This window comes from Haematobia irritans, chromosome 1 (genome assembly GCF_050003625.1).
Source record: "Haematobia irritans isolate KBUSLIRL chromosome 1, ASM5000362v1, whole genome shotgun sequence".
NCBI lineage: Eukaryota > Metazoa > Arthropoda > Insecta > Diptera > Muscidae > Haematobia > Haematobia irritans.
The window spans coordinates 158,914,692-159,025,592 of NC_134397.1; the positions used below are offsets into that span (position 1 = coordinate 158,914,692).

Consider the following 110,901-nt stretch of genomic DNA (forward strand, 5'->3'; position numbering starts at 1 on the left):
ATTTGGAAACTTTTTTTGGGATTAATTTTATTTTATTTTATACCAGATAAATAATGCGTTCTTTGAGATAAGGATGTAATATTGAATTTTTATATTTTTTCGGTGGAGTTTGGTCATTTGCAGTGATAGTTGAACCTTATTTTAAAAAGCTAACTACAGTGGTTAATATTGTGCAGTCAGGATTTCCTAAAGTCTCACTTCCGACGGTTGTAACATGGCAGAACCCATTCTATTGCATAAATTTAAAAAATTTGCGGCATTATTTTTAGAATTTGAGAAGGAATACAATGCGATGTCTAGTACTGAACATACTATGTATACGGTAGAACTTCGTAAGGAAGAATTTAAAGGTTTGTGGAATAAGGTCAAGGCATCTTTCGAGAAATTTAATATAGATTGTGATTGTTCCGAAGAACAGGAAAGGGAGGCATCTGACCTGTTTAGACAGTGTCGGGAAGCATATATAACATGTGCTGCAGAAATGGGTCAACTTTCTCAAACTTTTTTAAACAGGTCAGTTCTCACGTCGACAATACTTCCCGCTAGTCAGAATACCCCTCAGCCAGGGGAGAATCGAATTAACGATCATCGGTTGCGGTTGCCCCCCTGCACCACAGAGATTTTTCACGGTGACTATCTTTCTTGGCCATCTTTCAGGGATATGTTTACGGCAGTTTATATCGATTGTCCGTCTATAACGCCTGTCGAAAAATTGTTCTATTTGCGTCAAAATACGCAAGGGGAAGCATTGGAAATCGTGAAGAAGTCACCTTTGACTAATGAGGGATTCGAAGTTGCTTGGAATAATCTTAAGGATAGATACGAGAATAAAAGAATCCTCGTGAATAGCCAACTGAAGACCCTCTTTAATTTATTACCCGTTAAATCAGAGTCCGCAAAAGAAATTAAAAGGCTCCAAAGGGAGATAAACAACTGCATAACTTCTCTACAGTTGCATGAAATTTGTATTGATAGTTGGGACCCAATATTTGTCTTTTTATGTTCAACAAGGCTTCCAGTTACCACCTTATCCTTGTGGGAACAGACCGTGGAAAATAAGACGGAGATCTCCAAATGGGCAGATCTCGATAAGTTTTTAACCGCTAGATTCCAGTCGTTGGAAACGGTTTTTGACTTTTCACATTCGGATATCAATGAACAGTCCATGAGATTGGACACTTCGCAAAGGAAGGTGAAGACTTATCAGGCTAGTACCAATAGAATTATTTGTTATGCCTGCTCCCAGGAACCTTTTCTGAAAAATTGCAGAGAATTCTTGAGAATGAATCATGAAGATCGGTTTGCTATTGTTAAAAATAATAACCTCTGCATAAATTGTTTTAGCAATCGACATAAGCTGAATCAATGTCCCAGTAAACTTATTTGTGAAAAGTGTAGTTTGAGACATAATACATTATTGCATCGTGAATCGCAAATATCGTTACCTACCATTTCCAACAGGGTCGGTACGGAGGTCCCTTCAACAAGCCATGTATCTTCTTCGGGTACATCTTCAAGTGAGCAACGTATTCAAAATTGTTTTGCTAGGACGTCTAAGCATGTTCTCTTGGGGACTGCCATGGTAAATATTAGGGTGAAAGGAATCATTTACAGTGCTAGAGCATTATTGGACCCGGGATCACAAGCTTCATTCATTTCGGAGAGACTACAGAGACGGATTGGTTTACCTACTACCAAGGTGAACGCTAGGATATCGGGTTTGAATAACGCGTTGGCAGGACTGACACAGAAACAATGTATTTTTGAATTGACTTCAGATAGCGACGAAGACATCAGAGTTGAAGTGTGTGGTTTGGTACTGCCCCAACTTACAGGTAAACTTCCAAGTTCGTCGATTTCGCTTCCGGTAAATATTTCTTTGGATGGTATAAAATTAGCGGACCCATATTTTGCAAAAAGCGATCAAGTTGACGTTTTGATAGGTGCGGATGTCTATCCACAGATTATTTTGGACGGAATGCAGCGGAATGTGCTTGGTTCTCTCGTGGCCCAGAATACAGTATTTGGTTGGGTATTAACTGGGCAACTTTATTGTGAAAGACATAGTTCGGATACTACCGTTTCCTTTTGCACCGAGGTTTTTTTGGGCCAGCAATTAGAAAAATTTTGGAAATTGGAAGAGCCTCCAAGAGCTTCTATGATGACAGAAGAAGAGACTTACTGTGAAGAATTATATCAGAAAACGACCAGGAGGTCTCAAGATGGACGTTTTATAGTATGTCTTCCTTTTAAGCCTCAACATGCAGACGGGAAAGGTTTAGGATTATCGCGGACAAAAGCATTTAGACAATTTATGCGGAATGAATCGTCTTTGTTAAGGAAACCAGAATTGAAAGAGATGTATGATGCCGTGATTGGTGAATATGAGTCTTTGGGCCACATGGTTAAGGTAGATGAACCCAGCGGACAGGGTACTAATTTTTATTTACCTCATCACGCTGTAGTGAAGCCTGAAAGGACATCGACGAAGCTAAGAGTAGTGTTTAATGCTTCTTGTCCAACTTCTAGTGGCATGAGTCTAAACGATATCCTATACCCTGGACCTGTTTTACAAAACGATTTGGTGTTGTTGATTGTAAGATGGCGTTTTTATCGTTATGTATTTAACGGTGACATTGAAAAGATGTATCGTCAAATACTGGTGGATGATAGACATACACGATTTCAAAGAATAATTTTCCGGACCGATCAGAAATTTTCTGTTCAAGATTTCGAACTGAAAACAGTGACTTTTGGTATAAATTGCGCACCGTTCTTAGCTATTCGGAGTTTGTTGCAACTGGCCAATGATGTAGAAAATGATCTTCCTTTGGCAGCAAGGATTTTAAGGAACATGATGTATGTTGATGATGCACTCGCTGGAGCACATGAATTATCTTTGGCAATAGACGCTAGGAACCAACTGATCGCGGCTTTATCTTCGGCGGGATTTTCTATGAGAAAATGGACATCGAACGATGAACGTATATTGACAGATATTCCCGTCGAGGATCTTTTAAGTGAACATTTTTTGGAAATCGATGAGGATAGCAAGGCAAAAACATTGGGCATTAGATGGAATGCCAAGAAAGATATTTTCTATTTTTCGGTAAAGCCTATAAGTCGAAAGGGTGATTTTACAAAAAGAGAGGTGTTGTCCATAATCGCTACACTATTCGATCCTGCAGGTTGGTTGGGACCTATAATAATTGTGGCAAAGATGTTGATGCAAAAAATATGGACTGAGAAGACGGATTGGGATGAATGTTTGTCCGAGTCTAGTACCCTTCGGTGGCGTCAGTTCATTGATGATTACGAGCATATAAACAATATTGAATTGACACGTTGGATAGGATTTAGTCCAAATTGTCAAGTGGAAATTCATGGATTCTCCGACGCCTCTGAAAAGGCTTATGGGGCATGTGTTTATGCGCGGATAAAGTCCGTTCATGGGGCTATTCAGACCCATTTGTTGCTTGCGAAATCGAGGGTGGCTCCTGTGAAGACTATTTCCCTCCCACGGCTGGAACTTTGTGGAGCACTTTTATTAGCGGAACTGATAGATGTTTTAAGGACCGACTTGAAATTAGATAGCAAGAGTATAAAATATGCTTGTTGGTCTGACTCTACGATCGTACTGGCTTGGCTTCAAAAGCCTCCTGCTTCATGGACTACTTTTGTTTCTAATAGAGTGTCGAAGATTGTTGACTTGGTGGGGAAAGACTGTTGGGGACACATTGCTTCAGAGCATAACCCGGCGGATATACTTAGTAGAGGGCTTCGAGCACAAGAATTGGATGGGAATACCTTGTGGTGGCATGGACCATCGTTTATAAGGGATTCGAATTATGGGGCATTTCAATCTCAGGATGAATTTCACACGGATGAGGAATGTCGTGGTATTACTGCCCACTTCTCCTATATTAGCGATTTTGAAGATATTCTTGTTCGATTCTCGTCCTATTCGAGGGCGTTACGGGTAATGGCTTACGTCTATAAATTTATTTCATTGTTAAAAGGGAAGTCGCCACCGATGATAGACCTGCAGGTTTCCTTTAGTGAGCTGCAATTTGTGAAAACAAGCCTTGTTGTTGTTGCACAAAAAGTATACTTTCCGAAAGAATATTTCAGTTTGACCAATGATAGTCCTCTGCCTACGTCAAGCAAACTGCTTAGTTTGAACCCTTTCATCGATAAAGAGGGTGTGATCCGAGTGGGAGGACGATTATCCAATGCAATTTCTTTGTCATTTAATGAGAAACATCCAGTCATTCTGCCGAATGAAAGCAAATTTTCACGTCTCTTGATCAACTTTATTCATGAAATTACATTGCATGGAGGAAATCAGTTAATGCTTAGAGTACTTAGGTCAGAATTTTGGATCCCAAGGGCTAAGAATTTGATAAGGAATGTTATAAGAAACTGCAGAATCTGCACTATTTGCGCGAAGAAATCAAAGGAACAGATTATGGCAGCTTTGCCAGTGTCCAGAACTATCCTTGACAGACCTTTCACACGAACGGGCGTGGATTTCGCTGGCCCATTTGACATTAAAAATTATACAGGTAGAGCTTGTTTGATAACTAAAGGTTATGCTTCGATTTTTGTTTGTTTTGCCACCCGAGCTATTCACTTGGAAGCTGTTAGTGATTTAACAACGGCCACCTTTCTCGCAGCATTTGCCAGATTTGTTTCTCGACGCGGTTGTCCAAAGGAAATGTTTTCGGACAATGGGACGAATTTCGTGGGAGCCGCAAGAGCATTGCGGGTTGAATATCGGAATTTTATTCGGAATATGAGTTCAGAAGTTGTTCACTTATATGCGAATAATGGGCTAGATTGGCACTTTAACCCAGCAGGCGCACCGCACATGGGGGGCCTTTGGGAGGCAGGCGTCAAGTCTTTCAAACATCATTTTAAAAGAGTTGCATTTAACTTAAAGTATACCTTTGAAGAATTTTCGACCCTGTTGGCACGGATTGAATCATGTTTAAACTCGAGACCCCTTTGTCCATTGTCGGAGGACGTTTTTTGTCTTGATGCTCTGACCCCCGGACATTTTCTAATTGGTGGTCCCCTTTTGTCCCCCCCCGAACCGAGAATCAGTGAGGCTCCTATTTCTATTATAAATCGATGGCAGCGAGTAAAAGCAATAAACCAAAATTTGTGTGTACGTTGGAAAGAGGAGTATTTGAGAGAGATTATTAAGCGAAATAAATGGAAAACAGATGAAGTAAATGTGAAGATAGATGATATGGTTGTTATTCGTGACGACAATTTGCCGCCCAACGAATGGAGATTGGGCCGTATAGCAAAGGTTTTTCCTGGCGCGGACGGGAAAGTCAGGGTTGCAGAGATTCGAACGTCGAAGGGACTGCTAGTAAGACCGATAGTTAAACTGGTTCCTCTTCCTATGGATTAAGCAGAACCTATCCGTCAATTACATTTTGTTTTTTTTTTCTTTTTTTCTTTGTTTTTTCAATATTTTTAGAATCATGGTTAAGGCGAAGAAATATAATTCAGAGAACCGCGGAAATAAGCAGAGAATTGTATGTCGAGTGTGTTTAAAAGATCACCCACTTAGATTTTGTAGCAAATTCTTGGCGATGAATTATTCGGAGCGTATGAGGATTGTGTCGATATACAGACACTGCGCAGGTTGTCTGGCTCACGATCATACATGGCGCACATGCAGTAGTGAAGGTCGATGTAAGAAATGCGGCGATATGCACCACACTTTACTCCATAAGCCGGGACCACGTTCGGCCTGTAGGGCCATAAAAAGTGTGGTAAAGAGATTAGGACCTCGTTCGTCTAAGTCTCAAACTGATTTAGGACCTAGTTCGTCCAAATCCGACCGCAAAGATGGACCTAGTTCGTCCAAATCCAGACACAATGAAGGACCTAGTTCGTCCGAAATCAGGAATAAAGATGGACCTAGATCGTCCTCGAAGGGGTCCAGACACGTTGTGCCATATACACGCAGAGAGACCAGTATAGTAGATATCAAGGGAGTTATGAGATCTGATATGACGTATAGTATACAAGAGACTGTGATGCTCCGTCCGACGGCAATGGTTAAAATTATTTGTGGCGATCGGCATATATGTGAACGAGTTTTAATAGATCAAGGTTCTGAGATAACTATAATTGACGAGTCGCTGGTCCGTAAAATCGGTCTAAAGGTTGTCAAAATTGGAAATCGATTCAGATGCGCTTTGCAGCTTCGTGGATGCCACGACGTCAGTAGTACCGTCGAAACCTATGCTGAAGTTCGTAAAAAGTTCACCATACAAACGCCAAGGAAATCAGTGGACTGTCGTATACTTGAAGAGTATCCTGGATTGCAATTAGCAGATCCTCTGTTCTACATGTCGGCTGCTGTGCACCTATCTTTAGGAGGAGATTTGTATTCCAAGATTATACGCAACGGGGTCGCCGGTGGAACACTCGGGAAACCTCTTGCCCAATTTACTATATTCGGGTATATAATCTCTGGATCATGTTCGTCTTAACTCTAGATTATTATTTTCACTTTACGTAAAAAAAAAAACACATATCATTAAATTGCCATTTTGAGAATTGCAGAATACTGCAAAGGGGCCGGAATGTTGACGTTGAGAGATATCATGAGTCAACAGTTTTGAACTTTAAAAACAACGCCATCTATAAATTCAACTGGGTGACTTTCTCGCAAAAATTATGAATCAGTTGCTGTAAGATATGGCCACATAGCGAGGAGCTTGGGACATTTTTGTTATATATTAAGTTTAACATTTCTTTTATTATGAATATTTACTTGAATGTATGTAGGTGTGAGTGGATTAGAAGAAGTCAAACCGCGCGGTCATAGACCATTGTATTGAACTTTATTAAAAAAGCCCATTGTATTGAAAAGAGAAGCGTGTAAATTATATATAGTGTTCTGAACAATAATTAAAAGAAATTATAGTTTAATAAAATACTTTGGAAAATAATAAACTAGTGAATTGAAACATAAAGGTGTCTATTATTTGGCTGCATATTCCCTGCGTGCGGTATTGTGACTCTCTTTTTTTTTGTTTTGTTGGCTCCTATAGTACTCCGCCGGTGTATCACGAAATACCCTTTACTAGGGGAAGTTGAACACCCCCTGAATACGGCCTTGGCTCCCATATATATCTTTCGCCCGATATGGACTTATATGGCCCCAGAAGCCAGAGTTTTATCCTAATTTGCTTGAAATTTTTCCCAAGGAGTACGTTTTAAGTATCATTATTTGTGCCAAATTTAGTGTAAATCGGTTCAGATTTAGATATAGCTCCCATAATATATTTCGCCCGATATGGACTTATATGGCCCCAGAGGCCAGAGTTTTACCCTAAGTTGCTTGAAATGTTGCACTAGGAGGGTAATTAGTAGTGTACTCAAGTGTGGTAAATTTTATTGAAATCGATTCAGATTTCGATATAGCTCCCATACATATCTTTCGCCCGATTTGGACTAATATGACCACAGAGGCAAAAGTTTTACTCTGATTTACGTGAAATTTCGCAGAGGGAGTAGAATTAACATCCTAACTACGCTTGCTAAATTTTGTTTAAATCGCTTCAAATTTACATATAGATTTCGAATATATCTTTCGACCGATTTATACTCATATACCCACAGAGACCAAAGATTTACCCCGATTTAGTTGAAACTTTGCACAGAAAGTAGAATTAAGGTTCTGGATATGCGTGCTAATTTTGGTTGAAATCGGCTCAGATTCTGATATAGCTCCCATTTATATATCTTTCGCCCGATTTTCCGTCATATGACCACAGAGGTCAAAAATGTAATCCGATTTACGTGAAAATTTGCCCGGAGAGTAGAATTAACATAGTAACTATGCATGTGATATTGCTTCCATATACAGTAGAATTCGGTTATAGCGACCGCCAAGGGACCGAAATTATACGTCGTTATAACCGAACGTCGTTGTATCCAAATAAGTGTACAAAATATTTTTAAATTTTTTTATCATGTATATTCATATTTATTGAGATTGCAAATAGTTTAGAATTGTGGTTTGTTTTCTATTTACAAGAATTTCTTTTAATAATTTCAATAATTTCAACGGAATTATATAAACTCTCTGATATATCAGAACTCCCAAATCGTAAATACTGTTTTAATGTGTGCACCGCACTGAAGGTTTCTGTCCTAGTTGGAATTTTGATTGCCTCATCTTCGTCATCTGGTTCATTATCGCTGTGAGTTTCATCATTTTCTTTTGTGTTCTCCACTATTTCTCTCAATGAAGGCTCTTCTGATGTCACGACGTTGTCATCGACATTTACGAACTCATCCCAGTCCTGGTTTGAACTCGAAATCATCCCAAACTGGTTTGAATATTTCTTCTTTGTCATTTGCACCTCTGTTTGGGTGCAAATGACGAAAACAAATTCTGTGATTCCCCGCAGTATATGTTTCTTTATTTAGTATTGGCTGACGACAAAAAATGGAATGAAAAAAATAAAAATTAGTACACAGAACTTTTATCGTCGTTATAACCGAATGTCCAATCCAAAGCAGACGTGCAAATTGGTCGTTAAAAGCAGATGGTCGCTAAAACCGGAGTCGTTCTAAGCGAATGCTTGCGCATGTACAAACTATTAAGTACCAAACTTGCTTTGAAAATCCGTCGTTATAAACGGGTGGTCGTTATAACCGAGGTCGCTATAAATGAATTCTACTGTATATGTTTTTCCGATTTAGGCAAAAATAGCCAAAATACCCACATTTTCCTCATTAAATCGCCACTGCTAAGTCGAAAACTCCAAAAAAATGACTCAAATTTAATACACATCTATCGATCGATAAATCATAAATACGTTTTTGCGAAGTTGCCTCAAATTTGGTTCAGATTTAAATGTTTCCCATATTTTTTTAGTAACATTGTGCTTCATCCCAGGGCATAAGCCGATTTAAATTTTAATTCTAGAGTTTTTGTAGAAGTACAAAAAATTGTCTCCAAATCGGTTAAGATATAAATATTTGTATATGGGAATATAAACCTTCATGAAGGAGTTGAGATGGTAACACAAATTTATTATAATATAGTCGGTCCCGCCCGACTTTAGACTTTACTTACTTGTTTAAGGTTATATTTCATCTTTACAATATACTGCTTTATGTAACAATGTCGAGATTGATAATTATAAAATCGATAAATATAAAATTTAGCCAATACTGCTATTGAAAGAAAATTGTAGCTTACATCCCCTGAACAAGTCCATTCGGGGGATTTTTTTTATATGGAAGCTATATCCAAACATCGACCGATATTTGCAAAATTTGACAAATCTCTTTATGGTTTTAAAACATCTCTTTGCTTCCAATAGGTCTAAAGGGGTATATATAAGGACTATATCAAGATATATACCGATTTATTTTTTGAAACGTCCTTTGGTTGCTTTTGAAAGATCCTTGGTTACGTTTTATTGTTTAAAAATTAGTCCCATTCACGAGTTGTTCACTACTCACGTTATTTACTCATCATTACATTCATAACTGACGTTATTCACTCTTCACGCGGATACCTATTGTTATATTCTTTGTTGAACATCTAGTTTCCAATTATCTTGGAACAAGTCTGCCATCTATTGCATAGTCATCAAACTATGTCAAAAACGATTCATGTGCATGACGCGTATATGTTATTGTGAAATTGTGACGCTAGATGTCACCAATAAGTTTTCATGAACTCATTCATATGTGTGAATATGCCGTTCATAGTATAAGTTTATCCGAACGAATTTTCCTTATTTTAATTAAAATCTTTCAATATGAACAAACACTAAGAAATGTAGGCGATAAGTTATCAATCACATTAACAAGCTGCAGTATCTATTATTATGTGTCTTACATATTATAAGTTTTTTCCGGACGGAATGTTTGTAAAAAATCTTACAGTGTGTCATTAAGAAAAGGCATAAAATTGTACACATTTGTTGCAAATTTTATTATAACTTGATGGGGAATAGACCAAAGCAAATTTTTACAAAGTTTGTATTCCTCAAAATGGATTATTAAAGAAAAGTAATCGTGAAAAAATTACGATTTTAAGGTGGGTATTAAGTTCGAGTTTAGCCACAAAAATCGTATTTTTTCACGATTACTTTTCTTTAATTATCCATTTTAAGGAATACAAACTTTGTGAAAATTTGCTTTGGGCAATTCCCCATCAAGTTATAATAAAATTTGCAACAAATATGTATAATTTTATGGCGTTTTTTTACTGATTTAGTTTTCACTTTAGCTATTTTAGCGGCTAAACTCGATCTTAATACTCACCTTTAAGGTGAGTACTACGTTCGGTTTTTTCACCAAAACACTAAATTAAAAGTACAAATATATTATATGATTGTATTTTGATCGAGTCTTGCCAAATAATGAATGGAAAAGATTTAAGGAATTGATTGCAAATAATTTTACGTTTCTAAATTAATTAATTAAAAAAATAACCGTGAAAACAAGCTGGTTTTCAGCTTGAAATCTGAACATAGTACTCAGCTTTAGCGGCTAAACTCGAACTTAATACCCACCTTTACTTGTATTAATCAATTTAGAAATATTAAATGATTCGCAAAGACAAGACTCGATGAAAATGTAATCATCTTCATATATGTTCTTGCACTTTTAAAGGCCGGTATGCACCTCTAGCGAAATTTTCGGTAGCAAAAATTTATTTAAGTCTACAACAAAAAAACAGGGCTGTGTACTCAAATTTTAAACCAGCTAATCGCTTTTAAAAATTGGTAATATATGTTCCAAATATTCCTCAAATAAATTGTTTATTATTTACAGACCTTTTAAAACTTTTACGCACACAATGATTGTAATAAATTAAATGTTTGCTGCCAAAATATGCTTTTGACAACCCTGTTATTTTCATTAGAGGTACGTACCAGCTTACGAAATTGAACGCTACCGAAAATTTCGTTAGCATAAATAGCAATGCATGGGAATGAAATTTTTCGCTAGAGGTCCATACCGGCCTTAAAACCGAACATAATACACATCTATTATTGTGAATTTGTTATAATAATTCCCATTGAATCCAATGTGAACGAAACTAACAACGAAAAATCTCATTGACAAAAATAATGCCAAATTAAAGTAATATATTGTGCTGGCAACACTACACAGCGCTACGTGGATGATTAAATACGTAAAAATCAACGCTGAAGCCTTGTTGGTGAACGCGAAATATGTCAAACGAGAATTCGAATTTCGAAATTCCACACAACTTTTTCCAATGGCGAAGTAAAATTCATGGCACACGGAAATAAAAGAAATCGAGTTAGTTATTTTTTATTTAACTAAATTACATTAAAACTAAGTCCATGAAGTAAAATACATATATAGAAAATTCAATAAACTACCAGAGTTTAAAAGTAAGTGTAAAAAACAAAAAGATATCGCAGTGAATAGTAACAAAATCCAAAGCTTTGTATACGTAAATGGAAAAAAGGTGAAGGTGAGACACCACACAAAAATATCGAGTATGAGAGGAAATACATGAGAAATGTGTAGCGAGGTTAAAAAAGGCAATAAGAAATATATTTCAATTATCAAAAGTGGTGGTGATATAAAATGAATTTCTACCCCTTGTGAAACAATCCACATAATTATATTTGAAGTTTTGTGACTTCGTCAACAATATTCGGAAATAATTTTTTTTTTGTAAATCAACGATGAAAAAGAAAAATATGTTTGCTACGACAGAAAAAAATGTATGCTAAAAAGTGTCAAATGCAGTGACAATCAGAAATGTGCAGTTCCATGCCAAGGCATAAGACAAAAAGAGACAACTATATATGAGCGTCGTCTAGTGTTATTCGAGTGGCCGTAGTGTTGTAGATTTTTGAAGTCTCATATTCGATATCCAAAAAGAAAGAAGAAAAAAAAACTAAAGTTCCGGACGGACATCGTCGACTTTGCATCGAACAAGGCGACGACGACGGTGAATTCGAAAACGATTGTTTGTGTGTATGTATGTATGTCTAGCTGTTACTTTATTTAGTTATGTTTTTCTTATTACTTGTGTCAAATCGATCGAAAATGCAAAAAATGGAATTGCTGCAATGTCGTCGACAATGAGAACTTTTTTTTGTTTTCAAGTGGTTAGAACATGTGAATAGTGTGTAAGTGAGTGCGTTTCATGTAGACGGGGAAAATAGAATAGTTGCGTAAAAAACATGTGGGGAAAATGTACGATGAAAACTGCGTGCTTAGAATACACGTACGTACGTCCCCATCAAAATATTGTCGAACAAACACTATTCGCACACACACACACCCATATACAAACAGTTACTGTGTTTAGCTCAAAGACTATTAATAAAGAAGACATGAGATCAGCTTGCTCTTCCTCTTTTTCTTGAAAAAACAGAGATTAATATCATACATGTTCCATGAGACGTTGCAACTTTTTTTCGGTTTCTCTTTTCATTTTGCATTCGTAACAAAAATTAATTCGCTTATTTTAGCAATTTTTTAACTCTTAAACGAACAAAAACACTTTGTGAAACATTTTATTAATAATTTAGTGCAACCGACACAGAAATTTGCGTGAAATGTTGGAGAAAATAGCTAAATAAAAATTGTCTGCATCAAACCAGTAAGTTCGGAGTGCTTTTCCAACAAGTATGATATTAATCTCTGTTTTCTAGTACTAACACTATCAAAGCCCATTTCATGTCTTCTTTATTAATAGTCTTTGGTTTAGTATCATACTTGTTGGAAAAGCACTCCGAACTTACTGGTTTGATGCAGACAATTTTTATTTAGCTATTTTCTCCAACATTTCACGCAAATTTCTGTGTCGGTTGCACTAAATTATTAATAAAATGTTTCACAAAGTGTTTTTGTTCGTTTAAGAGTTAAAAAAATTGCTAAAATAAGCGAATTAATTTTTGTTACGAATGCAAAATGAAAAGAGAAACCGAAAAAAAGTTGCAACGTCTCATGGAACATGTATGATATTAATCTCTGTTTTTTCAAGAAAAAGAGGAAGAGCAAGCTGATCTCATGTCTTCTTTATTAATAGTCTTTGCTGCTAAGTGCACATATGGAACAACAATTTGACTTACAAATCTCCGAATACGACAAAAATAAAAAATAAAAAAAAAAACAGGCACACGACTCACACAGCCATACACAAACAGCTAACGACGACCACCACTACTTGATACTAAACAAAGAAAAAAATCTTTTCGAAAATCTCGACAATCAAAGAAGAAATCTTTTTCGAAGAGTATTTTTATTGGTAAATAATCTGTGTTTATGTGAAGATTTTTATCCAAACCCAATAATAAACGAAAAGTTTAATCGATAATAAATATTAATAGTATAAGTATTTGGGAAAGAGTAAGCAAGCACTGGGCGATTTCTTGACAAACAAAAAACCTAAAATTGTATGTTTCCTGATTTATGCCCACCACCGATTGCCTGCCTTGAGATGATGATCTTGTTGTGTTTATTGTTGCTTTGCGTGTGAACATTTTTCTATCGGCCACAAAATTTACCATGGCATCGGTTTAGTTTTTGTTTTTTTTTTTTAGGTTATTGACTTTGGCTATTTAATGTGAGCTATGAAACAGCTCTAGTAGCCATTGTCCTCAACATTATTTCTTCTCTACTTTCTCCCCTTTCTTCTTCATTGCAAGTGTTTCCCATCGGCAAAGCACAAATTCTCGCTGACATGTAGTCATTTTTTTACATCCTTTTTTATGCATTTTCTTTTATCTATCAAATTGTATATCTATTTCCATGACATTTCTCTTCAACATAGTTCTTTTTTTTTTTGTACAGTGGTATGCAAAGACTATTAATAAAGAAGACATGAAATGGGCTTTGATAGTGTTAGTACTAGAAAACAGAGATTAATATCATACTTGTTGGAAAAGCACTCCGAACCAAAGACTATTAATAAAGAAGACATGAGATCAGCTTGCTCTTCCTCTTTTTCTTGAAAAAACAGAGATTAATATCATACATGTTCCATGAGACGTTGCAACTTTTTTTCGGTTTCTCTTTTCATTTTGCATTCGTAACAAAAATTAATTCGCTTATTTTAGCAATTTTTTTAACTCTTAAACGAACAAAAACACTTTGTGAAACATTTTATTAATAATTTAGTGCAACCGACACAGAAATTTGCGTGAAATGTTGGAGAAAATAGCTAAATAAAAATTGTCTGCATCAAACCAGTAAGTTCGGAGTGCTTTTCCAACAAGTATGATATTAATCTCTGTTTTCTAGTACTAACACTATCAAAGCCCATTTCATGTCTTCTTTATTAATAGTCTTTGCTCCGAACTTACTGGTTTGATGCAGACAATTTTTATTTAGCTATTTTCTCCAACATTTCACGCAAATTTCTGTGTCGGTTGCACTAAATTATTAATAAAATGTTTCACAAAGTGTTTTTGTTCGTTTAAGAGTTAAAAAAATTGCTAAAATAAGCGAATTAATTTTTGTTACGAATGCAAAATGAAAAGAGAAACCGAAAAAAAGTTGCAACGTCTCATGGAACATGTATGATATTAATCTCTGTTTTTTCAAGAAAAAGAGGAAGAGCAAGCTGATCTCATGTCTTCTTTATTAATAGTCTTTGGTGGTATGATTTATTCTTCTAGCTTTTATTTGTCAACCTTTTGAATTTTCTTGAGCTTTGTTGGGGATTTAATGTTGGCTTGGCTTTTATTGCCATAGAATTTCATTTATTATTCACTGTTCGAAGTAACGGATCTGTTGTTGGCAGCCCAGTTCATCATATTCATTCCTCGTGTTTTCTTACATTTCCAATTCATACACGAGGGAGGTCTTAACAGTTGAAGCAAGGCAAAAGAGGCTATCGTTGTTTTTGTTGCGCCCTATTATATATTAGGTTCGTTCGCGTTCTTTTATTATTATTTTTTTTTTTTTTTTTAATTTATTTGCAAATAAAAATAGAACTACTAAAGCCCGCGGAAAAGCATATCAACAACGAGTCAATCATCCAAATGCAGTAAAAATTTAGACCAGCTATTAAGAAAGCTCATGCATTAATTTACAATAGTTTTGAGCCTCGTATTAAAAAAACCTAGGTTTAGCATTATCTTTGGGCAAAAGAAAAAACTAATCCGTATTTACTAGGACTGTCATTCGGGATCGATTTTTATTAATCCCAAGATTTGGGATTTCAAAATATAGATTTCCGGTATTTTCCGGAATTTTTTTTCGAAATTCCGAATTTTTGGAAATTCCTTAAATATTTTAAATAATAACAGTCTAAAGCGCCAAATAATTGCTTAACATTAAACCAATTTTGTTTAATTCAATATTAATAATCATACCTAACGAACGAACAAATTTTGATATTCGCACTAAAATTGCATCGCCTTTAAATTCAAAATTGAGGATTATTTTGTATTTTATGCTTCTATTAACAAAATAAAAAATAATTTTGTGAAGCATACATTTTTTCTCCCGACGACGACGACTCTTAACGCAGTTTATTATAATTGACTGACCCTTCCATGAGACTAGGGTGTCCAAATAACCGGTTTTTATGAAAGACGGTGTTCGGTTTATCCGAAAATCACAATTTTTTAAAAACCGGTTTTCTGTTTTTTATTTTGCTCACAACCGGTTAAAACCGAAATTATAGGAAATAGTGAAAATGATTTTTTTACTTAAAAAAATAGACAACTTCTCATGAAACTGTCTGGACGCTGTTTCCATCCGTATCGCACCAGAAAGGAATATGTTGAACAAAAAAATGTGGACACCCTCTGTGAGACGCTTTGCAGAAGTTGCCCAATCGTTTATAGCAATTTTGTGATAAAAAATATTGTTTTAATTTGTCTTATCTGGCTCAATCATATTCATACAAAAAATCAATAACACACATATTTTCAATTACAAAAAGTTTCAATGCGTTTTCTCAAAATCTTGCAACTCATACATACATAAAATCAGCGGCTTTTAAGCAATCGCATTTTTTTTTTTGCAACATGTGAAAGAAAAATCTTGGTCCATTTGTGGTATATTTTTAAATCTGATTTTTAAAGGGCTTTCATGCTATTTTATCACCCAATACGTATCAAGGATGCAGAAAATATATGAAAAAATGAAAATAAAAGATTTACTTTGATCTCAAATCCTTTTTGGAAATAAAAGAGATTCCATTAAAAAAATCGTGAAAATGTTTCCCGTCTGTGAGGGGGAAAGTAGCTCACAGAACAACCCCTACGGGAAAAATTCCCCTCAAGTCTTTCATGTGAAACTCAGAAAATACCCGAATATGAAGAAAAGAAAAACAAAAAACTACGACAAACATAAAATAAAATGCAATTTCATATCGCAATCTTATTTTTGTTTAATTCGAAGTTTGTCGAAATTGTACTTTTTATAATATAGCTCATTTATAATAGATTTTTACTCAAGGTGTACCATCCATTATTAACTCAATTTGTCGTTTGCTCTATGTGAAAACTCCAATTTATTAATAAATAACGCTCAAAAGCCACAAATTTAACAAATTCGAATCATTTTTTCGGTATCCCGAAAAATCTTGGGATAAAAAATCCCGGGATTAATCCCGTCCCGAGAATTCCGGAATTTTAGTACGGGATTTATCCCGGGTGACAGCCCTAGTGTTTACACAGCATTGTTTATATTGTGAATTACAATTTGTTAAATTATGTTTACATTGTCGTGACATTCCTGAATAACGTGAACCTTGTACAAAATTCAACGTAACTCTCGTAAATGTGGGTGAATGGGCCTAAATTTAGTGTGAACGAAAGGGAAAAATACAATCGGTTCGATTTAATAGTTCAAATCGACTTTGGAACAAATAGTCCGATTGGTCCTATTTTTCAGGGTCAGGGAATCGATTTCTCGATTAAAAAAAAGTTATATGCCATTTTTCGTCGGAATGACCTATTTTTGGAGCTGGAAATGAAAGGAATTTCCATTATCGGTACCCATGTTTGGTTTCCGGGCCGAAAATAAGCTTTATTTCACGGTTACTTTTGGAATCAATTTTATAAGACAAAATGTTTCGCAATCGATGCTCTAAAACTTTTTCATTCACTATTTGCAAAATCGAACATTGTTGCCCACTTCAAAAAACAAAATATTTTTCCAAAATTTTTTTCCAGTTTTTTGTTTCCAGTGTCCGGTAATTTTGCTTTAGCCTTTCTCGAACTTCAAGCAAATGGTAGAGATCATCCGGAATGTGTCTCCACCGAAATTGTTTAATTCGATCATGCTGTTGTAGTCCTTTGTAGTTTTTTTTATGATAATAAGTTTTATTACCACATATTCCAGAAAATGAACACACTCAAATAAGGGTATCATCCCTTGGATAGGGTTGGAATCGTTCAGTCAAAAATTCAAAGATGCAATTAAATCGTTGTTGTTGTAACAGTTTATTGTGATTTCATCCATTTTTATGTTATACGCTCTGGTACTTCAGCTTGTGGCCAGATCGAGGAACTCTGCGACTAAGGTGGGGTGCGTCCAGAGTGATCTGGTGATAAGTCGGGTTGGTTTAGCAGGGCAAGAGATAAGATGACGTGTGTCGTGTGGCCCTTGGTTGCAAAGTGGACATACGTCAGCTACGCTGCTATCAATCACTGATAAATAGGAATTGAGGCGGCTGCACTTGCCTGATCTTAATTGGGCTAAAACTACCCTAGTCTAGCCGTGGGAGGTCTCTTTCCTTCGGTGCTATGGGCGGTGGACGGACTCCGAGAACAGGATTAACCTTGTAGCTTCTCACCGCTTCAGCTACAGTATCCCCATGAATCCTGTTCAAACCTGCCTGGTACGCTGCTTGATCTAGAGGCTCTCTTTTGTAGCACTGGATCTCGCGCTCTAGATGATTTATATCAACCCTTACGTTCCTGGGTGGTTGTTGTGTATCCATGGTTTGGATGATTACTGCGATAACAGCCCAGGAGATACTGCTTTGACAACATGTAATTATGTCTTCGCACAGGGATGATCTTTGTCTCCACATAAAGGTGATCCAGGGTGTGCTGCGGAGACACCCAGTCGCAGTTCTAAGGGCAGCGTTCTGGCAGGTCTGTATGTTATTCCACTGCGTGTCACTGGTCTGCGGTGTCCACACTGGAGCTGCATAGTTTACCACTGACCGGCCAATTGCCTTATAAGTAGTTAACAAGGTTTCTTTGTCCGCACCGCAAGTACTGCCGGCAAGTGACTTGAGGACCTTGTTTCTACCGCGGAGCTTATTACATATTGCAGTGGCATGGGCAGATGACCTGAAAAGGCTGTGGAATGTTACCCCGAGTATCTTGGGTTAGTTTACTGTCGAAAATATTTCGCCATCGACTGTAACATTCAACTGCCTACGCACTTCCGCCGTCCATGTAGTAAACAGTGTGGATGAGAATTTGGTGCAGATATCCTCAGATTTCTAGCAGTGAAATAACTGGTAAGATCAGCAATGTAGACGTTTAAACAATCGCATATGTCATCAACAATGGGCCCGGATGTCACGATTGTACAGTCGCCCGCATATGATACAATCTCGACGCCGTCAGGAGGGGGTGGAATCGAGGACAGGTAGAGGTTAAACAGGCTGTCGTCGTAATGTGTACCTTACGGAATCCATGTTGATGGTGGGCAGCTGGAAAATTCTCCACAAGGCTGGGGAGGAGTAGTGCCTCAAGGGTCTTGGCTACTGGCGAGAGAAAGGATATCGGTCTGTACGATTCACCTTTACTCGAATCTTGAATCTGAAGCCCGGCACAGTAGTGGAATCACCCTTCCCATCTTCCCGGCATCGGGTATAATGAGTGATTCCAAAGACAAATTGAGGAGTCTGGTCAGGTACTCAACTCCCAGTATTCCCAGGTGCTTCAACATTAGCATTAAAATTCCGTCGGGGCCCAGCGCCTTGGATGGTTGATGTCATTGGTAACTTCGGCTGCGGTAAATTGTGGTGTGTCATCGGCTCGGAGACCACGTAAAAATCGTGAAAATTTTCGGCGACAAAATTGCACCGATAAACATTTTCGTTTTGAAAAAATATGCTGCCTTGGTCATTCCATAGTTATTGTTAATTCATAATATTGTGAGGGATACAGGACCCATAAGCTATGACAGTGTCCTTCATATTTTGCAATCACATTTTTTTCCAATCGAAATCACCATTAATTAAATTTTTGTCTACCAATGTAGACCAAGGCCGTAGTTCATTCTAAGACGAATTTCGTGAAGGTCGTCCAAAATCAGTTGTTGCTTCGGTAACTATTGATGTTGGGCGCCACCTGATATTGCAAGATTGTCATATGCCCTATCTTGAGATTGACGCAGCATATATTCAATATGTCATGAACATTTGACAGTCAAAAATATTTATTGCGTTGGATCCCATACAATTTGTCGATCGCTCACAAATACGCTCGTGTGGATTGGTCGAAAGAAATTATCCAAAAATACGATCGCGGTTCTTCATTCATCATAACGACAATGCGAGCTCTCACATATCAGCTCAAATAACTGCATTTTTGAGCACTAAAAAGTTCGATTGAATGAGTCCTGAATGGCTATTTCCGTACGTAAAAAATATGAGAAGTCAACTTTTTTCGATACCTAAAGAAGAGGTAGTTGATGCGTTCACAATTCATGTTTTAGAGATATCTCAATCAGGGAATATTTTGCAAACAGTAAAGCGATTTGTTATATTTAATATTTGTAAGATAACAAATCTTATCCCGAAATAAATAAAAAAATAAATAATAAATAAATAAATAAAAAATGTAAAAGGCAACCCTCGTATTTATATTTTGCCCCATGAATTCGTATGCGAGAAGTCCTTCCCAGTGACTCCCATAATTTCGATTTTGCCAAAATTGTGTGTGAATGTTGTTACCAATGGGGCAATGTTGACTAGAGGTGTGCACGTAACACTAAATTTTCGTGTCATGGCTGAATCACATGAGTCGTGAATGAAATTTAAACTAAATCTTTTGAATGCGGCTAAACAAAAATATGTCGTGCGTGAGTGAATGTGCATGTTCGTTAATGTGCATGAGTAAAATTTTTTCGAAAACACGCTCACGAAAAAATTAATGTTCACAATAAAATTCATGTTCCCGGTAAAAAATCATACTCACGGACATTTTCACGCTCACAATTAAATTCATGCGGAAGCTTAAGACTTCAGTAGCGTCCATTGATGATTCGCTGGTGAATCATGTTTTAATTTTGTTATTTTGCTAATGGATGCTTCGTGAGTTATGGAAATGTTTCTTACTCATGAGTAATTTCAGCGAGTCATAAGGGTTTATCGTGAATCGCGAGCATTTTCGTTAATCATGATCGATAGATTTCGCGTCACAAACATTTTCGTGAATCACAAATATTGTCATGAGTCACGAGAGTTTTGGTCATTCATTAGAAATTTCGTAAATTACAATAATTTTCGTGGGTCACGAGAATTTCGTGTCCTGACATTTTTGGTGAATCATGAAAATTGTGCGTGAGCGTGAGGCTTTAAACGTTGTTCGTGCATGATTCTGTCTTTTCGTGAACTTGCGTGAGTGTGAATTTCTACTCACATGTCGTGCGCGAGTAAAAATAGTTCTTTGTAAATATGCGTAAGTGAAATATCACTTACGCTCACATTTCTAATATTGACCCCTTAAGAAATACATTACAAATAGTTTCTAATTGAAATTTCCTCAGTCACTGAAATGACGACATCAATTACCAACGTCAATTAATTGAAACAATTATGTTTTGTGATTGATTTTTGTTTTAATAAGAAAATTAGTGGGATCAATTAAATTTGTAATAAAAAGTTCTAAAATTTTTTAAGTTCGGCCAGGCCGAATCTTATGTATCCTCCACCATGAATTGCATAGAAAAGACTGTCATCCACAATCGAAGTACTTGGGTTGTGGTAATACTTGCCGATGGCAAGGTATCTTAAAACTCCTCAACATCGTCTTCTAAATTGGAAGCTAGTCCATACTGGGTATATATTAGGTAACAGGTAGATTAAAAACCTATATAATTCAGTTCTTGAAAGATATGAATTTTTGCGCGCACAGAAAAAAATATCACCAAAATATTTCCAATTAAAAAGTTAATTGAAGTTGAAATTTTTTTCAATTAATAAATTAATTGGTAGAATTAACTTTTTAATCAAGATGGAAACATTAAGTTAATTAAGTCAATGATTGAACATTTAAAATTTTTTAATTAAAAAGTTAATTGATACAATTAACTTTTAATCAAATTCGGAAGACTAAGTCAGTTTATGATGATGAACATTTTTTTTTTTAAATTTTTAGTTAAAATTTTTTTTCAAACAATCAATTGTTAATCCAAATAAAAATTCTAAGCCAATTCAGAATGTAATTGAAAATAGTTACCTTTTTTAATTAATAAATTAATTGAGTTTTGCAATCAACATCAATTAAATTTTTAATTGAATCAATTAAAAAATTAATTGAAATTTGGCAATGAAATCAATTAATTTTTTAATCAAGAATTTTTTCTATGCCCAATTAAAACTGTGATTGATACTATCATTTTCGTGATTGAAGACATTTCAATTAAAAAATTAATTGGATCAATTAATTTCGTGATTGAATCAGAAAAAAAATTTTTTGTGTGCGGTAAAAGAGAGGCAGAAGTGAAATATGGGGGTCGGTTTATATGGGGGCTATTTACAATTATGAACCTATATGGTCCAATTTTTCTGTGATTAGTAACAAATTTTAGCAAGATCAAATGAAATTTGCTTATACAGGAAGAAGTAACATCTAGGGATCAGTTTATCTGGGGGCTATATATAACTATGGACCGATATGGAAATTTTTGCATGGTTCTTAGTGGTCATATACTGTAGGTATTCAACCAAATCGGATGAAATTTGCTCCTCCAAGAGGCTCCGAAAGGCAAATCTGGAGATCGGTGTACATGAGGGGCTATATATAATTATGGACCGATATAGGCCACCTTTGGCATGGTTGTTAGTAACCATATACAAAGACAACGTACCAAATTTCAGCCGAATCGGATGAAATTTGCACCTCCAAGAAATTTGCTCTTCCAAGAAGCTCCCGAGGTCAAATCTGGGGATAGGTTTATATGGGGGCTATATATTATTATAGACCGATATGGACCAATTTTTGTATAGTTGTTAGATACCATATACTAACATCACGTACCAAATTTCAACCGGATGGGATGAAATTTACGGCTCCAAGATATATGCTCCTCCAAGAGGCTCCGAAGGTCAACTCTGGGGATCGGCTTAAATGGCGGCTATATATAATTATGGAACAAATTTTGCAAGGTTTTTAGTGATCATATACTTACACAACATAGAAAATTAAATAAAAAAAATTAATTGATCCAATTAAAAAATTAATTGATACTATTCATTTTAGTAATTGATTTTTGTTTCATTTAAAAAATTTGTTGAATCAATTAAATTTTTAATTGAATATTTTTTAAGACTCTGTGAAGCTAAATCTGGAGCCGGTTTATATGAGGGCTATACGTAAACGTGGTCCGATATAGCCCATTTGCAATGCCATCCGACCTACATCAATAACAACTACTTGTGCCAAGTTTCAAGTCGATAGCTTGTTTCGTTCGGAAGTTAAATCTGGAGCCGGTTTATATGAGGGCTTTACGTAAACGTGGTCCGATATAGCCCATTTGCAATGCCATCCGACCTACATCAATAACAACTACTTGTGCCAAGTTTCAAGTCGATAGCTTGTTTCGTTCGGAAGTTAGAGTGATTTCCACAGACGGATGGACGGACATAGCTAGATCGACTCAGAATTTCACCACGACCCAGAATATACATATATACTTTATGGTGTCTTAGACCAATATTTCGATATGTTGCAAACGGAATGACAAATTTAATATACCCGCCATCCTATGGTGAATGGTATAAAAATGTTGGTACTATTTTTTATACGGGCCATCGGCCCAGTAACAATGTCAAAAGAAAATCTATTATCCATAAGAATTTTGTGACCAAATAAGCTGCCGAAGATTTTTATGTCTGAGTAACTACTTGGTATTCGGGTTGGAATTGGAAAACCCTTACGCCAACGGTCATCGTTGTGAATGCTGCAGATATTTAAAGCATACATGTACACCCATGGCTTTGTCTAGCTGCATGCAGATGAAATGTATTTTGTTTATAACACCTTAAAGTGAATTATGTTACTGCGTGTATTGTTTATAAGCACTAGAGAGGTATTGAAAATAAACATCTAGTTTGTGTTAAATTCTCAGCTTTTTTATTCTTCAGTACCTGTTTTTTCGATTTTCTTTATCATGGCATGAACTAGCCCCCGAAAATCAAAACATAAACTGGTTGAGTCTTATTTTTTATTTAACTTTTTCTTGACATGAAGCTCCTAAAGCTATTGTTGTCATCATCATTATATTCATCATCGAAAATTGTATGGGTTGAGCGTGTGTATGTGTGTGCCATTTCAGAATTCGGTATTGCTTTGACTGGTTAACCTACTATGGCTCCTAACCAGCAATACGCGCGTGATTAACATGAAAATACAAACAAGCCCAAACTCCCAACTAAAGACCCAACTGTAAATATGTGTTATGAACATATTTTCATTTTTTTTTTTTGGTAAGTAAATTTCTTCTATTTCTTTTCGTGTTTATTACTATTTTGAGTGATTTATTCAAAATATTGTCCTAATTTTCTGACTTCTGTGTTTAATTACACTCATACTTGTGGTATATAGATGGCAGTCACCTCAGGGCTGTGGTACTCGAACGCTTCCTGGTTAAAACGTTCATTGCGTAAACTTTATTCGAAATACACACGTCAAATATCACCTAACGCCCTCTCACCAACAACAAATTCAAATTTCCCACTCAACCCAAGTAACTTTTGTTTTCATTAAAATATCCGCATAGAATATTTTGAACATTGTATGTCTCAGTGATCTGACTCATCTAGAGTTGGCTGTGATAGAATTTATAAAGCAAAATTGACGTAAATCTAAACCGGACAAAAATATGTCCAGCAAAAACGATGAATAACTTTCACTTCATTGCCGGAAGCAAAATCTTTTATACGAAATAAAGCGAATTATTTACCTGTCTTTCTTAAAAAATAACATTGTTAGCTATTCATGCCACTGAGAAGGGCTGTGTACAGAATATAAGCTTGATATGAGAATTCAGAAATAAAAGCAAAATAATATGCTAATAGCCAGAGTTCGTAATAAAGGGTGATTTTTTAAGAGTTGTGGGAAATTTTTATTTATTATTTATTAGAATTCTAAAAACTATAATAAACATTAAAGTACTAGCTACAAAGGCTATCGGAAAATTTTGGGATATTTTATTTCGGCCGGTATCTCACGAATAAATGCTTCAATGTTGTCTTCCATTGAGGCAAATGACGCGGACTTGTCTATATAGACAAAGCAGACATGAGCTTCAACAAAAAATGGTCTAAAGGAATTAAATCACTCTATCTAAGCGGTCATTTGATCGGTCCCGAACGTCAAATAAAATGTTCTCCGAACTCGCCTCTGCATAAGTCCTTTAATACGCATTCTGTGTGGCATGTGGCATCGTCTTGTTGAAACCACATGCCATGCAAGTCAAGCTATTGACTTAGGCAAAAAAGTTTGTTATCATCTTTGAAGAAGTACGGCCCAATGATGTCATCAGCCCATAAACCACACCAAATATAGACTTTCTAGATGCATTGGTAGCTTTTGCAATGCTCCTGCTGATCTTCACACCAAAATAGACAATTCGACTTATTTACGTACCAACTGAGCCAAAATATGAGGTGGCTTCAATTGCCTTTTTTATTTTTTTTATTTTCACAAATATATAAATAAATAAAATATCTAAGCACTAGCAACTAAAGCTTTTTAGTTGGCCCATAACTTTAAAAATTTCTTTCCTCTGCCGGTGATCATCGGACTCAGAGAACATGATTAACTTTGTAGCTTCTAATCGCTTCAGCTACCGAATCCTCATGAATCCTGTTCAGGCCTGCGTCGTATGCTGCAAGATCTAGAAGCTGTCTTTTGTTGCGCTGGATCTCGTGCTCTAGATAATGAAGGTCAACTCTTACATCCCTTGGTGTTGGTTGTCTATCCATACACGCAGAAAAAAATCTCCAAATTTTTTTCAATTAAAATTTTAATTTAATTTTCAAAAATATTTAGTTAAAATTTAATTGATCTATCAGAAAAATGAATAATTTCAATTAATTTTTTAATTGCATCAATTAATTCTTTAATTGCTTCAATTAATTTTTTTAATGGACTTCGGTGATTGATACTACTTCACTTCTGTGATTGAAGACATTTTTCATTTCATTTACTTGCTCAATTTTGTAATTTGAAGCCGCAAGGCCGATGCAAGAAAAATTACAATACATTTCAATTAAAAATTAATTGGATCAATTAATTTCGTGATTTAATACAAAAATTATTTTTTTCTGTGTAAGATTCATTTCACTGGGATCAGACCATCTTCCCATAATTCTAACCATTGACCGATTTCATAAATTCTGAACACCATACATTTGTCAACCAAAAGAAACCAACTGGATGACTTTAGGCTAAAGCATCTGGGAATCTGGAAGTTGAGTACTTGACCAAACTCCTCAATTTGTCCGCGGAATTACTTATTGTTCCCTGAGGATGAATCGTACAGACCAATCTCCCAACTCTCACCGTTACCCAAGTCTCTTGAGACACTTCCTTGTGGAGGTATTCCAGCCTTATGGAGAATTTTCCAACTGCCAACCCTCAACATGGATTCCGAAAATTCATAGTACGCCAACAGCTCTACATGCCATTATAGCATACATAAATAGAGTACTCAACCAACCCTCGGTTGAGCGTCACGAGGACAGCTTGATCTATTCGACACGGTCAGCCATGCCAGACTGTTCGAGGAAATCGAAAACACGTTGCTACCGCCAAAGCAACCAAAGATTGGGTTCTCAATTATTTGTGCTTGCCAATTGTACGTGGAATTTAGCTAACTTTCGAACGAGCTATCCACTTTACACGTGGCACATGTAGTCGTTATTGATGTAGGTCGGATGGTTTTGCAAACGGGCGAGATCGGACCACTTTTAAGTATAGCCCCTATATAAACCGACCACCAGATTTGGTTTCCAGAAATTATTGGAGGATTAATTTTCTTCCGATCCTTGCTTTTGCTAGTTAATGACCTTTAACAACCATGCAATAATTGGTCCATATGGGTCCATAATTATATATATCCCCAGATTTAATTTCTGAAGCTTCCTCGAGTTGCAAATTTCATCCAATTCGGGATACGTGATGTAAATATTTCCAAAAATTGGTCCATATTGGTCGCCATATAAAGCCCCAGATTTTACTTCTTGAGTCTCCTGGAGATGTAAATTTCAACCCATCCCTTTGATATTTGGTACGCTTTCTACTAATTAACCCTCTAATGTCCCAATTTTTTTGTCGGTTGATTAATTATTCAATATTAACGATACAAAATCAAGAAAACGACACAAGAAAAATGTATACGGTAAAATGGAGTGTATGCCGCAAGGCCACTTGAACGGTTTTAACTAAGTTTTCTTTTTATTTTACCCATTTTTATTGGCTTAAGGTGTGTTTTACTAAAAGCTTCTTCATTTAACGAAGCCCGCCTAAAGGCGGGATTGGGCATTAGAGGGTTAAAATTGGTTCATCGGTTCATAATTACATATAGCCCAAATTTGAATCCTTGTCACGTATCTTTCACAAAAAAGTTCGATTTATCGACGAAAAAATGAAAATGCTTTGGTTTCGGTTAATCGGCATCATTACTTCAAAAGGACGATAATCAATTTCTGGCCGAAGCCGAGTGATTGTTCGAGCTCTAATAATATTCCTCCCTTAATATTCCCCTAGTAGAAACGCTGATGAATTGATAAGACAAAGAACTAGGTTAGGGATATTGGCAACTCATTGTTTGAGGTTCATTTAGACTAATCAGTCCATTGTGATACCATAGTGGTGAGTGTCGCCTGATTCCATGTTTATTTCAGTAACAAGTGGCCTTTTTATACACAGAAAAAAATAACACCAAAATATTTCCAATTAAAAAGTTAATTGAAGTTGGAATTTTTTTCAATTAATAAATTAATTGGTACAATTAACTTTTTAATCAAGATAGAAACATTAAGTTAATTAATTCAATGATTGACAATTTTAAAATTTTTAATTAAAAAGTTAATTGATACAATAAACTTTTGATCAAATTCGGAAAACTTAGACAGTTTATGATGATGATGAACATTTTTTTTAAATTGTTAATTACAATTTTTTTCTAACAACCAATTGTTAATCCAAATAAAAATTCTAAGCCAATTCAGAATGTAATTGAAAATAGTTACCTTTTTTTAATTAATAAATTAATTGAGTTTTGCAATCAACATCAATTAAATTTTTAATTGAATCAATTAAAAAATTAATTGAAATTTGGCAATGAAATCAATTAATTTTTTAATCAAGAATTTTTTCTATGCCCAATTAAAACTGTGATTGATACTATCATTTTCGTGATTGAAGACATTTCAATTAAAAAATTAATTGGATCAATTAATTTCGTGATTGAATCAAAAAAAAATTTTTTGTGTGTAGCCGAGCTTTTCACATTACGTTAAAAACACCAAGAAATGTCACCGGCATTACTAAGAGGATTTAAAACATAGCTGAAGTAATTTTGGTGAAATAAAGAACTAGACCTGCATATTCTAGGATATATAGAAATGTTTGGTATGACCGAAGCATCTTAACTCAATGTATACTTAGACTTTTTGATGCTATCTAGAAGGACCGTTGAAAAAAGATTGATCAGGATTTTAGAAAAAAGCTCAAAAGAAAAAGTTGAATTACATCGAATTTATTAAGAGATGCGGAGGTAATAGAAGCAGAGATGAAACTCTTGCGTGAGTTCTTTACCGTCTTTTGTGTGAAGAATTTGATTGGGTGTGTTCAACAGTAAACATTGGAAAAATGTTTTTGATTACCTGTCCAAGTGACCTAAGAAAAGTTTTTTGTTTTGTACTCAATCCAACTAAGCTACGTATGGACACATGGCATTATACGATTGTATACAAATAGTTCGTTGATAATTTGTCGATAAAGAGAAACATCATTCATGCTAGTATTTGTGTATGCACAGATATAATTATACATGACGAAGAAGCGTCAATCCATTCATTTAGCCTCATAACATATTGATTCTCCACAATATTTGCTCATAAAGTGCTGTGGACTCTGCTTTATCATTTTGAAGTGTATTTAAGAACAAAATAATCAAAAGGAGGGTTGTTTTCATTTTATGTATTGGATTGGAATGAGAGATTTGATTTTAAGAGTACAAAAGATGCGAAGTATACATACATGTTTAAAGAAAAGTGAAATTATTGTTGAAATGATTGTCTACAATGCCAAAATTGATGCAAAACAAATTAAATCTGGTTCGTTCGTTTGTAGCTTCTAACTCGAAGGTATACTCATCTAAAGAGTATGATTATAGCAAAAATCGTAAATCAACTAGTGGTTGATTACTTGGGATTACACTAAATATAAATACGAAGTTGATATTTCCATTTCTAAAACTGACAAAATACACTCATAGAAAGTCTCCTTAAAAACTGCAGTCTCATTTTTTTTTAATTCAAGGTCTAACGAGCAACAACTATCATTTTTTTAGTTTATAATTTTTTTTCCAAATCTTTGCTGTTATTCCTTTTTTGCTAAATATTCAGATTTAGGCAAATACAATACATATTCCACGATAAATCGAATGTAGTGTACAAGATCACATGCAATGGAGACAAGTCCGACATATGCCAGAAGGTATATTCCGATACTACAAAAACTAAATTAAAAACCAGACTTTCTGGGCATAAATCGCAACAAAAAGCAACAGAAAAGTCAATGTAACCAAAGACGGCACTTTTCAGAACTTTGTACAAAAATGGGGCATCGACCCAAACTGCAAGATGTATATGTTTTAGCCCAGGAGAACAATCATAAAAGGAGATATATGTTAGAAATGCTACATATTATAAAAGTACCGACAGAAAAAAGAATAAATTATAAGATGGACACGGACCATTGTGTGCACATATATACCCAGCAAAAACTCTCATTACCCGGTAATCTTGTAGGTAAGCCTATTTAAAAAGTAATAACTACTTATTAATTGGCATCGCTCCGGATTACATTTACATACGCATGTCCTAGGAGGAAAGTACTTCACCCCAGGCATACCTTAGGCCATGAAATAAGTAGTGTATAAAGACCATATGATCACCTAATATGTAATCATTTAATCTCGAAAATAAATACTTCTTATGTTTTTTTAATAATATAAAACGTAGTTCTCTTCGCAGAAAAAAAGCTTGTCCGGTTCTAAAGCTTTTGTCTTTACATTAATTATGTTGGTACTGATTCCGAGACTAAGAAACCGGGAATTGAAGAGATACTAGGAGACGAATTTGAACTTTTTCGATTTTTTAAAAATTTTTTTTTCATGTGCCATCATAGTCCTTTCGAAACCTTTTAATGATAACTCAAATGCTATGTTTCATGTAAAAACGACTTTAAAATGAAGTATTAGAAGACATCTACTATTCTTTAATCCTGTTTAGCTTTGCTAGAAACCAAAAGTCAACAAATTTAAATACAATTTCATTAATTTTGAAGAGTTTTTTAGAATTATTAAAGCCAAGTTGATCTTAGTACAACAAAATTGCTTTTCATGTATAAATACCCATTTGAAGTCGAATCACCTAACTGTAAGGATAAAACAACTTTATTAAAAATTTTATCTACTTTGGACAAGGCAAAAAATGTTGTGTGTCTTTTATGCTAAACAAAACTCTCAACAAAAACTTTGGCCTAACAATATTTTCTTTATGAAGTTTATGAAAATAATAAAAAAATACAATGCGTGTGCGGTTTATAACGAAATTTGGGGAGATGTAAATTTAGATGCGCATATACCCTAAAATGAATTAAACGCAAATTAATTCCAAGATTAAACTAGAAAACTTGCTACAGTGAGTTAAATTCGTGAATTGCTTTATAATATACCTATATTCATTTAAAGCACCATTATTATAAAATACTTGGAAAACATTTTAGACGTTAGATTAAATATTGGTTTTAATTTTTTATGTAAAAGCTCAATATTTTATTAAGCCATTATCGATCAACTGCATTATTTTTTGAGAATAATCATCTCAAATTACTGAGAAGTAGTTATTATTGTCATTATAAGTTAGTCATTATAACTCATCGGAATATAATGCAACGTGTAATGAGAGTTTTACTTCTGGTAATGCAAATTGTAATGAGTTATGGTTACCTAGTTTTTGCTGGGTAGTTAAAATAAAAAAAAAACAAGTATATACGGCCGTAAGTTCGGCCAGGCCGAATCTTATGTACTTTCCACCAATTTTTGCATAGTTGTTTGAGACCATATACTTACACCATGTACCAAATTTCAGCCGGATCGGATGAAATTTGCTACTCTTAGAGGCTCCGCAAGCCAAATCGGGGGATCGGTTTATATAGGGGCTATATATAATTATGAACCGATGTGGACCAATTTTTGCATGGTTCTTAGAGATCATATGCTGACACCATGTACAAAATTTCAGCCTTATCGGATGAAATTTGCTTCTCTTAGAGGCTCCGCAAGCCAAATCGGGGGATCGGTCTATATGGGGGCTATATATAATTATGGACCGATGTGGACCAATTTTTGCATGGTTGTTAGATGCCATATACTAACACCATGTACCAAATTTCATCCGGATCGGATGAAGGCAAATTTGGGGGTCCGTTTATATGGGGGCTATCGTAAAAGTGGATCGATATGGCCCCTTTTCAATACCATCTGACCTACATCAATAACAACTACTTGTGCCAAATTTCAAGTCGATAGCTTGTTTCGTTCGGAAGTTAGCGTGATTTCAACAGACGGACGGACATGCTCAGATCGACTCACAATTTCACCACGACCCAGAATATAAACTTTATGGGGTCTTAGAGCAATATTTCGATGTGTTACAAACGGAATGACATAGTTAATATACCCCCATCCTATGGTGGAGGGTATAACAAATACAGTAAAAAGAAATAGTTTTTAGTGTAAACTCATACGTAGTGGCGGACATGTCAGAACAAGATCTACTGTTAAAAATGTAAAATATTCTAGTAATTTTTGCAATATTTTATTATATATTTGTCTTTTTATACCCACCAGCATAGAATGGTGACGGGGGGTATAATAAGTTTGTCATTCCGTTTGTAACACATCGAAATATCAATTTCCGACTATATAAAGTATATTCTTGATCAGGGAGAAATTCTAAGACCATATAGCCATGTCAGTCTGTTGTAAACACGCTACAGTCTTCAATAATGAAGCAATCGTGCTGAAATTTTGCACAGACTCGTCTTTTGTCTGCAGGAAGGTCAAAATCCGATTTCCCGGTTTTACTTCTTGGGGTTCTAGAATCCGCAGTTTTTATCCAATTTGCCTGATATTTGAAATCTAGAGGTATTGTAGGACAGAAAATGGCGTTGAAATCTAGAATTATTTTACGACCATAAAGAGTCAATGTTTTAGTATAGCCACCATATAGACCGAACCCCGATTTTATTTTTTCGGCTTGTAGAAACCGTAGTTGCTGTCCAATTTGCTAGTCGGAAATCGATATTTCGATGTGTTACAAACGGAATGACAAACTTATTATACCCCCGTCACCATTCTATGGTGGTGGGTATAAAAATGGAAATTGGTAAGAGTTAAAGTGACTAGTCTTCAACAATTACAAAAAATGGTTGACTCCAACGATTTAAAACCATTGGGAACAAATGGTTTGTGGATCAATGCCTTTGGACTTTAAAGGCAAATTGTTACAAATGGTAGAAAAGCTGTAAATATTATTAAAAAAATAAATATTGTTCAAGTATTTATTCCAGCATTGAGTTATGAGTTATGACGATCAAAAATCTATTGATATAAAAATGCTTTATTTATACTAAATTGGAAAAGATCCGTTTATATAGTAGTTACATATAGTATAGTAGTACAATTAAACTAAACGTCTTGATTTTCAATTCCATTTATTTTAATAGAAATCCTTCAAGGCCTATATTTTATTTTATATAACACCAAACTGGGATGACAATTGTGTCCTTCACGAGCTTTGAACGGTCCTTGTCAGCGTCGTTCCAATTGTATAGGCTGGATGTTGTCCTAATGTAGGTATCTAAATCATTTCCCGAGTCAAATTTATTATTTATTTGGAATTTCCACATCAGCTGATTGTTTTTTTTTAGTTTTTGAAGCTTCTACTCTGTCCTTTTATAGACATCGACTTTTTCCCGCTTCAAATATAATATTTTTTCTGGATTTTCAGACTTAGAATTGCGTCGGAAGTAAAAATATTTTAAACCGAAAAAATTAAAATTCATTTTTTGCTATAGGCCATTTGTTACCGAGTCTCCACTCCAGAGGAACACCAAATTAGGGACGAAACGACTAAAAAGCGATAGACGACAAAAAGCGAGGACGAAAGCAATGGCGACTATAAGAATAAGGATGATTTTTCATCAATATTTCACTTGAACGATTTGTTTTGATACCACCATAGAATGATTTTTTATACCCACCACCATAAAATGGTGACGGGGGTATAATAAGTTTGTCATTCCGTTTGTAACACATCGAAATATCGATTTCCGACTATATAAAGTATATATATTCTTGATCAGGGAGAAATTCTAAGACGATATAAGCATGTCCGTCTGTCTGTCTGTCTGTCTGTCTGTCTGTTGTAATCACGCTACAGCCTTCAATAATGGCGCTATCGCCCCGAAATTTGGCACAGATTCGTTTTTTGTTTGCAGGCAGGTCAAGTTCGAAGATGGGCTATATCGGTGCAAGTTTTGATATAGTCCCCATATAAACCGACCTCCCTATTTGGGGTCTTGAGCCTATAAAAACCGTAGTTTTTATCAGATTTGCCTGAAATTGGAAATCTAATAGCTCATTCACATTAGGCTCGAAATCTACTAAAAGTAGATTTGAAATCCCTTTTTTACAAGGCAAATGACAGTTGAAATCTAGTTAACGTAGATTTTGGAAGTGTAATGTGAATGAGGTATAAAGGTATTTTGGAATCATAAAGAGGTGTGTCGAAAATGGTCTGTGTCGGTCCATGTTTTGGTATAGCCCCCATATAGACCGATCTCCCGATGTTGCTTCTTGGGCGTCTAGAAACTATATTTACCATCCGATTTACCTGAAATTGGAAATCTAGAGCTATTTTGAAACCATAAAGAGGTGTGTCAAAAATGGTCCGTATCGGTCCATGTTTTGGTATAGCCCCCATATAGACCGATCTCCCGATTTTGCTTCTTGGGCGTCTAGAAACTATATTTACCATCCGATTTGCCTGAAATTGGAAATCTAGAGGTATTGTGGGACTATAAAGAGGTGTGTCGAAAATGGTTCGTATCGGTCCATGTTTTGGTATAGCCCCCATATAGACCGATCTCCCGATTTTGTTTCTTACGCGTCTAGAAACAGTATTTTCTATCCGATTTGTCTGAAATTGGAAATCTAGAGGTATTTTGGAACCATAAAGAGATGTGCCAAAAATGGTCCGTGTCGGTCCATGTTTTGGTATAGCCCCCATATAGACCGATCTCCCGATTTTGCTTCTTGGGCGTCTAGAAACTATATTTACCATCCGATTTCCCTGAAATTGGAAATCTAGAGGTATTTTGAAACCATAAAGAGGTGTGTCGAAAATGGTCCGTATCGGTTCATGTTTTGGTATAGCCCCCCTATAGACCGATCTCCCGATTTTGCTTCTAGGTCTTCTAGAAACTATATTTACCATCCGATTTGCCTGAAGTTGGAAATCTAGAGGTATTTGAGGACCATAAAAAGGTGTGTCGAAAATGGTCCGTGTCGGTCCATGTTTTGGTATAGCCCCCATATAGACCGATCTCCCGATTTTGCTTCTTGGGCTTCTAGAAACTATATTTTCTATCCGATTTTCCTGAAATTGAAAATCTAGAGTTCTTTTGGGACCATAAAAAGGTGTGTCGAAAATGGTGCCCATCGGTCCATGTTTTGGTATAGCCCCCATATAGACCGATCTCCCGATTTTGCTTCTTGGGCTTCTAAAAACTATATTTACCATCCGATTTGCCTGAAATTCTTGAGCTTCTATAAACTTTATTTATTACCCGATTTGCCTGAAATTCGAAATCGAGATGTATTTTTAGACCACTAATAAGTGTGCCGAAATTGAGGTATATCGAGGTCCATTTTTTGGTATAACCCCCATATAGACTGATCTCTCGATTTTTACTTCTTGGGCGTCTAGAGACTATATTTTTTAGCCGATTTGTTTGAAATTGAAAATCTGGAGGTATTTTAAGATCACACATATGTGAGTAGCAAATGATGCCTATCGGTCCATGTTTTGGTATAGCCCCAATATAGATCGATCTCCCGGCTTTATTTCTTGGGCTTCTAGAATCTGTAGTTTTTATACGATTTGCTGGAAATTAGTAATCTATAATGAAATTCTAGACAAACGAAATTTCCTTTTCGTATAAAGTATTTTCGTTTATTCAACGATTGTCTCAAAAATTTGTGTCAAAAAAAAAAAAAAAAAAAAAACTTTGCTTGTCTAAAATTACGTTTCTCAAAAAAAAACACTTCTTTCATGGTCATGAAAATTGCTTGAAACTAGAAGTAGAATTTTCCAGATTTAACTCATCGTATTTGTTTAAATAATGGCGGAAAAAATACACGATATGTTTATAATTCTCTAAAACTCAAACAAAATTGGTTCTCATAAATCCAGAATCTGATCTGGTCTTCATTGACTTGCTTGGGAGAAGATTTCTCATCAAACCCCCTACAATTCTATATATTATCAAGTAACGTACTACGACGAAGAGTTTTCAAAGTAAACTATTATATTTGATTCATGGTGGTGGGTATTTAAGATTCGGCCCGGCCGAATTTACTGCTTTATATACTTGTTTTTTTTGATTGTGGTCCATTTTCGTCAAATCGGTATTTGTTCAAACTTTTTTCAAAATTTTCTGTAGAAATAAAAATTTGACAAACATTTCTATAGAAATAAGCTTTAAAAAAAATTTGTATAGATACAAAATTATGCAAAAATTTTGTAGAAATAAAATTTTGCGATTAGTTTCTATAGAAATAAAAGCTTGACAAAATTTCCTATAGAAATAAAATTTTGGCATAATTTTCTATAGAATTGGAATATTGACAAAATTTCTTTAAAGAAATGAAATTTTGACAACATTTTCTATAGAAATAAAATTTGGACAAAATTTTCTATAGAAATAAAATTTGTTGTTGTTTTTGATTTCAGCTCAAAACCATGCATTGACTAAACTACAAGTGTAGCTTAAACAACAGAGGAAAATAATGTTTGTCAAATTTATTTGGGCAAAGCCCTATAGACTGATTTACCACATTCCTCATCAGCATCCAATAAACCCAAGGTGAACCACACATGAACGTTCCGAAAAAAGGTTTATGATAGCCGGCGTATGCTGAAATAAATTCATACAAACATTTCTCTTTTCCTTTGCCACCATCAAATCATCGGTTTGAGTGCAGTTGGCTGGGTTTATTTAGAGCGTGCTTCCTCTTTTTTCATTCGTTTTGTTTTGTTATTGTTGGTTTCATTCTTTAATAATTGTTGTTGTTTTTGATTTCAGTTTAAAACCATGCATTGACTAAACTACAAGTGTAGCTCAACCAACAGAGGAAAATAATGTTTCTCAAATTTATTTGGGCAAAGCCCTATAGACTGCAAGATGGTTGGATGGACGCACGTTTCGGAATTACCACATTCCTCATCAGCATCCTCTACTTGCAGCAAAACTATCAACCAATTATCAGAATAAATTCAGGCAGTTCAATAAACCCAAGGTGAACCACACTTGAACCTTCCGAGAAAAGGTTTATGATAGCCGGCGTATGCCTAAATAAATTCATACAAACATTTCTCTTTTCCTTTGCCACCATCAAATCTTCGATTTGAGTGCAGTGGTTTTAAGCTGAAATCAAAAACAACAACAATGATTAAAGAAAGAAACCAACAATAACAAAACAAAACGAATGAAAAACAAGTAAGGAAAGTCTAAAGTCGGGCGGGGCCGACTATATTATACCCTGCACCACTTTGTAGATCTAAATTTTCGATACCATATCACATCCGTCAAATGTGTTGGGGACAGAACGATCTGGACAGAATTTGATAGACTTCTACAAGTCTATCAAATAATGCACTAGGGTGGAACACTATTTTAGTAAAAAAATATGGGAAACATTTAAATCTGAAGCAATTTTAAGGGAACTTCGCAAAAGTTTATTTATGATTTATCGCTCGACATATATGTATTAGAAGTTTAGGAAAATTAGAGTCTTTTTTTTTCGACTAAGCAGTGGCGATTTAACAAGGAAAATGTTGGTATTTTGACCATTTTTTCGAAATCAGAAAAACATATATATGTGAGCTATATCTAAATCTGAACCGATTTCAATCAAATTTTGCACACTTGACTATACGACTAAGTATTATGTTTGTACTAAATCTGAACCGATTTTTTGGGCCAAAACTCTGGCGTTTAGGACCATATTAGTCCATATCGGGCGAAAGATATATATGGGAACTATATCTAAATCTGAACCGATTTCAATCAAATTTTGCACACTTGACTATACTACTAATTGTACTCCTAGTGCAAAATTTAGACCAAATTCGGCCACAAATCTGGCTTCTGGGGCCATATAAGTCCATATCGGGCGAAAGATATATATGGGAGATATATCTAAATGTGTAGCGATTTCAATAAAATTTTGCACACTTGACTATACGACTAAGTGTTATGTTTGTACAAAATTTCAAGCAAATCGGTATAAAACTCTGGCTGCTGGGTCCATATTAGTGCATATCGGGCGAAAGATATAAATGGGAGCTATATCTAAATCTGAACCGATTTCTTCCAAAATCAATAGGGTTCTATTCTGACCCAAATTAGGAACATGTGCCAAATTTGAAGGCGATTGGACTTAAATTGCGAGCTAGACTTTGATCACAAAAATGTGTTCACAGACAGACAGACAGACGGACATGGTTATATCGACTCAGGGACCCACCCAGAGCATTATTGCCAAAGACACCATGAGATAGACAATCTCGTCTCCTTCTGGGTGTTACAAACATATGCACTAACTTATAATACCCTGTTCCACAGTGTGGCGCAGGGTATAAAAAGAGGAAGCACGCTCAAAATAAACCCAGCCAACTGCACTTAAAACACCGCAATTTTTATCCGATTTGGCTAAAATTGAAAATCTAGAGGTATTTTGGGTGTATAAATAAGCGTGGCGAATATGGTGGAATTCGGTTCATGTTTCGGTTTAGAGCCCATATATCCTGATCACCTAATTTGACTTCTTGGTTTTATCCGATTTGCCTGAAACTGGAAATCTAGAGGTATTTAGTTCCGAATATGGTGTGCATCGGTTCATATTTTTGTGTAACCCTCACATAGAGCAATCTCCCGATTTGACCCTTTAAGCTTCTAGGCGTCCGAATTTTTATCAGAATTGCTTGAAATTCAAGATATGGAGGTATTTAACTCTATAAACAAGTGTGCCGAAGATGGTACGTATCGGTAGACATCTCAAAGTTTATCCGATTTGCCTGAAATTCACAATATATAGGTAGTTTAGGTGTGGCGAGTATGGTGTGAAGTTGTCCATAGGTTAGGTTAGGTGGCAGCCTGATGTATCAGGCTCACTTAGGCTATTCAGTCCATTGTGATGAGACCGAACGACGTTCCATAGTGCAGTGGAACCACTTAGAGAAGCTTTGAAACACTCAGAAATGTCACCAGCATTACTGTGGTGGGATAATCCACCGCTGAAAAACTTTTTGGTGTTAGGTCGAAGCAGGAATCGAACCCACGACCTTGTGAATGCAAGGCGGACATGCTAGGTTAGTTTAGGTTAGGTTAAAGTGGCAGCCCGATTAAGATTCAGGCTCACTTAGACTATTCAGTCCATTGTGATACCACATTAACTAAAAGTACCTATTACATATGGGCACTTCTAGTTTTAACCGCTGAATCTTCTCGATTATTTTTCTTCGCTGAACCAACCAGATTGTTCCAAAAACATTAGCAGACTGCTTAAGTTAACGTTTTCCAGATCCGCCAGTAATCTGAAGCTATATGCTCCTAAAAGTTGCTTGCGCTTTACACAAAATGCAGGACACTCACACAAGAGGTGTTTAATTTATTATTTTTCCTCCGCATCATGACAGCTCATACAAAAGTCATTATACCTCGCGCCAATAGTTTTTGCAAAATCGCCTATCAGGCAGCGGCCCGTTATAGCAGATATCAGGAGTGAGGACATGCTAACCATTGTACCACGGTGGCTCCACGGTGAATTTGTCCATGCTTTCGCACAAGAAAAAGTGTTTCTGATTCAATCACAAAATTAATTGATCAAATTAAATTTAATTGAAATGTCTTCGATCACAGAAATGATAGTATAAATTAAAAAATTAAATTAAATTAATTAATTAATATTTAGAGGTACACTAAATCGGAAAACTTTCACAAATTCGTTTATATTCGTCAACCAATTATGAAAATTCAGCAATTTTGATTAGAAACGAAACATATCTATAGACGGGCACATTACTTTAAAATCCCTTATTAGATTTATTTTTGTTAAAATTGCAAACTAAACCTGATTCAGGATAACAAAAACGGCAAATATTTATTATAAGCATTTCCTGAAAGAAAAATAAACATCTCATCATCAGATAAATGTTCCTTTTTTCTTTTGTAATAATGTTGGACTTTAGCAACAACAGGAATAATGCATGTAACTCACATTAAAAGGTGTTTTCTTTTTTTCATTGCAGTTATATCAATAGGAAAAAGGAGTGTATACAACAACAACAGCATATTGTAACAGGCACTACACACTTGCATCCACATTGCTCCGCCGCCAGCGTGTCAGCACCACATCGTTTATATTGTATGAGAATTTATTAACAAACAACAAAAAGTTGTTATAAAACATAGGACGCCAGGAGAAAAAGAAGAAGAAGAGTGTAAGTATAAGACTAACGTGAAGCTACCAATTCAACGTGACCTTTGTTTTTCACTCTTTATTTTTGTTACAGAAACGCCGCCATCAGGGTGAAGCTCTGATCACCTCATTATCATTGCTCGTGTAGCCCCAACATCCCACCATCATAACTATTCCCCCCCGCACCATACACCCCAAACACACATACAGACAACACAATGGAGTTACGTGTTGGCAATAAATATCGTCTTGGACGTAAAATTGGCTCTGGTTCCTTTGGTGATATCTACTTGGGCACAACAATTAACACAGGCGAAGAGGTTGCAATTAAATTAGAATGTATCCGCACCAAACATCCCCAATTACACATTGAGTCAAAGTTTTACAAAATAATGCGAGGCGGTATAGGGATACCGCGCATAATATGGTGTGGCAGCGAAGGTGATTACAATGTTATGGTTATGGAACTATTGGGCCCCTCATTGGAAGATCTATTCAATTTTTGCAATCGTCGTTTCACACTGAAAACAGTTTTGCTGTTGGCCGATCAAATGATATCACGCATCGATTTCATACATTCGCGTGATTTTATACATCGAGACATTAAGCCAGACAATTTCCTAATGGGTTTGGGGAAGAAGGGTAACTTGGTGTACATAATCGATTTTGGCCTGGCGAAAAAGTTCCGTGATAACAGATCAATGAAACACATAGCATATCGGGAAAACAAGAATCTAACGGGCACAGCACGTTATGCATCCATAAACACACATTTAGGTATCGAACAGTCAAGGCGTGATGATCTCGAGTCATTGGGCTACGTATTAATGTATTTCAATTTGGGCGCACTGCCCTGGCAAGGACTGAAAGCGGCCAACAAACGACAGAAATATGAACGTATTTCCGAAAAGAAACTATCGACTACAATAGTGTCCCTGTGTAAAGGCTTCCCTAGTGAGTTTGTAAACTATTTGAATTACTGCCGGCAATTGCATTTCGAACAACGTCCCGACTACTGTTATCTACGCAAACTGTTTCGCAATCTGTTTCATCGTCTGGGCTTCACATACGATTATATATTCGATTGGAATCTGTTGAAGTTTGGAGGCCCAAGAAATCCACAGGCTTTGCAACAGGCCCAAGAAGGCAATGGTGGCCAACAAACGGCCCAAGATGGCAATGGACCTCAGGCACAACAACAGCCCACACAGCAACAACATCAGCACAATCAAAACCAAATTAGCAGTGCTGTAGCGGCCACAGTAGGAGGCAGTGGCGGAGCTACACAACAATTGATGGGCACTGGCGGTGCTGGCGGCCAAACATTAGTAAGCAGTAGTGGTGGTGGCATTATGGGTGCAGGCTCCCAAATGCTGGTTGGCGGCGGTGGCAATGGTGGACTCACCATGGATGATTCAATGGCAGCCACAAATTCGTCGCGTCCTCCCTACGATACACCTGAACGTCGCCCCTCGATTCGCATGCGCCCTGGCGGTGTTGTACAACCGGGTGGCATAGCTGCCGATATAAGAAATAATAAATAATATCTTATCTTTTAGATTTCTATCAATCTATCATCATCTACTACTATTATATTATGTTTATATCTAGTATCTAGTACTACTACTACTATCTTCTATACTTGCGCGTCGCTAAATTTAGACTTATGGCGGGCAAATCCAAAGCGAAGCGGCACAAGGCACACAATCCCAACGCACATGAGAGGCAGTGTGCATATGTCGGTATATATGAATATGCGTGTGTGTGTGTGTGTGTGTGCGAATGTTGTCCGTTTGTTTGTCAGCAATGAGCAAGTGTGTATGTCACGCCTCCAACTTCCCTACCACCCCCCGCCCATACCCCAACCCTTACCACCTACCTATCCCCCCATACATCTAGTTTGTAGAACCTTGTATATTTTTAGATGTTTCTATTAATTTCATTATTAACAAAACGCAATTATAAGTCTTTTTCTTTTTTCTTAGAATTATAAAGAAAAGAAAAAGAGAGAGAAATGAATCGAAAAAAATAAGGAAGAAAACAAAAAAAAATCATTTCATACGAAAAAAAAATAACAAAAATGTTCATCCATTGTCTGAAAGAGAAATAAGAGATTTTTTATGTTAAATTATACAATATGGAAAATGCAGTTAGTTACTTTTTGTTACATTTTTTTCTCTATGTAATGTAAATGCAAAAGAATTCCAAACGAAATAATTAATTGTTGAGGAAATTTAACAAAACTTGCTTCTATAATAGCAATTGACGCCAACTCCCTTTTTAGGGTGTGTTGTTATCAGACTACCTACCCCCCACACATACAATAGAAGTGTGAAAACTATAGCAAGAGTAGTTTAATTTTTTTTTCCCATATAAGCAGCTACAAAAAATTTGGGTTCGAACACACATACTGTTTTTTTTTTCTCCCGAAATTCATAAATGTATAAAGGCTTTAATTTGAAATGAACAGAAATAAAACGAAACTATAATATCCATTAATTAATTAATTATTAATTATATGCTTATTGTAATTTTATACAAATAAATGAAGTTATCCGATAGAAAACAAAACACATATAACCCCCAAAAAAAAACACACTGTATCAATCTCAATCACTTTATATATAGAAATGTATGTATAAATATTCTCTAAACTAAACTAAATGAAAAAATATCAATTTAGCAATCGATCATAAATATTTTCCCTCATCCTTATGCTAAAGGCAAAGGAAGAGCATTTGATGTAACTCGAAGAAAAACAAAACAGAACATTGGCACAAACTTTTTAAAAGATATAACAATGATTCAGACTGTCGGAGAAAATTCCTTTCAATTTTTTTGTCGTTTAAAAATATTAATAAAAAAATTCCTAAAACAAAGTTTTTTTTATGCCAGTGGAGGAAGAGCTACTAAACATCCATGTGTATAAATAAAACCACCTCTATCCCTCCCTCGTTTAAAGAAAATAATTATTTCTGCATATTCCTCCCTGGGGCTATAAAAATGGATTTTGATTAATTATTCAAAATTATTTGTGTAACTATAGAATTTATTTTTTAATTAATCTCTTTTGTGTTTAGCATTTTACTAGAGAATAAACAAATTGTCTTTTTGTTTAATAATATGCGACTTTATTAACAAAAAAAAGGGAACTAAAAAAAAACTATACAATATATATATTCATACAAATCTGTAAACATAAGGATAATATATAAATGAAAATAAAACAAACATCCTAGTTTATAGAGCAGAGAGGAAAAAAATCAAGCAAGGAAAAAATCAAAATAATAAAAACTAAAACACATTATATTATTTTGTATTCAAAAAGTCACACTATATACAAATAGACGAAAAGAACCCCAAACTAATTTGAAATAATTTCCAAAATATTTCTTTCTGTATTTTTTCTAAAACATTGTGCCACAGCTAAAAAAGGGGGAATACAACAACCTTTCTGGATTGATATGAAAATGTTATTAATGCTTTGAACAAAGAAATATTTCGAGTTTACCCAAATAAAACACCATCAGAAAATGGTTTGTGAATATATGCCAAAATATGTCTAAAATTCACCTAAATGGGGTTAAACTACTGATCCCAAATAAGAATTCATTGTATATATAAACCAACAAAAAAATACTATATCGCTTTAGGAATTTTAAGATTTTTGTAAAATTAGAAACCCTACGAATAGCAGAGACCCAGTTAATTTCGCATAAAATCCTTTACACATGATGTAAGTTTTTTATGGTTATCAAATGTAATGAAAGTCGTAATCTTCCCAAACAAAAAAAGTTTGCCATATTTTCAATATCATTGAGGAGTATGATCATTCTACTAACACTATACATATAGCAAGTCTCTATGGAAAAAACTTCAAATGCAGTAGGTCCTTAAATAACTTCAATAAATCCTATTGTTAAAAAAAAAAAAAAAAAAACAAGTAAAGCCTTGAAAAGGTAGACAAAAATATCAAAAATAAAACAATATTTTACAAAAAAAAAATACATTTTCAATGTAATAGAATATTTTTAATAAAAAATTAGTTTCGGCTTTATATTCACAAGATTTCCATATGTAAAAAACATGTAATAATATTCTATTTTTACAAAAAAAAAAAATAATTTTCAATGCAATTAAATTTTTAATAAAAAATATTAGTTTCGGCTTTATATTCACAAGAAATAAATCTTCGTATGTTAAAAAAAAACAAGGACATTTCCATAATTTAATAATATTTTATTTTTAATATTATAAAATTTTCTAAGTTTCATTTGACATTTTCACAATAATTGCTTATTTTATAGACAAAAGTATATATAGTAAAAGTGAAAACTAATGACAGAAGCAAACTCTGTTCAGTCCAATTTTATTTATTTTTCGTTCTTATATAAGAAAATAAGCCGAAGGTTCCATTTTCACAATTTAATCAAATTTGCTACATTGGGAGTTTTACATAGAGCCAATTTTTTCCCACTTTTACGTTATATGTATATAGATGTTCAAGCTATATGAAAAAAAAATTAACGAAATAAATTCCAATTAGGAAAGTTCCAATTAATTGGACCTTAAATTGTTGCTTGAATTTCAACTAAAAAAAGATTAATTAAATCCAAGTAAAGTTTTCCCAGCAATTAAAAAACAATTCCATTTAACACATATAATTCATTTAATCTGGTATATATAAATTTACTTTTTCTGGTAAATATAAAGATCTTAACGAAATTTCCAATAAATCCAATCTTTTACGCTCAGATAATTCGAGTGAGAACATAATGCTATCTTTAGAAGTTTGATCTAAAAGTCTCTAAATATGTGGGAGTTATTTCGTAAAGCCAAAATTAATCCAAATAATTTTACAAGAATCTTAACGAACTGAATACCATAATAGTTTAAACCACAGATTTGGATCATTTATAAGTAATACGAAACTATTTCAAATTTTAGAGATTTTATCAAAAATTTCGCTGTGAAAGTTCCTTGAGGTCTTTTTTTTAATTAACAAAACTGCAATAAAAAGGAAATCATCAAATGGAGCTGTTCGCCCTTGACTATTTTGTAAGGCTTCCTGGACTATTTCACAATAATGCATTTAAAGTGTTACCCCCATACGAACCGTAACGATTATATTCACATTATTTGTGTGTGTGTGTGGGGGGGGTCTTTCATCTTCAAATTTCTAACTAGATTTATTGCTATATGTGACCCTCATGACCCATCTTTGGAATATTCAGTCATATTTTCGGAAGTATTGATATAGTAAAATTTGTAACAAGCCCTAACGAATGCTTTACAGTATTCTTTCCCGAAATTAATAGGAAGTTTTATTAGATTTCTTTTCAAATTTCGAACCAAATCCTCCATTTAAAACAACAAAATATTTGGAGTCTAAATTTATATATTTTCCTTTGCGGTATGCGGTTCAAGCCCAGACAAACATCTACACACTGAAAATATTTCTTCTCAGTGTTCATTATCTCAGAAATTCTACCCATATTTATAAAATGTCTTTGTATGTAAGGTGATGAAACATTTTTCGGCAGAATATTGAATTCTGCGTTTAGTTATTCTAAACCATAGCTACTGGAAAAATTTAGGTCTGAACTGAAAATTACATTTTTTTTCGACTATAGCGATTTATTTTTGGATAGTTTCGTTAGATGGAGAATTTGAATAGACAATATTTAGTAGTATCAAATCCAATTATATGACTTTCCTTATATATGCCACACTTAGAAGGATATTTGGATGAAGAGACCAGTTTTGGTTCCCTAACCCAAGAACATACAATCTTAGTCCAAATTGTTCCCAATTTTTTTTATAATCGCGATATCTTGTAAAATGGGAAACTTTGGCCAAAAAACCGAATACATTGAACAAACAAAAAATAATATAATCGTTTTAGAGAAAAAAGTGATGCAGTTGTAACAAAACAGCTAAATTTTCATTAAAATGAGTGTTGAATTTCCATAAAATTGTGGTGTGCTACTTTTCTTCATTTACTGCCAAAGAAAACTATTTCCCAAGAAAACAATAAAGATAGAAGAAAATATGGAAATAAGAAAATTGCTAGGGTACTACATTTTCCAATCCCTACCAGCAAAGGCCACCTAGTTTTAAACCAAACTGTTCGCAATGTTCCAACAATATTTCTTCGGTTTAGAAAAAAGGCTAGCTTAATGATAGGACGTTTATCAACAGTATAGACAAAGAGAATTTCTAAATAAACCCTTTTTATACCAATATTTCGCTTTGAATAGACAAAACATTTGTTTGTACTAATTCAATTATAAAGATTCATTCATTTGGACATTAGACATCTTTAGATTCTGTGTGATATTTTTTGTAATATAAAAATATTCATTTTAAATGTTCAAAGTCAAATGGCTATTAAAAATCAAAGCATTTTATCAATAGATTTTTTTTATAGGGTTTTAATCTTGTACAAAGCATTTCGAATCGCTGTTTCGGCCCAATGTTCTACCTTATTTTCCCAATGATTTTTTATTTAAGTTTGTGGGTATATTACAAAAAACAGAATAAAACAATTTAACATTAACTCTAAAAGGCAACACATAAGAGAAAAAAAAAAAAAAAACAAAACTAAATTTATATGCAATATTTGCAAAGAAACAAAGAGAGAAAAAAATATATATGTAGAAATGCAACAACTCACAAATTTACTATAAAAACAAATAAAAGAAAACCATTAAACAAACCATGATAACTGAAATTAAATGAAAACAAAAAAAAAAAAATTAAATACAGACAAAAACAATTAGCTTAAGTCAAACACAAGTATCTTATAGTTAGCGTAAAAAAATCATAAGGAAAAAAATTAAATATTCAAAATATTAAATATAGTTTCTTTATATAAAAAGCTTATATATTAAATAATCCAAAAAAGAGAGGAAAATATATAACAAAAAGTATATTTAACTTATATAGACTTAATAAAATAATTAAAAATAATAAAACAACAAGTGAAACAAAAAACGTGGAATAATAAAAACTAATAAAAACTATATTATAAAATGCCTGTTTTAAGCCTCCTCTCCCTATATCCCTCCCTTAATCGTTTTAACCTTAAACTACAAAAAGAAAAATTCAACAAAAATTAGTTTTATTCGTTTTTTTTTTGCTGCATATTGCTTTTAAGTTGATATCATTTAGCTCTTTGCATACTTTGTAAATTTTTTATACATAAATACATCATAAACACACGTACATAGGAATGAACTCATTATTTTTTAAGTTTCTTTAAAAGTTTCTTTATCTACTAAAATAGGATCTTTTTAAAAAAGAAAATTATGCAAACCATTAAACAAATATGTATAGTTTTAATGCCAACATATAAAACAAAACTACAAAATAAACAAAAATTAAAAAAAAAAAAAAAACAATAAAAGAAAAACAATTTAAAAAACAAAAACTATGTGTAGTTATAAAAATATGAAATGCGATCGAAAAACAAAAAATATTTTTATTCATAAAATTCTACTCTTTTAAGTTATTGATCTGATGGATCTTAATAAAAATTTCCCCTGCCTACATAAATATCGAAAAAAAAATATCCGCATTTTTGTTTTCATTCCACCTATTTACAGTGATATATAAAAGTATATTAATTTGTGGTAAGTTTTATCTATACACCAAAAGAAATTTGTTAGTAGACACAGTAGAAAAATCTGTTAGTACTGCAGAGGGGCTCCTGAAAAATCATTGTTTGCTAAGATATAAAGTCTGTCACGCACAATCAGTTTTCGCATGGTAATTAGAAAACTAAATTTCAATCGGACCGGATGAAATTTTAAGAGGCTCCAGAAGTCCACTTTAGGGAATGGTTTATATTTGGGAGCTGTATATAACTATGGACCGATGTGCATCAATTTTTGCATGGTGGTTAGAGGCCATATATTGACTCACGTACCAAATTCCAACCGCATCGGATAAAATTTTATTTTCCAAGCCCAAGGGAGCCACCGTGGTGCAATGGTTAGCATGCCCGCCTTGCATACACAAGGTCGTGGGTTCGATTCCTGCTACGACCGAACACCAAAAAGTTTTTCAGCGGTGGATTATCCCACCTCAGTAATGCTGGTGACATTTCTAAGGGTTTCAAAGCTTCTCTAAGTGGTTTCACTGGAATGTGGAACGCCGTTCGGACTCGGCTATAAAAAGGAGGTCCCTTGTCATTGAGCTTAACATGGAATCGGGCAGCACTCAGTGATAAGAGAGAAGTTCACCAGTATGGTATCACAATGGACTGAATAGTCTAAGTGAGCCTGATACATCGGGCTGCCACATAACCTAACCTAACCTAAGCCCAAGATATAAAATCTGAGGATCGGTTGTATATAACTATGGACCGATATGCATCAATTTTTGCATGTTGGCTAGAGGCCATATATTGACATCACGTATCAAATTTCAACCGGATCGAATAAAATTTGCTATTCGAGGAGGCTGAAGAAGTAAAATCTGGGGATCGGTTTATATGGGGGCTGTTTGGTGTCCTGAATACCAGGGTCTTTTTGTACTTTTCTGTAATCGGCTGGGTTGCGAAATCACTAGGGTGGAAATCAAAATAAGTAGAATCGCTCCTGATTCTACTTCTACTTTTTCATTAACTACAAAATTTTATAATACAATTCGTGTATTATGGATAAAACCTTTCAAACGGATATTCGCATATTGGAATATTGGTTAGTGTCCACTTAGACCATATTTATCCATTACGGTGCCTCAAGCTCTTTTTATATTCCTCTTCGTGACTGTTCTAATCCTTCCAGGTTAAGTTTGTGTAATATCCCTCAAATTAGCCTATGTCTTGCATACAAAGGGTCTCGGGTTCCATCCCAATATCAACCGAACATTATTGCAGTGTTGTAATGCTGGTAACATTGCTGAGTGTTTCAATGCTTATCTAACTGCAATGTGTAACACGGTTCGGACACCTAACCTAATATAAGCAAACATTTTGTTTTTTTTTTTTTTTTTTTATAATAGCCAGTAACTAAGCGAGTGAGTAACGAAATCTGTGTTGCTATAGCATAGGATCTAGTCTTTATTTGTCATATACGTTGATTTTTCAATCCCAATTTCAACCGAACCGAACAAAAAGTTTTGCAGCGCTCTCAGTAATGCTGGTAAAATTTCGTGTTCGGACTCATTCATAAGCGAGCTGCATCTATTTAACGCTTAAGAAATACGAGATCTGGGTTAGTATAGCACGAATATGGATTCTAATCTTCTTCACAAAAGGTGTTTTTTCAACACTTATGTTAAATATTGTCCCCGATCGTTTTCAATTTGATGGGCATAAATAAAGCGAAATCTAAAAAACTTTAGCTATGTCTTTGCACAGAAGGGATATTGGTCTCCACATGAATATGGTCTCAATTCTCAGAATATTGCTGTGTCGCTTGTTCTACCCACTTTGGCAATGCGTAGTTCAAAATAGGTTAATTGCCTTATAAGCAGCAGCATAAGCGTAGGAAGGCCTCTGGGGAGGGGGCTTAGACCCCCAGAAACATTTTAAGCCCCCCCCCAGAATTTGAAAACCCAGTTAAGACTTTGCTTTGTGGTAGCAGTTGCCGATGGCAATATATAATTTTATTTCTTAACATTGTCTTCTAAATTGTAAGTTAGTTTCTTTATTATAAGATGAATTTAAAAATTTTGTGATATTTTCCCGATTCATTTTTATTTCAGTTTTTTATGATTTTTAATGCATTATAACGCTTATCTGAAACATTTCACATCGCATATTTTCAACAATTATTAAAATATTAAAATTTTCTAGAATGGACTTTGTGAGGACATTTTTGGAAGTGCTTTTAAAGTTGTACCTTTAGAACAACACCCAATTTTTTTGCTGGGAAAAAGTTATTTACCGATCTTATTCAAACTTGGTTTAATCTAATCTTATATAGTACTAACAATATGTGCAAAAAATCATCGAAATCGGTTCAGATTTATATATAACTCCCATATATATGTATCGCCCGATTTTGCAAATTTGGCCGTAAAACCCTTATTTATCAACCGATCGTACCTAAATTTGGCAAAATGTAATCTTCTATAGCACCTATTGTATGTGCCAAATTTCATCGAAATCGGTTCAGATTTATATATAACTCCCATATATATGTTTCTCCCGATTTTGAAAAATTTTCCCATAATAACTTAATTTTTGACCATAGAGGCCTCATTTATTAATTGCCCAGCAAAAAAATTTGGAAGTTCTTCCAGAGGAACAACTTTAAAAGCACTTCCATCACTTCCCCCATCATAGTTGACGATTGTTGTAGTGTCACTTACGAGTCTGTGGTAGCGATGAGGATGAAATGGAACTTTGAAATGCTGGCATGGTCTATGCATAAGTTTTTCTTCGGTGTCCTTTTAGATACGGAGAGCGAAATTCTATTTTTGAGGGCAACGTCTGGAACCGCGTTTTGCAACTTGCACTCCATTTGAAAGTAGAGATTTTTTAAATGTTTGTCAAATGTCACAACCTCAAATATTGTGCCATTCATAATCACCATGTTATTGGTAAATAATATACATTCATATCACCCTGTGATCAATATAGGCAAGTGGCGTATGTCAAAGTCAAAAATATTGTTATTCTGACACATTCACGTTTGATGGATTTTTGGCAATAACTTTTTTTGGGAGACGGGAGATTCTGCTGAGCTCCAAAGGTTTGATACAATATATTCTCCTGTAAATAAATTGTAACAATTTTCGCATATAAACAAAACAATGTTAATGGTATCCAACACTTTTTGCAGTGATAAACAACTAAGTCAGAAAAATGGGAGCTGCACATTCATCGGAACCGCGTTCCGTATCTATGGACAATCCAACACCAGCCGGTGTTATTGATATTTCCGATGATGTTGTCAATCGTCTGAAAAAGGGTATCTCTAAACAAGGTATGTACGTAAGCCTATTCATCGTCATTAAGTCACACGTTTGGAAAAATTATTGTATTGGCATCGTGATATGCTACAAACAAAAAAAAATTGACAACGGCTATCTTGGTTATGCAACCGAAAATATAATGCAGAATTATTATTTTTAACACATTATGTGTAGAGGATAAACAAATGGTTCCATAACAATGTTTAATTTATGACGTCATGTGTATGCATTGATAGAATTGCATTAGCGAATAATGCATATAGATGTGGTGCTTGCCGGAGTTTTTATGTTTGATTGAGGACCACAGCTGTGGTTGTCAAATTTTTGGATTTTCGCTGGAATACTGGAAAACTATAATAAAAAGCTGGGTAGCCTATTTTCTTCTTTATTATTTCATCGAGGGGTATATATGGAATAGTGAGCATACAAAAGTTGCGAAACCATCGTTTGGTATATTTGTATCAAAAAATTATTTATTTGCTTACATTCAGTTCAATGGTACCATATATTTGGATCCGTTCCTCGTAAAACTTTATCTGACTTGTGATAATAAGCATTTTATATGAACCCACGGGTATAGTTTACAATAAAGCAGTTTATCAGGTGATTTATTAATTATCCCTTTCCAAATGAAAGTGAATGGTATATTGAGAGAAGAAACATAGAGTCGTGTTGTGGACCTCTATAATTTCATTAGATAAAGCATGTGTTCATAAGATCATAGATGAGTGAGCCAATTTTAATTTTGTGTCTAAGAACATAAAATTTGTTTCGATCGGATATTAAGCTGGGCACGTAAGCGGCATATTAACTGAAATTTGATAGGTAGATGTAGTATATCTCATTAGAAGTATTCTTAAACACGAATTGTGTGGTTATCTGACTTTATGCTTGTACATTGTTCTCTATGTATCTATAGCATCCAGAAACAAAGTTATTCGTGATGAAATTCAAGCATGACAGCTTTTTATTTGCTACAATTTGCTACCGTTAGAACCCTCCAGCATTTATATTTGAATAAATCTTTGGTTTCTCCTACCATTGTTCGTTACCGTGATATCAGCAGTGTTACATCGCTCCCAAAAAATAGACGAAAAACACCGTGCTAACAAGAGAAATGATCCAAACAGTGGGTTCGATTTGATCGTAATGCACACCGCAATGGTAGAAAAAGATAATAATAATAAAACTTGTTCGTTGTTTGCGGGGCCGGATGTCAATGACTTAAACATAGAATCAAACAGCACTCTTTGATAAGGACACCACTGTGGTATCACAATGACCTGAATAGTCTATGTCTATGTGTCGGAACGGATGTTACACATATTAAAAATTAACTTAAACTATAGGCATTGATGTTTCAAATAATACAAGAGCTCACCGATGCACAATAAAAATTCTGTTTCGCTTGCAAGAAAGTGGTCAGTTACCGAATTTGGATTTTTCCGATGAGAAGTCATTCCAAATTGAGCAGTTTGTGAATGAATAAAATTATCGGATTTACTTTGCAAAGAGGTCAGCTGGAAATGTACGCCTTCGATGGGCCACCAACACACAAACGCCAACGATCGATAATTGTGTGGACCGCCGTAATGGCCGATGGGCACTCCCCACTGGTATTCATCGACCGAATATTATCGGAAAAACGGACGAATAGTATCGGGAGAATAGACAGACAAAAATTTCGGCCGCAGACCAGTGACATTCTAACAAGACTCAGCAAGCCTCAACCAAGAATGGCTTAAACAGGAGGTTCCTTGCTTCATTTTTGAACAATATAAAAAGAAAATAAATATATAGCGTTTTACATTGTTCCATTTAATAACAGTCACCCTCTATATATATTGCTCATATTTCAAGAGCTAATAGTCTCACAACGGAATTACTTGTTCCTCGACATTAACATAGGATAATTCCTAAGTTCCTCGACATTAACTTAGGATAACAACTAACTAAAAATTGTGATGCTTAAAACAAGGTGGAGAGATGTATGTGCATTAGTTGATCAGCATCTTCAATAGAAATCGGTTGGCAAACATATGCGACTCTTAAAGTCAACACATATTGATTTTAGATTCTATATATATGTGGCTCTCTTATCAAAGATGTGGATATATTTGTTGACCTTGGCATTTTGATGGATCACAGGCTGAATTTTAATATTTAATATAGTCTAATTTGTATCAAATAAAAAAACATTGATTTTGGTATGGGCCTTTCAACTACTTTTCAATTTGAGCAAAGTATGTCAAGTTTAAAGTGAATATTGTTCATAACAATAGCATTGGATTGTACATAGATAAAAATATTGGTTATAAAAACTTACGTGAAATGATATCTAGCTTCATATTAGGAAATATTTCCATTCAAAACCAAGTTTACTGTGCGCAACTCACACAAGTCAGATGTCACATAAAACCCAGCTTTATCAAATTTTAACACAAACAAACCATTTGCAACGTACCATCAAACTTCAGTATCAAGACTTCAAGATTAAAACCTATATTCGAACATAGTGTTGTAACAACTTCATTCAAATCTAATCATCATAGCATCCACCATCGTCATTAGTCTAAGGAAAAACAAATCTAAAAAACAATTAAATTAAATCTTATATGTTTCCAGCGAAGGAAAATGCCAGAGCCCAGCAGTCAGCACCGCCACCACCCCAACCTGAGGCTAAATCCCCCAAAGCTTCTGCAGCTCCACCGCCACCACCAACTATTGTATATCAAAATCCACCACCAGTAATTTATGCTGCACCATCCGGTACAACATTCAGTGCAAGCGATATGCGTCGTCAAAAAGAAATCGAGTTGCAACAAAATGATGCCATGTGGAAACAACGTATGGCAAATTTGGAACAAACTCTAAAGAAAACAAATGCCATTATGGAGAAGGAATACTCCACGGCTGTTGAAGATGTACGCAAGCGTTTTGCTACAGCATCACCCATACATCAACTGCCACCATGTCAAGATCTTAAAGCACAAGTGATTGCATGCTATCGGGCCCATCCTGGAGAAACACTTAAGTGTGCCGAAGAAGTAGCAGCTTTCCGTAATTGTGTTAATATAAATCGTATTAAAAAATTAGATGCCGAAGAAGCAGCCGATGCAGCGAAGAAGGCACCCGCGACTGGCAAAGCAAAGGCTGCATAATTGACGAATTAAAATGTTCGAAAATTAGAAAATATGCAAAACAGTTCCCGAAAAATGCAATAAGGAAACTTTACACAAGTGGTGATTTATTGTAGATTTGGAAACGGCGTTATTTTTTTAGTTATTATTAATGATATAAATACCTCCAAAAGTCACATACATTATCTTGCATTCTTTAGTTTTTTTGTTTTTGTAATTCTTTGTTCGAAATAAATTTCAAATATTTTGAGTTTTGTCGAGGTATCATTTATAATTGAAATATTCTGTTGAACTTAGAAAGAAGTGAACAAAGAAGATTGATCGATACATGTAAAATGCAAACTAGAAAAAGTGATTTAATAAAAATAACTTAATATATACATTTTAATTTGGTTGGGAATTAATCACAAGATGAGATTGGGTCAAATTGGTAACACATCGAAATATTGTTCTCAGACCTGGGAAGTGGTGAAATTCTGAGTCAATCTAGCGATGTCTGTCCGTTTGTTGAAATCACGTTAACTTCCGAACGAAACAAGTTATTGTAGTTGTTATTGGTGTATGTCGTATGGGTATGGCAAATGCCCTCATATATAAACAGTCCCCCAGATTTGACTTGCGGAGCCTCTAACTTGGAAGAGCGAATTACATCCGTTTTGGCGGAAATTTGGTACGCGATATGTACCTTCTAATAACCATGAAAAAAAATTAGTCAATATCTGTCCATAATTATAAATAGGCCCCCTACAAACCGATCGGCAGATTTGACTTCCAATGACTCTTGGAGGAGTAAATTTCTTCCGATCCGGTTGAAATTTGTTACGCGATGTTAGTATGTTATATGCCTTCGAATAACCATGCAAATATTATTTTTGCAACATAGGGTCGAACTGAAAAAATTTTTAGAATTTTTTTTAACATTTTTCAAAAATATATTTATCTGTACAATACAAAATTCAAAAAAAAAAAAAAAAAATCGCCAACAAACATACCTACTAAATGTTCGTGGATTGTTATAAAAACTTTTGATTAAGCAGGTGTAGCGAAAAGATGGGAGACCAACTTTTGATTAAGCAGGGGAAGAGAAGCGGTGGATTATCGCACCTCAGTAATGCTGGTGACATTTCTGAGGGTTTCAAAGCTTCTCTAAGTGGTTTCAATGCAATGTTCGGACTCGGCTATAAAAATGAGGTCCCTTGTCATTAAGCTTAACATGGAATCGGGCAGCACTCAGTGATAAGAGAGAAGTTCACCAATGTGGTATCACAATGGACTGAATAGTCTAAGTGAGCCTGATAGATCGGGCTGCCACCTAACCCAAAAACCTAAAGAAAAAGACGATATAATCATGTCCGTCTATCTGTGTGTCTGTTGTAATCACGCTACAGCCTTCAATAATGGTGCTATCGTCCTGAAATTTGGCACAGATTCGTTTTTTGTTTGCAGGCAGGTCAAGTTCGAAGATGGGCTATATCGGTCCAAGTTTTGATATAGTCCCCATATAAACCGACCTCCCGATTTGGGGTCTTGGGCTTATAAAAACCGTAGTTTTTATCCAATTTGCCTGAAATTGGAAATCTAGAGGTATTTTAGGACCATAAAAAAGTGTACCGAAAATGGTGCCTATCGGTCCATATTTTGGTATAGCCCCATATGGACCGATTTCCCGATTTTGCTTCTTGGGCGTCTAGAAAGTGTATTTTCTATCCGATTCGCCTGAAATTGAAAATCAAGAGGTATTTTAGGACCACAAATTGGTGTGTTGAAAATGGAGTGTATCGGTCCATGTTTTGGTGTAGCCCCCATATAGACAGATTTCCCGATTTTACTTCTTTGGCTTGTAGAATCCGTAGTTTTTATCCAATTTGCCCGAAATGAGAAATTTAGAGGTATTTTAAGACCATAACTAGTCGTGTAGAAAATGGTCTGCATCGGTCCATGTTTTGGTATAGCCCCCATATAGACTGATCTCCCCATTTTACTTCTTGGGCTTGTAAAAGTCGTAGTTTTTACCCAATTTGTCTGAAATTTTACTTCTAGAGGTATTTGGGGACCTTTAAGAGGTGTGTCGAAAATAGTGAGAATTGGTCCATGTTTTGGTATAGCCCCCATATAGATCTAAAGGGTGATACGGTCAAAATTTGGTCAAGGGAAAACGCGTGTAAATCGGTGAAATCATTTATTTAAAAAATCAAATTAAATTTCTTTTTCAAGTTCAATTAGTATAAAATTCAGGAAAAATATTCAGTTAGGCTTTCGCTTTTCCAAATCCGAATTGCCGGGCCTCACGCTTGACACCTGCCATCAGATTTTGTACAGCCACCTTGTCCACCTTCTTCGCCGCAGAAAGCCAGTTTGCCTTGAACTGCCGCTCGTCCTTAGCAGTTTTTTTGGTCTTCTTTAGGTTCCGCTTGACAATAGCCCAGTATATCTCAATTGGGCAGAGCTCTGGTGTATTGGGAGGGTTCTTGTCCTTGGGAACCACCTGCACGTTGTTGGCGGCGTACCACTCCATGGTCTTTTTACCGTAATGGCAAGATGCCAAATCCGGCCAAAACAGTACGGAACAACCGTGTTTCTTCAGGAAAGGCAGCAGACGTTTATTCAAACACTCTTTCACGTACATTTCTTGGTTGACAGTCCCGGAAGCTATGAAAATGCTGCTTTTCAAGGCACAGGTACAGATGGCTTGCCAAACCAGATATTTCTTTGCGAACTTTGACAGTTTTATGTGCTTGAAAATATCTGCTACCTTTCCCCTTCCTTTTGCCGTATAAAACTCCTGTCCCGGAGGCTGCTTGTAGTCGACTTTGACTTAGGTTTCGTCGTACATTACCGTGCAGTCAAACTTCGTCAGCATCGTCGGGGATCGCGCTTTGGCCGTCGTATTTTGTTTATCATCGCGATTTGGAGTCACTACCTTCTTGTAAGTCGATAGTCCGGCTCGTTTTTTGGCTCGATGCACGGTTGTAGACGATACACCCAGCTTATTTGCGGCATCTCGGAGAGAGAGGTTAGGGTTTCGCTTGAAACTACCGGCAACTCTCTTTGTCGTCTCAGCGGCTTCCGGTTTTCGATTTCCCCCCGATCCAGACTTCCTGGCTGTCGACAAACGTTCCCCAAACACTTTAATTACATTTATAACGGTTGATTTGGCAACTTTTAGCGATTTTGCCAGCTTTGCGTGCGAGTAGCTCTGATTTTCGCGATGCGCGAGCAAAATTTTGATACGCTGCTCTTCTTGCTTGGACGGCATTTTGACAACTGAAGAGTGAATTCCAAAATCAAAATAGGAGCAACATTCTACACACACACACCTTCAAAATGAGGGGTGTTGGGGTTTTTTAAATGCAAAATTGAAAGAAATACGTCAAGTTTATATTGACCAAATTTTGACCGTATCACCCTTTAACTCCCGAATTTATTTCTTGGGCTGCTAGAATCTGTAGTTTTTATCCACTTTGCCTAAAATTGGAAACCTAGGTATTTTAGGACCACAAATATGTCAGCCAAATATGGTGTATATCGAGCCATGTTTTAGTATAGTCCCCATATAGACAGATCTCCCGATTTAACTCCTTGGGTTTCTAGAAACCGTAGTTTTTACCCGATTTGCCCGAAAATGTAAATATACTGGTATTTTTTGCATATCTGGTTTAAATTTTCTTTTTGTATTAAGAAAACATTTTTTAATTTATAAAATGTTTTATATTTGGATTTCTAAACTGGTATTTATTTCTACCTTAATTGCTTTACTAATATATCTCAAAAATATAATGTAAATTCGATAAATGAGATCTGTATCCCAATTTTAAATTCATTGGTCTTAGATTTAAGGCCATATATATCGCTAAAAATGTCTTCATTTTAAAGAAGTCGCATCTTTGGTTCGGAATCAATATGAACATACTTATGGGATGGTTAAAATCTTCGGATTCAAGTAAACTTGTTTTTTTGAGTGTACGGACTGTCCAACGCGATCCCAAAGTGTATTAATGGATTTTACTAGAAAAGTACTCATACAAACCTATTATTGTTGTTGCTGATTGTAGTAATTATTGCTGACTGTTTTGTGTTGCGAGTAAGGTATTTAATTTTCTACTCTCCATTTAAAACGAAAACAGAAAGACAAAAAGGTACAGCATGTATGTCATATTACAAACTCACTCATAAAACTTCAAATATTACCTAATTAGGCTAAATTTATAAATTTAATAGTAACTTTAACAATTACAACATATGGATATATCCAAATATGTACAGCGTAATATTTACATTAACAATCAATAAAAATTTCAACATATTTATAATTACAAATAACAAAACAAAAAAACACATTACAATTTATTTAAGCAGATGGACCAAAGATACCGCTAATAGAAGTATCAACAGAGGAACGGATGTTGCAGCAGAACTGGTACCTCTGATCTTACATGTCTCATCGAAATCCTTGGCAGGACCCATACAACCAGCATAACTCATAACATATGCCAAATAGTTTTGTTCGAAAACGCCACGCACCAAACTCGAACCAGGACCATTGGCAAACACAATGACATCTTCCCCACCATGTGTTTCATCTTTCAAAGGTACCGTTGACATATGTCGATAAGTAGGCGATTGACGTTCCTCTTGGGTTATCAATGAAAAATTCTTCCAAAAACTAATGGGATTATTGCCCAATGATGTATCGTTTGCTAAGTGGTCATAGAATCCAGGACCATTGGCATACATAATTGTCTCATAGACCATAGGATCTGTAGGTTTGTTGGCAAAACCTAAAATATCGTTGCCTCTACTCGGATATCCATTGAGGGTGACGGAATGTGAATGATCGGCCGTAACTATGATTAGGGTTTCATCGGCATTTGTCTTCTCCAAAGCAGCCTCTATGGCCCTATCAAACTCATAGACCTCATGCATAGCGGCATGAGCATAATTTTGATGATGGGCCTGATCTATGCGTCCACCTTCTACCATAAGGACATAACCCTAGGGGAGACGCACAATACAGCAAAATATTAAAATAAATAAATAAATTGTTTAGCTCCAAGCACTTACATTAGAATCTTTACGATCCAAGACCTCAATGGCTGCCTCTGTCATTTCTTTTAATGAAGGTTCTCCTTTCTCCTTCGCTAGGGCATAGCTAATGTGATTGTTGCGGAATAAGCCCAACAGGCGATTTATTTTTTTGAAATCAACTTCTTCCAATTCCTCAGCATTTTGAACAAACACACGTTTATCATTGTCAACTTTTCCATTTTCTAACCATTTTTGTGTTAAATTTAAACCATCTGTGCGACTACAAACTTTTTCGGTACCACCCTCCCAATTCACAGTAGATATTTCATTTTGATTTGTAGCACCCAAGGGGCTTAGACCTCCACCCAGAATTACATTAAACTGATTGCCTGGAGCATTTTCCACCAATTGTCGAGCAATATCCTTGTGAATACCTTGTGCTTCGGGCGGTACCTTGGAATCGCATTCCCAATCTCTATGATATACGCGCGCGTATGTGGCAGCTGGTGTAGCATGAGTGATGCGAGTTGTTGTGACAATGCCAGTACGTTTGCCTACAGCTTGAGCCCAATCCATAATTGAAGTTAAACTTCCTTGTTTGGCATTTGTTTTGCTGCGTGTTGTATCCATACCAATAGCACCAGAGTCGGATTTCGTACCACAGAACATAGCTGTGGCAGTACCCGCCGAATCAGGAACTTGTTTGTCCACATTATATGTCTGTAGAGAAAAAATTGAATTTTAGGGGAAATCTTCTTATTAGAAACTTGAACACTCTTAAAAGTGGACAGTGGGACGTTTGACATATAATCTCATTACAATTATCCTCTCATACTTGGATACCTCCCAAATATAGACAAAATGTAGGGGACTGTGAGTGTCCACTTTTAAGAGGTTTTACTGTATTTCAACTGAGATCATCATAAAAATATTGTTTAAAATCTTGCTTACCTTTGATAAACCTGTAAAGGGAAACTCATCAAAAGATAATTTTTCTTCTTCGCCATAGCCATGTTTCAAATACTGTCCTTTATAGATGCGTCCAGCCGTTATAGTTGTGAGACCCATACCATCACCTATAAAAATGATGATATTTTTTGCTTTACGTCTGTATCCATCCTCATGATTTTTCTTGGCATTCTTTATCGTTTTTCCCAATTGTTTCTCGGCCACATTATACCAATATTTCATATCTGAAAAGTATAAAAATGTATTAATTTAAATAGAAAGCTTAATGAACAATGTCATAACAAAACATCAATTGGTGTTTGTTATTACACAGAAAAAAAATCCGTAACGCTAAATTTAACTTATGTTTATTGCAAAAAAAAAAGTATTTACTAGTAATTAAATTTTATTAAAATCGTCATGATCTGAGAATGAAGCCGCCAAGTAGCGCGGCCGAGCATTTTTCGCCAGTCGACGCCGCCGCCGAATATGTCGACTCATCTCGACTAAATTTAGATGCCAATTAATTCAAAATGTCGGTTTAAATCGGAAAAAATGTATTATTAATTGTCGTATTTTTTGCCAAAATGTTTAACCTTTCACCTACTATCTATCAATTTCAAGCTGCTATACTAATTTTACGAAAATTTAGCTCAGAAAATTTGAATCAAAATTTATTTTTGATTGTAAGATTGGTTGAACTACTAATCTCATTACCATTCGAACAACTTCAAATTCATTTTTAATGGATAACACTAGTAAACAGAAAAAAAATTTCTTGTACTCTTGATAAGAGGCGACTTTTCTTATGTATTTTGATCTTTTGAATTCGAAAAAAAATGTTAATTTTTTTTTTATGGAACAGTTTTTGAGATATCCCGTTATTTTCACTAAACAAATTATATCTCGATTTAGAAATGTCCGATTGTGAAAGGTATTAAAATGACGAATAATCGTTTATAATTAGATCTGTGATAAGTTAAGTGGTTCCAAAAATATCGATGCCTAAAGGCCAAATTTTCAAAAAAAAAAAACATATTTTACAATAGACTTTTTCCGCCAGAAAAGTATAAACCATTCAAAATAGATGATACTCTAACGTAAGTAATAAGACCAACTAGAAGAAAAACTACCGAAAAATGGCAAAGTTATAACAGGTTGGCTGATAAGTCCCCGGTCTGACACATAGATGGTGTCGCCAGTATTAAATGCATATTATTTTTATATAGTACCAAAAAAAATTGAAGTCAATTAGTTTGAGAGATAGAGCGTCTTTTGTGAAGCAACTTTTGTTATTGTGAAAAAAAAGGAATTTCGTGTTTTGATAAAAAACTGTTTTCTGAAGGGAACAAATACGGTGGAAGCAAAAACTTGGCTTGATAATGAGTTTCCGGACTCTGCCCCAGGGAAATCAACAATAATTGATTGGTATGCAAAATTCAAGCGTGGTGAAATGAGCACGGAGGACGGTGAACGCAGTGGACGCTCGAAAGAGGTGGTTACCGACGAAAACATCAAAAAAATCCACAAAATGATTTTGAATGACCGTAAAATGAAGTTGATTGAGATAGCAGAAGCCTTAAAGATATCAAAGGAACGTGTTGGTCATATCATTCATCAATATTTGGATATGCGGAAGCTCTGTGCAAAATGGGTGCCGCGCGAGCTCACATTTGACCAAAAACAACAACGTGTTGATAATTCTGAGCGGTGTTTGCAGCTGTTAACTCGTAATACACCCGAGTTTTTCCGTCGATATGTGACAATGGATGAAACATGGCTCCATCACTACACTCCTAAGTCCAATCGACAGTCAGCTGAGTGGACAGCGACCGGTGAACCGTCTCCGAAGCGTGGAAAGACTCAAAATCCGCTGGCAAAGTAATGGCCTCTGTTTTTTGGGATGCGCATGGAATATTTTTTATCGATTATCTTGAAAAGGGAAAAACCATCAACAGTGACTATTATATGGCGTTATTGGAGCGTTTGAAAGTCGAAATCGCAAGACAACACACCGTGCCACAAGTCATTGAGAACGATGGCAAAAATTCATGAATTGGGTTTCGAATTCTCCAGATCTGGCCCCCAGCAACTTTTTCTTGTTCTCAGACCTCAAAAGGATGCTCGAAGGGAAAAAATTTGGCTGCAATGAAGAGGTGATCGCCGAAACTGAGACCGAAGGACTACTATCAAAATGGTATCAAAAAATTGGAAGGTCGTTATAATCGTTGTATCGCTCTTGAAGGGAACTATGTTGAATAATAAAAACGAATTTTGATAAAAAAATGTGTTTTTCTTTGTTAGACCGGGGACTTATCAGCCAACCTGTTAAGCAACTGAGTGAACAAATCCGATGTAAAATCATGCAAATATGAGCAACTCACCCACACAAAAATGCCCCACGGCCACAGAGAAATGCATATTTGTGTGGGTGAGTGGCTCATATTTGCATGATTTGAGATCATTTATTTTTTTTTGAAAATTTTGCTTTTTCGCATCGATATTTCAACCACTTATCTTATCACGGATCCAATTACACACGATTATTTGTCATCTTAATACCTTTCATTTAAGTATCAACATCGGACATTTCTAACTCGAGATATAATTTGTTTAGTGAAAAAAGAGCTATCCCAAAAACTGTTCCATACAAAATTTTTAAACAATTTTTTTCGATTTCAGCAGATCAAAATACATAAGAAAATTTGACTTTCATCAAGTCTAGTTAACAGAAAAAAAATTTCTTGTACTCTTGATAAGAGGCGACTTTTCTTATGTATTTTGATCTTTTGAATTCGAAAAAAAATGTTAATTTTTTTTATGGAACAGTTTTTGAGATATCCCGTTATTTTCACTAAACAAATTATATCTCGATTTAGAAATGTCCGATTGTGAAAGGTATTTGAGATCATTTATTTTTGAGATCATTTATTTTTTTTTGATTTGAGATCATTTATTTTTTTTTGAAAATTTTGCTTTTTCGCATCGATATTTGAACCACTTATCTTATCACGGATCCAATTACACACGATTATTTGTCATCTTAATACCTTTCATTTAAGTATCAACATCGGACATTTCTAACTCGAGATATAATTTGTTTAGTGAAAAAAGAGCTATCCCAAAAACTGTTCCATACAAAATTTTTAAACAATTTTTTTCGATTTCAGCAGATCAAAATACATAAGAAAATTTGACTTTCATCAAGTCTACATTTTCTGTGTAAACTAGTGTAATTGTCATTAAATAAAAAATATTTAATGCCCTGGTGTATTAAATTTTTCTGGTTTTAACAACGTTATGTGGATATCTCAAAATGTGGAGTATGATTAGTTCAATTTTCCCACAAAGTAGTTCATTCGTTCTATAAAACATTTTACTTTTTATACCCTGCGCCACACTGTGGAACAGGGTATTATAAGTTAGTGCATATGTTTGTAACACCTAGAAGGAGACGAGATAGGCACATGGTGTCTTTGGCAATAATGCTCAGGGTGGGTCCCTGAGTCGATATAACCATGTCCGTCTGTCCGTCCGTCTGTCTGTGAACACATTTTTGTGATCAAAGTCAAGGTCGCAATTTAAGTCCAATCGCCTTCAAATTTGGCACATGTTCCTAATTTTGGTCAGAATAGAACCCTATTGATGGGTTCAGATTTAGATATAGCTCACATATATATCTTTCGCCCGATATGCACTAATATGGACCCAGCAGCCAGAGTTTTATACCGATTTGCTTGAAATTTTGTACAAACATAACACTTAGTCGTATAATCAAGTGTGCAAAATTTGCTTGAAATCGGTTCAGATTTAGATATAGCTCCCATATATATCTTTCGCCCGATATGGACTAATATGGTCGTAAAAGCCAGAGGTTTGGCCCAATTTGGTTGAAATTTTGCACATGGAGTACAATTAGTAGTATAGTCAAGTATGCAAGATTTGATTGAAATCGGTTCAGATTTAGATATAGCTCCCATATATCTTTCGCCCGATATGGACTAATATGGTCCTAAAAGCCAGAGTTTTGGTCCAATTTGGTTGAAATTTTGCACAGGGAGTAGATTGTAGCTATGTGTGCCAAATTTGGTTGAAATCGATTCAGATTTAGATATAGCTCCCATATATATCTTTCGCCCGATATGCACTTATATGGAGTTTTATCCCGATTAGCTTGAAATTTTGCACAAGGAGTACAATTGGTATATAGTCATGTGTGCAAAATTTGATTGAAATCGGTTCAGATTTAGATATAGCTCCCATATACATGTTTTTCTGATTTCGACAAAAATGGTTGTTTGTCTTAAATTTCGTTTGGGAGGAAAGAATTAATTTTTTTCGTGTTCATGTAAAACAACACACATTAATTTGCTTTCATTCGAACAACTGACGACATGTTTTTAAATTTTCATATTTGCTTCAATAAATGTGTTTTGTGTTCTCTTTTAATCCGTCTTGGCTTGGTTATCCAGTACTACACCGAAAAAGTTCCACCATTAGTACATTTAATAATGTGTAGCTGTATATTACACCTTGGTGACTCCCAAAAATTTGCGATATGATTTGTAGAAATTCAAGAACACGGAACAATGACTTGTGACATCTTCCAACGAACGAAAAATGTGATATGTAATAATAAAAAATTACTTTAAATTACAACTTTGTCACTGTTTCCCTCACTTCCGTAAAGATTAGCCATATGCTTCTTATTACAATTTGAATATAGGCTTTATAAAATTTCAAAAATCGTATGAGAATATAGTTGAAATTTATTTTGTAGTTTTTTGTTTACGTCCATCAGTTATGTGCATTGAACTTGTCTACCCTTCAGTCTATTGTGATCACGTGCTTTGTATGATTAATCGTTTTCATTTAGCCAAAGCACAATGGGTAATTAAAGTAAAAAAAACGTAATAACATATTCTGTACACCATAAATTATGTATTTTACATTTAATCTAAATTAATTCGCCTACACTGAAAAAAATATTGTCGTGAGGTCAAAGATTTCATGTCTTTAAAATACGAATACAAATTTTGCTTAACATAGAAGACGCATTTCTCTAAAATAAAGTTATTTTCCTTGTCCAAAAGTCGATAAACTTTTCAATGAAGTCGTATTGTCCTTATAATTAAGTGATTTGAAAGGAAAAATTTATAGGCTAAGGTCAACTTGACTTTAATAATTCAGAAAAATTCTTTAAATTTAAAGAAATTGTCTTTAAATTTGTTGTCTTTTTGCATCTTGACTACAAAGCAAAAATCGTTCAAATATAGGACATGTTTTTCAAAACTTTATTTTAAAGAAGTTTTTTACTTCAAACATAGCATAATTTCTACTGGAAGTCGAGTCCTAATTTGGAAAATAAAGTTGCCGTTAACTCGCGTTTAAAGGACTTTGATAGCATATGAAGAAAAAAAGCTGAGAAAGCGAAAAATTAAAATTTGCTTCCTAGAAGCAAGTACACAAAACTTAAATTTAAAAGAGAATTGTGTCTTAAAAGTATCCTTACTTGTATTCTCTGCTTCTTTGGCTCGGAATCAATACCAAATTTTTTAAAATAAAGACAAAATCATTGGAACCGAGTATGCTTTTTTTTAGTGTAATTGGACATTTTTAGTTAACAACAAGTAAGGAAAGTCTTTAAGTCGGGGACGGGGCCGACTATATTATACCCTTCACCACTATGTATATCAATATTTTTGATACCATCTTAACTCCTTCAAAATTTATTGGGAAGTTTATATTCTCATATACAAATATTTAAATATTAACAGGTTTGGACAATTTGTTTAGACTTTTACAAAATTCCTAGACTCAAAATTTAAATCGGTTAATGCCCGGGACGGAGCACAAAGTTAGTAAAAAATATTGCAAATATTTAAATCTAAAGCCATTGCATAAAATCTCGCAAATCTGAATTTTTCGGTTATAAATATATAAGGCAGGGATGGAAAATACATTTTTTAAGAAAGTACAAAAAAAGGCATTTTTTGAGCGAAAAAGTTATTTTCATTAAGTTTCAACAAAAATTCCATTGGAAGATTATTGTCAAGAGCTCCTTTAGACTGAATTTAAAAGGAAATACAATTTAATTTAATTTAATTTTAAATAATTTTTTGTTTTTAGTTTTATACCGGCTTACAAAGACTACCGTAGTATTGTAATCATGAAAATAAATTCTTGATAAAATTGACAAAATTTTCAATAGAAATAAAATTTTCACAAATATTTCCACAGAAATAAAATTTTGCAAAAAATTTCTATAGAAATAAAATTTTGCAAAAATTTTCTATAGAAATAAAATTTTGATAAAATTATCTATAAAAATAAACTTGACAAAATTTTCTATAGAAATAAAATTTTGACAAAATTGTCTATAGAAATAAAATTTTGACAAAATTTTCCATAGAAATAAAATTTTGTATAGAAATAAAATTGTGACAAAATTACCTATAGAAATAAACTTTTGACAAAATTTTCTATAGAAATAAAATTTTGACAAAACTTTCTATAGAAATAAAATTTTGACAACAGGAATAAAATTTTGACAAAATGTTCTATAGAAAAAAAATCTATAGAAATAAAATTTTGGCGAAATATTCTACCGAAATAAAATTTTTTCAAAATTTTCTATAGAAATAAAATTTTGACAAAATTTTCCATAGAAATAAAATTTTGTATAGAAATAAAATTGTGACAAAATTACCTATAGAAATAAACTTTTGACAAAATGTTCTACAGAAATAACATTTTGACAAAATTTTCTATAGAAATAAAATTTTGACAACAGGAATAAAATTTTGACCAAATGTTCTATAGAAAAAAAATTTGACAAAATTTTCTATAGAAAATAAAATTTTGACAACATTTTCTATAGAAATAAAATTTTGACAAAATTTTCTATAGAAATAAAATTTTGACAAAATTTTCTATAGAAATAAAATTTTGACAAAATTTTCTATAGAAATAAAATTTTGACAAAATTTTCTATAGAAATAAAATTTTGACAAAATTTTCTATAGAAATAAAATTTTGACAAAATTTTCTATAGAAATAAAATTTTGACAAAATTTTCTATAGAAATAAAATTTTGACAAAATTTTCTATAGAAATAAAATTTTGACAAAATTTTCTATAGAAATAAAATTTTGACAAAATTTTCTATAGAAATAAAATTTTGACAAAATTTTCTATAGAAATAAAATTTTGACAAAACTTTCTATAGAAAATAAAATTTTGACAAAATTTTCTATAGAAATAAAATTTTGACAAAATTTTCTATAGAAATAAAATTTTGACAAAATTTTCTATAGAAATAAAATTTTGACAAAATTTTCTATAGAAATAAAATTTTGACAAAATTTTCTATAGAAATAAAATTTTGACAAAATTTTCTATGGAAATAAAATTTTGACAAAATTTTCTATAGAAATAAAATTTTGACAAAATTTTCTATAGAAAATAAAATTTTGACAAAATTTTCTATAGAAAATAAAATTTTGACAAAATTTTCTATAGAAAATAAAATTTTGACAACATTTTCTATAGAAATAAAATTTTGACAAAATTTTCTATAGAAATAAAATTTTGACAAAATTTTCTATAGAAATAAAATTTTGACAAAATTTTCTATAGAAATAAAATTTTGACAAAATTTTCTATAGAAATAAAATTTTGACAAAATTTTCTATAGAAATAAAATTTTGACAAAACTTTCTATAGAAAATAAAATTTTGACAAAATTTTCTATAGAAAATAAAATTTTGACAAAATTTTCTATAGAAATAAAATTTTGACAAAATTTTCTATAGAAATAAAATTTTGACAAAATTTTCTATAGAAATAAAATTTTGACAAAATTTTCTATAGAAATAAAATTTTGACAAAATTTTCTATAGAAATAAAATTTTGACAAAACTTTCTATAGAAAATAAAATTTTGACAAAATTTTCTATAGAAATAAAATTTTGACAAAATTTTCTATAGAAATAAAATTTTGACAAAACTTTCTATAGAAAATAAAATTTTGACAAAATTTTCTATAGAAATAAAATTTTGACAAAATTTTCTATAGAAATAAAATTTTGACAAAAAAATTCTATAGAAATAAAAATTTGACAACATTTTCTATAAAAATAAAAGTTTGACGAAATTTTCTACCAAAATAAAATGTTGACAAAGTTTCCCAAAAGAATTGTTTGTGTCTCAAGTACGCGATCGATAACTTCTTATCTAGAAAGTGTTCGTGTGGAAGCGTAATATAGAATCACATGCTTTTTTCGACTAAAATATTCTTGAACGTCAATAAAATCGGCTTTTAAAAAATCGAGATTTTCTTCCCGGATGAACTTGTATGTTTTGCCAAATTTGTAAAAGACTATTAGCAAATAAATTTGTTAAAGACTTTCTCAAAATATTAATTTTTTTTCAAAACTATTGTACCATAAATCTGATATCGGCACAAAAATGTCTACACAAAAAGTACTAAATCATTTGCGGGGGTACTACGGTACTGACCAGGGTGAAAAGGTATTGAAAAAAGTACTATAGTACTGCATTTTCCATATCTGATATATGGCAGTTATATCAAAATATGAACAAATTTTTTCCAAAATTAATAGGGATCGTCTTTGAGCCGAAAAATGACCTTATGCCAAATGTGAGGACGATCGAACTTAAACTGCGAGCTCCACACAAAAATACATCAACAGACAGACGGACGGACATCGCTAAATCGACTCTGAATTTAATTCTAAGACGATCGGTATACTAAAAGGTGTTACATACTTTTTTCTGTGTGCATGATTGCAAGCGTATCCGTTCCATGATTTCCGGATTTCAAATATCTGGCAAATCGGATGAAAAATGCTGTTAATGCTCTTAAACGCTCATGAACAACAATCGAGAGGTAATTATATCAAAACTTGGTCAAAATAAAATTTTCAAAACCGAGTGCATGTTTTCACTTTTTGCAATCTTTAATAGAAAATGTCTAGTAAGGCCCACGGAGATTAAAGGACTTTGATACCATATGAAGAAAAAAAGCTGAAAAAGCGAAAAATTAAAATTTGCTTCCTAGAAGCAAGTACACAAAACCCAAATTTAAAAGAGAATTGTGTCTTAAAAGTATCCTTACTTGTATTCTCCGCTTCTTTGGCTCGGAATCAATACCAAAATTTTTAAAGTAAAGACAAAATCTTTGGAATTGGGCATGCTTTTTTTCAGTGTGATGACTGGAAATAAGTTAAATGATCAGATGAAACAAAACTAGTAGTTTTCAATCTAATGCAATGAAACATTACTGGTAACGACCTCCGAATATTACTGGTATTTACCTGGCAATGACAAAGTCTCCAAAAAACACCACATCACACAAACCGTAGAACATAGAGGGGAAGCTTCATGCTATGAGGATGGTGACACACTTGGCCGTTGGTTAGTGATAAGGAATCATGAAAAAGGGGACTACCTTGATATTGTGCAATCAAATTTGCCTGAGTTTGTGGAGGTTTGCGCCTACATAGGATCAAGTTGGTTTTCAAAAAGACGCAAACCCAAACAATACTTACAAAATAGTAAAGAAATGGTTGTCGGAGCACAGTTCTTAAATGCTTAAAAGGCTACCACAAAGACCCGATTTCAATCCCATTGAGAATTTATGGTCTCTGGTTAAAAGGTGCTTGAGAGCCGAACCAAAGAGCACCAACAAATCGCGATGAGATCTATAGCCAAGTTCAGCACAATTAGTCGGATATTCCAAAAGAAATAATAAACTTAGTAGAAGTATGTCAAGACGAGTTAAAACCATATTTAGAAATAAAGGATTATGGGCTATGTTAAATACTAAGACATTTGATTTTAATGTATAATGCATAAAGTGCACAACTGGATTCAGTCTTATTTTTATTTTATTTTCATAAATGAATTAGTATAGGTATATAATTTATCTGAATGTACAGTTTCGTTTATCAGGAAATAAAGTATAAATTAAATAAATTTTGTAGCAATTGGACTCAATAGACGGTTTCTATTAAGCAAATAAAGGATAAACCTAAGTGCACCCAAAGAAGGAATATGATCACTTCAAACCTGTTTCAAGAGCAAAATGTTATTTTTGGACGAAGAAGATGTAACATATTTGTCGCAAAAATGTTATTTTCTCGAAAATTATGTATCTGATTTCGGCCACCATGTATATGTTTGCCGAGAAAAGAACATTTTCGAGATGTTCCATGGAAACCTCCAAAAATAATATTTTGCTCTTAAAACATGTTTGGGGTGATCGTATTCCTTCTCTGCGTGTGGTCATAGTGCTACAGTGGGGTTTTGCTCCCGACTGTAGTACTATGACCCGTTTTGTTTTGTGTTTCTCTTTAATAATTTATTTAAAGGTACTTGATTTTCAATATGAAACGCAAAAATGTCAAACTTTTTTTTTAACAATTAAGCCCAGATGCACTAAAGCTAGTTATGGTATAGCAAATATTTGTACACATTTTTTTCTTAATTTTCTTAGTAAGTCGTTTATAATCGCCAATATGTTATTAATATTATAAGTAGTATATTTAGTAGTAACTCATTCTGTTTTTAGTGATTGACAGAAGGAACAATATAAATGTTAATAAGGTAACAGTTGTTAATGGGTTTATCCCCTTACAAATAGTAGCCGTAACGTGCCTTTTTGAATATTTTACGCTGAAAATGATATAACAGAAAAATAAGTACGTTTTTATATGCATTTTTTGTATGGAAATAGTTTGGTTTAATTATTGGCTTATACTCGAAGGAAATATTTTGATCTTTATAGCATTTTAGACCAATCAAACCTCCATCATAGGATAATATATTAACTTTGTAGTATATCAACTTTGTGATGCCGTTTGTAACAAATCGAAAAATTTGTCTAAGACCCCATAAAGAATATATATTCTGGGTCGTGATGAAATTCTGAGTCGATTTGAAATCACGCTAACTTCCGAACGAAACAAGCTATCGACTTGAAACTTGGCACAAGTAGTTGTTATTGATGAATGTCGGATGATGTTGCAATTGGGCCATATCGGACCACGTTTACGTACAGCCCCCATATAAACCGAGCCCCAAATTTGGCTTGCGGATCCTCTTGAAGGAGCAAATTTCATTTGATCCGGTTGAAATTTGGTACTTGGTGTTAGTATATGGTCTCTAACATTCATGCTAAAAGTGGTCCATATAGGTCCATAATTATATATAGCCACCTTATAAACCGATCCCCAGATTTGACCTCCGAAGCCTGTTGGAGGAGCAAATTTGGTTCGATTCGGTTAAAATTTTGTACGTTATATTAGTATATGCTCTCTAACAACCATGCAAAAATTGGTCCATATCGTTCCATAATTATATATAGCCCCCATATAAACCGATCCCCAGATTTGACTTTCGGAGCCTCTTGCAGGAACAAATTTCATCCGATTCGGTTGAAATTTTATATGTTGTGTAAATATATGGCCACTAACAACCACGCAAAATTTTATCCATATCGGTCCATAATTATATATAGCCCGAATATAAGCCGATCCTCAGATTTGACCTCCGGAGCCCCTTTGAAGGAGCTAATTTCGTCTGATTCGGTTAAAATGTACGTTATATTAGTATATGGTCTATAACAAACATGCAAACATTGGTTCATATTGGTCTATAATTATATAGAGCTCGCCTATATACCGATCCCCAGATTTGACCTCGGGAGCCTCTTGGAAGAGCATTTCTTGGAGGCGTAAATTTCATCCGATTCGGCTGAAATTTCGTACGCTGTGTTAGTACACCTAGACCTCGGGCATATAATCTTTGGTCTCACGACAATATTTTTACAGTGTATAGGGAAAGTGCAAAGCTTGTGAAACATGAAATCGAACAAGTATATACGGCCGTAAGTTCGGCCAGGCCGAATCTTATGTACCCTCCACCATGGATTGCATAGAAACTTCTACTAAAGACAGTTATCCACAATCGAATTACTTGGGTTGCGGTAACACTTGCCGATGGCAAGGTACCTTAAAACTTATTAACACCGTCTTCTAAATTGTAAGTTAGTACATACGGGGTATATACACTGAAAAAACAGGGAACCCACCAGGAAAGATAACTTTCGATTAATTTTAGAAAATTTTGAACTTTTTTAGAAAATTTTAACTAAACGGTATTACAAGCGCTGGCATCACTCCGATATGGCAAAAATAAGTAAATATTTTCCGATAAATTCAAGAAAATTTATTAAACATAAAGCAAATTTATTAAAAATCTTGGAGTTCAAAATTGCAAGAATGTCTTTAGTGACATACGAAGTTCACGATGGACACATTTTTGGTAAAATTTACAGATTTAAAGAAATAATGAAGTATCTTGTAAGAAATACGAAATTAGGAAATCTTTATGCTTTATTTGTGTATAACCTTTTCCCGTTTTTTAGTTCATTTAACTAACATACGCAAAAAATTATTTGACTAAAATAAACTTTTTCCAAACATAATGATTCTATGAACTAATATAAAGTTAATATGACTTTAGTGAAATAGAGAGTTCCCTTTTTTTTGAGTGTATTAAACAAAAAAAAAAAAAATGGCCGATTAAATAACTATATAATTGAGTTTGACAAATTTTTCTATAGAAATAAAATTTTGACAAAATTTCCTATAGAAATAAAATTTTAGCAAAATTTTCTATAGAAATAAAATTTTGACAAAATTTTCTATAAAAATAAAATTTTGACAAAATTTTCTATAAAAAAAAATTGACAAAATTTTCTATAGAAATAAAATTTTGACAAAATTTTCTGTAGAAATAAAATTTCGACAAAGTTTTCTATAGAAATTAAATTTTCTATATAAATAAAATGTTGACAAAATTTTCTACAGAAATAAAATTTTGATAAAATTTTCTATAGAAATAAAATTTTGACGAAATTTTCTATAGAAATAAAATGTTCACAAAATTTTCTATAGAAATAAAATTTTGGCAACATTTTCTATAGAAATAAAATGTTACCTATAAAAATAAAATTTTGACAAAATTTTCTATAGAAATAAAATTTTGACAAAATTTTCTGTAGAAATAAAATTTTTACAAAATATTCTATAGAAATAAAATTTTGACAAAATTTTCTATAGAAATAAAATGTTGACAAAATTTTCTACAGAAATAAAATTTTGACAAAATTTTCTACAGCAATAAAGTTTTGATGAAATTTTCTATAGAAATAAATTTTTCACAAAATTTTCTATAGAAATAAAATTTTCAAAACACTTGCTATAGAAATAAGATGTTGTCACAATTATCTATAGAAATAAAATTTTGACATTTTCTATAGAAATAAAATTTTGACAAAATTTTCTATAGAAGTAAAATTTTGGTAGATTATTTTTGGCGATATGGACCAATTTTTGTTTGATTGGGGATCGGCTATATATAACTATAGACCGATATGGACCAATTTTGGCACGGTTGTTAGCGGCCATATACTAGCGCAATGTACCAAATTTCAACCGAATCGGATGAACTTTGCTCCTCCAAGAGGTTCCGGAGGTCAAATCTGGGGATCGATTTATATGGGGGCTAATGTATTTAAGGGCTGATATGGACCAATTATTGCATGATTTCAACCGGATCGGATAAAATTTACTTCTCTAAGAGGCTCCGCAAGCCAAATCTGTGGGGTCGGTTTATATGGGGGCCATACGTAAAAGTGGTCCCATATGGACTATCCGACCTACATCACTTATGCCAAGTTTCAAGTCGATACAGACGGACGTACGGACATGCTTAGATCGACTCAGAATTTCACCTCGACCCAGAATATATATACTTTATGGGGTCTTAGAACAATATTTCGATGTGTTACAAACGGATTGACAAAGTTAATATACCCCCATCCTATGGTGGTGGGTATAAAAACGAATAAATTAGAATTTGTTACCTAGAATCAAGTACGCAAAACTTAAATTTAAAAGACAATTCTGTCTTAAAAGTATCCTTGCTTCAATTCTCCGCTTCTTTGGATCGGAATCAATACCAAAATCATTAGTGTAAAGACAAAATCTTTGGGACAGGGCATGCTTTTTTCAGTGAAGCAGGAAACACTAAATGAGACTAAATTCTGTCTCATGTCTAGCTTTAAATCTCGCCTCCCCAAACATATATGTCCCAATATCATATGAAAGATTACATTTTAACATAGAATAGGCATTTGACATAATATTTAGGACAATTTAGTTTTAAATAAGGATATCTTAATTAAAATAAAGTTTTTAAACCTTTGCTGAAGTTTTTTCATTAAATTTAGGACAAAAATCTGCGTCCCGCCGTTAATTATCTGTATCTTGATTTAAAACTAACGAAGCTGCATTTTTGGCTCAGAATTCCAATATCAAAAAATGTTTGAGTGTATTTTTGAATGTTTTTTATCTTTATAGCTGCTTAAAATCATTGAATTTAAGAACGATTTCTATAATACTTAAGAAGATTAGATTTATTGATAAGCTCAGATGTTCTCAATTCAAGATATGCATTTTAAAGGCGGACTGTGCTTGGAGAAATAATTTTTTTCTGTGCTCTTATGAAGGGGGTCTGCTTCAGGAAAAATTAATATGAGTCCCGATTTAATCTGAATTCGTTCTCATAGAGAGTTCGCACGCTTTTGGTGTTTGTGAGAAATTCCATAATCATTTAATATACTAAAATTCTAATCGAATAAACAAACTATTGATTGATTAATTAGTTGACAAAATGCTATTGCAAATATAAAATGACCTTTTGTTTATAATCGGTAGTTTTTCGTTTTCCAATAAATTATGAAATAGCTTATCAGTCGTATATTCTATATAAAATCACTTAGAAATAATGTCTACTAAACAGAGAAGCCGACTTTTTAATATCCTACACTCACACTAATGAGATAGAAGAGTTTGGTACATTTGAGAAGTGGTGTTATGCAAATGAGCCATATCGTACCACCTTTAGGTATACCCGAGTAAAAATTGAGGGATCTAATTTGATACACTTAGATATGAGTAGATCCGAAAAATGGTAAGATCGAATTAGATCCTCCAATCTTTACATGAGTAGTCCATTTTCTAGGGAGCCGTCGTGGTGCAATCGCAGTTTCGACCAAACACCAACAATTTTTTTTGACCTTTCTGAGTGATTCGAAACTTCTGTAAATGGTTTCATCGCAATGTGTATTGCCGTTCGGACTCAGCTATAAGAAAGAGGTCTGTTGTCATTGAGTTAAACATTTTATCGAACTGACACTATATTTAACCTACATGCAATGAAGGTAGGCCTATTTTTCGAATGTGTAATGAAATAAATTGATTTAAGACTTTCATGAGAAAATATTCATATATTTGTAGGAAATGAAAGCGTACAAGGCGGCTGAAATCCGCTATTAAAATAATTGTGTGTACTTTTTTCGAGTACGTGAACTTTTTGTATTCTTTAGTAAGCGGCACCTAATGTACACTGAAAAAAAAGCATGTCCGGCTCCAAAGATGTTGTCTTTACACTAATAATTTTGGTGCTGATTCCGAGCCAAAGAAGCGGTGAATTGAAGTAAGAATATTTTTAGGAAAGTTTTGAAAGTTTGAAAATTTTATCGACTTTTGGACAAGGAAAAATCTTTATATCAGAGAAATGCATCTTCTATGCTAAGCAAAATTCACATTCGTATTTTAGGGACATGAAATCTTTCAGTGTAGGAAAATGTTAATTAACATGTGCTAAGAACTTTTCTTAATTAAATTAAAACAGTAATGTGAAGATTGAAGGAAAAACAAAACAAAAAACAAAAAAATCTATGATAAATTTGACAGGTCCACGCAAAAACAAAAACCAAAAAAAAAATTACTCGGATTAAAAGATTTTGACCTTTTTTGGATTTTGGTATGTGTTCCGAGACAAAGATGTGGCTTATTTAACATAAAGAAATTTTTTAGTGACTGGTTTTAAATCTAGGACCAATAAAATTAAAATTGGGATACAGATTTCATTTATAAAATTTGCATTCCCTTTTCGCGGTTTATTAATAAAGGTACTCAAGTACAAATGCCAATTTAAACATCCAAATTATAACGGATACTTCAAAGTAAAAAATGTTTTCTTAATTCCAAAAAAACTTTAAACGGAAGACGCTAAATCCTCAAAATAAGTCTTAGCCTATATTTGAAGCGTTATCATCTTAAATCTAAAGTTTCAATATTTCTGTTAATTTAAGGACAACTTCTTTAAATCAAAAATGTGTCTTTACTTTAAGGAAACTTAGCCTTAGTTCAAAGACATGTGACTTTAAGGAGGGACGCAAATTTACAAAATTTGTGTTCTAAATTTAATGAAAAAAATTATTGAAGCAAAGAATATAAACTTTATTTTAATTATTATTTCATTATTTTAAAGAAATTTGTCCTTAATATTTTGTAAATTTCGCATCCTAAAATTTAGGTTGCGTAATCTGTAATATCTCGTAAACATTTTTTTGCAGTGTAGTACATTAATCTCCTTGTGTAGTGTTTATACATATATAGCCAGCAAAAAAAGAGCTTCCAAAAAAGTAGTTTGGATCCCCAATCTGTGATCCGGAAGTAGTTCAAACTTGGATCATCTCCAATGAATTTTACATGGGCTTGTCATAGGACGGAAGTACTCCCTTTTTGGATCCTTTGCATTGCTTTAGAAGTTGTCCCCTGGAAGTTAATTTGGATAAAGAAATTTACCAATTTCACTCTTTGTTTCATCAATATCTTTTATTACACAATTTTCTATTATCTAATTTTTACAATTTGAACAACTTTTTCGCTCTGACCAGGGGTTGAACCTGGGTTTGCTGGCACCATAACAGAACGCTTTAGCACACTCAGCCACAAACGCCATTGAACATAAAGCGTCGAAAGGTCAATTCAAATGTTTGTGATATGATCGTAATACGAAACCAAGGAATAACATTCTAATTGCTTCTCGAGATGTTCTTTATTAGTATGAACGAAAAAATAAGAAACGCAGGTTCAAATCTCACCAGCGGCATTTTTATTTATATATTTTTCTAAAAAAATATTTTTTTTTATGTCATGCATCGTTTTTATTTTTTATTTTCGGCATATATTTTCGTATAAATATATTTTTTCCATTAAAAATCAACAAAAAAATTAAAAATTCTCGTAATTTGCAAAACCTTCTCAAAAGAACTTCCATGGAGGCGAAAAAGTCAAACGGCACAGGTTCAAATCCCAGCGGGGATGAAATTTATTTTTTATACCCTTCACCACTACTGTGGTACAGGATATAATAAGTTTGTGCATTTGTATGTAACGCCAAGAAATAGTGGTCATAGACCCATCTTTTAGTATACCGATCGGCTTAGAGTTAAATTCTGAGTCGATTTAGCGATGTCCGTCTGTCTGTCTGTCTGTCTGTCTGTCCGTCCGTCTGTATATGTAATTTTGTGCACAAAGTACAGCTCGCAATTTAAGTTCGATCGTCCTCAAATTTGGCATAGGACCGTTTCTTGGGACAGAGACAATCGCTATTGGTTTTGGAAAAAATAGGTTCAGATTTAGATATAGCTTCCATATATATGTATCCCCGATTTGGTCATAGTTAGCGTGTTTATCAACCGATTTTCTTGAAATACCGTACATCCAAATATTTTATGAATCTCGAAAATCTTGCAAAATATCAGCCAAATCGGTTCAGATTTAGATATAGCTCCCATATATATCTTTCGTCCGATTTAGACTCATATGACCACAGAGGCCAAAGTTTACTATCGATCTTCGTGACATTTTGCACAGATGGTAGAATTGACATTCTACCAATGCTTGGTAAATTTGATTGAAATCGGTTAAAATTTAGATATAGCTCCCATATATATCTTTCGTCCGATTTGAACTTATATGGCCACAAAAGCCAGAGATTTGCCGTGATTTGCTTCAAATTTTGCACAAGCGGTACTTTTAATGATACTATTGTATGTGCCAAATATGGTCAAAATCGATTCAGATTTAGATATAGCTTCCATATATCTTTCGTCCGATTTGAACTTATATGACCTCAAAATTCAGGGTTTTCCGTGATTTGCTTCAAATTTCGCACAAGGAGTACGTTTAGTAGTATCAGTAATTGTACCAAATTTGGTTGAAATCGGTTCAGATTTAGATATGGCTCCCATATATATCTTTCGTCCGATTTGAACTTATGTGGCCTCAAAATTCAGGGTTTTCCGTGATTTGCTTCAAATTTCGCACAAGGAGTACGTTTAGTAGTATCAGTAATTGTACCAAATTTGGTTGAAATCGGTTCAGATTTAGATATGGCTCCCATATATATCTTCCGTCCGATTTGCACTCATATGACCAGGGGGGCCAAAGTTATACTCCCATTTACGTGAAATTTCGCATAGATAGCAGAATTATTATTCTAACTATACATGTCAAATTTAGTCAAAATCGGTTCAGATTATATAGCTTTTAGAAGTAAGTATAGCTTGTAGAAGTAAAAAAATGGTCTCCTTTATATAGCTTCCAGCAAATGTGAAGTAGTTTAGATGGTAACACAAATTTTGGCCTACATAGTGGTGAAGGGTATAATATAGTCGGCCCCGCCCGACTTTAGACTTTACTTACTTGTTTTTTTTATTATTTTTTTACTTTTTTTATTAATTTCTATTTTTTTTAGTTTTTTATTAGTTTTCCATTTTTTGTAAAATTTAATTATACAAAATTTGCACTTAAAATAGCCTGATTGCGTTCTTTCTAATACTTGTCCACAAGGACTGCGTCGGAAGTAGAAAAAAATCATTGGGGGATCCCAAGATGCGCTTTAGAAGAAATGTTTGTGCACTTGTCCAAAAGGACTGCATCGGAGGTGGAAAAATTATTGGGGGATCCCACGATGCGCTTTAGAAGAAATGTTTGTGGACTTGTCCAAAAGGACTGCATCGGAAGTAGAAAAAAATCATTGGGGGATCCCAATATGCGCTTTAGAAGAAATGTTTGTGCACTTGTCCAAAAGGACTGCATCGGAGGTGGAAAAATTATTGGGGGATCCCACGATGCGCTTTAGAAGAAATGTTTGTGGACTTGTCCAAAAGGACTGCATCGGAAGTTGAAAAAACTCGATTGGGGATTCTGGGATGGGCTTAAAAAGAAATGTTTGTGCACTTGTCCAAAAGGACTGCATCGGAGGTGGAAAAATTATTGGGGGATCCCACGATGCGCTTTAGAAGAAATGTTTGTGGACTTGTCCAAAAGGACTGCATCGGAAGTTGAAAAAACTCGATGGGGGATTCTGGGATGGGGTTAAAAAGAAATGTTTGTGGAACAACTTCCAATTTTTTTTTGCTGGGATATTAACATTCATTTTAAACAAAATTGAAATTAAGCTATTGCTTTTAACTTATTTTACTTGCTCGTTTATTCAAAATTGCATTCCTGAGAAAATGGAAAATCTTTACCTGTACTTTATCATATTTTAAATAGTTTCTCAAATAAAGGGTGATTTTGTTTAGCTATTATTCTTTTGGCAACACTGATTTAAACAGCTGACGCACGTTTCGTGTTCTGTTTCGCTGACAAAAATCTTCAGCTTGGTCTATAATTTAACGATGAATGAGTCTTACAAACAAATAACATTGCAAATTTTGAATTTTATTATCATAACGCTTGCTCTGTTAAGAAATTTCTTCTATTTTTATGGTCATTTTAAGAGCTCTTGAAAGTTGACCGAAGATCCGCTTTTTTATGAAAAATATTGTTTAACGACGATTTTTAGCATCAAGAAAAAAATCACATTTTGGTGGGGTTTATGGGCTTATGGCCTCATTGGATGATACGAATCGTAAAGTAACTGTGATTGATGACCGCTATTGTGAAATGATATCAACTTTTAAATGAAGCCGTTTGGTCTTTATAAGTAATTCGACTTAAAACTGGTTATTTTTATATTACTAAGGCCAACTTGTTTGACTAAGGTCAACTTGGCTTTAATAATGCTGAAAAATTCTTCAAAATTAATGAAATTGTCTTTAAATTTGTTGATCTTTTTTATTACAAAGTAAAAAAGCGTTCCAAAATAGGACACGTTTTTCAACACTTTATTTTAGACATTTTTTACTTTAAACATAATTTCTAATTGAAGTCAAGATCGACTTAAAATTGACTTAAAATCAATACCAAAATCATTAGTGCATAGACAAAATATTTGGAACCGGATACGTTTTTTGTTCAGTATACCATGGATTCAAATAAAGATTGAATGATTTTTTTTTTAATTTTTTAATTTTGTTTTTTGCCCACCCTTTAGTTCCACGTAAAAATTTACTGCATTTGCCGGAATCAATTTTGAAATGTAGTTTAAATATGAATCGAATTGTAAGTAAAATTCCATTTGCTATGTTTCTTAATGATGCATTACCGCCATGGTTTGGTAATTGATTTACTCTGTTTGGTGATTGATTTGCGTATACTTATAATAATGGAAAATTTTTAATGGGATGACTTTTATCAAAATCAACAATGCTTTAAAACAAGGATAGCTCAGCAAAAAAAAAAAATTGAAGTTGTTCCACAAACATGTCTTTTAATGCGCATCCCGGAATCCTCCATCAAGTTTTTTCCACTTCCGATGCATGAACAATTCCACAAACATTTCTTTTAAAGTGCATCCTGGTATCCCTTATCAAGTTTTTTTCCACTTCTCCACTTTTCTTTTGAAGCGCATCCCGGGATCCCCTATCGATTTTTTCACTTCTGATGCAATCATTTTGGACAAATCTTAGAAAGTACGGAATTAGGTCGTTTTAAGTGAAAATTTATGTTTTGGACAATTAAATTTAGCAATAAAGAATAGAAAATCAATGAAAAAAGTAAAAAATAATAAAAAAATAAAATAAAAAAATCATCCCCGCTGCGATTTGAACTTAAATACAGACATTCATCTTACAGCGTATTACGCAATTTGTTACCAATTTTTAATGGTTAATTGTCATAGAATAGCCTAAACGTCTGCAAAGGAGATACACAGAAAGAATATTGGCACAATACTATGTCACATGAACTTCATTATTTGGGATGATTTATATTAATTTGTATGTTTTTTTGGCCCCGTAATTAAGTATGGTATTTTTGTATGTCAAATGAGTCTTTGGAAAATATTTTAATTACATTTAATGTCTAGTATATATGTATTTTTATTAACAACTCAATTAATATAAATTTGCTAATAATATTATCAATGCAGCTGTCATATAAACCAACAAAAAATTCAATTTATTTATTTACAATCAATATTGAAAGTGAAATGGATAACAAATGCGGTCTTCATTTTGCAAGCCACAAATTGATGTACATGCGGATCTAGGAGTTAATCTTTACATTTAGGACAATCTCACTTGAATTCAAAAATCCTCCAAATAAATATTACCCTATTTTTGAAGCTTTTTTTATACCCTCCACCATAGGATGGGGGTATATTAACTTTGTCATTCCGTTTGTAACACATCGAAATATTGCTCTCAGACCCCATAAAGTAGTTGTTATTGATGTAGGTCGGATGGTATTGCAAATGGGCCATATCGCTCCACTTTTACGTATAGCCCCCATATAAACGGACCCCCAAATTTGGCTTGCCGATCCTCTAAGAGAAGCAAACTTCATCTGGTCTCTAACAATCATGCAAAAATTAGTCCACATCGGTCAATAATTATATATAGCCCCCATATAAACAAATCCCCAGATTTGGCCTGCGGAGCCTCTAAGAGAAGTAAATTTCATCCGATCCGGCTGAAATTTGGTACATGGTGTTAGTATATGGTCTCTAATGACCATGCAAATATTGGTCCACATCGGTCCATAATTATATATAGCCCCCATATAACCCGATCACCAGATTTGACCTCCAGAGCCTCTTGGAAGACCAAAATTCATCTGATTCAGTTGAAATTTGGTACGTGGTTTTAATATATGGCCTCAAACACCAATGCAAAAATTGGTCAACATCGGTCCATAATTATATATAGCCGCCATATAAACCGATCCCCAGATTTGACCTCCGGAGCCCCTTGGAAGTGCAACATTCATCCGATTCGGTTGAAATTTGGTACGTAATGTTAGTATACTGTATCCAACAACCATACAGGAATTGGTTCATATTAGTCCATAATTATATAGCCCCTATATAAACTGATCCCCACATTTGACCTCCGGTGCCTTTTGGAGAAGCAAAATTCATCCGATCTGTTTGAAATTTGGTACATGGTGGTAGTATATGATATTTAACAACCATGCCAAAAGTGGTCCATATCAGTGCATAATCATATATAGCCCCCATATAAACCGATCCCGTGATTTGGAGCCACTTGGAGGAACAAATTTCATCCGAGTCAGTTAAAATTTGGTACATTTTGCTAGTATATGGCCGTTAACAACCATGCCTAACTAGGTCCATGTCGGTCTATAGTTATATATAGCCCTCATATAAATCGATCCCCAATCACACAAAAATTGGTCCATATTAAGTTCATAATTGGACACACAAAAAAATTTTTTTCTGGTTCAATCAAGAAATTAATTGATCCAATTAATTTTTTAATTGAAATGTCTTCAATCACAGAAATGATAGTATCAATTAAAAAATTAATTGAAGTTCAATTAAAAAAATAATTGAACCAATTAAAAAATTAATTGATACTATTATTTTTGGTGATTGATTTTTGTTTCAATTAAAATTTTTTTGAATCAATTAAATTTTTAATTGAATATTTTTTAAAACTCAATTAAAATTTTAATTGGAAAAATTTTCGTGAAATTTTTTTCTGTGTATATAGCCCCCATATAAGCGACTCCCATATTTCAATTCTGGCTCTCTACGTGGCATGCAAAGGTCCATATCGATTCGTAATTATTTGTGGACTTACCTATACATACCTTTTTTGTCTAATATATACATCCACAATCGAATGAGTTAGCCGATTGTGGATGACAGTCTTTCGTAGAAGTTTCTACGCAATCCGTGGTGGAGGGTACATAAGATTCGGCCTGGCCGAACTTACGGCCGTATATACTTTTTCATCTATAATTCAAAAATTCATTTTGCGAACCACAAATTGATGGACAAACGGATCCTGGAGGTAATATTTAGTACATTCAAAAAAGTTAACTTGAATTCAAATATTTCGTCCTCTCCTTGAGGATTTTGGTATTGATTCCCTGCCGAAGATGCTGCTTCTTTAAAATAAAGACATGTTTTAATGAATAATTAATAAAATTTTCGTTCAATTTTTGTGATACACAAGTACTTACTTACCTTCACTTAAGGTATTGATTGCGAGCCAAAGATGTTGCTTTTTTAAACTAAAGAGATTTTCAGGAACCTATCTAGTTTTAAATCTACGATCAATAAAATTGAAATTAGGGTATAGAATCTCATTTATGGAATTTGCACATCTAAAAAAAAATTTTTTTTGACTCAATCACAAATTTATTGATCTAATTAATTGAATTAATTGAAGTGTCTTCGATCACGAAAATGATAGTATCAATCACAGTCTTAATTGGACATTAAAAAATACTTGATTAAAGGATGAATTGATTTCACTATACTGAAAAAAAAATATTAAAATTAGGACACAAATTGTGTAAATTTGTGTCCCTCCGTTTTCCTTAAAGTAAAGAAACACATTTTTGATTTAAGGAAATTGTCCTTAAATTAACTTAACTATTGAATCTTTAGATTTAAATATAGGCTTCAAATATAGACTAAGACTTATTTTGAGGATTTAGCGTCTTTGGTTTAAAGTTTTTTTTTTGGAATTAGGAAAACATTTTTTACTTTGAAGTATCCGTTATAATTTGGATTTTTAAACTGGCATTTGTTTGTACGTGAGTACCTTTATTAATAAACCGCGAAAAGAGAATGAAAATTTGATAAATGAGATCTGTATCCTAATTTTAATTTTATTGGTCTTTTATTTAAAGCCAGATAGGTCGCTAAAAATTTCTTTATTTTAAAATTTCTTTATTTTAAAATCCTTAAAGGATCCAAGTAAACTTTGAGTGTAGCAAATTTCTATTAAGTTTTCAATCAATACAATTAAAAATGTAATTGGTGTTGATTGCAAAACTCAATTATTTTTTATTAAAAAAGTAACTATTTTCAATTACTTAACTGTCTTACCCCCATTTTCATGAAGCTCCGTTAGTGCTACGTTAGCTAACGAACTTTTAAACCGTGATATCTACATATCTGTCATTTTGCGTATATATTCCAAATGCCAGTTAGAAACTTAACTGTTGAAAATTTTTCAGTTAAAGTTAACCGGAGAAAAGATATTTCCATTTTTCTTTCTGTTAACTGACAGTTAAAGCCTAACGGAGCTACATGAAAATGGCCGTTAGTATTTTTAGTTTGATCACAAAAATTTATTGTTTCAAATAAATTTTTAGTTAAAAATTAAAAAAAACTAACATCAATTTTTTAATTGACTTAGTCTAGTTTTATTCTTTTATACCACTTAAATATTTTTTTAGTGTAGTCCAACAAAATTTTCTTTCATGTAAAGATATCAATCTTTAAGGCGAAATACTTAACTATAAGGACAAAACGACTTCTTTGAAAAGCTTATCAGCTTTTGGACAAGGAAAAAACTTTATATCAGTGAAATTCGTCTTCTACACCCTCAAAAAAAATCGCTTCTTTAACATATGTTCCAAACATATTTTGCAGGAAGCACATATATTATTGGATACTACCGAAACATTAATATGTTTGTTTTATGTCAACATATTATATGTTTGGAAACATTTTGAGCCCAAAAAATATATGCTTGGATGAATTTTTACCAAAGACGATTGTGCTCATTGCCTAACATACTCGTAATTTGACTTCCACGAAATATTTTAGTTCTTGGCACCTTTTTCTGTAATACAAATAATGTTGAAGAAATTATTCACTTTTATAAATTTTTTAAATTTTACCTTTCGCCTGCACGGAAAATCGAACCGAGGACCATACAGTTTGTAAGCCAACACACTACCACTGGGCTACGTAGCTGTTATAGTCACCAGTAGATAATTATCGTTATAAGTTACATTTATATAGCATAGTTTACAGCGCCCACGAGCCCATGCAAACATAACATTATTTAACAGAAACATACATTTGTTTGCCACGTGGAGCAGTGGTTAGCATGTCTGTCTTGCATGCAAAGGGTCGTGGGTTCAATCCCTGCTCCGACCGAACACTTTTTTTTTAATTTACACATTTTTATTTATACTATATTAAATTTTTATAATGAAACTTCGAAATGTGGGTTATTAAAGATTTATAGTCAGTAGCAGTGCTTGATATAAACGAAATTGACTGATTTTTTGATAAAATATTTTTTTATTGCAAAAATAACAATTTTGTAACAAAAAACTGTTTTTGGCACAAAACTTTAAAATTTGGATAGAATTTAAAAACTCTAACAAAAGAAGAACGTGGGGTCGAGTAGAAACACACATAAATAATTTTATAATATAAACATAAATTTATTTAGGCGTGAACAGTTTTTTACTAGCATTTAACACCATCGCTCTAAAATGCCTTTTATTTTTCTTTAATAATTCATTTTAAAGAAAATAAATTTTTGAATTGTTTTAGTTGCAAAACTCGAACTTAATGCCCGCTTTCATATTTGAAGGTGTCCGTCAACTCCTCGCGGACTTGTTTTTATAAATTTTACTATGTAATTTTTCACTATTTCCTCCTTATTTCATTTTACTGTCCCAACTCTAAAAAGAGTATAGTGCCCTTTCGTTATTTTTATGAAGACCCCTGATTTCTTTTAACGAACCAAGAAAAAAATTGTGCCCATAATGCCAAAATAATAAACGAAACTCATGTCCACACTAAAATGCTGCTCTCAAGGCGAAAACATATGCTGTTTGTTTTTCAAATGTCTATTCTCTTGGTTCCGAATGTCTATTCTCTTTATTCAAATTAAATAATATTTAGACTTAAGCATATCAAATTTTTGGCCTTATCATAAATCAGTTTTCCGAAACAAAAGCGGTTTCACAGAAATTGTTCTCTTTTGATTCTTTCGCTGTGTAATGTTGATATCTTTCGTCAACTCTCCCGGTTTCCATCTTTATTTCTTTCTCTATACTCTCTCTGTCGCTTTGAATAAAATATCACAACATATGTATGTTTAGTCGAAATTTGTAAATTTATATATGTTTGCATTCACACGTATGATTTTTATGAAACATTCATGCCCCAAACATAATATATTCTAACATATTAACATAGATGTCCCAAACATTTAGTGTTAGTTTAGGAACATTACATGTTTGCACTTAAATATATTGTGTTTTAAAATTGTGCCCGAAACACATTTTGTTTATATCGGAACATATGAAAAACATATTTTTTTAAGAGTGTATGATATGCAAAATTAACATTCGCATTTTAAGGACATGAAATCTTTGGCGTCTGGACAATATTTTTTCAGTGTATATAAATTTTTCATCGTATATCTTAAATTTGAGTTTATTTGCTTTTAAAGAAAGTTTGAGGGGAATTTTGGTTGCCAAAAAATTCGTTCCGGAGAAAAATATTGGTTTTTTGTACACAAGTTAATTTAAGGAATACTTTAATAAAGAAATTTATTTTTCTTTGTCCAATAACTACTGTTTGATATTTTGTATGAGTGAAATTCAATGTGTTACAAACCGTTGTCTACCTTACCCTCAATCCTATAGTGTAGGGTATACACAGTCTTTGGTTGGAGTAATCACACTATTCACTCTTATGCTGTTGTGATTTGTATACTATTTTACAATTATGCAATGTGCAAATAAAAATTATGCAATATGAAAGCAAAATAAATTAACATCATGGTTTGCAAACACTTGTTGCGTTTTTTTTTTGTATATGCCATTAACTACTTTCACATACCTTCAAGAGGTTTTCCATTTTCTCTCGTTCTAGATGCATCGTCACTATTAACAAATTCTGGACCCACATCTGTAGAATTTAGAGTGCGTATAAAAGTTGGTGGTTCCAATGTTGAAACAGCGCCATATACACAATTCACCGTTAATATACAAACATAAATTAATTTAGAAATTCCTAACATTTTTATTAAACGTAAAACGTAAATATATCACAGCCTTTGTTTTTATTTTATAAAATTCACTTAGTTCTGAAGAGATTTGCAATTAAAATTCCAATTAAATTCGATTTTTAAATTTTACGATAATTTAATTTTGAATAACTTCCGCTTCAGCGCTGTTCAATACGCGCTTCACCTTCTTCAACTAAACCCAATTGACGAAACGAATAAAACCCGACACAGTTCTATGGATCAACGGAATCTGGTGTCTGTATGCCTGCCTCTAAGAATTTTACCCGACTGCTTAGCAGCTCTCAGAAGGTTCTGCCACGACTACGATCGCCTCGAAGTTTACAGCGATATTTTAATAGTTCTTTTACTAAACTCAACTGATCTAAACTTCGAATGAGTGAATAGCTCACCGGTCAATTACAACAAGACCAATAAAATATTTATAACTCGTAGATACACGTTCATAAGTACCCATAAAAAAAATACGTAGATATTTAAATAATGAAAAAAAAAAACGATAATCACAAAAAAAAAATTGTCACCTACTGATGACGACATAGCTTAGTTCTCTGCGCTGTACATCAGTCTGTTCATGCACTTGTGTCTCGCTATTGTAGGTATGTCTGTTCACAGACGGACTACTCAGCAAAAATTATTTGCGTGTATTCTATGGCATTTAAAGCAAATATTCGGTCGTAGTTCAGTTCAACAGTTCTCCACCCTCAAAAGAAAGTATTTTAGCAGTTGATTGCAAGTGGCAGTGGTTCTCAAACATTAGCTTAGAAGTGATACATGGAATGTGTGATTGAATAACAAAAAGAGCTAAGAATGGTAAAGAAAAAACAAAAAAAAAAAGTATATACGCCGTAAGTTCGGCCACGCCGAAGCTTATGTACATGCACCCTCCACCATGGATTGCGTAGAAACTTCTACATAAGACTGTTATCCACAATCGAATTACTTGGGTTGCGGTAACACATACCGATGGTAAGGTATCTTAAAACTTCCTAACACCGTATTCTAAATTGCAAGGTAGTCCATACGTGGTATATATTAAACTAAAAAAAGGCCGATTAAATACGTATGTAATTCAGTTTGACAAAATTTTCTATAAAAAAAAATGTTGACAAAATTTTCTATAGAAATAAAATTTTGACCAAATTTTCTATAGAAATAAAATTTTGACAAAATTTTCTATAGAAATAAAATTTTGACAACATTTTTTATAGAAATAAAATTTTGACAAAATTTTCTATAGAAATAAAACTGTGACAAATTTTGACAAAATTTTCTATAGAAATAAAATTTTGACAAAATTTTCTATAGAAATAAAATTTTGACAAAATTTTCTATAGAAATAAAATTTTGACAAAATTTTCTATAGAAATAAAATTTTGACAAAACTTTCTATAGAAATAAAATTTTGACAAAATTTTCTATAAAAATAAAATTTTGACAAAATTTTCTATAGAAATAAAATTTTGACAAAATTTTCTATTGAAATAAAATTTTGACAAAATTTTCTATAGAAATAAAATTTTGACAAAATTTTCTATAGAAATAAAATTTTGACAAAATTTTCTATAGAAATAAAATTTTGACAAAATTTTCTATAGACATAAAATTTTGACAAAATTTTCTATAGAAATAAAATTTTGACAAAATTTTCTATAGAAATAAAAATTTGACAAAATTTTCTACAGAAATAAAATTTTGACAAAATTTTCTATAGAAGTAAAATTTTGACATATACAACATATACAAACACCACTTTCCAAATTTCAACCGGATCGGATGAATTTTGATCCTCCAAGAGGCTCCGGAGATCGAATATGGGGAACGGTTTATATGGGGGCTATATATAATTATGGGCCAATATAGACCAATTTTTGCATGGTTGTTAGAGACCATATACTAATACCACTTATCAAATTTCAAACGAATCGGATGAATTTTGCTCCTCTAAGAGGCTCCGGAGGACCAATCTGGGGATCGGTTAATATGGGGGCTATATATAATTGTGGACCGATATGGACCAATTCTTGCATGGTTGTTAGAGACCATATACTAACACCACGTACCAAATTTCAGCCTGATCGGATGAAATTTGCTTCTCTTAGAGGATCCGCAAACCAAATCTGAGGATCGGTTTATATGGGGCTATATAAAGGGTGATTTGTTAAGAGCTTGATAACTTTTTTAAAAAAAAACGCATAAAATTTGCAAAATCTCATCGGTTCTTTATTTGAAACGTTAGATTGGTCCATGACATTTACTTTTTGAAGATAATTTTATTTAAATGTTGACCGCGGCTGCGTCTTAGGTGGTCCATTCGGAAAGTCCAATTTTGGGCAACTTTTTCGAGCATTTCGGCCGGAATAGCCCGAATTTCTTCGGAAATGTTGTCTTCCAAAGCTGGAATAGTTGCTGGCTTATTTCTGTAGACTTTAGACTTGACGTAGCCCCACAAAAAATAGTCTAAAGGCGTCAAATCGCATGATCTTGGTGGCCAACTTACCGGTCCATTTCTTGAGATGAATTGTTCTCCGAAGTTTTCCCTCAAAATGGCCATAGAATCGCGAGCTGTGTGGCATGTAGCGCCATCTTGTTGAAACCACATGTCAACCAAGTTCAGTTCTTCCATTTTTGGCAACAAAAAGTTTGTTAGCATCGAACGATAGCGATCGCCATTCACCGTAACGTTGCGTCCAACAGCATCTTTGAAAAAATACGGTCCAATGATTCCACCAGCGTACAAACCACACCAAACAGTGCATTTTTCGGGATGCATGGGCAGTTCTTGAACGGCTTCTGGTTGCTCTTCACTCCAAATGCGGCAATTTTGCTTATTTACGTAGCCATTCAACCAGAAATGAGCCTCATCGCTGAACAAAATTTGTCGATAAAAAAGCGGATTTTCTGCCACTGATTTTTGGTAATAAAATTCAATGATTTGCAAGCGTTGCTCGTTAGTAAGTCTATTCATGATGAAATGTCAAAGCATACTGAGCATCTTTCTCTTTGACACCATGTCTGAAATCCCACGTGATCTGTCAAATACTAATGCATGAAAATCCTAACCTCAAAAGAATCACCCTTTATAATTATGGACCGATATTGGCCAATTTTTGAATGGTTGCTAGATACCATATAGTTACACCATGTAACAAATTTCAGCCAGATCGGTTGAAATATGCTACTCTTAGAGGCTCCGTAAGCCAAATCTGGGGGTCCCTTTATATGGGGGCTATACGTAAATGTGGACCGATATGGCCCATTTACAATACCATCCGACCTACATCAATAACAACTACTTGTGCCAAGTTTCAAGTAGATAGCCTGTTTCGTTCGGAAGTTAGCGTGATTTCAACAGACGGGCGGACATGCTGAGATCGACTCAGAATTTCATCACGACCCACAATATATATACTTTATGGGGTCTTAGAGCAATATTACACAACGATAACAAACGGAATGACAATGTTAATATAAACCCCATCCTATGGTGGAGGGTATAAAAATAACTATGTTGAATGTGTTGTTTATTATGATGCTCACTTTACTCGTGCCATCAGTCAAGACGCATAGATCTGTGTACTCCATTCTGAGAGAAGGGTTTTCCTTTCTGAGGAACAAAACTTAACACAAAATTAAAACTAGTAACAAAAGTCTAAAGTCGGACGGGACCGTATATTATAACCAGAACAACTTTATAGATCTAACATACATAGTCGATATCATCAAATGTGTTGAGTGGATTATATTCCCATATAAATATACTTAAATCTGAATCGATTTGTATAAAGCAATAGTGAGTGAGACTCAAAAGCGTAGATACTCTGGAAAGCACTGTGCAAAGGCATACGGAACTTCTTGCCGAGCGTTATAGGGAGAAGGAGTATATGGCGACCGAGCGTGTTTATCACGATAAGCCGAAACATATTATATGGAAGAGTGGTAAGATACCTTTTGCGACTCGGAATATGTATACATGTAGATCTAAAATGGACGAAGGAACTGGAAACGACGTTTATTGCAGTGAACTAGAGAGTCGTACCAGTTAGATGGCGATAGCAATATCTTTCAGGTGGAAATTTTGGCAATCACAAAATCTGCTGAGCCGCTGTTGGTGAGGTCGTTATTCAGAAACGATATCAGCTTCTTCGTCGGCAGTCAAGCAGCTATAAAAGCCGTGGGCAATGCGGACAGTTCCAATGTAGTCAGCCGCTGAGAACTTAGGTTTCTCACTGAACAGCATAAAGTAACTCTGTGCTGGACAGAGATGGTCTGTATCAAACTTTTTCAGATTTGCGACTGTCGCAAAGTTGTAAAGGTCGTAAACGTCACATACGCGGCGTAAATGTAGAAAAAGTAACAAACGGCGCAAACTCAAAATACTTCTGTCGCTTCGAATAAGCAGCGAATTCGATGATATCAAAATTGATGACATGTGCGAAGAAGTTCCAATTTTAAGGAATGTTTATAGAATTAGACTTATTTCATTGGGAGACTCTAATCCAAAATTTACTATGAACTGCTCGATGGTGCAGTAAACGTGACGGGCTCATAATTAACCTTTCACACATTCCTGCAGAAATTGGAAGGAAGGAAAACCACTACTTAAGTCTTGTATAAGTGAACAACTGTTTAGAGAGAATTTTATAAAATTACTTTTTGGCTTATTAGAGCCAATTTTTTTGCATCCCTTTATCGAGGAGCCAAACTAAATTAAATTAAATATATTAACGATTTCTGTTATTCAAAATTAGGTTTTCCACATTAGGTTTACGACTTTTGCGACATACGTATTATACCGTCGCAAACGTATGTCGCAAAAGTTACAGTTTGCGACAGGCCAACCCTGGTATTGGCTGCCTGGACACTGTGGAATAAAGGGAAATGAAGAAACAGATATACTGGCTAAGGAGGAGGGAGCCGCCGTGGTGCAATGGTTAGCATGTCCGCCTTGCATACACAAGGTCGTGGGTTCGATTCCTGCTTCGACCTAACACCAAAAAGTTTTTCAGCGGTGGATTATTGCACCTCAGCAATGCTGGTGACATTTCTGAGTGTTTCAAAGCTTCTCTAAGTGGTTTCACTACAATGTGGAACGCCGTTCGGACTCGGCTATAAAAAGTAGGTCCCTTGTCATTGAGCTTAACATGGAATCGGGCAGCACTCAGTGATAAGAGAGAAGTTCACCATGTGGTATCACAATGGACTGAATAGTCTAAGTGAGCCTGATACATCAGGCTGCCACCTAACCTAACCTAACCTACTGGCTAAGGAGGGCGCTCATCATATCTGTATAGGATTCATGTGAAATATGATGACATATGGCGAGGACGTTGAAACTCTTCGGGAAGTTGCTAGCAAACCAAGATGATATGGGACAAACAGAACCGTAAGAATTGGGAAATTCTGATGGCGATAAACAGACAGGAGTTCAGACCTTTAATCAGAGTTATAACTGGACATAATACTCTTGGGAAACATATGCTAAGAAATGGCCCCAGAGATGGTATGTGCCAGAGTCCAGCATTATCCTTTAGAAGTCACATGATATTGGGTAAGAATTGGCCCCAAAGATGGTCTGTGCCAGAGTCCAGCATTATCCTTTAGAAATCACATGATATTGGGCTCCTTTTTCTTTCAGTCTCTCACCAAGCTGCGGTAGTGTAGCTTGAGGAACATACTCATCTTTTTCAAGGCCTCTGGTTGGATGTTTTAAGCAACTTTAATGAACATGGATATATGGAAGTTCTTGTTCGACTTCAACTACTGCAGGAAGGAAGTTGGGAAAATTACCCTGAGGAATCAAAATTGATCTATAGTGAACTAAGTGACAATCAATTCGATCCAAGAGTTGTTGTCATGGTCTACAATTTAAACTAACTTATAAAACACTGTTCCACATTATGGCGCAGGGTATAAGTGTGGGAAATATGTCAATCTATGTCATATTTGTGCAATTTTGCAAAAGCGCATTTATCTCAGGAACACATATCAATTAGAGGAATATGTAGCAGTGACGATGTTACAAGTAAATGGGCTAGATCTCACCAAGATAGTTGATGATTTGTGGGTTTTTGGACAATATGTGGCAAAATAGAGCGATATTTGCAGAAGCAGGAGGCTTAACTTAATCTTAACCGATTGTATGGAAAGTATGCAATTGTGGTGTGCAGGATAAGACTACAATATAGGTAAGTCAACGTTGAAATTGTGTGTAATATATTATGGTTATATTTCTTCAAACCGGAAGAAGATCAATTTCGGCATACTTAAATAAAATGTTAACCCTTTAATGTCCAATCCCGCCTTTAGGCGGGCTTCATTAAATCAGGAAGCAGGAAGAAAAACATACCTTACAATAACAAAACAGGGTAAATTAAAAAGAAAACTTATTCGTTTTGTTTTTTTGTTTGTATTGTTTGTTTGACCACCCACCTTATTCTCCTGATTTTGCTCCCAGTGACTTTTACTTGTTCCCAAATCTAAAAAAATTCCTAGCTGGCAAGCGTTTTACCTCAAATGAAGATGCAATTACATTTGTGAACTATTTTGAAGACCTTGAGGAAAACTATTTTAATCAAGGGATAGAATTGTTAGAAAAGCGTTGGACTAAGTGTAAAAAAAAAATAAAAATATTTTTGAAAAAATACACGCAAAGAAAAAAAACGTTTGGAAAACGTGTACCGAAAACGTTTTTCTTTTGTTGGAGTTTTTTGAATTGCTTCGAAATTTTTAAACTTTTATCACCAAAAAAATTCGTTTGTTACAAAATTTTTATTTTTTCAATAAAAAAAGTTATTTTTGAAACAACAACACAGTCCATTTCGTTTATATCAAACACTGTTCTTTTCTGACTTTAGGTGTTTAATAAGACACATTTTACAGTTCAAAATTTAATATACTACAATGTAATGTTGACCATTTTTTTGGAATCTTTCGAACATATGTGGAATATATGTAAAAAAAAAAAAACAAAAAAAAAACTTTGGTCGAAGCAGGGATCGAACCCACGACCCTTGGCATGCAAGTCGGACGTAGTAACCACTGCACCACGGTGCCAAACTAAATGTTTGTTTCTGTTAAATAAACTTTGTTTATTCGGTTCGTGGGCGCCGCAAGCTATGCTATATAAATATAACTTATATGGATATTTATCTATTGATGACCATAACAGGTACATAGCTCAGTGGTTAGTGTGTTGGCTTACAAAGTGCATGGTCCGCGGTTCGATTCTCCGTCCAGGCGAAAGGTAAAAAAAATTATAAAATGTATAAAATCGTATAATTTCTTCTACATTGTTGGTATTACAGGAAAGGGTGTTAAGAACAAAGAAACCTCGTGGATGTGAGAAAGATGTGAGGGAAAATGCAATTAGCAAGAAAACAATGTTTTTTTTTTGAGTTTGTCTTTATGAAATTGTTTTTACATCCTGGAAAAGAATAAATGTTTATCACAAAAAGTATATACTTTTCTTCCAAATACACTTCCTTACAGCGAAAAGCAAATGAGAAACGAACTTTGTTTGTCTAAAATTTCGTTTGGGAGGAAAGAATTATTTTTTGCGTGTAACTATTCTCTTTCATAGGCTAAGAAGTTTCCGAACCGCCCTCATATATGGGGGCCTTATCTAAATCGTAACCCAATTTGGATCAAATTCGGCATACTTAAATAAAATGTTATACCTTTCATGCCCAATCCGTAAAAATGGGTAAATTAAAAAGAAAACTTATTCGTTTAGTTTTTTTTTTTATTGTTTGTTTTGTACTCAATCATATTTGTTGTTTTGATCCCAGCTTAAAAACTGTTAAAACTATTCAAGAGGCTTTGCAGCTTATACTGAATTTTAACGTATATATTTTTCTTGTTTAGTTTGCTTGCTTTTGTGTCGACAACATTGAATGTTTAATCAGCTGGTAAAAAAATTGGGGCATTAGAGTGTTAAAAATAACTGTCTATGTTTTATCATAATAGACTGAATAGTCTAAGTGAATCTGAAAATAAATCGGGCTGCCACTTTAACCTTTAACTTTAACTCTCTATGTCAAATATCAATTGTCTCTATGTCGAAAAAAAACTAGCCAATTGTGGCACACATTGCTATATTAAATGTAACATACTCTCTGTGCCAAATTTCAGAATGTTCGGAGTAAAATGTTGGCTTCTGTAGTCATACGAATCTGCATCGAGCGAAAGATATGTATGGGAGCTAGATCTAAATCTGAACCGGTTCAGAATTTGGATAGATATGGATAGAATGTTCAAAATTTCACGTAAATATGAGTAAAACTTTGGCCTATGTATTTAAATCGGGCGTAAGATATATGTGGGAGCTATATCTAAATCTTCATTTGATTTCAACTAAACTTGGCACCCATAGAATGAATGTTAATTCTAATACCTGTGCAAATTTTTACGTAAATCGGAGTCAAACTTCGGCGTCAGCGGTCAGTGTTTACAGGCATACGGAAGTTCTTGCCTGGCGTTATAGCGAGACGTAGTATATGGCGACCGAGCATATTTATCACTTTAACCTTTAACTTTAACTCTCTATGTCAAATATCAAATCAATTGTCTCTATGTCGAATAAAAAAATCTAGCCAATTGTGGCACAAATCGCTAAAGTATTAAATGTACTTTCTGTGCCAAATTTCAGAATTTTCGGAGTAAATACGGGACTATATCTAAATCTGAACCGATTTAAACCAACTTCGGAATGTATGGCTAGAATGTGCAAAATTTCACGTAAATCGGAGTAAAACGTTGGCCTATGTGGTCAAATGTGTTTAAATCAGGCGGAAGATATATGTGGGAGCTATATCTAAATCTGAATCAATTTAAACTAAATTTGGCACACATAGTATGAGTGTTAATTCTAATACCTGTGCAAATTTTACGTAAAGCGGAGTAAAACTTTGGATATTTTGAGAAAGTCGTACAAAAAATAGCATTTTATTTTGTGATGTATTTTTAAAATATTTTTGTAACATAAACAAGTAAGGAAAGTCTAAAGTCGGGCGGGGCCGACTATATTATACCCTGTACCACTTTGTAGATCTAAATTTTCGATACCATATCACATCCGTCAAATGTGTTGGGGGCTATATATAAAGGTTTGTCCCAAATACATACATTTAAATATTTGATAGACTTCTACAAAATCTATAGACTCAAAATTTAAGTCGGCTAATGCACTAGGGTGGAACACAATGTTAGTAAAAAATATGGGAAACGTTTAAATCTGAAGCAATTTTAAGGAAACTTCGAAAAAGTTTATTTATGATTTATCGCTCGATATATATGTATTAGAAGTTTAGGAAAATTAGAGTAATTTTTACAACTTTTCGACTAAGCAGTGGCGCTTTTACAAGGAAAATGTTGGTATTTTGACCATGTTTGTCGAAATCAGAAAAACATATATATGGGAGCTATATCTAAATCAGAACCGATTTCAACGAAATTTGGCACGCATAGCTACAATGCTAATTCTACTCTCTGTGCAAAATTTCAACTAAATCGGAGCAAAAAATTGGCCCCTGTGGTCATATGAGTGTAAATCGGGCGAAAGCTATATATGGGAGCTATATCTAAATCTGAACCGATTTCAACCAAATTTGGCACGCATAGCTACAACGCCAATTCTACTCCCTGTGCAAAATTTCAACTAAATCGGAGTTAAAAATTGGCCTCCGTGCTCATATGAGTGTAAATCGGGCGAAAGCTATATATGGGAGATATATCTAAATCTGAACCGATTTCAACTAAATTTGGCACGCATAGCTACAATGCTAATTCTACTCCCTGTGCAAAATTTCAACTAAATCGGAGCAAAAAATTGGCCTCTGTGGTCATATGTGTGTAAATCGGCCGAAAGCTATATATGGGAGCTATATACAAATCCGAACCGATTTCTTCCAAATTTGGCACGCATAGCAACAATACTAATTCTACTCCCTGTGCAAAATTTCAACTAAATCGGAGTTAAAAATTGGCCTCTGTGGTCATATGAGTGTAAATCGGGCGACAGTTATATATGGGAGATATATCTAAATCTGAACCGATTTCAACCAAATTTGGCACGCATAGCTACACTACTAATTGTACTCCTAGTGCAAAATTTCAACCTAATTGGGGTAAAACTCTGGCTTCTGGGACCGTATTAGTCCATATCGGGCGATAGATATATATGGGAGCTATATCTAAATCTGAACCGATTTCAATCAAAATTTGGCACACTTGACTGTAGTACTAATTGTTCTTCTTGTGCAAAATTGTAAGCAAATTAGGGTAAAACTCTGGCTTCTGGGGCCATATAAGTCCATATCGGGCGAAATATATATATGGGAGCTATATCTAAATCTGAACCGATTTCTTCCAAAATCAATAGGGATCTATTCTGAGCCAAAACACATACTTGTGCCAAATTTGAAGTCGATTGGACTAAAACTGCGACCTAGACTTTGATTACAAAAATGTGTTCACGGACAGACGGACATGGCTATATCGACTCAGGAGCCCACCCTGAGCATTTTTGCCAAAGGCACCATGTGTCTATCTCGTCTCCTTCTGGGTGTTGCAAACATATGCACTAACTTATAATACCCTGTTCCACAGTGTGGAGCAGGGTATAAAAATGCAATAAAAAATCATAACAACAAAAAAAGTAATACTTAAACCATTTTGGCTGTGTTATTATTTCCTGCCAAGGGAAAAAAGTGGACCTTCTAGTGCTCTAAGGCCAAATTAACTTTATCTTAGTTAACGAAATTTATTATGTTTTAGTTGAAATTTCGCCAATATGAGGATGTTTCCTTGACTTTATGAATTTTTTGCGTATGTTAATTAAATGAACTAAAAAGGGAAAATATGCATAAATGAAGCATAAAGATTTACTAAATTGTTTTTTTCCGCAAAATAGTGCAGAATTAGCGTGACAGTACACTTTCCGAAGAAAAATTTAAAGATTCTATCTATGAAGACTAAATCAGATTCTCGATTTATAGGAAAGATTTTTTTTTTAGTTTTAGAGAAGTCATAAACATCTCGTGTAAGTGTGCAAGAAAAAGATTAAATAACGCTTTGATATGAAATCTAAAATCTGTATATTTTTAACCCCAGTATTCAAATGATTACGAGAAGTAAAATCTCGAAATTTAACATTCAGTTTCAAACAATTTTCATGATTAGTGGCCTTCATTACTATCAAGAAGTGAAATCGGCCTTACCAAAAACCACGATTTATATGCGACCAAGGACTTAAATTGGGAGATCAGTCTATATGGGTGCTATGCCAAAAACATGCACTGATGCACAACAAACTCAGCACACCTAATTGTGGTTCTGAAAGTCCTACAGAATATAGACCCCAAATCGAAGGGCGGGTTTATAAGGGGAATATATCAAAATCTGTACCTATACACAATGTATTCGGAACACCTATTTATGGTCCTAAACAAACCTCCAGATTTTAAATTTGGTAAAACTACACTAAAAAAAAGTGAACTGTATATTTCACTAAAGCTGATTTAATTCTCTTTTAGTTCATGTAATTATTACGTTTTAAGAAAGTTTCCATGACTTTAATCATTTTTTGCGTACGTAAGTTAATTTAAATAAAGCAGAGGAAAAAATTATACACAAATGAAGTATAAAGATGAACTAAATGCGTGTCTCACACAAAATAGTTCAGAATTCCTTAATATTTGTAAATTTTACCAATAATGCGCCCATCATGAACTTCGTATGACACTAAAGACATTTTTGCAATTTTGGACTCCAATTTTTTCCTTCAAACTACGAAATTTTCTTTAATAAGTGAAAAATAATAATTTAGTCTAATAAATTTTCTTGAGTTTGTCGAAATTTTTTTACTTATTTTTGTGAAATCGGAGTGACATCTGCCTTTGTAATACAGTTTAGTAAAAATTTTCTACAATTGATCAAATTTTTCTACAATAACCTAAAATTTTCGTTCCTGGTGGGTTCACTGTTTTTTCAAATCGAATAAAAACTACGGTTTCTAGAAGGCCAAGACCCCAAATCGGGGGATCGGTTTATATGGATCGATTTATACGGACCGAACTTGGTATGCGTGCAGACAAACGACGAATCTGTGCCAAATTTCAGGACGATAGCGCCATTATTGAAGACTGTAGCGTGATTGCAACAGATAAACGGCCAAACGGGCATGGTTATATCATCTTAGAATTTCTCCCCGATCAAGAGTATATATACTTTATATAGTCGGAAAACTTTATATAGTCGGAATGACGAACTTATACCCCCATCACCATTCTATGGTGGTGGGTATAAAAAAATTGAAAAGTGTGCCGATTAACTTCTCGGCAGATATAGAATTTGTGATAAACTATTTGCTAGTATTATTTAAAACGTCTTTATGAAGTCGAAAAAGTCTTAAGTTTTTTAAGATTTTTCTTATATTTTAAAATGAAATCCGAAATACTGAAATAGCATCACATCTGAAGAACTAATCATAAATCAATGTAGCGGATATTTACCGAATTTTAACCAATTTAGAATTAAATGTGTCTTCAAAAAGTCTCTTATACTTTTTATTCATAGAATGTAAAGTCAGAACTCACTCAGAGTTAGCCGTATAGCCATGATATAATTAATTACTATGAAAATTATCGGTTATTGAAATAATTCGTAGTTGAAGCGATGCTTTTCCATTTGAGAATTAGGACTACAAAAGTCGATCACCTAATCCACTTTTTGGCAAAAAAAAAAAAACAGTCGAAGTGAACTTTTTGTAATCTTCAAAATCGACTTTTGATGTTGCAGAACATCGACTTTTTATAGTGGCCAAATAGTTTAACTTTAACAAACGAATCACTTAAATTCGACAAAAGCCGATTTGTTTCTTCGAATAAGTAAATTTTCCCAAATTTTGGTAAAGTCAAAATTTTAACTTTCTGGATCTCATTATAATCCCTATTGAGAACTACTGGTCTATAGTTGCGATATTTCTTGATTGAATAGAGGTGATGATGTGAATTGAGTATGCTTTTGTAAAGCTTTTACTATTGCGACAAAACAATCAATCTGTTTTCTATATTCAATTTGTGGGCGCTAATGCGTTTTGTGTATGAGATAAATCTGATCAGATTATTCAATGTATTGTTTATCGACCTTTGAAAGAGATTATTTCTCTGTGCCATTAATAAGGGGTATTCTCCACAAAGGAGTAGGAAATCCAATTTCTATTTTGTAATCTAAATCTTTTACACGTTAGCTATTTGGTATTTCGCTATAACGTTCGCATTGGTTTATATAGATGCAATTCTTCTATTGACTAACATATATAGTTTAATGGAGTCTGATGATAGCTTTATAACCCCTATAAATCTCAATAAACTATTCTTTGGGATTCTATATTTCTGAAGGTCAGCCAGGCGTGGGTTTAGTCACTGTCATTTTTGCGAAATGTTTTCATTCTTTTATTTACGCTAAAAAATGTGAATGAATGTAATTTCTCAAAAGTAAACAAATAATTAAAACCCTAAATTGTATACAATATAATTTTATAATTTTTGTAATTCATTGTTGCCAAATGAATGAGCAAATATTAATAAACTGTTTATAATCTTAATACATTTTGATTAAAATGATTGTGATAAACTTCCTTCTCCTTAATACTTAATTGCTATTTATTAAGAAATAATTTTGAAATGGTAATTTATTGCCACTAATATGAATATGGAAAATATCTACACCCTCAAAAAAAATCTCTTCTCTATTTTGCAGGAAGCACATATATTATTGGATATTGCCGAAACATTATTATGTTTGTTTTATGTGAACATATTATATGTTTGGAAGCATTTTGAGCCCAAAAATATTATATGCTTGGAAGAATTTTCTCCCCAAGAAGATTGTGCTCAATCCCTTACATAATTTTCACTTCCACGAAATTTTTAGTTCTTGGTACCTTTTTTGTAATACAAATAATTTTGAAGAAATTATTCAATTTTATAATTTTTTTAAATTTTACCTTTCGAGTGGACGGAGAATCGAACCGGGAACCATGCAATTTGTAAGCCAACACAGTACCACTGGACTACGTAGCTGTTATAGTCACCAATAGACAATTATCGTTATAAGTTACATTTATATAGCATAGTTTGCAGCGCCCACGAGCCCATGAAAACATATCATTATTTAACAGAAACATACATTTGTTGGCCACGTGGAGCAGTGGTTAGCATACGTTCCGATTTCTTATAACGAACCAAGAAAAAAAATGTGCTCATAATGCCAAAATGATAAACAAAACACATGCCCACACATACATAAAATGCTGCTCTCAAGACGAAAACACACGCTGTTTTTTTTTTTTCAAATGTATATTCTCTTGGTTCCGAATGTCTATTCTCTTTACTCCGAATACTAATTCTAATATTCAAATTAAATAATATTTAGACTTAAGCATATCAAATTGTTGGCCTTATTATAAAACAGTTTTCCGCAACAACATACAAGCGGTTTCACAGAAATTGCTCTCTTTTCATTCTCTCGCTGTGTTATGTTGATATCTTTCGTCAACCCTCCCGCTTTCCATCTCTATTTCTTTCTCTAGACTCTCTCTGTCGCTCTCGGAATAAAATATCACAACATATATATGTTTACTCGAAATTTGTAAATTTATATATGTTTACATTCACACACATTATTTTTATAAAACATTCATGCCCCAAACATAATATATTCTAACATATTAACATATGTGTCCCAAACATTTAGTGTTAATTTAGGAACATTACATGTTTGCACTTAAATATATTGTGTTTAAAAATTGTGCCCGAAACACATTATGTTTATATCGGAACATATGAAAAACATATTTTTCTAACAGTGTATATATATACTTGGTCATGTCTAAAGATAAATTGAAGAATTGTCGACAAAAGGGTACATACTAATTTTTATTAAACTTAATGAAGTTTAGAGCATTCCTTATAAATGTAAAAAATTTTTGATGAAAGCACGAAATTACAAAAGATTTTGACTGGGATTTTAAACGTAGCAGGACAGACGTGCAAAAATGTAAATTGATTACTTTAATTTAATAGTAAATACAAGGTCAAATTCCATCTATATACTTAGACTCGACTCTAGAGTTGATCTAGTTGTAGGTATCTGTCCGCCTGTTGATCTATTCCATGTTAGCAAGAGAGAGTTCGTCCTCTTAAATGATTTGGTTTTCTTCGACTTTATTGAAATTGGGGAAGAAGCATTATGAAAGTCAAAGTTAAATTTAGATATTGTAGGTTAGGTTAGGTTAGGTGGTAGCCCGATGTATCAGGCTCACTTGGACTATTCAGTCCATTGTGGTGAACTTCTCTCTTATCACTGAGTGCTGCCCGATTCCATGTTAAGCTCAATAACAAGGGACCAACTTTTTATAGCCGAGTTCGAACGGCGTTCCACATTGCAGTGAAACCACTTAGGGAACTTTTGAAACACTCAGAAATGTCAACAGCATTACTGAGGTGGGATAATCCACCGCTGAAAAACTTTTTGGTGTTAGGTCGAAGAAGGAATCGAACCAACGACCTTGTGTACGCAAGGCGGGCATGCTAACCATTGCACCACGGTGGCTCCCCTATAATAATATACAGTGAGTCACAGTGAAAATGGCCCACCAGAGTAAATGTAAATATTTTGAAATTTTATCTCATATTTGGCCAATCAGAGATCCAAATGTTAGTTTTCTCTTACGTAAATCTAATTAATAACAATATTTGGTGAGTATAAAGTTCAGGTTTCAGCTATAAATTATTGCAATCAGACATTTAAGAGAAATGTCAGAAATATCATGCCACAGTGAAAATGGCCCACCAAAAGAAATGGCAAAAATATAACGGTTTTCTTCCAGCATTTCATCACATTTGCTTTTACCTGTTACATTACAATGTTCTTAGAATATTAAAAGTGCAAACACGCAACAAAGTGGTCGATTAAAATTTTCTTAAAAAAAAGATAAAACAATCGAGAAATGGAACGTCACACTTCGTTTGAGATGCAAAATTTAATAAAAAATCATTTTAAAAACGGCGTAATTCAAAGACGAATTGCAGAAATGGTTCAAGTCCCTCGTGGAACCATTAAAAATATAATTAAAAGGTATACCGATGAAAATCGTATCATTGATAAGCCGAGATCCAGTTCTGAAAGAGATGAACGATGGATAGTAAATAAATGTCGATCTAACCCCAAACTAAGTGCTCCAAATATTCGAGATTTGGTGGCCAAACATCTCCAAGTGAATTGCCATGCAGAAACCATCAGAATAGTTCTCCACAGATCAGGATTACATGGACGAATTTCAAGAAAGAAACCGTTCGTAAGTGCTAAGAATAAGAGAGACCGATTACTATTTGTCCAAAGAATAAGAGGGACCGATTACTATATACAGCAAAGGAATTTTCGTTTTGGAAAGAAGTTCTATTCGTAGATGAGTCGAAATTCAATCTTTTTGGGTCAGATGGTAGAAGAAATGTGTGGAGAATAGCAAACGAAGAACTGCACCCAAAGCATTTACGGCCAACTGTTAAACACGGCGGAGGGCATGTGATGTTTTTGGGTCCTTGCTCTGCTGCGGGTGTTGGAAATCTCATTTTTATTGAAGGCAACATGGACAAGATGCAATACCTGTCTATTTTGAAAGATAATTTGAAGCAAAGTGCGGAAAAGCTGGGCATTGGTAGCTGATTTCATTTTTACCAAGACAACGACCCAAAACATACAGCTCATGTTGTAAAAGAGTGGCTGCTTTATAATTGTCCGCGTGTCATAAAAACTCCAGCCCAGTCTCCGGACTTAAATATAATAGAAAATTTGTGATATAAACTTGAAGTGGAAATTCGAAAATATCATATATCCTGCAAGGAAGACTTGAAGAGAGCATTAGTGGAAGAATGGCAAAAAATAAGCCCTTACACAACAAAATTGGTAGAATCCATGTCATGACGCTTAAAATCAGTCAAAAAGGATTTTCCACTAAATATTAGATATAATTTATTGAATTAAGATATTTAGTTAAACATTTTGGGTCATTTTTACTGTGGCGTGAGTTTTTTTGTTTTCCTTAAAAACATTTTTGTTTTATGAATTGATAGAATTTTAAGGTCTTTCTAATATTATATTTAGTTTGTATTTATCTATATTTTAAGAAAATAAAAGAAATTGAAATATATATTTGCAAGAAAATGAGGTTTTCATTCTAACAACTAAATTTGTGTGGGTGGGCCATTTTCACTGTGACTCACTGTATATTCTACTAGCGTAACCCGGCCCGCTTCCGAACAGGAACATTTTGTTTTAACTTAGTCAACCTATCCTTCGTGCTGAAAACAAATTCGAAAAGATTTGAATTCTTTCAAACCAATCGGACTACTTGCTTTTTCGTTTATAGGTACAAATACGGCGGATATGCATATGTAAAACAATTCGTCTTAAAAAATGTCGCGGAGAGGGTGTACCCTTTCCTCCAAATTTTTTAAATAATGTTCTGCATTCAAGTATTTAGATAATCTTCTATATTACTTGTGAATTTTAAGTGTGGTTTGTCAAGGAAAGGTATCCTTCTCCTCAACATATCTGAAAATTAAGCACTATATTATAGTAACATACAAAGAATTACTGTTACCCATCCAATAAATCGGAAAAAGCAAAAGTAGTAAAAAATGTACCACATTAACATTTACTAAAATGTTGGAAAATGATGCACCCTCTATGTTGGCTGCCAATTTCATGTAAATTTAAGTTCTTTACTAAAAAGAAGTCAGGCAGAAACCTGTGCAAAAATCATAAAATTATATACCGAGTTCCCATTTACGGACAACCCTCTAATTTCAATTTAAGAAAAAAAAACGGACAAAAGGGAACCCTCTCCCCACCTTCGCTCCACTCCGACCTGATATCGGACTATCACGTACCCTTATTAATTTCACAACTACTCAATGGTCCCTATAAATTCTATCGAAGTAAATCGACAAAGTTTATTTCAATTTTCCCCTTCCCCAACCAAACATCGAAAAATCATATACTAATTTAAAAACCATGTATAAATTTAATCACCTCCTCCCACGTTCCCTGTAAATTTCAAGTAGATCGGAGATGTTTAAATTTTGCTCTATTGTTTTATAGGGACGTCACTTTCCCCGATACAATATCGACAAACACAGTAGTGAATAGCTCCCCTAGCCTCCCTGAAAATTCTTGAAACTTTCCTTCAAGTGTGGGGCAAGGAAGGTTGCCTTTTCGTTCATAACCTTCCCCCACTGCCTTTCAAGAAAACTTAAGCATTTTTTTTTGCAGTTTTAGAGGAGGACCTCCTCCCCGACCAAATATCGAAAAGTTATGTAGCGTATCTTTTGTAAACGTCCCCGAAAATTTCAAGAAAATATCACAAAATCAGGTATCAACTATTAATATCGTAACCTCTCCCCAGTCCTCTGTAAATTTCAAGCAACTCGGTAAAGTTTAATTGTTTCTCTGTATGTACTTAAGAGAAGCCGATGTCTCCCTATGCCCTTTTATTTTTATTAAAAAATCAGGAACCTGATATAAATTTCATAACCTCGCCCATTTTTTCGGGGGAGTTTAGTTTTGTTTTCACTGTACTTTTAAAAAAAAGTCGGGCAAAGGGGTGGTCCCCCTCCCCGACCAAATATCGAAAAATAATGTAGCGGATTTTTGTCTAGATGCCAACCCCAACCTTGTATGAAAAGTTCAAGCAAATCGGTCAACTTTGGTGCAATTTTCAAAAAGTCCGATAAAGGGGAGGTCCCCCTCCGCGACTAGGTGTTAAAAAATGAGGTATCCTATTTTCACCACATGAACGCCCCCTACGATCTCTGAAAGTTTCAAGTAAATCGCCGCAGCCGTTTCGGAGCCAACTCGGTACATACAAACAAATAAACATAGATTGAATTTTATATATACACCCAGAGAAGGAATATGATCACCTCAAACATGTTTCAAGACCACCATGTTACTTTTTTACAGCGACCATGTAGCATTTTTGACGCAAAAATATTGTTTTCTCGTCAAACATAACATGGTTTCCGAAATCAGATACATAATTTCCGAGAAAAGAACATGGTTTCGACAAACATGCAACATGTTTTCCGTGAAAAAGTTACATTTTGCTCTTGGAACATGGTTGGGGTGATCATATTCCTTCTCTGCGTGTATAGATTGGGCAGCACTCAGAAATAAGAGAGAAGTTCACCACTGTGGTATCACAATGGACTGAACAGTCTAAGTTAGCCTGAAATATGGGACCGCCACTATAGGTAACCTAACCTATACCTGCGTTTTGCGATAATTGCTGATGTTTTGAACAGCATTATATATTTCGTTGGCTTTACAATCATATGACCATCATACGACAAGTTTTACTCAGATTTTCGTGAAATTTTGCACAGAGTAGAACTGAGATTTTAGCTATGCGGGTCTAATTTGGTTGAAATTAGTTCCGTTTTAGATATACACCGAACAAAATATTTACGTGGTATTAAAGATTTTGCAACCTCAATTTTAGGATGTGCAATTTAAAATAGTTTATATACAATTTACAAAAGTTTATCATCTTTGCTTCAAAATTTATTTTATTAAATTTATAGGGCATATATTTTGAAAATTTGTCTCTCCGTTAAAGTTGTATGTCTTTTAACAAAGACATATTTTCTTTAAAGTAAAGGAAAGCATTTTCGATTTAAAGAAATCATCCTCAAAGTAATTGAAATATTGAATTTTAGATTTAAGATAAAAACGCTTCAAATTTAGTTTAAGACTTAGTTTGATTTTGATTTTTTTTGTACGTGAATAGCTTTATTAATATATCACAAAGAGAATATGAAAATTCCATAAATAAGATCTACATCCCAATGTTAATTTTCTTGATCCTAGATTTAAAGCTACATAAGTTCCCAAAAAAGTCTTTATGTTAAAGAAGCCGCATCTTTGGTTAGGAATCAATACCAAAATCCTTAAGGGAAGGTCAAAACTTTGGATTCAAATAAACTTTTTTTTTTGCGTGTAGCTTCCATATAGGGGTATTGAAATTCCCTTTGGTGAATGTGCAAAATACCTTGGCGTTATTTTGGACAGGAAGCTGAACTTTAAGCTTAATATTCAAGAAAGGGTGAGGAAAGCAACGGTAGCTTTGTACTCGTGCAAAAAGGCAATAGGAAAAAAGTGGGGACTAAAACCAAAAATTGTGCATTGGCTATACACGGCAGAGGTTAGACTTATAATGCTATATGGTGTTGTTATCTGGTGGCCAGGACTTCACCAGCCGACAATTTTAGACAAAGTTCAGCGTATAGCGTGCTTGTGTATCTCAGGCGCATTCAGCAAGACAGGAACCAATTCCCTTAATGTCATGCTGCATGTATTGCCTTTAGATATTTTGACCAAACAGTCCGCTTCAACAACGGCTGTGCGGTTGCGCGAGCTATCACTATGGTTGGAAAAAAGTTACGGTCACAGTAGGGCCCTCAAAATAATGCCAGATGTGCCTAACGTAGTGGATTATACTTTGGCGCAGGGTTGCCATTTTGGTCCGATCGGACCAAAGCTGGTCCAAAAAGTTATTAATTTTTAAACTTCGTCCGATGGTCGGACCAAATGGAATTTGGTTGATTTTGGTCCATTTTCGACAAATCGTTATTTTTGTCAAAATTTTCTATAGAAATAAAATGTTGACTAAATTTTGACAAAAATTTCTATAGAATAAAATTTTAACAACATTTTCCATAGAAATAAAATTTTGCCAAAATTTTGTACAGAAATAAACTTTGTATAGATACAATGCAAAAATTTTGTATACACTCAAAAAAAAAAGTTTACTTTGATACAAAGATTTTGACCTTCCATTAAGGATTTTGGTATTGATTCCGAGCCAAAGATGTGGCTTCTTTAAAATAAAGAATTTTTTTAGCGACCTATCTGGCTTTAAATCTGGGACCAATAAAGTTAAAATTAGGATACAGATCTCATTTATCAAATTTTCATTCTCTTTTCACGGTTTATTAATAAAGGTACTCACGTACAATAAAATGCCAGTTCAAAAATCCAAATTAGAACGGATACTTCAAAGTAAAATATGTTTTCTTAATTCCACAAAAACTTCAAACCAAAGACGCTAAATCCTCAAAATAAGTCTTAGCCTATATTTGAAGCGTTTTTATCTAAAATCTAAAGTTTCAATATTTCAGTTAATTTAAGGACAACTTCTTTAAATCAAAAATGTGTTTCTTTACTTTAAGAAAATTAGTCTTAGTTCAAAGACATGCGACTTTAACGGAGGGACTCAAATTTACAAAATTTGTGTCCTAAATTTAATGAAAAAAAATTTGAGCAAAGACTATAAACTTTATTTTAATTAAAATTCCATTATTTTAAAGAAATTTGTCCTTAATATTTTGTAAATTTCGGATCCTAAAATGTAGCTTGCGTAATCTTTAATATCACGTAAATATTTTTTTCAGTGTAGGAAGAAAAATTTTTTTTTTAAATGTTGTATAGAAATAGAATTTTGCGATAGCTACCTATAGAAATAAAAATGTGTTTCTTTACTTTAAGAAAATTAGTCTTAGTTCAAAATGCGACTTTAACGGAGGGACTCAAATTTACAAAATTTGTGTCCTAAATTTAATGAAAAAAAATTTGAAGCAAAGACTATAAACTTTATTTTAATTAAAATTCCATTATTTTAAAGAAATTTTTCCTTAATATTTTGTAAATTTCGGATCCTAAAATGTAGCTTGCGTAATCTTTAATATCACGTAAATATTTTTGTCAGTGTAGGAAGAATTTTTTTTTTAAATGTTGTATAGAAATAGAATTTTGCGATAGCTACCTATAGAAATAAAAGCTTGTCAAATTTTCTATAGAAATAAAATTTTGATAGAATTTTCTATAAAAATTAAATATTGATTAAATATTGGAAAAATGTTGGTCCAAAATAAAAATTCATTGTGGCAACGCTGCTTTGGCGACACCACTTTTCGACAAAAAGTTTGAAACTCTAATTCCCAACAATGAGGCGTGGTATACGCAGACCCCTGGGAATAAAAGATATATAGATTTCTTCACTGATGGCTCCAAATTGGATGGACAAGTGGGTTTCGGAGTATATTCTTAAGATCTGGAACTTCGAATAGCGAAAAGATTATCTAATCACTGTATTTTTTTTCAGGCTGAAATATTAGCAATACGAGAGGTGGCGAATTGGCTGAGAAGTAATGTTCCAACAAATATTGGCATTAATATATACTCAGACAGTCAACCTGCAATTAAATCCTTGGACTCTGTGTTCCTTAACTCGAAAACGGCCATAGACTGCCGCAAATCTCTCAACGAGATGGCTGAGCAGTACAATATTCACCTAATATGGGTGCCTGGCCATAGGAACATACCAGGGAACTGCGAAGCAGATGTGTTAGCAAGGCTAGGAACTACCTTACATATTCCAGGGGAACTAGAATCTGCAAGCTCTTACTGCGTGAGAAGGCTGTTATGATGGCCAATATTCGATGGGAGAATTGCAAGGGTTGTAACGACACCAAACAAATATGACCCCATTTAAACTTAAAACGCACACTAGATATGCTAGTGTTCTCAAGGCGTCAGATAGCACTCCTGATATGCTATAACGGGTCGCTGCCTGATAGGCGAATTTGCAAAAACTATAGGTGCGAAGTATAATGACTATTGTATAAGCTGTCATGACGTGGAGGAAAAGGAATCAATTAAACACCTCTTGTGTGAGTGTCCTGCTTTTTGTGTAAGGCGTAAGCGAATTTTAGGAGCATATAGCTTTAGATTACTGGCGGACTTGGAAAACGTTAACTTAAGCATTTTGTTAATGTTTTTGGAGCAATCTGGTTGGTTCAACAGAAGAAAATAATCGAGAAGTGCCCATATGTAATAGGTACTTTTTGTTAATGTGGTATCACAATGGACTGAATAGTCTAAGTGAGCCTGAATCTTAATCGAGCTGCCACTTTAACCTAACCTATCTCCCATGTATTTATATGGCCCCAGAAGCCAGAGTTTCACTCCGATATATGTGAAATTTAACATTCTAGCTATGCATGTCCCCGAGATTCAACGGGATTTTATTCAAATTTGCTTTATATGTTATACAGAGAGACTTAATATTATGTTTAAGTGTGTTGAATGTGATCGAAATCGGTTTACATTTACATTAAGACCCCATGTATAAGATCTTCCGATCTACGCAAATAAGGACAGACTATCCATATTTTACACAAAATTTCAATGATGATTTTGTCATAACATAGCTATATCCTATACACTATCGTAATGGTAGATTTTCTAAAGAATCGGTTCAAATTTAGTTATAGCTCCGATCCAGCAAAAAAGAGCTTCCAAAAAAGTAGTTAGAGTCCCCAATTTGTGATCCGGAAGTAGCACAAACTTGAATCACCTCCAATGTATTTTACGTAGGCTGAAGTACTCCATTTTTGGATCCTTTGCATTGCTTTAGAAGTTGTGCCTTGGAAGGCCATTTGGATGAAGAAATTAAAAAACTAAAAAAAAGTTTTTCTCCAATTTCACATTTTATTTTTATCAGTATTTTTATACCCTCCACCATAGGATGGGGGTATATTAACTTTGTCATTCCGTTTGTAACACATCGAAATATTGCTCTAAGACCCCATAAATATATATATTCTGGGTCGTGGTGAAATTCTGCGTCGATCTGAGCATGTCCGTCCGTCCGCCTGTTGAAATCACGCTAACTTCCGAACAAAACAAGCTATAGACTTGAAACTTGTTACAAGTAATTGTTATTGATGTAGGTCGGATGGTATTGCAAATGGGCCATATCGGTCCATAATTATATATAGCTCCCATATAAACCAATCCCCAGATTTGGCTTGCGGATCCTCTAAGAGAAGCAAATTTCATCCGATCCGGCTGAAATTTGGTACATAGTATTAGTATATGGTCTACAACAACCAAGCAAAAATTGGTCCATATCGGTTCATAATTATAAATATCCCCCATATAAACCGATCCCCAAGTTTGACCTCCGGAGCCTCTTGGAGGAGCAAAATTCATCCGATCCGGTTGTAATTTGGTATGTGGTGTTACTATATGGTCTTTAACAACCATGCCAGAATTGGTCCATATCGGTCCATAATTATATATAGCAAAATTCATCCGACCCGGTTAAAATTTGGTACATTGCGCTAGCATACACTCAAAAAAAGTTTACTTGGATCCAAAGATTTTGACCTTCTCTTAAAGATTTTGGTATTGATTCCGAGCCAAAGATGCGGCCTCTTTAAAATAAAGAAAATTTTTTAGCGACCTTTCTGGCTTTAAATCTAGGACCAATAAAATTAAAATTAGGATACAATCTCATTTATCAAATTTTCATTCTCTTTTAGCGGT

At 33.9% G+C, this 110,901-nt stretch overlaps 4 protein-coding genes across 8 annotated transcripts; 3 read left to right on the forward strand and 1 right to left on the reverse strand.

Annotated features, from left to right (window-relative positions):
- Nucleotides 1–214: 214 nt before the first annotated feature.
- LOC142232801 (uncharacterized) lies at nt 215–5,422 on the forward strand. Its single transcript, XM_075303481.1, has one exon. It carries the CDS (start codon nt 215–217, stop codon nt 5,420–5,422), a length of 5,208 nt encoding a protein of 1,735 aa, XP_075159596.1.
- Nucleotides 5,423–11,254: 5,832 nt separating this feature from the next.
- Nucleotides 11,255–46,013, forward strand: dco (discs overgrown casein kinase 1). 4 transcript variants are annotated; one of them, XM_075292043.1, is made up of 3 exons: nt 11,255–11,503; nt 39,086–39,277; nt 39,350–46,013. In XM_075292043.1, exon 3 carries the CDS (start codon nt 39,474–39,476, stop codon nt 40,797–40,799), a length of 1,326 nt encoding a protein of 441 aa, XP_075148158.1. In that variant the 5' UTR covers nt 11,255–11,503; nt 39,086–39,277; nt 39,350–39,473; the 3' UTR covers nt 40,800–46,013. The 4 variants fall into 4 exon arrangements, with proteins under 4 accessions (XP_075148158.1, XP_075148155.1, XP_075148156.1 ...); XM_075292040.1 differs by having other exon boundaries at nt 11,255–11,420; XM_075292041.1 differs by lacking the exon at nt 11,255–11,503 and adding an exon at nt 11,539–12,019.
- Nucleotides 46,014–49,839: 3,826 nt separating this feature from the next.
- On the forward strand, nt 49,840–53,712 carry Chchd3 (Coiled-coil-helix-coiled-coil-helix domain containing 3). 2 transcript variants are annotated; one of them, XM_075292044.1, is made up of 3 exons: nt 49,840–49,961; nt 50,052–50,195; nt 52,810–53,712. In XM_075292044.1, exons 2-3 carry the CDS (start codon nt 50,075–50,077, stop codon nt 53,343–53,345), a joined length of 657 nt encoding a protein of 218 aa, XP_075148159.1. In that variant the 5' UTR covers nt 49,840–49,961; nt 50,052–50,074; the 3' UTR covers nt 53,346–53,712. The 2 variants fall into 2 exon arrangements, with proteins under 2 accessions (XP_075148159.1, XP_075148160.1); XM_075292045.1 differs by having other exon boundaries at nt 49,855–49,983.
- A 3,796-nt stretch (nt 53,713–57,508) lies between these two features.
- On the reverse strand, nt 57,509–86,771 carry Alp4 (Alkaline phosphatase 4). Its single transcript, XM_075292046.1, has 4 exons — nt 86,262–86,771; nt 59,301–59,542; nt 58,386–59,069; nt 57,509–58,316 (listed from the first exon to the last, which is right to left on the reverse strand). The coding sequence occupies exons 1-4, from the start codon at nt 86,440–86,442 to the stop codon at nt 57,669–57,671; spliced, it is 1,755 nt and encodes a 584-aa protein (XP_075148161.1). The 5' UTR covers nt 86,443–86,771; the 3' UTR covers nt 57,509–57,668.
- Nucleotides 86,772–110,901: the final 24,130 nt, after the last annotated feature.

What these genes read in the sequence shown, in the direction of transcription:
- LOC142232801 (XM_075303481.1), top strand. Translation starts at nt 215, where the DNA reads ATGGCAGAACCCATTCTATTGCATAAATTTAAAAAATTTGCGGCATTA.
- dco (XM_075292043.1), top strand. Translation starts at nt 39,474, where the DNA reads ATGGAGTTACGTGTTGGCAATAAATATCGTCTTGGACGTAAAATTGGC.
- Chchd3 (XM_075292044.1), top strand. Translation starts at nt 50,075, where the DNA reads ATGGGAGCTGCACATTCATCGGAACCGCGTTCCGTATCTATGGACAAT. An exon ending in AAAGGGTATCTCTAAACAAG is followed by an intron (nt 50,196 to 52,809) that starts GTATGTACGTAA and finishes ATATGTTTCCAG; the next exon opens with CGAAGGAAAATGCCAGAGCC.
- Alp4 (XM_075292046.1), bottom strand. Translation starts at nt 86,442, where the DNA reads ATGTTAGGAATTTCTAAATTAATTTATGTTTGTATATTAACGGTGAAT. An exon ending in CCTTTACAGGTTTATCAAAG is followed by an intron (nt 59,070 to 59,300) that starts GTAAGCAAGATT and finishes TTTTCTCTACAG; the next exon opens with ACATATAATGTGGACAAACA. An exon ending in TGGATCGTAAAGATTCTAAT is followed by an intron (nt 58,317 to 58,385) that starts GTAAGTGCTTGG and finishes CGTCTCCCCTAG; the next exon opens with GGTTATGTCCTTATGGTAGA.